Here is a 144179-nt window from a genome sequence, read left to right as displayed (position 1 = left end):
GACAAACACACGTCGAGCTGTGATTTGAACCAGCAACCTCAAATTACTAGACGACTGACTCTTCCAGTCAACCTTAGTTTAGAGTGTACACCATGTTTAGTTAAAGTGTTGTGTTAGGTGATTATGGTGTAGTATGTTTCTCATGACAGCCACAAGCACCTGAAGCCTTTCTTTTGGAGGAGGAATATTTTTTTTTTTATGTCAGTGGCAAACACATGCATAGTGATGATATATCTGATGTAAATGAATGTCTGGAGACGCGGGGCAATATTTTAAATTTTCTGTTGTTTTTTTTTTAAACTTTTTTTTTCCATAGACATGTTTTGAACTATTCTTAAGTTTATGTCGGTCTGCACTGAGCTCAACTGCACGACTTCAACTCCATGTCCCAGTGTCAGAACACAACACAGTGTAGCTGGGATTTGCTGACCGGCCCGGCTACATATACACACATGTAAGTATATGTCTAATATACTTACACCTGTACTTTTGATACTTGAATACATTAATTGCAGTACAGTTAATGTCATGTACTTTAAGACTTTTACTCAAGGTGACTTTCAGTTTTACCAAAACAATACTTTATAACTTTATCTTTCATTTTACTCAAGTATGACTTTTTGGTACTTTTTGCCATACTGTGGATTCCTCTGTGTTTGAACACTGTTGGAAAAACTTCTCGCACATCTTTCCAATGAAATTCTTGGCCCTATTTTGTAGTTTCAGCCAAGTCAGAAGTGAAAAACAACAACACAACAATGATTTTCCTCGGAGTTTCCTCTGCAGTAGTTGGTGGCACCTCTGTGACGGCCGACATTCCTTCCCGCCATCATGCGTTACCGCTGTCTACACCCCCCGGTGATGTCAGACAGGTCACGCGGAGGTAAAGGTCTCCATTAGCCGTGAGCCTGGACAGTTGAGTCATCCGTGTGCTCACCACTGTAGTAACGCGGCGCTGGGCAGAGGCTGTGTTGTTGTTCTCCAGTCAGAGGACAGCGCTGTGAGGCTGATAACATTATTCCGAACGTGATGCAGTTATTGGACCGTCTGACCAAAAGTGACCTTAACATCGTATTTGCTTCAGCTGAGCTGTTCGGGCCGACTGCGGCACGGCGCGGGCGGCCGTCTGCGCTTAGGTGTGTGACAGCTCCCAGGTGTGAGTGTATGGAAGTGTATGAATGTGCTCAGGGAAGGATACACACTCAGCAAAATCCTTCCCCGGATAAATAAAGATTGTTAAAGCGTGGTTTGTCTCACCGCTTACCTCAGATGCCGTTGCGGCACCGGTTGCGGCGACTGACGCCATCCAATTTGACATGTCTATTGCATTTGGGGCTTCGCTGGATTGCAGAGGGAGATAGGAGACAGATACCTTTCACACACATTTTCACTCGCAGTCTAAAAAGTGAAAACCAGCAGCTGGGGCTTGGATCTGATCAGAAAGCACCGTGACGACGTTACAACCATCCAGTGAGTGCAAATTCACAGCTTAACCGATTACTGACTTTTGAACTAATTAACTAATGTTCTTACTGTGTGTGTGTGTGTGTTTGTGTGTGTGTTTGTGTGCGTGCCTTATTTTTCTCAATTTTCAGGAACAATGAGCCGAGTTAGAGTCTTGCAAAAAAAAAATAAGACCCTGAAAATATTGCTAAGCCGCGAACTGAAGGCGCATCTATATTGTTGATAAATCCTTCATCTTGTGTTCCACATCAAGCGTCTGGGCTCTTGATACGTTGTTTGACGTCGCTGCGGGAGGCTGAGCAGGTCAGCTCGGTGGCTCCCTCCCTCCCTCCGGCCATATCCGTGCGAGGAGGACGGGACTGTTTGACAGAAGTGGCTGCACCTGAGCAGCAGCGAGGCCGAGGCACACTGTGGCATCCCAACGATGCTATTAATGGGAGTCATGTGTGCCAAGAAAGCACTGCACACACCATTACACTCTGTCGACCAGCCCGGACCTCTGACACGGAGCCACCAGCTTGCTGCAACACAAACTGAGATTTGATGAGCCAGGGAAAACATTTTCATTCCCCCAGTTTTCTTTTAATATACTTTTTTTTTTTTAAGTAGAGTAGTTTCACGGACTGTCAATGAGCAGCCATGCTTGTGAAACTAATACACCCCTCTCCCCTTGTTTTGTATGTTCATGACTAGGATAGCGTGTCCCGATTCTTGTTGGGGGTGGAGGGTTGTGATCAAGTGTTGGAGCTAGACGGGCCCCTTAAACCAAGGCACATGTGTAATGTTTCTTTATAACAAGCACGGAACAATAGCAACTCCATACTTGGCTGACGTCTCAGTAGCTAACAAGCTGGCTTGCATTACAGTGTTACTGCTGATTTGTGGACGACAGTCCCACATTTTGACGTATGTTGCATCCACTCTGAATGCATATGGTGACCAGAATTCCCCCAAAGTCCAGCTGCGCCCCTCCAGTATCAGTGCACGCTGACAAGGTAGGAGCAAGGGTTGCTGACGTTAGTGGCCAGTAATAAACCAGCCTTCCTGTGTCATTGATGGGTTGACTGATAGCGTGGAGTTGTGAATAAATTGCGAGCGTCAACGCTTTTGTATCTCCAGCAAATATTGCCATAATAAATGGCAAATAACATCATCATTGTAATACAATGTTGGGACAATGTGTGCCCATGTTTGACGTAACGTCATTAAAGTGCCATCTTGGATTCCCTAAGGGAAATGTAGAAACACACATGAAAATGCCCTTCCAGCGCTGGTGCCCTACCACTCACGGTTGGTGCCACTGGTCCTAAAAGGTCGCCCTGTTTCATAGGGGGAGATTTCCAACCGCTGCCCCCTGTAACTCCGTACTGATTAGCGAAGGGGCATCCGAAAAAAACGGGTTGGGGTGAACATTTCAAATGGGGATTGAGCCTTTTTTTAAAACTAACAAGCAATATTCACTGAAAACCAAAATACTTTCTTCAGCTACTACCTCTTGTTCTCATGGTCAGCCTGTATGAGCCACCCACAGGTAAGTGCACGCTGCAGATCAGACTGCACACAGCTGCCAACAGAGAGCCCAAAATAAAACCCTGTTTTTGGCTTTGAAGATGAAAACGAAACAGTCATCCTCTTTTTATTTATCCTACAGCAACAAAAAAGGGATTGTTGACCCGCTGCACCTCTCTCCACACTGAATGAAACCGCTGAATGAAAGGCTCCGTCTTCAGCAGCGTCATGAGTCACAAACATGAAGACGTCTCTGCCTCTGGAAACAGTTCCTGTTGTCGCCCGCAGCCACTTGCTGTGCGTCTGTGCTGTCTCTCCACGCTCGACTCGTGGTGTCAAGTTGACATTGTTTTCCAAATTGACTCGTGTTATTTTGGGTGTTTTTGTTCTTGTTTCTACAGTTTCACTCTTTAGAATGATGTATTTAACACTTAACAAATAAAATAATAATCATAGTACAGTGTTTCCCCTAGACTGTTTTGTAGCTGTGGCGCTCTGAGGCGGTAACCTAGCAACACTAGGGGGGTCCGGGGGCATGCCCACCCAGAGGAGAATTTTGAAAAATAAGCCTTTAAATGGTGACTACTGGTGAGAGTTTTGAAGAAAGTATCGACAGATTGAGACTTACAAAATCACTCTTATTCTTACAAATGACAGACTGTACAAATGTGCCATGAACTGGGCAGAAACAAAGTTCATAATTTGTGTTAATTTTTGTGTTAATTTTCTTTGATATTTACCATCAGCCCTAGAAAAACAAACAAACAAAAAAATGAAGTGGCACAATGTGGAAACGTATCTGTTGACTCTAATTTCTTTTAAATACCGCTGCTCATATACTGCTGGTGTTGAGTCACTTGGTCACATGACATTGTAGATATCGGAAAAACTGCAATTATTTTGTATTTATATATTTATGCTAAGTAATTTAATGACGTCCCTAAATCAGTTTCCGGTGATTCAGCGCGAGGCTCTGGGAGGTGAGCTAGCTAACCGTCCTCCTGCTGCTCACACTGGGTGAACCTCAGTAAAGTCACAGCTGGACCCGAGTGAATATCCACCCAAAATCCAACCTAAAACTAACTTCACCCTGGTGGTTTATGTAGAGTAGCGTTTTGCCTGGGAGTGTGGGCAGCAGGTCTGAGGGGGCTTCAGACGGCGCCATCAAGTTTACTTAGCTAACTGATAGCAGCTTTTAATGCAAGCCAGCAACTGGGGTCTAATGAATGTAATCCAACAAGTGCAGGAATTCGCTCACAACATGGTGTAAACAGTAAAATCAGAGACGGTTAAAAAAAGGATTTAATGGATATTTATTTGGTACTTGTTTTTATTATTTCCTAAATTAGGCTGCCTAACTACACACGTGTCTGCATCACGTCTGGCTTCAATGAGTCGCCTGTTGCAGCCTTTGGATCGGATGACGAGGATTTCAGTCACTCGACTTACATGGTGACTTATGGAAATTATACATATAGCCGTAATGATACAACAATAATTGATTTTAAGATCATTTGCGTCGCCACCGCAGAATGCATGTAGGGGAAACACTGTAGTATGTTAGTTTTATAGACGGCCAGAGTCAGAAAAGAGGGATTTTTGGCCACATGGCAGAGCAGGATGGAGTGATGGAGGGTGGACGGTGTTAGCTGAGGGTGTAGGCCTTGGTGAACAGGTGGTGGGTGCTTCGGGAGTTTTTTTTTGGAGGTGTCCAGAGATGGGGCATTGCGGATTTGAGAGAGGGTGGGCGAGCGTCGCGACACTGGAGGCTCTTCCTCCTAAAGTCTGCAGCCGGTTGTTTGGCGGTCGGAAAGCGAGCCAGAGTCTGAAGGCCGCAGCTCCGGGGATGGAGTGGAGGACTGGAGGAGGTCCATCAGGTACAGGAGGGCAAGGTCTGATTTTCAAAGCGGGCCTACAGCATGATTCACAAGTAGTTTGGAGGCCAATCCTGCTCTAATATTCAGCATATTCGGCAAGTGTGATGAGGAGACGTAAAGCCTCCAGTGAACAAACACTGAGAGTGGACTTGAATGAACGGGGATGTAGGGGAGCTCTTGTGTCCGGCATTTGTATTTGCGATGTGAAAAATATTTGTCTGTTCTTATATTCTGGAATTTTTAACAAGGGAGAGGGAGAAGATGCCAGTTTAAGAATGCGAATGTGTTAATTGTGCTGAAAAACACCATGTCAGACACACATTAGAGAGGGTTTATGTGCGCCTTGATACATGTGTCGAGGGGAGCTTTAAAGTCGCAGTTGTTAACAATCCCAAGCCTTCAGATTAGCACCCTGCTCATCACGAAGCCTCGTCTTCTTCTTCTGCTCCCTTTTAAGCTGCTGCTGCTTTAAGATATGTGTGAAGGATTTGTCTGAGCCAACACGGCCGTCCCGTTGTCCCGTCTCTGGTCACCGGCTGACCTCTTTCACACATGAGCTGTTTTGTCCTGTCTTTGTTCACACCATTTTTCCGAGGGATGTGTGAAAATAACAGGAGGGCGAATTGTCTTGTGATGAGCGTCCCCGACAGGACGCACGCGCTTGGACCACGTGTCCGCGAGCAGTCGACGAGCAGCTGCACGCCCCCGCGTATGTATCTTCAGTTAGAGGCGTGCTGATTGGCTGAGCGGAGGCTGCTGGGCTCTATAAAGTGGAGCCTGAGAGTAGATTGGTCGCCCGGGCCACTCTTCCGTATTAAAGCGGTGGCGCGTTGCTGTCGGTGATCTCAGAAAACAGCCTTCACATCTGATTGTTGAATTGCCCCCCGAGCCCTTCACAGCCGTGTACCCAATCATTCAGCCAGAGTAACTTGTTGACATGGGACTGTCCTCCAGCTGTCTGGGCGGGCCATCCTCTTGTCTCCCCTGCTCAGATTTACTCACCACGGGGAATAGCTATTACATCTCCTGTTATTATTTGCCATAAAAATGCACTGAATGGCGACCAACTCGGAGGTGCTATAAAAAGCAGCGGGGTGTGAGATGGCGTCTGCACGTCATCAATCAGACACGGTGGTGAAACATTGGGCCTCTCCGCTGGGTAGTGGAAATTGATTTTTCTGTAAGTCTCAACGATTAGGGTGTGAAGAAAGGGGGGGTGGGAGGAGAGGGGAGGAGAGGAGAGGGGCTGGGAGGAAAAGGGGTGAGATGGGAGAGAATGTGTGAGAAAATAGAGGTGAAGCTAATGTTTCCAAGCGGGCTGAGCGGCCCCCTTCGCCTGCCCTTCTTAAAGCCTGAATCACATCAGGCTCCCCTGCAGGGGTCTTCAGCAGCCTGTCCCAATCATCGTCTCCTGAGAGCAGGACTTTCAGCTCAGCTTGAAATGTGAACTGAAACATTCAATACCCGAGATCGAAGGCGAAGAATGGGCCTTTGTCACGGCAGACGTTTTTACATCCCAGCAGGGAGGGCACAGGTGTGATTAATAGCCTTAATAAAGGCTGCACTCCACTCAGGTGTTCCATTTTCAGGGCCCCGCCGTTGTGCATGCTGGATGACTTACTGGAACACCCAGTTACACCTGGGCTTTTACGGCAGCGACAAGTCAGAGTGAACGCTGCAACAAAAGTTTATTCTCGTGGCCTCCACAGCAGCGGCCCAGGACCAACATTTATTTAGTGCTTGTTGAAAGACAGACAATTAAAGTCGAAACAGACAACTCGTCCCCCCCTCCGTCTAGCATTTCCAAGCGGCATCACTGTCGTCAGAAAGACGACTCGATATCGCTTTCCATTTTCCTCCGAGTAGCGACTACCAACAATGCAAGAGTAAACGTAAGTTGATTCATTCATTAAGTCTATAATGGAGGCATAAAAGCAGATAGAAACGGTGCCATGCTGCCAGCCAGACTCAGCCTTTTCATTTTCTCCTGAGATTTTGTGCCTGCTGGCAGACAGAATGACATGGTGAAAGCAAAGTTTAATCCAAGTGCAGATGGTGTCGTTATTCTAAAGCCATTACATTCTGCGGGAAAACATTCGCCTCATAATAAAGCGAGAAACTTGTCTCATGTCAGTTTAAGTGGAACAACTTAAAGGAGTGCTTTGGCGGAAATGGACAGAATTCGAGGGCAGCTCCTAAACCGCAGAGGGCAGCGCCACAGCGTACAGCTGACAGCACAGCAGCTGCTCACCATACCGGACCGGCTGCTCTTTGCAGTAGCAACAAGCTGACGTTAGCGGTTAGCCGTGGAGCACATGGAACTTTTGCATTTTGCAGTTCTCAGGATAATTAGTGTACAATATCTCCTTTCCTGACATTTTGCGAGTTTATTTTCTTTACGTATCAGACTAAGTATCTAACTACCTCCCAGATGAAACCACAGGGACTATGAGACTGTCGCCTCTTGCGGGACAAAGTGGTTTCATGAGACAGGACCGACGACTGGGGCTAAGTGGTTAGCATGCTAACTTCAGTCGGCATCTCTGCGATGAAATATTTTGACGTCTTTGACGTAACGACAACGCTGTTGTTTCTTCAAGCGCTGCAGCTTTCCACAAAAAAAATCTGGCCATGTCTTACAAATTGCTTTAAAAACAGATCAATGGGCCATTGTCTCGATTTAAACAACAAGCACACCAAATGTGTGTTAACCCACAGCTAAAAATAGTCCCCAACAAAAGCATTATTGGCCTCTGTTTGAGTAGCTGTTTAATTTTGTAGAACAACTGGTGCCGCAAGCAGAAAGTGTGACTTTATATATGTCTGTCCTCTGAGGTCTGAGGAACCCGGCACTTCCACTGAGACGTAAGGAAGTTATTTTGTACTTTTGGCTGTGTCCATATTCACTCCAAAATGTACTCTCATCCAGACTGAGCAGTAGGAGATTTCATACATTTTGTGTCATCGCCACACTACTAGAATTTCCACATCTACCAAATGATTGAAATGCCACTGAGGGCTGGTTTGAAAACGGTACTTTTTCGGTGCATGAGGGAAATTGTGAAAGCACTATATAATTTCAGAGGTTGGAAGGCTTTAAAGAAAAAAAAACAGCAGGAAGTTAACACAGTGGGCTCTATATCTGGCGAACAGTGGGTGATTTTGGACCCAGGACTTATCCTGTAAAATCACAGAGGAGCCACATTTGCTGTTTTAAGCTTCTTACATGTGAGGATCTGCTACTTTTCTCTGTTTTACTTCATTCAAATGTTAAAGGAGACACATCCTACTCTATACTCAAAGTCCACAACAACTGAAGCTCATCTCTCCCACAGAAGTCACTGCTCCTGAAACGCCTCGTCAGTTCCGTGGTTTTGTGACATGGCGCCGCGTCAGTGAGTCACACATGGCTAGCAGCTAGACAGGTGAGTACTGATTGAGCACAGCCCCTATGAAGTTGTTAGCGGTGCCAGCTCAGGCGTGTGTGAGCTGACCAATCAGAGGAGACTGGGTATTCAGGAGGAGGGGCCTTAAAAAGACAGGAGCTGAAACGGAGCGTTTCAGACAGAGGGGAGATACAGAGCTGCAGAACTGGACAGTATGAGAAAACTGGTGTTTTTTGAGCATTAAAGCATGTAAACGTATTCTAGGAGTAACCCAATATAAAATAAAATGATGAACCTGAAAATGAGCATAACATGTCCGTGTTAATATGTTTGGATTTAAGACTCTTAGTTATGACAAAAAAAGAAGCTATTTTTAGATGTCAACATGGCATCTCGAAGTGTTTTCTTTTTTTGATTTATTGTCAGCCAGACAATGCATTTAGTTGTTGCAGCAGCATGTTGCATGAGCTTTGAGGACATTTCTGATTGTACACCATGTTTTTCTAGAGCACATAAACACTTGAGCAGGAGAAATGAGGAGCGGGAAGTGTAATTCAGCCTTTCGAGGATCCTTGAGCCTTGAAAATGATGGTCCGCAAGCCGAGTGGATCTGCGAAAATACACATTAACATGACCCCACCCCCACATGTGTCAAACGCTGCTGTGTAGCCGTGTCCAGCGCATCCACATCCCAGGCCTTATCTTCAATTCATTCACCATGCATCATCCATACACATAACTGCACTGTAAGCTATGATTCAGTGCACTATTCTTATCGTGGCCCAGGCGCGGTGATGTTCTGAGGCATGCTGGTGCAGTGACCCCCCTCGCCTGTGTCTCCAATAAGCATAACCATATCTGACAAGGCCAGAGCTATTGAAGGAGGGGAGATTCTCGCCTCCTCTAGATAGCTTTCCACCCTTCTGTTCTCCTGGCATATTTCCAACGGCGCTCTGTGGCCTAAACCTCCTCCTCTTTCTTCTCCTCTTTCATGAAATGTAGCTAATTTCTTTTAACATATCGTCCACTCAACCGATTTGTCTTTAACCGCCCCCCCCCAACCTCACATTTAGCATCAACAGGCAGATGAGTAAACAATAACTCCTCCAGCAATATTTCCAACAAGGAGGGATCAGATCCAGCAGAGATGAGTCGAGACACGGGAGTCCTACTGCGAAGCAATTGGATGCATGTTACAGGATATAAGCCCACCAATCATTCTCTGCCGTCCTGTGAGAATACTTAGGAATGCTTGGAGGGTTGGATACTGAAGCCACACACACACACACACACACACACACACACACACACACACACACACACACACACACACTTGAGTGAATTTCATTTACCACCCTCACACACACACACACACACACACACTGCTTTCCCCCTTTTTTTTTTTTTCAGTCGATCTTGTGTCTACAGAAATAATGTGCATGCGCCCATTATCTCAAGAAGGGGCCGCCAGAGCGTGAGGGGCATCTTTCGCCTGACTGACTTTCATTTACAAAGTGGCGATGTTACTTTTGTGTGGGGAAATGAGATAGCACTGCAGCAGACAGTGGGCTACATTATCCCGGGCCGGGCGCACATCCTGCTCTCTTTTCTTTTCCCCCCTTTATCAGCGGCTTTTTTCTCACATTGTTCGTCAGCCCCCGAGACACACACACACACACACACACACACACACACACACACACACACACACACACACACACACACACCGTACAAAAAAAAAAAAAAAAGCCCCGTCTCCCAGGATCAATTAGTCACTTCCAGGGAGTTGTGGAGCGGAGAGGGAGCTGAGGAGACAAAAGCCACGGCCGTGTTGGCGTTGCGGCGAGGTGATAAAGTGACATGGTCTTCCTTCCAGGTCATTAACGTGACAAGCACTCCTTGTCCGGGGAAGGTGGACCTGACAGCAGAGTGGTGCCCCGCCAGGACGTGAAGAGAGCTCTCAAAAGAGCATTCGCTTTCTTTGACACACTTTCTCTCCCTCTGCAACTCTCTCTCTCCAGCTGTTTTCATTCAGTCGGCCCGCTGTCTCTCGCTCCCTCTCTCTTCCTGTCTTTTTTTAAAACTCCATCTCTGTCCTCTCCCCGGAGCTTTTTTTCCCCTCTCAATCTCTTCCCTCCATCCCCCTCACTTTCTTAAAAGCCGTCTCCCTCTAAAGCTCCGTAGTCCTCCTCTCACCCCGCCAAATTTCTCTCCTTTCATCTCCGACTCTGCTGCAGCCTCGTCTACCTCCCTGTAGTCTGTCTCTTTTTCACTCCCCCCCCCCCTCTCTTTCCATCCATCTTTGAATATCACCCATCTCATTGCTTTGTTTTGTGTCCACCCTCTCCCTCTCTCCAGCAAACAGCTCATCTGCTCACTCTCCTCTTAGGGAAATCGAAGGTGACACTGGCAATGCAAAAAAAAAAACACAGTGAGCTGGCGCAGAGAGTCGCAGCAGGACACGGGCCCAACAAAACACAGGAGAGTAAACAGGAACTATTTTTAGGACGCTGTCGCCTGTCTTTAAGAAGCCAAAAGCAGTGTGGTATTTTTCCCCCTGCGCGCGGCGGTGGAGGAAACCATGTTATCACAGGACCTGGCTCATTACGCCGGGGTGGTTAATGAGACACGCGATGGATTGGATGCGATCGCGTGCTGCTGGGAGCCAATTTCCATGAATGGATGTGACGATGACGGGATGGGAAAGGACATTAAGCGAATGTATCCTCGTAGCTGTCCCATTTTCAGAACAGTTATTACGTATGTGTGTGTTTGTCTGGATGTTCACAGGAAAAAAACAAAACAAAAAAAGCATTAGTCCTCACAATGCTTTGCTGAGGCTTGGGAGGTGTCTGTGACCTATGGTTACCCATAATGCCTTTCTCTGCGTATATGTATGTGTGATAATTCCAGCTTGGTTTGAATGAAGGACCGTACCAGCCTTATATTTTACACTTGGTGTTCGGCATGTTACTTTAAAAATGTTGAATGCCAATCAGTCATCGAAAATGTAATCACATATTTATTTATTTATTTATTTTACATGACTCTGCTATACTCAGCCCCGCTGTGTCAGAGAAGCCTTCTGACTCCACGGGCTCAACATTCACTGTCACATCTTCATGATTTAACACATATAGAAGGAGACAGTGAGATTACCTGACCATTAAAGCAGAATAATGGAAGTGGTCACTGCAGACGCTTCGCACATGCCCACTGTAAATATTGTTGGCTGGTCTATACGCTCCATTATGACATGTATTTCTATACTTACTGCTGCTTTTGTGATTTGATTTGATGCTGCTGTTGTCTTGTCAGGTTCACTGACCCTCCGACTCCAGAACGGCACCGGGAGAAGCATGACTGTAGAATTGACGGTTGCTAACGAGCCAGCTAACAAAACATAGCATGTACATAAGACAGCCTTGGAGTAGCCTGAAGGCAGACTCTCCACCCTCCTGCCCTGCGTGTCAAACATGTTGATCAGTAGACAGACTACTGTTGAATAAAGAGTATAAGGAAAACCGGCACTCAACCATCGAGTCCTGTTTACGTTTGCCGCTGTGGAGCCCAGAGAATTCTAAGTCCAGTTTAAGATCGGTGCCCAACAGCTCAGTTGGTGGAGGCGGCGTCCCCGCGTACAGAGGCTTCGTCCTCGCTGCAGCGGCCCGGGCTCGAGTCCCGTTAGCTGTGTGTCACCACAACACTCTCACATCCTGTTTCCTGTCATCCCTGAAGCTGTCCTATCAATAAAGCCATACAGAGGCCCACATTGATAATAATAATGTAAAAAACAATCCATTTTAGACTAAAGCCCTACAAGGTGTATTCCTTTGGTATTGTATGTTTTTCACGTGTTTGCTGTTGTCAGACAGCTGAAAACTGAAAAATTCTCAAACGTTTCATTGCAGCTCTCAATAACTTTAACAGCAGTCAACAGCTGTGCTGTGAGATCGGCTACATTGACATGTTAAAGTGATGACAGAGAAGGTTGGGGCCAGCAAATGTTGTCGCGCTCAAGTTCAGCCACAAAGCATCTGTTGCTTGATTGCCTGTAAATGTGTATTTATGCTTTGAGTAGATGCGCAAAGTACTCCGCGCTGCTGTAAGCGTGTTAGCAGTCTCCTCCCTCCTCTGTGTCACCACACCTGCAGGACTCTTTTTCAGCATCTCAGCGCTCTTTGCCTCTTTCTGAGCGTTTTCCTCCACTTGGCCTGTTTGGCAGTCCGAGACGTCACCAGGAGCGCTGGAATTGGTTGCTTTCCCCTGTTTGGCCACCATCGGTGTCGGTATAAGAACAGGAGGATCCTGCGCTTTGCTTGTTCCCCGACCAGCAAACAGGACCGCCTCTTCATGGAGTTCTCTGTCCTGATTAGATAATGTGGGCAGGGATACCAGAAAATGTGTTTTGTCTTTTACTGCATTAGCCAGGAGAGGCGAGGGATGGATTACTGACCACACATCGTTTAACAGCGATTACCGTCGGGATGTAGAGCTCTTTAACACTCTTTTTAATACAAATATATCACTTATATATCACAGCAGCTTTAACTTGGGACTTAAAAAAGTGGTAATTGCAATAAATAAACATTATGTTACCATCCAACACTGTTTACAACACAAATAGCCATTTAAACCATGCCATGTGTTCCAGATATTATTATGTATTCCATCTGCTGTTTCAGGAATAATATTTCCATTCATTTCCATACATAAAAATCTACGAGGGCTCATTTAATCCATCACAGTAAATAGTCTGCCTGCGTTTTCGCCACCTCATTTTGTTGTGAAGTAATGTAGTGAAGACGTTTACCATCCATCTATGCCTAAACAGCAGCACCAGACACTCTGAATTAACACCAACGCAAAACAAAAGCCCGATGTGCGCTCTGATCGACTTCATATCTCAGGCGAGTTTCAAGCAACATATCATCTGTAAGTGTACAGCGTTCGATCATGTTAATCGTTCGGCTGATCCACTCTCTCCAAGAGTCTTAAAATACGTGCAAGAGCTAGATGTCATCAACATGAGGACGCGTTTCGAACAGCGAGTATTTAAACTACACCAGCCCTTTTCCTTAAGCATTCCTAAATAAATGGATTAAATAAACTGGGTGTGAGTGTTTTAACATCGCCGTTACACTGAAATCACTCCAAACGGTGTCTCTTAGAGCCCTGAGAGTTTTGCCCACTGAAGTGTGTTGAGTTTGAGCTGTTGTAACTGTTTGGATACAAGGCTGTTTATCCATCACTCACTGTGAGTTTTGACCACTGAGTCGGTTTTTTTTTTCTTTCGTATCTTTTCTGCTCTGCTGTCACTTGCTCCACAGAGTTGAAGGAAAAGAAAAGGGGCCATCCGCCCTCTTAAATGTGCTTTATGTGTGTTGCATCAATCAGTGGGGAACGTCCATGGATGTGAAGTATGCGTGTATGCATGGACAGGCTTTATTTGGAATGGCCCATCACAAACTTATTCTCAATTGGGGAAATTGGTTGAACAGGGAACAAATCTCGCGACTAGTTTATTCTGCCTGGCGCGCTCAGCTCGGTGAATAAAAACTCTCTCTTTCTGCATTTATGTGATTTATTCGGCGCGTAACTATTCCACGCCCGGGGCATTGGTCTTCACAATGTGTGAAGTGAAGGGATGGAAGAAGGAGTGACACACAAACACTGCGCCCACCCTCTCCGTCGCCTCCTATCAGCCTCATTTTGTGGATGAGTCCACTGCAGAGTATGACCCTGCTGCACTGCCTCCACCACAGAGGCCTGTGGCTGGACCTGCTAAAGGTACAGTACATCACAATCACTGTGACCTCTTTCTCAGAATATGGGGGCTTTGTTTCATTTTCTTGGGTTTGTTTCGTCATCAAATGTGCTGTGTGTCGAAAGCCTTGGGTCTGAAAACTGACTCACTTTAGGAAAACCTCGACAAAACTATTCACAAACCCAAACTAAGGCCACTGAGGAAAAGGTTTGTTTTCCTGGTCAGTTTTGAAAATGTAGTAGGTCAACCTGAGGTTAGAAAATATATGTGAAGAGTGTAAAGTTAAAAAATATATGTGAAGAGTGTAAAGTTAAAAAATATATGTGAAGAGTGTAAAGTTAAAAAATATATGTGAAGTGTGTGGATCGAGGACGATTTACTGAGCAGCTTCAGATGTCACCAATAATGATGTATCTGAAAGCACTGTGATAGATTTTTTCATAGAACATCATAATAAATGTTGTTCCAGGATTGGTAATTTAACTTGGTATTTTCAATTTGAATTTGAATTTAAAAAATGATACCAATACCACATCTGGATCAGGATATCACGGCTAAATGACTCTCTCTCAGGAGACTGAGAAAAAACAACAACTAAAAGACTTGTCATGGTTAAGCTTTAAGGATATTTGGTTATCATTTGGCAACACAAATCATTGGTTGGGTTTGAAAACAAAGATATTTTGTCAGGTTTAGGCGTTCAAATATTTCGTGAGGATTAGACATCAAAAATATTTGGTTAGGTTTAGGCATCAAAAAGGATCATTTGCATATGTGCATATTTTTGCTGTCTCTCGTGACCCTCATTTCCCAAGGTTAGGAAAGGAAATAACCTTAACCATGACCATGACATTTAGGAAATGTGTAAGTCTTAATGATTGGAGTCATATTGATTATTATGTTCCAGGATCAACACCAACGAGACAATATAAGAGGTGGTCGTATGGCACAGATGCCTCTTGGTGACACGATCTGACAGAAAATGTGCTTTTTGAACAAAGGCATTCATTCAAAGAATGCCCTTGTTCAAAAAGCACATTTTCTTTCTCCCTAAATGCATTTGGATGAAGACAGGAATTCCATAAATGTCTCAGCGCCTGGTTCATCTGCATGTCCACATTCAGATCATTTCGGAGGGGGTTTCACGAGAAAATATGTTCTCTTTCTTTTCCGCCATTTGGATGAACTGACCCTTTTAATGAGCAATTCAGCGCAGCCAAATAAAGCTCCGAGTCTTGAGGCGGTGATGTCAAGCTGTTCAGCTGCAGCGGAGATGAACACATACTGTAGATGCCGACACTTTCTGACACTTCTCCAAACTACTCCACGGGGCAGCCCGAGCCTGTGTAAGCTGCTTACATGTGTAGCTGTTCATTGGCTGCTGTGAAGGAATCCTTTCATTGTCCGTATTATGAAACTCGTGACAACTTCACGCTTTTTTTGCAGACGGCGAAATCCGCAGCTGAAGGTGGTCGCCGCACCGCCACGACGCCGTGTACCAGAGCGCCGCTGGCTGGCAAATTCCTCTGCTAACTTATTTTCACCATTACCCAGTACAGTACATACACACACACTCATACACTCTGTCTCCTCCGCCCCCTTTACGCTGGCGTGACAGCTTTGTCACAAAGATGAATTCATCGTCAGCACTGCAGCCAAAACAAGTAATTTGATTGCCCCGACCACAAATTAAGTTAGTGTGATTCAATTTTCGATTTGGGCTTCTCCTGCAGCCATACATCAAGGGAGACATATTTCATTACACAGCGAAACCACAGGCGAGCAGCCGGCGGTGGCCCACTCCCTCCATAGGAAGACATCATGGGAGCATTATGGCATTTACTCGATACTGCTGCAGGTCCAGTAAGGCTGGTGGTGGCGTTGGTGCCATCGGTTGGCTTGTTATCCACGGGGCAGCGCGGCCGCGCACTGCACAGCCAACATGTTTAGCTTGGTTAGATCGCCGCAAGCCAAGCTGTGACAAGGTGCTGGCAGGCCCGGCTGCATGAGAAATGACATGAGAAGATGCCAACTGGTGGCTCCTCCTCCTCCCCCTGTGGAATCACCTGGTCGGACTGAAAAGGCCCGCACGCTCATGCTTCACAGGAAGTGATCTCATCGTCTCCCTCGTTAGGATTCTGATACAATCACACCATCTCCCACTTCCTCACCCTAACCCTGCTCTGCCTTTCCACCTCCTCCTCCTCCTCCTCCACCTCGTCCTCCTCCGCCTCCTTAAGGTTTCTTCCTGTGTTCTTGTCGGCTAAATGGGTTTGAAGACAGAGTGCTCAATCAGTGACTGCTTCCACCTCCTCCTCCTCCTCCTCCTCCTCCTCCTCCTCCTCCCCTTTCCCTCACCCCCTCACAATGGAGCCAAGAGCTTTCTAATTAAACTGCAGGCTGTTCTTGTGGGTAACCAGAGTCTGAAAGCTGTGAAGTGAATATGCACCGCTTGGCCGTTAATTCAAATGAATCTCACTGAGTGGTGCTGAAACGTGCCCCTGGTTTAGCTTCGTTTTTTTTTTTTTTTTTAACTGTTATCGACAGTGGACTTTGTCCTGCTGCAGACTGCTGTTGTACTTTACAAATTACCTTGCTGTTATATTCATGAAGTACAAGAGAAAAATCTCTTTGAAGTAATGGGCCGTGATCAAACGCTCCGCCAGATTAGAACTGAAAGCATTTGATGATCCTGGGATTGTCCGATACAGAAATTTGCTCAGTGAGGAACGGCATTGTTGTAAGATGCAAGAGAGACTTTTCTTGGCACGCAGCTTTGCCTTGTGTAGCTGAGCCTCTTTTAATTTCATTTGTGACTTGCAGCGTGAAAAAAAAACAAAAAAACGATGCGTGATTGATTTTTGTTCTTTCTGTAATGTTCGTGCGGCAAGTCGCCCTGACCTGAGAGGGTCCGCGTACCCTCCACCCAGAGCTGTGTTCAACGTGTTCGATAACGGGATAAAGAAATACACAGCGCATTATTCATTTCTACTTTTTTGTCGGGTTGTTTTTCCTGTTTTTATTTCTGAAATCAATAACCGGAATATGAATGTAACCAAAACCAGAAAACTACTTGGGTCCACGTATCATTCAGTTGTTATTCAACTGAAAATCCCAAAATCAGAAAATCAGAAAAAAAGATTTGTTATTTCATTATGTGTTTGTGAATAAGACAAAATAAACAATTTCAGAAAATGGAAAATGGAAAATGGAAAACGCTCACGTCCTGTTGCTCACATCATTCCAACTGATTCTAATGTTATCGGACACTTTTGTCATTTTGTGCTCTGTCTTATCTCATCGCTACACTGGCGGGCGGTTATTTCTGTTCACAGATCGACCATGAAGTCTGACGTGAAATCAGCTTCATGTCAGTTTGCTGCTGTTTACAAACCGTCTGAGCGGACCTCCTAGACCACGTTCGTAAATGGAACCCGTTAACAGTCAAACACAAAGGAGTGAAATACTGAACAAACTCTCCACGGTGGACCAGTTCACCCTAGAGGAAGCCGCCATCGTTGGTAAGCGGAGAAACATATGTCACCCCTCATTTACAGCAAGATGACGAGCATGCCTAGAAAGAAAATAAAATCAGGTTATTGTCCTGGTTTTGGTTCTTGGTTAGTTATTTCCTGTGGTATTCTGTAGTTATATCCTCTTGTGTCACCTGTGTTCCTGTGCACCCTGTCAGCCCGACCCTCCCGTACACACACACACACACACACACACACACATCTGTCCCGGCTTGTCCTCAATTTTTGTCTGTCTTTTTACCTCGGACTTTCCTTTGCCTGAAGTTCTAAGCCAATCCTCTGCAACTGATTGAAATTTGGCTCGGTTTGGGCCTGTTTATTGTGAGTGAGGTGTTTACATGGAGGCTCCGTGTAAATGCAGCTATTGGCTATGCTTTGGATGGATAGGCAGGCAGACTTCTATTGCCTTTTTGCTGATATCTGGCCAGCAACGCAAACTTTGCCACCGTTGTTCCTTGTCTTAAAAATAGCGCTCGCCACCCTCAAGATTTTGCGCAAATTATCGCCTCAGGTGAAGAATCGTAAGTTTATCATGGTCTTTCTTTCTTGCAGGGGGGCAACATAAGAATTGAACTGCAGTCGCGACTATTTTTCTGGATTACCGAGGTGAAGAGGGAGCTGCCCCTCAATATTTACTTGTTAATCGATATCCCAAACGTCTCCAACATTGCGTTCATTAGTTTCTGGCAGTCACCAAAAGTTTTAAACCATAGTTAGACACCTAGACAAAGTGTCCCTTGCAGGGTGAGAGCAACCCGAGGTCTGTTTTCACACCAAAAATGTGAAAAGTTCTTTCTTTACCTCAGGCGTTTCATTCTGACATAGGCATGTAACTACAATTATTGTGCATTGGGCTCTGAGTGCTGCCAAAAGGTGGCAGATCGCAGAGTAAAAGAAAAACATGGCTGAACACATCCAGCAGACACTTACAGAGGAATGAAGCTGCTGCTTGCTCCCAGTGTTAGCAGGCATTCAAATGGAAAACAGCCTGGCTTTAAAACAAGGGGGCTTATGTTTGTGGGGGTGATGTTCCACCAGCTACCTAGAGACATGAAATATGAGCCAGGAAGTTCACTTTCAACAACAGATCCACGAGTTTGATGGTTTACCAGATGTCAAAACACAGCTCATTGTTGCTCTGGGAGTTAATGTAGCAGCAATTATTAACATTTTTTTTTGTGACAGTTCAGGGGCAGCCACTAGAAATACAGCATTCATGGTACACTACCTGGTGTGTGCACTCGCTAGTATTTGATTGCCACCATAGCGAGGTGCCATCACGTTGCAGTCTGGCTTAAGTGCTACCAAGTTTTGCCAAACGATCCTTTGTGGGGTTTTTTTTTTTTTCTGAATCTTCCCTGCTGTATTTCGAGACTGGCCTCTTTCAAATGAGCAGGGAGGTTAAAGTTTGTCTGAGCGAGGCCTCAGGGACACGGTGTTTGGAGACGAGCTGAGCAGCTCAGATAGAAAATAGAATCTCAGAGCAGAAGTGGTTCTTTCTTCACTCTCCTCTGTGTTGAAAGGAGCAAAGCCGAGGCGGTCTAGGCATCTGAAGGTTGTTCCGCGGGACACCTCAGCTTGTAGGTATTCCGGGAACGTCCACCTGGGAGGAGAGCCCAGGTGGACGCAGAGCTTGCTGGAGGAATCCATCGGTACGTCCTGTCTGACCTGGAAACCCTTTCAGGTCGTCTCAGGAGGAACCACTCACACAAAAGCGGGTGATTTTGATGGAGTGCAGGTAAATGTCGCCGGCTCAGAGAGTTCATTAGCCAATTAAATTTGTAAATACACGTACAATAGATGGACTTTATCTCTTTTGGTACCTGCTGTGCCCTTGTGGGAAATTAACTAGGACAATAAATTACTGCTGTGCTCTCTGTCTTCCTCGGCCTCGAGGTCTGTCCCTACAGGGACGCTGCTGGTAATGCTGGGCCCCAAGGAAACTGCTCTCCTGGGGGCCTGAAATACTGCAGATCTATAATCCCTGGCATCCACGTGTACGAGGGAAATGAGCTAACATATTCCCCGGAGCACATTTGCATGTTTGGAGGGAAATAACATTGCAACAAATTGTACTTTGATAAAATCCGAAATGGGACAGCAGTTCAGATGGGGCTTAACAGAAAAAGCAAGGGAGACGTCCTTCTCTTTGTCTGCCGGGTCTATCAATTCACATTTTCCCTTTTTGCCCTCCACAATTGAAATGATCCCTCACGCCGATGTGTCTTCAAGGCTGGCTGCTCAGGTATAGAGGAGATATGCTGCCTGTCTCGTGACGCAAGTTTCATTTGCGCACCGTGCAGGATAGAGGGAAGAGGAGGAGGAGGAGGAGGGGGAAAAGGAAGCAGTGACAGAAACGCCCACCGAGCACGGACGGTTTCTGGCAAATGAGAATCTGTTGTGCCTCTCTCTTCATCCAGATGCCAGGTCTGTGGGATTCCAAATTACGGCCGTAAATTTTGCACAACTGCCTCACGCTTGATTATCCCCGATCTGAGTTTTCGCTCTCCCTCTTTCATCGCCGCTCTTCGTGCCTCCTTTCATTTTCGTCTGTTTCACTTTCTCCCTCTCCTTTTTTCTCCTCTGGCTGCTCGAGCTCATTTTTCCTCCCCTGCGTATCTGTGTCATTGTTTTCAGCCTCCCTCATTCTCTATCCACTTTTATTTGCCTGGTCTTCACACTTAAAATTACATTGGAATTTGGAATTACATCGGTCACTCTAACTCCAGATGCAGTTGTCCCTGAAATGCATGCACACCCTCAGTTTTTTTCATTATTTCTTTTGCACAGTCACCCCTGCCTACATTGCTGCGGGAGCATATTGCTCCTGTAAGAAGGATTGTCCACTTTCTAGAGTTAATTCGTTGCCCTGATGGAGGAGAGAAAAAGCCAGATATTTTTCACATTGTCACCAACTTGAAATTCCCATCCTCTCATCTGTGTCTAGACACTGTGGCTTACTTCCTCATGTGGTCTTAATGCTTTAATATTTCATGCAGTTCAAGGCCTTCTTTGTAATCTGCAGACACAGCAGTTTTCTGGGCAGTATTTGAATTATGTGCCTGCTGGCCATTCTCTGATTCAAGCAGGAAGCGGTCGTTTCCATGGAAAGAAATAGGGGTCACTTGTCATAATGGTGGAACACTTCTTTGCTAAATGGATGCTAAGATTAGCTCGCCTGTAAGAGGATGAGTCATTTTAATCACTATGCAAAGTAAAAGAAGGCGACATTTAAGCGGACAGTGCTGTGGCTCCGGCAACAATTCGGCATGGGCTCCTGAAGGACGTGAAATGCACTTGAATGGTCGATGTCAGGACGGCAAAAATTTCCCTCTGCAAATTCCAAATTACTTTTTTATCTTTTTTTTATTTATTTTTTTTTTAGGTCGATGCATTGACTGCTTCTCCATAAAATGTTAATGCACGCTGCGGAGAGAAGGACAACATGAGGGGAAGCTGCAGAGACAAGACTGCTGTTCCAGGACCATGGAGTCACTTTGCCTCCGACTGCCTGACAAGCAAACACAAACTTCCTGCTGTGGCTGTGTGCCTGGCTGGCTGCCACGCTGGAGGAGCAGCACTGCTGAGGATAAACAAAATAATTACAGTGGGGGCAGACGTACCCTTCTATTTAAAGATGTTTTTTATATATATATATATTCTTGTGTAGTAGGGTATTCTCACCCACATTTAAAAAAAAAAATATATATACATGCTATACTACATACATGTATATGTGTGTATGTGTATGGAGTTTCATAATACCGTAACAGCAGACAAGTTGTCAGACTCCCCTCCCGTCTTTCCCTGCAGTGTTACTGTTGGCACAGCTGTTGAAAAGACATCCTAACAACACGGCTAATGCTAACAGCTTGGCTACTCTCCAAAGCAAAAAAACAGATGTAAGAATTCTGATTCTTCAGGAAATCCTGATTTCAGAGCCATAAAAAGGCAGCGTAAAAGACCTGGTTGTATTTAGACGTAGGCAGGTTTTGTTACTTACTGATCTTCTAGAAAGAATGTTGGTTTTTAAATATTTTAAGCTCAAGTTGTTGCACTCTTCCTCCTTCATGTCACTCCCTGACTTGGTTACTGGGTTATGCTTGTGTTTTTATTGTGATTGCTGACGCAGTGTGCTGCCATCGTTTCCCCGGTGAACACACAACCATAGCTGGATGTCACAGTTGCAGTGTCTCTGGGCCTGCTCGGTATACCAGACTGGCCGGGTGGCGGGGCAGTGGCAAGGCAGCCTGGTGGAAGCCTGTTTGTACACGCTACCAAATGAACCCAGACGCTGACAGTGAAGAGCGGCGCTGGAGAATGAATAGTTCAGACAGGAGCAGCAGAAATACGGGAGAGATGTTATGTTCTTGCAAGAACATAATTGGGATCCATAATGACACTTACATGAGGGTAGCAGCTGAGTTTGTTCTACTGATGGCAAACTAATTTGTTAGTTTTCCCACTAGCATGTTAACTGTCAAACATTACTTCAATCACACATTCAATTTTAATTTTAGGAATTGTTGCAATGGATACCTTTCAGTAGGAACTGATAACTGAAAACAATGTCTTGTAATGTTCTACCGATTTCGTTTGTCCTCCCACTACAGTGGCTCTCAGCTGGGCCCCCTTCATTAGATATTTTACATCCCAATCACCAAAATAAATGTTGGCACATGTACATTTCAGCAAACCACAGATATGCTGAAACTTCATATTTCTTTATGTTGCAACTTCCCATTTCTTCAGGTCCAGTTTTCAATTTGATGTTACGTTAATTCTGTGTTTATGGTCTGGTTAGGTTTAGGCACAAAAATAGACTTGGTTTGGCTTAGAATAAAGACATCCATTGGTAGCAACGAACATGGCTGGAGACGTACTGGGGTCTTGTTAAAAACACCCAGTTTTGTCACCGCAAAAACAGCATGAAATCATACTGAAATCTCCTCACAATATCAAGATGTGTCCCACTTACAAGGATTGAAACACATTGGCAGCCTTGTCACCCAACTCTGCAGCCACTTCCTTCACTTCACAATGTTAGAGTCATAGACATGTAAAGTGAAATGCGAAGTGCTGTAGAGATTTCAATGTGTTATGCAGTCCATGACACGTACAAATACAAACCTGTCAGTGGTTTACGAAACGTTTACCAACATTTTATTCTGCCAACTTGGCTAATTTCACTCGTCTGACACTTCCTGATGGAAATCCCTGAGACGGATATTTCAACACCCGGAAGACTCAAACCACAATTATCTGCGTGGCTAGGTACCACTGTAGATAAGGGAGTAATTAAGATTTTTATAATCTGGGTTAATCCGTCCTCTAAGGTTACGATACGCTCAACTGAAAGTGAACTTTGACTTTTTTCTCTCTCCACAGTGTGGAGCACAAGGTGATCAGAGAGGGTGAGTGTGGTTCCCCTCTACTTCCTCATTTTATAGTATTAACAGTATTTGACTACAGCAAACTAGAGCAGTGGGCTCGGCTGCTTTTGATTCAACGCGTGTGGACCCCATAAAGTTGACCCATGAGAAGTTTCGCTCCGTACTTCTCCCTCTCTGTCTCTCTCAGCGGTGCCGTTTCGGGAGCAGAGATTAAATTACTGCCTCTCGTCTCAACGGCTCTTACATAGATAGATAGCTTTTAAATTGCTGTAGAAAATCAGAAAGATCATCAAAAGTGTTCGTTGTAACTCACACTTACTGGAGAAATGATTCAGTGTGGCCAATAAATTTGACTTGTTACAAGAAGTCTGAAGGAGTGCGAGCTTACCTGCTGGCTACTCCCGCTGTGCAAGAAATATGGGCTTGTCTTTGGCTGAGGGATATTAAAATTGAATTTCTGTGTGACAGAGGCATCTTTAGCATACTGAGTGATTCATGAAACAGCGATGACGCAAGCATTGTGACAGCGGCATTTTATCTCAGTACGGCCATCTCAGGGGATAATTCTGGTTTATTACACCTCGGCTCCTGAGCGTGAAACTTCATTCTTGACCTTGGAAGGACAAAAAAAAAAAAAAATCTTAAATTCAGGTCCGTCTACTGGCTTTTTCTGAGCTCACCAGCACAACCTTTCATCCGAGCCATCTTCATTACAACAAAGCACACTCATACAGTCTTCGAAAGTTTTAAAGACTAACCACACAGTGAGGCTTCGTGTCTTTGTGCGATTGTGCGTGTGTAAATATCAGAAGCGGCTCCAGCACCAGTTACCTCAGGTGACCGGCTGGGCATTTCCATTTTCATTCCCGTTCCATCATGGCAGAGGGTTTTGTTTTCTATATACACATCTCATCTGGACCCAGTGGTCTCATAGCAACGGGGGGTGGGCACTTCCAATAATAAACAAAAAAAAAGATTCAACAACACAGCAAAGGCAGTTCCAGGTAATGTTTTGGACACACCTGATGCAACTCATCATTGTTGGATGAAGGCTTGAGCATCGGCTGGTTCAGAGGTGCGAGGGCAGAGAGAACTGGACGGTGGGCAGGTCGATGTGTCTGGAGTTCTCGAGTTGGGTACACAGGGTCTAGGTGTGTGTGTGCGCGTGTGTGTGTGTTTTTGCGTGTCATCTAGGGTTGGGCAAGTTACTCAGAGAGTGTACAAAGTTACTCTTATAACTCGGCTAAAAGGTGATCTTACTTTACTTTTTACTTAGTATCAAAAGTAATGAGGTATGTTACTTGTTATATTACCATATTACTTTGACATAGGTACCATCTCCTCCCTGATGTATCTTACCCAGCAATGAGTTTGGATCTTGTACACCTAACGTCTCTCGACAACAGTGTCCCGCTCTGAAATCCAGATCCTGTTGTTTGGCCGGAGTGCACGCCGCTTCGCCGACAGAAATCAACTTGTCTACCCGCTTGTAAACAAAGTGGCCAGGATGCGTCCCCCCTCGCTTACCTGCCATCACTTTCCATCCCCCAGAGATCGCTAATATGCCGGCCGCCTTCTGGGTCAGGACCCAGTCCTATAACTGATGAATTATTGAGATATATTACATTTTGACAGAGCGATTCTATTTTAACCTTGGCAGCTTTTCCAGCCAGTACAGCACTAGCGGCCCAGGAAACTCACAGCCTATTGCATGTGTTGCAAATCCCTGGTGTGTTAAGCTTTGTGATTTGAGTCAGACGGATACACAGATACCCCCTGTTAAAAAACAACAAACCTACTGATTATTTTGTCATTATTATTAGTAAGTGTTGTAGTAGTACAAGTAGTACAAGTAGCACTAGTAGCGGTGGTAGTAAGCTGCTTGGTCTAATTCTATAGGGTCTTTAAGCCAGTATCCATGACAACATTTACATCACTTTATGTGTAGTGTGTTATGTGTCGGGTATCTGCCTACGTCCTCACACTGATGCAGCTACAGCCTTGTATTAGGAGCTAAAAGACACTGTCGGCTGGCTCTGAACAGTTATATTGGGCCAGTATTTGAACTATTTTTGAACTGAAAAATATTTGACTACTACGCTTCTAACTATTACAAATAATAATGAATTAACGCACCAATGTATATAAGTATATTATTTTTGGCAGCTACTAGAGGGGAGGGGACAGGCTGCAACAGAGGAGGTGGGCATGCCTGGCCACAGCACCTGGTCTGAGGGCTGCACAAACAAATGCTAAGTTGCTTTTGTTTTATTTTCTCATGAAGAAAACAAGTCTGGGAAATTGCAGAAATGTGTCTGATGGTTTGATGATATGGTGCACAGAGAGAAAGAGAAAGAGTAGCAGCCAGACTTGTCCTACAGGACTGTGGAGAGCTTGGCCTGCTGCTGGTAGCTGGCCTGGAGTCAGTCTTCTTCACTTGTTACCCTGCTGCCCCACAGCCGCGTGTTCCTGTAGACAACCGGCCATGCCGTGAAAATGATTGTGCGCGTTCTTGCCTACGACCTTTGCATGTTACTGAAGGATTCCACTAAAGGGCACGCTGGAGAACGTGAGAGGTTTGCTTGTTGTAACCTGTAAACACGGTGACGCTCGAAGATGTCACTATTTAGTTAATTCTGAGATCACGACAGGAACAGAAACAGAAACAGAAACAGAAACAGAAACAGCAACAGTAGATGCTATCAAAGGTCTAAACTAAGCATGACATGACTATGATGAGTATGTTTCTCTTGTTCAGAAAAAGCTGCTTTCTACCAACAGGCACCTGCTCCAAACCCTCTACTGCCCGACCTTTCATTTGTATACACCTAACTTCCCGTTTTAAGCGTCCATCACAGTTTGTAGACCGAGTGTGTGTCACCCTAATTACCGTCCAAATCCCTCATTTCATAGTTTTGGCTAGTGAGATCTGGTTACACTCACTTTCAGTTTCACCTGATCATTTAGATAATCCGCTTGTTGACAACCTGTGTGCTGGTCTGACAGCTGCTGTTTCATGCCCAATCGAACTCTGTTGAATGTCACTATATAACCCAGATCTCTGCAATGACTTTAATCAGTACGATGTGTGCACAATAACCACAGGAGTGATGGCCAAAGCTGCAAAAATAAGACCCCAAGTTGTAATAAACCAGATTTATCCTTTATCAGCCTGACACTAACAATAAGTTCACAGTCATGCAAATCCCCCCCCCATTAAAGACGTCACAGCTTCTAAATCCTCGGCAGGGAAAGTTCGTTGATAGCCTCTGCAGCCGCAACTTAACCACGCAAGCCTCTTTTCTCTCCTGCCCTACATTCTGCAGCCACATTGTTTGCATTCAAAGGCAGTGCCCACACAGCTGGAGGATAAGCCAAGTCTCTCGGCAGATAAAGTATGGCGCCATTGGCTGCTGCACCCTCTTTTCATTTCCCTCTGTCTACAGGGGTGTCAGAGGCTCCTGGCCACAGCTGGAAGATGAATAGTGCTGCACCACTCCACTTTGTCATGGTGTCCAAGAAGGCTCTAAATGGCATTGAGAGACTCTCAGCCCTGCACAAATGGGATCTCTGCGGCCCTCTGTAACCTTGTATGCGCGGAACAGGCTGAATCTTAAAAGTTGTCTGATGCAAACATTCCCAGGAGACTTCAAATCTCTCGTGGGCTGCTGTTGCTTTTCTTCGAATGCGGGGATTTTTCAAGCCACATTTGCAAGTTGGATATGATTATCGAGGGCAAATCTACATCATTACTGTCTGTAAGCCGGCTTTGATATGCATTATCATGTTTCTCGGAGAGTGTAAGTGCGTGACGGCATAGGTGGCGCGTGCCTTCAGTTATCTGTCTGTACATGTGCGAGGCCACATGTGTTCACAGATAAAGCCCTGCCTTGAATTGGCTTGCAGTGCTTAGGCTGGAGAGACACAGATAACAAAAAAAAATAAATAAAAATCTTCCAGCACTGCTTCCTCTCTGTTCGGTTTGGTTGTTCCTACACCAGGGGCAACAACACCTACCTGCTCTGTCTCGCTGTTCTCATGGAAACGCATCAAAGCGGCTGAAAGACAGACAGAAATCGAGAGAGAGAGAGAGAGAGAGAGGGAGAGAGGGAGAGCGGGGGGAAAACAAGGCGAGGAGATACTTTGTTACTATACTGTTGCACTCTTGATTGTCCCTGTTGCTGTTCTTGGCGGTGACAGTAAGCCCTGTCACACATCTCTTTCCCCTTCTGTTGGAGGTGAAGACCAAAGAGGAACACACGCGAGTGTGTGCTGTCGCGCTGTGGTGAAATTCAAGGCACCCAAGTCACCCGCTCAACCAGCACAAACTGCACACTTTTGTCGGTTTCGGGGTGTGCCCATACATATTTCAGCGGTTTTGAAGGTATTCTTCCATGTTGAGTTTTTCCCCCTGTGACGAAACCGGGCCTGACACATGAGAGAGCCCGGGGCCTCGGGAGTTTGGAACCAAGATTAAACCAGAGATGCCTGAAGGTCTACAAGCCGTGATTACAACAGCTCCCGTTAAAAGCAGCCTTGATGGAAATGCAAAGGGGCACGTTTCTACGGGGAGGAGACGGGCAGAGGATGCATTCACGGCCGCCTTGTAGACATAAGGCGGTAAATGTTCTCGGGTTAAGCGTCAGTGATAGTGGGACATATGCAGAAGCAGCTACTGCTGACTGTCATGTCCGCTCCCTCCGAAGCAGATAAGGCACGACTACAGCTGGGTGGAGCGTTAAAGTGTATAAATTATGGTTGATTTTGCGGCTGAGGTTGTTAAGTGCATGGTAATTCCAAAGCTTAAAAGCAACCTGCTGCTTCCAACCGCTTGCAAGAAAGAGCGAATGTTGATGTTTGGGTATTTTGCCTCCAGTGATAAGATGCCGAACCAATGGGGCTGTTCCATACACATGTGCTGGCTCGGCTTGACTCGGCACATCGGCCCAGTGCAGCAGGGATTCTCATTTCCATTGCAACAGGACTCCCGCAGTTCTATCAAAGCACAGCCACCAACAAGGCACTGCTAATTCGCTTCTAAACATGCTTCATTTCCTTTACATTTTTCACAATAAAGGTTGCCAGTTATTGACTCATATAAAAGCTTCACTTTAAAGCATCCAAGAATCAGGAAATGTTGAGTTTTCACCGACCGAAGCTGAACACAAACAGGTGAACACGATCAAACAGTGAAATACAACAGACGTCCTCAGAGAAACTAAATTATAAACCACAAAGATTCAGTTAGTAGAGGCTACAAGAGTACTGTGAGCCCGGAGACTTCAGAAATGCCTTTCTCTCAAGTATCCAACACAGACATGAGCTGAGTAGCACAACACAGGCTTGTTTGAAGGAGAGGCGAGGCGCCTTCAGAGGGAGGCCGAGGTCGCGGGACGTCACCGCAGACTTCCTGGAGGCGGGGCGGCCAGATCGTCTGGAGGAATAAACACCCGATTCAGGGACGTTTACTGATGCCAGGAGAGCTCTGCGCTTACTTTTACTGAACTTTTGGGATTAAAAAGTGGATTCATCTTCACTCCCCTTAATCAACCTTCAAGTTTTGTTCACATGAAGGCCTGCCTTATTTGCTGACTTGTCCGTCCCCAAAGTAGTGGCAGGCGCCCAAATGAAACGTTTTTTTTGTTTGTTTGTTTGTTTGTTTTTAAACTCTGTCTCTGGGTTGGAACATTGTTTGGAACATTTTGGATAATGTAAGCGCACCACTCAACATTGGAAACATCTGGTTGTTTTAAGACATTAAACTGTAGAATTGTTACATATAACAATCAGTCACATTAATCTGACTCATTTCAGTATCATTTTTACCTTTTACTCTGATTACTGTCATTTTACCCTTTTGTGATGATTGATTCCACACAATGTGAATAGAAAGATGAAGGAGCTCCACACCCTTGACTACAAAGGTAAGAGGCAGAAAAATATTTTCCGGTTATTATAACTCTGTTATATATATTATAATGCTGTTTTCAACAAAAAAGAAACACAAGCAGACAAAAAAGTTTTGACAAGACATCAGTATATCCTTCAGATAGTGTTCTGCTCTTTTCCTTCACAAGGCTAGAATTTGAGCCATCTTACTTAAGTTTTGCACACCAGCCACAACATTAAACCCACTGACAGTTGAAGTCAGTAACATTGATCATGGCGTGCGCTCATGTTCTTCTGGGAAACCTCGGGTTCATGTTGATGTCACTTGGACACGGACCACCCACCCAAACACGGCTGCTGATCAAGTACACTCTCTCATGTCAACTGCACTCAGTGTACCCTGCCCCTACGCAAAAACTGCACAGGCCTGAGGAATGTGACAAAGTGTCCAAGGTATAGACCTTGCCTCCACATTTCCTAGACCCCAATCTGATGGAGCATCTGTGGAAATTGCCGGAACAAATCGGATCCCTAGAGGCCCAGATGTGGATCAGATTTGGCTCTGACAGGTCAGAGCATGGACCTCTGGTGGTGTTCTTTGGTGTCTGGCACCAGGGGCTTGGTGGCAGATCCTCAGAGTTCTCTTTGGGACTCGCCCCCCATGAACATGTCAATTATCGTGTTAATGGCGATATTGGGATGGTGGTGGAAAGCCTATTCTCACACCTAAATCAGACCTTTTTCAGGGAAAGTTGAACCATCTCCATCTGTGATGGTGGCCATTAAACAGGTATTTTAAGCCAAACCATAATTTCTTTCCTAACCCTAACCAAGTCATTAGTGGGTGTCCTTGGTCTGCAGCCTCCACATGAATGATTCCAAGAGGAACTCTGCATTGTAATGAGATGATCAATGTTATTCATCTATTAGTTCTTTATAAAAAAAATCTAGTCTATCCAGGGGAGATTAAATGTGTTCAAATGAACGATGACAAAAATCCAACAACTTAATGTTTTATATTATTGATATTTTCAATTCAATCATCAGCAGCTGCACAAAGTATTTTTTGGACCGCGAGGCTACAGAGAAATCCACAAGCATGTTGATCCATGATCAGGGTTAATTTTAGGCACACTATCGCTGTAAGTGGTACTTAGTAAAATGCTTGCAAAGTTTCTAGTGGGATTGAAAGTCCCACCTAGGAGGATTTAATTAGCGCTTTGAATGAATAACATTTCATCCATTTCTCTCGCTGTCCTAGGTAATCAGTTCTGGGCCATTAATGTGAGGATGACTATCGACTGGCGGAGCAGCCTGCTGATAATTGAACGTGTAGAGGCCATTAAACATTCCTAATCAAAAACAAACACTCCAAAGCCACAGTTCCTGCAGAACAATAAGATGCAACAACATGGAAGCGTGTTTGTTGAGGGAAAACAAAACAAAACAAAACAAAAGGCTCTGCATCCGTCCTCGTCTATGGGGTTGGCGTTTGTTTGTTTTTTTATTGGGCTATCAGTGCCAACAGTTCAGAGTTTGACAGGGCAGAAAATAGGCTGAATTTCTCAGGGCATGGCACCATATTGAATTTCCCAAGTTAGTGTTTTGATCCAAACAGCTGAGAGGGGACAGACAAGAAAAAACACTTTGTAATTGAAACGTTCTCAGAGGCTCCATTCCACATGCAAACAGGTCAGTAAATCACTAGTAGTGGCTATGGTGCGGTTATTGGAAATCACTGCCCTCCTATTGACTTGGCGCTATCGATCTGACTCCAGCATTACGACGACCCATATGAAGTTGGTGGGTCAGGCCCTGTTTGGCCCCTGCTTGAGCCTTGTAGACTGTTTATGTGGAGCTGAAAATGGAATCAGGCGGATTAATTGCGCGTGATGAAGGCCTAATTCTTGTGACTTCAGTATCTTCGAGCGTTCTTTACTGTTGCCGCGTTTCTGGTAAAACGCTTTGTAATGCTAACGCTGGTTTTGACAGGCGCTGTATAAATAAATCCTATTATTCAGTAATTATCAGACCGCCCCCCCCCACAGATCAGCCCTCAGTCAACTCATCTGGGTGCTGTGACATTGTTTTGTTGATGAGGACTGTTGCATTAATTTATGTTGTTTGCAATCATCATATCTGACTGATTCATCACATGTATAATGAATGACTCACTGTGCATTATTTGTATTCCCACATTAACTGCAATAAATGTTTTAATGCATGTTGTCATATGCAAATCCATGGAGCCCAGCTAGGCTTTTGTGGTGTGCTGAAAAGATTATTGGCCCTGGGTGCTCGCGACGGGAAACGTAAACGCCCTCACAAACTGGCTGAGCGCTGAAGTCTTTTGTACTATCGTCGCATGAGATGAGCAGAACAGACATCTTTTATGTGAGAATGCCATTATTAATAAAGCCCGTGATTTTCTCGTTGGGTATGTACGGATGCAGGAACGCCGCAAGCAGATTGGTGTTTCCCTTGAAGCCCACCGACGATGAGCCTTAGGAGGAAGTTGAGAGGGAAATGTCTCCGGTCCGAATCGTCATGACGAGCACGTTGCATCTTCAGTAATTACGTGAGGGACCTCGCCGTTGCACTCGAATTTGTTTGTGCTGTTCTTTCAAGGTCCGCTGCGCCTCAAAAGGACAGACGCTGCTTTGCCTTTCTGCAGCAGCTTGTCAACACGACTCTCTGTCCAGCCGAGCAGAAAAAGGGGTCCAGTCCATGTCCCGTCTGACTGGCATGTCGCTCACATTGTCCGCGTGGAGGGAGCTGTGCTTGTAAAAAAAAAAAAAAAGAAAAGAAAAGAAAAAAAAAAACAAGCAGAAAATCTGTGTGGAACATGGAGAGTTATTTCAGGAGGCAGAGCTGGTGGCTGCTGTGACCATCCACAGGTCAAGTCTGTATAATACTGCCGACACCCTGAGGGCTCACCTGCTTTGCATTTTGATCATGCTGGGATATGGATACCACAGCTAGAGGCTAGTCATGGAGGTGTATGCTCATCATTAAAGGATAAATTCATCTAAAAAAGAAGTTTCAGCCACTATCTCCTAATGTAAATAAAAAGCTGAGCTGAGATGGAGAGAGCTCGCTATGCTTTCAGCTCAGCAGCTGGCTTCCTGGCTTAAAAAGGGTGAAAAATGTCTTGTCAAAATAATTTGGCATCTCTGGGCTTCTTGGATTACACCGGATGAGCTGTACAGTATGAAGCCATTTAATCTTTATTTCCCAGCTTTATTTTTTTATTTTAACATTTTAAAACAAGTCCCCATCGACGTCAGTTGTTTAGAAGAATGCTGCCATGCTAATCAGCTGGGACGCTCCAGAAATGTTTTGCAGACTACTAACTTCACCTGACTTTTAATTTTCGGGAAAAATCCTTCAGAGCAAGAGTCAGGAATGGATGTCAATTAAAAATGTTTAAGGAAAACATTTTAAAGGACAGAAAGATCGGTTGAACTCCTCAAAACACAGTTGGTAGGCTACAACCATGGCTTAAATGCCTTGCTATATGGTCGCTATGTTAGCTGGAGTGACTCAACACAGATTGTATAAACTGTGAGCTGTGATGTTTCAGTGAATGATGTGAGATGAAAATTCTCTTTAATTATTTACTTTACACACATTCAGATAATCTGCTGCCGAGGTTGTTTTCCTTTGTTTCCTGTCATCTTTTGATTAACTCATCTTCCTTTTTTCCAGTAACTTCAGTACCTGAGTTTGTGTTTAGTCTACCACTGACAGTCCTCTCTCTCATGTATTTAGTGTATTTATGTGTTCTCATGCTTTGCCAGTTCGTATTGTACCTCGTTGTGCCAAGCGTCTGGCCTTTTCTCTCTCGGGCTGAGATCTCTCTGTTGTTTCTGGGTCTTCGCCTTGTTTCACCTGAACCTCGCCTGTTTTTGGGATTTTGATTCTCAACCCGCTCCTTGTTGGATTTGTATGCTCGTTTGGACTTCTTTATCTGGTTTTGATCTCACTTGCCTCACCGTCCATTATGTCTTTGTACATTTTTGTGTTAATAAATCATCAAACCGCACCAGCTCGGAAACAGTTCTCGGTGAAAGAAGCGAGCAGTCGTGTCAAGAAAGTCGTTGTTGTGTTGGCTGCAGCGAGGGATCGCTTTCAGCCATATAAAAGAGTAGATAGAGAAACATTTTAGCCAATAATTGCAAACTGACTCTAGGGACGTCATAAGGGCCTATTTGAAGTAAAATGAAATGAGCAAAGGGACGAGGATCAAAAGATCTATTTGAATATTTAGCATATAAGATCAAACCAAGCTTTTTACATATTTCCAAGCTATAGAACACCCCGATTCGGATATCCAGAGAGAAAGAGCGAGAGGAACGCTTGAAACAATGTGCTCCACCACAGAGCAAGTGTCAGAGCGAGAGAGTCACATAACCATAGAAACTCACCACAGCCGCACTCCCACTCCTGCAGCAAGCCAGAGCCTGCACAAGGGGCAGGAGAGGAAAAAGAGACCTCAGCTCCTTCTGCTGACTCTGAGCAGCATGCATGGGAATACATTACAATGTAGTTTTTTTAATATATAAAGACGTTTTTATTGAAGCAAGAAAGCAATTTTCCTATAAACAAATACACACGAGAAAGACAAACACAGAGGAACACACAGAAGTGCCTTCAGCCACAGTCCTGGTTCGCCTCAAATTTCTACCTTGTTCGCGGCTGAAAAATGAAAATACAATACAATCAAGCAGGCTTCGAGGTCTTAATGTGTATTAATAGAGTATACATTACAACAGTTAGTGGACAATGAGAGCACAGGGGACAGGTCTCATTAGTCAGTGGGGTGTAACGATAGTAGTAAGACGAGGAAATAACCCCATATGTTCTCATACACTGCTGTTCTCCTCACACTAAACAATATCTTTGTCAGGTACTACAGGCCGTTCATGAATTCAACCATTGCCTCTATTAAAGAGGAAGTTCTGGTTTCCAGTTTTGGAGGATACTCCTCTTCCCAGCTGTGCCTAAAAGTAATACGCTCTATTTTTTATGAAGCTCATGTATATGTCTCCCAAAATCCAGATCCGAGGGCCAGATGAGATTTTTAAAGTAGCAGAAATGATTTTACTGATGTACTTTTATAAATCTTTCAGATAAGAGCAACAGTCGTATGAAGATGAACCTCCGTCACAGGTTCTACATCAGCAGCAGCTCAGTGAGGCGCAGGCCACAGTCACGTTCAGGAGGATGGGAGGCTCAAATGTTGTGTTTCACATTCAAAGTACAGGGAATCTATCAAGGGCTAGAGTGTAATAAGTTATACTAAAGATATCAGACTGTATTTTGTCTGTGTTTGGTTTGGGTTTGGACCATCTGAGACATTTCGAGGACCCGTCGTCATCATCATTCAAGTTCTTACTCACTAAGTGATGTTTGTCAGTTTACATTTTTCAGCAAGTTGTCAAAAATTTGAGAAGTTATCTTCAATATAATATATTTTAGCATCAGGAAACAGTCCCATAAGCCATTCAGACTTCAGTATATTGGAAATACATTTGCAATTTTGTAATTTGCAGAGTAATACAGCAAAGTAATGATGAAGTATATTGATAATTAACTGTAAAGTGTCCTTTTAAGTGATTGTAATAAAACAGAAGTATATATAACAAAGTATACTATTACTAAAATAAAAATATACTAATGGTATATTGCTTGTATATTTGCAAGACACTCACAACACATTTTAATGTACTTGTACCACAAACAGGTTAGAACTTATTGCGTAATATAAGGTACATTAGTTCATACACAGCAATATACTTCAAGTGTACTAAGTATACCTGAAGTTGTTCCACTTAAGCACATAAAAGTACACTAAGTACACCTCAACAACATAGTCATTTAAAAATAGCAAACTCTCAGTTAACTAATTAACATACTTGAAATGTACTGATGATTATTCTGTATGCTAAGATTTAATGTACTTAGAAAAGTCTTCATAAGGGTATATTTCAGACTTTTCCCTGATTGTCAGAATAAATTGCAGAAATTTTGCCAGTTGCTTTTCAGAAATGAAGTCGGGTTGGCAGCAACCCCTCCTCCCCATGTATGAATTTTGGTTCACCAGGTTTTGGTTTGTACTTTTCAATTTGTTGAGAGTTGAATATTGGAGACTATAGTGAGCATACAGAGGCACAGAAGAGAAGAGTGGGTTAAGATGTTTCTCCTGACGTCCTCTATGCCGTCTGACGATGAACACTTGGTACGAGGCAGATTTCCCTCTATGTAGATGGGTAAGTTCCTGGTGTAAAAACATATTACTACGTCTAATCAAAGTATTTTGAAGAGTGTTCCAGTGTTTTGCAAAGGAAAGGGCCATTTGAACAGATGCTTTGAGGCACCATATGGTGTTCTCCGGCATGTAAGCAGGGCCTGTGAACAGCCGGTGGCTGGAAAACAAGGATGTGTGTGGCTATGGCCTGTCTTGGTTTGATATAAGCAAACAAATTCCATTCCTCAGATGCCTGCGTATCCCAACGTGCTCATAAATTTGGAGTTTTGTAATTTGCTTTGTTCCCCCCCAATGATTTGACAAATGTTGCAAATTAACTGAAACAAATGTTCCACCTGCGCCAATTAAACAAAGTTTATGTGAAAACTTGAATAATTAACAAAACACTAAATGTGCCACAGTATGCAAAGGCAGCTTGTGGCAAATTATATCAGCAAGATTTGTTGGTGAAGGTTCTCAGTCATCCAGGTCATGAATCATAGGTGATCAAGTTTCTTGAAGACATTTTACCTCTCATCCAAGAGGCTTCTTCACTTCTGACTGACTGGAGGGGAGCTGCAGGCTTTTAAACTCTGTGTGGGAGTGTCCTTACAGAGTCGTTAGGGCCACTTGTGGGTTGTCGATCCGATCAGCCTTCATGTGGGTTGCTAGGGCTAGCTGAGCCCAGGTGTGAATGGTTGTTAAGATGTCTGTGGAGGGAACTCAGAGCTGCATTGTAGGTGTGTGATAAGTAATGTCCAAGCCCACCTCCTCTGTTCAAAGACGGCCGTTCCAGTTTGATACAGATGGATTCTTTCATTCCTCTTTCAAACCATCAGTCTTCTCTGGCCAAGATGTTCACATTGTTCTCCTCAAAGGAATGATTTCTCTCCGTCAGTAGAGTCTCGACCTGACCCATGGCCACCTGTGTTGAGCCATTTGTTTATGGAGACATTTTAACATTTAGGGCATTTAGCAGACGCTTTTGTCCAAAGCGACTTACAATAAGTACATTTGTCACAAGAAGGAAACCACAACGTATCACCGTTCATAAAGTAAAAAAGAAAAGAAAGAAAGGAAAAAAGAAAGAAAGAAAACATTGTTCTGTTTCCCCTGTGTACAAATCTGTGCAGTCCCGTGTGCAGTGGACAGCATACACTCCAATACTCATTACGCTCTCCATATAGAGGCTGGCCATTATTACTGCTGGGGACACCGGTGAGCCCATGAGACATCTGTGCTTCTGTCTGTAGAAACCTTGACTGTGCTGGAAGTAGGTGGTCATCAGACAAAGGTCACTTAAGGCACAAATGTGGTCTGGGGTGCAGTTGGTTCTGCTGGACAGATGTGCTGTCCTGTAGCACCTGTTTCTTCAGTATTTACTGCTTCTCCAGTGGGAATGCATGTAAAAATTGAGGTGACCATCATAAGAAACCATTGTTTTATCTTGGTCCAGTGTAGTTTCTCTCACTTTGTTGGTGAAATCCTGTGAGTTTTTGATGTGGTGTTGAGTGTTACCAACCAAAGGAGCTAGGATACTGGTTAAATTCTTGGATATGTTATAGGTAACTAAGTTAATGCTGCTGATGATGAGTCTGAGTGGTGATCCTTCCTTGTGTATCCTGGGGAGTCCATAGATACAGGGGATGGCTTCCCCAGGGTGCAGTCTGTATTACTGTATTGTCCTGTCAGTGGCTTTGTCCCGTTCCAATGTTTGCAGATATTCTATAACCTTGTTTTTGTAGCTACTACTAGGCTCTCATCTCAGTTTCTCATAGGTGTAAGCAGATTAGTGGCTTTGGTGTGGAATAAACTGAAACGCCGCCAGTTGCCTACGATACGGCACTTAGAATCAACGAGACTTGTACTTTGAGTGTCATTTCTAAGTTTCAGTCTTCAGTTCAAACCCTTATGTCCCTGCTGAAGAGTCCTTGAGGGAGACGTTCAATAACACAGGAAATGGCTGCTGTTTCGTAGCTGACCCGTGCCTTCAACCTCTCTCGCTAAAACCTCCATATACACTCGAGCTACAGACACACAGGGACAAATCTGCCTATAACAGCAAGGGCTGCTGCACAGCTCGCACTGCAGAAACACAACAGGTGTGTAGTGTTCTGTGTTTTGTGTGGTTGAGAAGCGCCACATAAAAAAAATGGAACGGCGAACATCATCATCTCCCCCTCCGTCTCTCTCTCTCTCTCTCTCTCTCTCTCTCTCTCTCTGTCTCTCTCTCAATCTCTTTAAAAGCATGTCATTGACGATGTTATTTTATGCACCTGCAACCTTGCTGTACTTCCGTCAGGTTGAACAGTGTCACAGCGCTTGTTTTCAGGGCCGTTCCTTGATCCACTGCGACTTATATTGTACCTCAAATAATACACTGAAATGTAATCAAGTGACAGAAACACCTTGCTACTCTGCTGTTCCTGCCTTCGATTCATATAAATCTGCCTTGGCCTCAACAAGTTGTTGTAAGATCTCTATTATTATTATTATTATTATTATTATTATTATTATTATTATTATTATTATTATTATTATCTGCACACACAGTGTACTGTGCACATCCTCTCGGCTGAGATATACAACTTTGACATCCAAAATGCAGAAAGCACTGACGGATAATTGCAAATTCCATTCCTAATTATGACAGATCTCGAAATTGCTGGCCCAGCAGGATCGCACAAGGACACTCGATGGAGTTCACTCAGTTTTGATCTCATTAATTGCGCCTGCATGTGTCCTACTGTGATGCGTCAGATAGTCTTACAGTGAGTGGGACAACAAGTTGCATCATAGCCAAAACTCTTCCTACAAACAAGCAGACTGAGAAACCTAACATGACGTGAGCTAATGAGCAGCCTCACAGCTACTGAGCCAAACAAGCAAGTCGGTATGTGTTTGTGTTATTTAGTCTTTCTTGACTGGTGGAACTAAACAACCGTGCAGGCAGCCGGTCACACGAGTGACAAGCATAGACCACAGAGCTGCAATAGAGGAGCGGACCGATATTTTACAGGGGTAGTTCTGTATTTTTTAACCTAGGATATATGTTAAACATGTTTTAGTTGTATGAATGATTCACACTCAAAGATTTGGAATCGGTCCAGTAGATGGCCTCAGCCGGAAGCTGCGACACACTGAAATGGCTGTAACATAATCCTTTGGGGCAACCGCGACCGCCAATGTGTTGACCACTGGAAGTGCTTGTTTTGACCACTGACAGGCTGAGATTGTTATTCTTAGTGTTTGACACAACTACAGAAATGTTTCCTTAAGAGATACACTGTTTTCTTTAAATGAAAAGAGCTTTTTTTTTTTTTTTAAAACCAGAAACACAAGTCCGGCACAAGGAGAAGTCTTGCTCTTAAATCTTGCGAGATAAGAGGAAGGAGTTTGAAGTTTACATATAGAGGAACTGCCAGCAAGAATTTATTTCCAACCTCATGTCTGACTATTTAACTGATTTTTTGCAATCCAGACGATCTAACTCACCTTGCGAGATTTTCTCCTTGAATGAGACTTGTGTTTCTGGATTACAAAAAGGATCTCATTATGTAACAAAAAGGTGTAAATCTATGGAATCATTTCCGTCATGTAGTCAGACGTAACTTCAACGGTCGCAGTTCTCGCCACTGCAGCTGTGCTGTGGCTGCCAGCTGAGGCGATCGGCCGGACTGATTTCAAAACTTGTGGTGTGTTTGAATCATTTAAACACCAAAACATGTAAATACGGCGCAGGTTTAAAAAAAAATACTACCATTCCCCTTGAAGTGCTGTAATTCCGCCTTCAGTTTTTAGGGGAAAAACAAATGGGAGACTGAAAAGCACAGTGAAAGCGAGGTTAGCAAACAACCAATTTACACACGGATGGTGTCATGTTTCTACAGTCATTGTACTGTGCAAATCAGTATTTACTTCAGAAATAAAGCAGTTATAAAATTTGGTTTGGGGTAATATAAAATGCAGGTGTATAACATGTTTTTGCATGTAAAAATTTGATATCATAGTAACTAAAACTGTCAGATATATGTAGTACAGTATAAGTATGTGGTATTATATAATGGAAATACTCAAGTTAAATACCTCAAAACTCTAAAAACCTACAGACCTCGAGCAAATGAACAAAAAATAAAAAAAATACACACAAACATCTTTGACACCTTTGTTCCCACTGAAGATGGCAGCCTATTAACCCACTGACACTAATGACCGTCTTTAGTGCAACGTGATCATCACATGTGGTGGAAAGTTATAAAGCATATGCACAAGCAGCCGGCGTGAACAAACCACCATCTTCAGTCCTTTTTTTATTAAGCACAGTGCTGTGTCAGTGACCGCACCTGCCCTCAGAGGTACTTAAACATTAGGCTGTATTTTATCTGTAAACATGAACATAAATATGATGGGTGAAAATAAACCGGCAGATTTTTTTTTATTTTTTTTTTTTCCCCCACAAGGATGTCAGTTCCAGTGATTTATTATGATTAATTACACTGCAACCCCTGCTGGGGCGTCACCGTGACAGGCTGAAACGTGGTTTTTAACTCTGAAGTGGCTGATCAGAGCTGCAGACGGGGGAGGAAAACAAACTCTCCCTGTGTGTAACGCTGCTGGTTACGGCGACGCGGGGAGGAAATTTAAAAAAAAAAAAATCTGCAGGTTTAGAGACGCGACCCCCTGATGTGGCGGTTAGCTTGGAAATCGGGCAAAGTATCCCTTTAATGCTCGACAGACGCGGAGTCTTCGCAGTGTGAGTCCCAGTCATCTTTCATATATTACAGTGATGATGTGACAGGCCTTGGCCCGGACCGATATGTCATCATAAAAGCCATTCAGTGAAAGGCTGATAGCACAGCAGCACACAGGGGGGACTTCTCCATCTGCTAATAAAGTGCACATTCACTGGTCATGGAAAAATGGTGGATGTGTGTGTGTGTGTGTGTGTGTGTGTGTGTGTGTGTGTGTGTGTGTGTGTGTGTGTGTGAGGGGTGGTGAGTTATTGTAATGGTCCTCGAGTGGCGAGGGAGTCTTAAATGGTGCTCTCTCAGAAGATAGACTGGCATCTGCAGGGCTTTAGCTCACACACACACACACACACACACACACACCCTTGGGGAAGCAGGAGCCCACATGTGTGCACACTTGAGACATGATGTGATATTAGGCAATACATAATAACTTCTGCTGTAAAGAGCTGCGAGCTGCTCCACATGCTACGCCGGCAGTCCTGTGAAGGAGCAGACCTCTCACATTCTCCCAGAATGCCAGTGTGCTAAATGTTAACTGTAGTCCTCAGAGCGTGCAGGCCTCAGGGGTGTTTTCCACCTAAGAAAGAGGGCAAAAAGACATGGAGAAGAGTAACATGCCAGGATGTGGAGGAGGAGGAGGAGGAGGAGGAGGAGGAGGAGGAGGGCTGGTGCTGCTTCAGTGTTCCTCCCTGTGGGGTCAGATGGGACATTGCACTGTGTATAAATAAGCATCATCATCTACAGTTTGGGATTTATAGCCTGGGAGAGCAAAGTTTTTTCTCACTTTGCGGAAGGAATTAGGCCACTGAGTGTGTGTGTGTGTGTGTGTGTGTGTGTGTGTGTGTGTGTGTGTGGGAGAGAGAGGGGGGTAGAGAGAGAGAGAGAGAGAGAGAGAGAGAGAGAGGGAGACAGAGCAGATGGAAACATTGTAACTCAAGGCAACTCAGGGTGCAGCAGCAGCAGCGTTTCCTCCCCTGGTCTGGAGAAGAGAAGAGAGGAGAACTCCTCTTCTTCGGCGTCGCCTGCGTGCAGATGGAGCCGAGCGGGACACGCTGAAGGCTGACTTAACACTCTCTCTCTCTCTCTCTCTCTCTCTCACACACACACACACACAAAACCGAGCGGGAGCTGTTCGTCAGAGCACCATCACTGACAGTTGTCCACACGGGGCTCGCACAGGTCGACAAGTGCGCCCAACTTCACCGCAACGCGCCCGGAGTGCGTCCAGACCAGCGGCCGTGTCACCCGCCTCTGTCTTGTTTGGACGCGACACTTCGCCCTCCGCCGCCGCTGTGTGCATATGTGGCCACAATGTGACGCATTTGCGCCTTTAGCTGTTTTCCGAACACCGGTGCTTTTTTCTTTCTTTTTTTTCTGGGCGTGTGACGCGTTTTCGGACAAGTTCGCCCCCCTCAACACACACACACACACACACACACACACACACACACACACACACACACACACCAACCCTCCCGCCGCTGATTGGTATGTTCGTCATGTCCGCCCGGGTGAACTTGCGCCTCTCTCTGTAGAAGTCGCGCACAGAGCGGAGGGAGGACCGGCGCTGAAGTTGCCTGGGAATAATAACCACAATAAGAATACGAGTGACAAGCCCAGAGGAGTGCGGAGCGCAGAGGAGGGGAGGAGGAAGAGGGAGAAGGTGACGGCTTCGTTCAAGGGGGGAATTTTGAGCGGCTTGAATTTACAGCCAGCATCATCAGCATCCGAGGACCCAACAACAACAACAACAAACCAAACTGCGGGGGACTGCCGCTGCTCTCCCTCCACACACTTCCAGAAGCCCGGCCAGTGGATCCCAGCTCCTGAAGCCACAGCTGCGTAAACTTGGCCAGATCTGGTGACATTGTACCTCCTCTCTCCCCCCTCTGTGTGTGTGTGCGCGCGTGTGAGTGTGTGTGTGTGTGTGTGTGTGTGTGTGTCTAGCAGCCTGGATGGATATGCGGCTCACCGAGGGAATTTGAAAAGCAAGGAGGGGGGGGGATTACTATCAGTCTCTCTCCTATTATAACCTCAAAATGGATGCCGACGACAGGCTGTGGAGACGCCGCTGGATTAGCCACCCTTCCGCCGGTCTGCTTGGCATCTGAGCGGCGACGAGCGTTCAAAGTTTTGGGGGATAATCTAACAAGGCTGAAGGTGTAGGATGCAGTCTGGAGTGAAGACGCTCTCCGCAGGTGGAGGTGCGTCACTCTGCTGCCTGCTGCTCCTCTGGCTCATCTACTCCCATCTGCTCAGAGAGGGTAAGGACACTTAAAGCTGTTTATTACTTTGTCAGCAGCACCCTTGTCTCTGAGGGCTGCTGCTGCTGCTGCTGCCTCCTCACTGGGATGCAGATGCACATGGTGCCTTGGTCACATCCTGGGCTCCATCCCATAATGTCCAGTGAAACATCCCCTGCAGGGAGCTGTAATGTGTCTTGTGTTCATCAGCAGTCAATTTGCGATGACCTTGTTGTAGTTTAGGGTGTTTTTACAATCTGACTCGGTGCCTCTGTGGTAAAAACTGGCGACAATCTCGTGCCATCGCCGGACACAGCACCGTTTGTTTTTTTAATTTGTGTGGCAGCATTTAAGGATCTGTAGGAGCCCTTGGTTACCCCCCCCCCCCCCCCCCCCCACACACACACACACACACCAATAACCCTTAAAGGACTGTTTCAAAGTTGAAACTGAACGGTGTTTTGGAATAGATGCACCCTTGCTGCCCACACTGCACTACATACATTTCCTGATTCTGATGCAGCCTCTCATCCCTCGCTCCTTCAGGTGAAAAAGGCAACACAGTTTGCTTGTTTTAGTTCCTGGTGCAGGCAGGGAGGGGGGGGGGGAGAAAAGAAAAAAAAAGGCTGTGCTGCCTTCAGAGCTTGACAGTCTCACTCAGGTTATGTCTGTACCCATCCAGGCCATGCTTTCCTCTTGAATAATACATCCGCCGGCACAATTACGCCGTCACACTGACATATGAATGGAAAGCAAAAGGATGTTTCCCCCCCCCCGCCTCCTTGCACTTCATCGGCTCACCGTCGCTGACAAAACACTTCTGATCCCAGCTCCGTCAAAGGCACGGAGAGGAGGCTTAAAGCATTGGAACTTGTTGGGAGATGTTGAACACTAAGTTTTACAGATTAGATCTTTTAATCAAGCAGTGGCCAGCAGCATAATTACCGCTGTGGAGGAGGGATAGAGCCTACATCAATGTCTCTGGCTGCTCGCCAGGAACAAAAGGAGACACTGATGTGAAAAATGAACTGCCGGTGGACTGAAACGTGCTCCCTTTGCCTCTCATTTGCGGCGCCCTTTCTCCCAAAATGTTGCCGTCACCAGCCTCCCGTTGCCGCGCCGGAGCCGCCTCTCCAGCCTCTGCGTGTTATCTGAGGAGCCACAGCAGCCCTCCCCTTCCCCTCAGCCATTTATTATTGACTCATTTTCGTCTGAAAATGATCTCATTAGCGCGTTATTGTACAAAATCGTTCAATCAATCTCTTGTGAACTTTCCCGCCGCTGATATTTCTCGGGTAAATAGATTCTCCTGGGTTCGCTCCGGTGGTTCAGACCTGTGGATGTGAGTCGAGGTTTTGACATTCTCTGCGTGTCACTCACTCAGTTCCGAGCTGAATTTTAAGAATCAAACACAAGTTTTTTTTTTTTAATCCCGTCTTGTAATCTTCAAATCCTGCTAAAGCCCTCCTTTGAAAACTGGCTGCCTCCACCAGTCCTGACCACCACTGCTTTTGTGGCATTTCACCAGCGTGAGTTTACTGAATATTTTCTCCTTTTTGAAGACTGCCCACCGCTGATGGAGTCAAAACACTTTCTGCGACCGCCTCAGCACCGCCCACGCCTCCGCGGCCTCGAGGGCTTTGGAAACAGCGACCGGCGTGGTTGAACTGGTGGGCAGAGAGGCGCGAGCCTCGTGGCGTTGAGAGGCTGCGTCGCCTCCACCCTCTCTGTAACTCATCTGTCATGGCGGCCGGGACAGGAAATCAAAGCGCAGCAGCCCTGTCCACGCATGCCATTGGGCCAGCGCCCACCATGATGAATGGCCTGTCAGCCGCTTTCAACGCTGCCAGTTTATTCAACGATAAATTTGGAAATGTCTGGATTTCCTCGCCGGACCACATTCCGGTTCAGTGGTGCAGTTGGAGGGCCGTGGCAGCTCCTCCCTGCTTTGCAAACCACCAACCTTTGGGTCGATGGCGCGCGTGTTCGCGGAGAGGAGGAGGGGGCGGAGCGTTCTTATTCACATTTGTAAGTTGGAGGTGGACGGACGGTTGGCCTTTGCTCCGACTCGGCTCTGTGAATTCAAAAGGCAAGAATACATTTCAGCTTAAAGCGGGAACATGAAAAGACCTTCCTTCCGAAGTGTAATCAAATGAGCGCATTGTGCATTTCAAAAGAGGAATCCTCAAGATCTTTGAGTGTCTTTGATGCCAGAGCAGGCACTCCTCGCTGCGCTTCTTCAAGGCACTTCCACCTGTCAATCAAACCATTTGCATAGTAGTTTAACATCTTTTTTTTTCCCCCCTAATTGCCTGTTGAAGATGTTGAAAGCTTCACAAACAAGTATTTTTACAACAAGACTGGATCGGATTATTCTCTGAAAGGATTGTAGAGACGAACTCACACAGAATCATCACCTCTCTCCGAAGTTCCCCTCAGTTCAGAGCTTTTTAAATACTCGTCTCTCGTTGGTTTCAGACACATTCACCTTCCTATAACCGCAGTCATTTCAAGCAGCAGTAGGTGACCACTGTGCTGCCTGTCCAACACCACATAGCAGACAGTTCAGAGAAGTTCAGATGGCTCTGGATGTGACGAGTTGGACTCTGGATATGATAAACGGGTTGGAGGAGGGCTGCGACGATTTTGCACTAAAACCACAGCAGAGAAGGGAACAGATTTGAAGTTTGGCGCCGACGGTCTGATTTATCGGTGGATTTAATTGTGGCAAAATTCGGTTGGTTTGATTGAGAGAGTGATCACACAGTCAGCTGATTGATAAGAGTTGTGAGTTAATCAGCATCTAACGCTGAGCTTCATTAAGCAACTAGCTGAGCAATGTTCAACAGACCAAAACACAGAGAAGAGGGGAAATTGGACTTGGTGCAAATGGACGTTAATATTGCTTCATGCCTGCTGAATGTGTAAAGAGACAATTATTTTGCACACCGGTGTTGTGTTTTTAGTGTGATCTGCTGCCTCCAAGTGGCCAATAATTCTTAAACGCGGCTTTAAAGCATAAACGAAAAAAATAAAATAAAATCATGATTTAAATTCAGTCATTATCTGCTCACCCTCATGCAAATGGAAAGTTGGGTGGAGTTTTGTAGTCCACAAAACATTTCTGGAGCTTGACAGCAGAACAGCGCTCCAGCAGTCTCCCGAACAGCTGCAGGAGATGGGGACTTATCATGGGGACCAGGCTTGGATCCTCCAAGTAATCCAAGTCTGTGGAAGCCTCGAGATCCTAAAAACGATTCGAGAAGGTTTTATTTAAACCCCTTTTTAAAGCTCAAATCTTCACCCTAGATGCAAAGCTAAAGGTGTTATCGTGCACCACGTCTGAAGTGGGTGCACAAGAGCAATGATGTCTTAAGGGTGTAAATAACGTATTTTCGAATCAATTTTGGCATCTTGAGGCTTCCAGAGACTTGGATAACAGACAAGACATTTTTATTATTTACATATTTATATATATTTATATAAGACCATGTCTGCTTCTGTTGCTCAGAGGAATTCAGCGGCGCTGTTTTTGCCATACTTCTCCAGAAATGTTTTACTGACTGTGAAACTTCACCTGACATTTTATTGGCACGGCAGCGAGTAGATAATGACTGAATTTTCCTCCTTTAAGATTCTGTTGGTTGTCGTTTTGTTTGTATGCTCAGCCATCTGTTCTGAAGCCTTCTACCTGCCCTTTCTCAGATTTTTGCAGACATCGCTCCACATTCAGCAAATCAGACATTAATTTGCAAAGTGGGAAACCGCAAATATCATGAATATAAAATAGAAACGATGGACGGACCCATGAGAGATGTATCCTATAGGTGGTGACATTGCAACAGACGGTAATGCTTTTTTTTTTTTTTTTTTTGCGCAGCACATGTCACGTGTCACGACCGAAGTGTCACTTTGATTTGTTCGAATAATTCAATCAGTGCTTCTCAACACAAATTACAGTCTCCTGCAGCCGGGGAGCAGAAACAACAATCCATCCTGTCATCCCGCTCCGTAGCACGAGCTGTCGATGGGGATGACAGCGCACAGTTTACGAGATAACGTCTACAGGCCGGGTCACTAAATTTCCAAGCGACTCGCTGTGGCTTCACAATCAGCACAGAGCTCCATTGATGATGGACTCGCACGGTCAGTCCACTCTTTGTGCTGTGGACTCCGCAATGTGTCCAAATGTCATTCAGGAACCAGGCTGATTTTATCCTAAATTTATTCCTGATGCTATCATGCTTATTTTTTTCCTTCTTTTCAAAAAAAAAAAAAGAAAATCAGCTCCTGCGTGGGGAGACATCAAGTGTTCACGGTTCACTGGAATGATGAATTTAAAAAAAAAAAAAAATCTTTGGCTCATATTCTCTTTAAACTCAGGGTTCAGGGCCTACCCATCCAAGCATTAAACTCATCAGGGTAGCAGAGAATTACTGACTTTATTTAGAGTGAAAAGGATGATTTCCATTCCGGTCTTCTTCAAGGCGGCATTAGGCATGCAAAGGGGGACCCCGCTTTGATTATGACCTTGGTTGTAAATTCTAAGCAAATCATCGAGGCCCGCTTCTATAGGCGGCGGAGCTGTAAAAAGTGTGGGCATCTTTACGGAGCAAAATGAAAAGAATTTTTTTACAGCTAAATCAATTTGGCAGCACACAAAGCTCATATTTCATTGCCGCCTGAATATGAATTCTTCCTTGCCGTCAGCTTTGACCTCCCTTGTGGTTGAGTGTGGTGCGCCGCTCACTGTACTCCTGCATTGTTATTTTCTCTGCGGAAAGCTCTGGGCTTGAAACTGCTCAATCATTGGCAGAGCGGTGCAAATGATTTGAGTTATGTTCCTTCAGTCTTGTGTCCTGTTCTATTTTCTGCCTGATGCCATGATCATGATTTCTCTGAGAGGGGGGCTGAATAAGGCTTCGAATATTGAAGCCGCGTTTTGTGCAATCAGGCAGCGCGGTTAGGCACTTGTGAGGTCAAAATAGCCCTGTGATGCTCACCGCTCTCCCTGTGTTTGCGTTACAGAAGGATCCTAGAGGGCTATCTGAGCGAAATTTGAAGTGAGTCACCGTGTCTTTACAGTCCTCTCCGCATTACATTCAGCGGAGTTACTGTTTGCTTTTGCGAGGGGCATATTGCACATTCACTCCTTACGCCCCGAGCCTGTATTCATCCACAACCAATTGTCTGAGTGCACTCCACATTGTTATATCTCCGCAGCCCAGACGGTGCTGCATCACTGCAACACAAATCTATCATAAGCCTCCGTCATCATGTGTACCGTGCGAGACATGTCGCAGTCCAGACCTAAATTACAGTGTCAGTCCTAGCAGGGGGGATGCATGGAAGGGGAATATTTTTCTATTTTAAAGCAGCCCCTTGGCAATGTCACACAATGGCGGCGCTGAATGTTAGAGAGCGGTAAAAGAAAAAAAAAAAAAAGAAAGAAACACAAAATTAACTGCAAGGACCTCGAAGTCTTGTAAAGTGAAAAGTCCTCTCCTGCTTTCCAGTGAGAAAAGGAAACAATCTAACACCGCTAAGCCCGGCTCTCTCCCGAGGGAGCGCCATCCCACCGCTGCTCCGGAAAACTTTCAATTTGTCATCCTCCGTGGGTGGAGCAGTGCACACACCTGACACGAGAATTAAATATGGGCAAATACAGCACATCTCCGGAGTCTCGGGCGGCAGGGGTGCGGTGCTTTCCTCTCTCGTTCCCCGCGGCCCCACTGGGTGCTCGTGATTGCACAAAAGAAATCCCCACTCGGTTCGGCTTTAAACATCCCCGCGTTCGAAAGGTGACGCAGGTACACATTCATGGATACGAAGAGCTTTTGAGAGCAGAAACTCCAACCTGTGCTGTCATCAGGATATAAGAGCTGAAACAATAAAAGGTGGACCGACTGTGGGCCAACGCTGTGCCTATTTTACTGCTCGCAGGAAAATGAGCCTCATCCCGTAATAGCGTGAGGAACCCCTTATCTCCGGAAGTCGCCATGGCCGCTTCCCTCCACCGGCGTCCCTGATTCATTTCTGTCAGCTTCAGATTAAATTGCATACTTAGGAACCATTACAGGTCCTCCGACTTGAGCAGAGAGTTGTTCGCTTGCATAAATATTGATCGGGCCACTGTAGAGTATTCAAATAGCAGGTGAAATCAAGCTGGTATTCCTTTTAAAGCGAGCGCATTAATATAAAGCGCATGTTTCCGCTCCACTGCCTCGCTGCCCTACTTGTTTAGCAGCAGAGGATCATGGCGGTGTCAGGAAGCGTGTAGCACGGGGTCAGTCAAACATCTGCCTCGCTCACCTGCCGTCCCATCACACGCCACCTACTGCGCCGCGCGCGTCAAACGGTGTTAAGATAATGAGATGCACTTGGCTGCGGCCGCCATGACTAGCATATGCTCAGCTGAATAGGATTTCTGTTTGATGTCGTCCTGAGCTGTTAATAACATCAGGACGGGCTCGACGGCGGAGATTAAACCTGAGCGCTGCAATCAGAATGAGAGCGGCGGTGGCGGGAAAAATGGACATTCGGATAATCAGTTAATTGATTGTTGGTATTCTTATCAGGGCTGAAACAAGTGGTCCATAAGTCCATCGGAACCTTTTTGATGAATCATATCTGAAGCAGAAATATACCATACTTACTGGTCGTAGTTCTTAAACCATCAAGATTTGCTGTTTTGTTTGTCAGATCTGCTTGTGAACTAGGCATTCTGGGGGTTTGGAGTGTTGGTGGGACAAAACAAGCAGTTTAATATTGTCGCCTTTGGCTTTAGGACACTTTAAAGACGAAGAGATTCATCACTGAATTGAGGAAATAATAAGGAGATCATGTTATTAAGTAATAATCTGAGGCCTAAGGCTGTAACAGTCAAACATATTAAATTCCAGTGATGATGAATTAAATGTTACTTGTTCTCTCCAGATCATGAGTTATGTCATTATCACGGATTAACAAATGCTGTTTTTCTGAGATAACGAGATAAATGACTCTGTTATCATAAGAACACAGAAGTCATTCAATTTCATCACCAATAGCTGTAAATGTATTAGATGTTGAATTAGATAATGAGTAAAATGTAACTCGTTATCAAGGGAAAACATTCACTCCACGTAGTCTCTCAGTCACAGATTTGCTGCTTTTTATTTGTCAAATCTGCGCATGAGCAACAATTTTATGGGTTTTGAGTGTTTGCGAGACAAAACAGGCAATTTAGTTGACATTTTAAAGACAAGGGTGATGATTTATTGAACTGACAAAAATAAAGCCAGATTGATTATAATTATCTAATATATGGAAGCCCTAATTGGTCAGATGTAGTATTTCCTTATTTTTCCTGTCATCATCATGGAACACAAAATGTTGTTTTCCTGAACTAACGGGACCATTTTCTCCAGATCTCGAGGAAATGTTATGTGTTAGAAGTTTTCAACACACAACATTGTTATGGTGTAATGAGTTTTGTCTGTAGTCAGCAGCCACGTTACGTCCCAATCACAAATTGTTACAGAGCTCAGAAACTGTTGGGGGCACAAAACGGCAAAAAAAAAAAAAAGCCAATTTCTGCATAATGCTGCTTTAACCTGTTATCAGAAAACAAAAGGTCAGTCCCTCTCATTACTAATAGCTTAATGTTCATAAGATGGTTTTGTTATTCTGTCATAATGACATTTATAACTTGCGATCTCAAGGAGACAGAGGAAATAATATGTTTGACCGTTTAGGGCTTATGTAATAATCTAATTTTAAACCTCTCTTCTTTTTCTGTGAGCCTTGCTCATAAGAGTGTTCCAGTCAGATCCAGCAAACCCTTTTAACTGCACAAATCTGTCTTAAATTGTTGGTTTTAACTTGATCGGCTGCACATTTGTACCATTAACTCATATGACACATCAGAATAGCTTTATTAGGCCCCTTCTGCTCTTGTTTGTGGGTGTCATTCAGACGAAAAAAAGTCATCCAAGTTCAAATAAGAATTTCAGCTCTCAGATCTTGAAGTCCTGCTGTTGGACATCGGCAGATGAAAACATAAGTGTAGGAGTGTCAGCGGCTGTATTACTGTCAACATGGTGTCCTTGCAGAGCCCTATTGTGCCCGAAAATGAAGAGGGAACGGTCTGTCAGAAAAGTCAGATGCAAAAAACATATCTGATGTCGGCTAAAGCAAAGACGTCCGCGACAGAAACAGAAGGCAGAGTTGGAGATGTGACAAGAATACATTTCATTACAGACATATTCAAACTGAGAGTTCATTCAGATGAAGGCATTACAATTAGGGATTTTTGTTAGAAGATATATTGTTTGAGAATCAATTTTGATAAACGCCGTAACTACACTCTTTTCAGAGACGTGACAGTTAATTCTTCAGAATAGTCAGACACTGTAATTAGGATGTGAAAGAAGTGTTAAAATGTCACAACTAAATCAAATAAATCAAATGAAACCCTCACCCAGAGCAGTGAATGCAATGCACTCCCAGGCTCTGTCACCGACAAGATGCCTGTAAACCCATCAGGCCGTGCCGAGGTCGTCAAAAATGATCGAGGTCGTGCACATGTATCGTCCTTAAGACAAGAGAAGCACAGGGTGCCGTTTACCTCAGTTGGTAACGTGGGCGTCCCATGTACAGAGGCTTTGTCCTCCCTGCAGCGGCCCCGGGTTGGAGTGCCAGCCTGGGGCCCTTTTGCTGCATGTCACTCCCCTTTCTCTCTCTCTCTCACCCTGTTTCTTGTCGTCTCTTGAGCTGTTCCGCGAATAAAGCTTAAAAGGCCAAAAAAGAGAGATGCACGATAAGGCGATGATGTAATTATAACGACAGGCTTACAATTTAACATAACAGTTTTTCAAAGTCAATCACAGCTAACCTCCTGTGCAGGAAAAAAAAAAAAAGCCTGTCTGTACGTGACTCATTCCACACTAATGGAAATTTTGTGAATGTAACAAGTCGTGTTAAATTAAAGGCGGGACGGGCGACAAGGAGCGGTGCTCTCTGCGGGAGAGAGGAGCTTCTGCTAGTGTCGACTTTGACCTTCTTAGCTTTCAAGATCTTTTACATGCACAAGCAGATATATAAAGCAGCGAAGGACAGGAAGGAATAAATGGAACAGCATAATAGGTCTCTTTTAAATCACTCAGGCCTGTGTTTGTACAAGTGGCTCCTTACATGAGGCTCATTCTTCGGTTCATTCTCTGAGGCTGTGAGGATTTGCTGCCACGTATTGGACATTTCTGTGTTTTGGTCTGTTGGTCGGACTGAAGAAATAATTTTTCGCTGTTTGTCATTTGATATTTGGTTCAGGTGGGAGGTCATCGATCGAGTTGTAGCCCCGAAACACAAGGCTGTCTGAGAGAAAAGCGTAAATCTAAGCGGCGCACGCTCACTTGCATGACACGAGGTTTGAGGAGATACGACCGTGAGAGCTCGTTGCACGTTAAAATGTGAGAACAGCAGCCACTACAAATCAATTTTGACTGATTACCTGCGACATTAATATTTATAACACCTCACACAATGTTTTAAGTCTTCTGTAAAAGATCCGTTGAATTCGTATCTTAACTGATGCATGTTAATATGATTGTCATGCTCTCTAAACTGGCTCTGTGCTGGCAGCCCCAGTTTTCAGCCTTGAGAGCGGCACTTCTGTGGAGACAGGAACATACAATGGAACGACGGTAATCACTCAGACTTATTATTGTGTGCCAGTGTAGTGATTAGAGTCTGATTGGCTCTCTCAGGGAAAACAGGTTAGATTCAATGCCAGGAAGTTAATGCCAAGCCAGCACCGGGTGGCTCTGTGCTATAGCTGCGTCTTTATGGGAAATAATACCAAATACAATACATATTGTCATGAATAATTAACTGCACTAGCTTTACAAGAAGTGGAATTTTTAATAAATATGGTTGAGTTTGCTGAGCCGCTCTCTTGCAATAAAACACTGTAAGACCTCACTTCCATCCTTAGCAGCCCCGCAAGTAATTACAATCTATAAAGGGGAGATTGTTTTAATATGGAAATGGAATCCTTGTCATAGTTCATTCAGTGCAGCCTGTCATATAATTTTATGGCAAATTCCCCCGAGGAGAAGCGTAGCAGCTCCCGGTCTGGTGTCACTCGTGCGGCAGCGGTGCAGAGAGTGTGCGCCTGTTGTGTTTGTCTCTCAGATCTGATAAAGGTGTTTTTATCGGTTTGGACTAACTACTGACGTGTGCGCGCAGCCTTAATTAAAAGGCACAAACAAGGAGGCAGACAAGCCAGAACGAAGTGAGATGATAAGTGCAAGCGTCTAAATGAGGAACAATAAGCGGCTGGAAGAGATGGCGAGATGTTAACGGCAGAGATGATAACTGTGGCCTTTCTTTATTCGCGGTGTGTTGCCGAGGTCTGCCAGTGTAATGTACCCAGGGTTGAATAAGCTCATTATGCCCACCGGTGCTCAATCCTGCAGTGACGCACGCTGAATCAGGGGAACATTGTGAGAGCGAGTGTGGACTCCTGGCAGCCCATTGCAGGCGGAGATATTAAGATATTTGTGCTCCTGTACTTTGCTGATCTGCGCTGTGTCTGATCAAAGCGCTGATATGTAGAGCTCAGACTCACATCTTTGCTTTAAGCTGTGTGTGTTTGAACCCCTGTGTGTGTGTCTGTGTGTGTGTGTGTGCTGCCACTCTCTCACTTGTACTGTATAATGTTATGATTCAGTGATAAGGTCATCAGGCTGCCAGTCAGTGCTGAGAGCCGGTCTCTGTGCACCGCGTCGGCTTCCCGTGGCCCTGTAGACGTCGTTCCTGACAGGATGCGGAGCTCGAACGGCGACGTTGCGCCATCCTTCACTCGGCACGCTCCACGCCGCCGCGGTGTATGCGCATTCCATCATGTGAAATGGAGACGAGGCCGAGCGTCTCCGTGCTGCTGAGTGACAGGAGCCCCCTGTCATATGAATTAACTCCTGTATGTGTGATGGAGCTCTGGCTGCGGAGCTCAGGGCACTTTACAAAGTACCCCCACCCACACACCCACACACCCACACACCCACACACAACTCTCCACTTCAACTGCTCCCTCCGCCGCGCTATCCTTCAGGCTTATTGCATGAAGCCCATTCATCTGTTCAGTGTTGAAACATGGCAGAGAGCACTGATATGTGATGGCACCTCTGTCCTCCGAGCGACCACCAAGTATACAGGGAGACGCCTCAGCAAAAAGAGAGCGGAGGGTGGGCGTAGTGGTGGGTGGTGGGTGGGGAGCGAGGGCGGAATGTGCATAGCAGCTCTTTGTAGAGACGATTTTATGACTCCCAAGACTGGCCCAGGTAATAATTTGATGAACAAAATACACCAATCTTTTCAGGCTAAATCACAAAGTGTGGCTGCCAAGGTTTGGTGTTGAGGGAAAAATACTTCAATTAAAGTCTTAAACCTGGCCAGCAGAGACCTTAAATGCTGCGGTTTTTGAGGCGAAGGAGCTGGAGGAAAACTCACAGAGCTGTGACAATGAAAAAGGGCTCATCTTGTGCAGAAAAGGTTGGATTATGAGGGGAAAGAGGGAAAATAGGGCTACCTGACTCAAGATAATTGTATTTATTGATTTGTAGGTTGAGGATCCTCAACAAAAGTTAGTTGGTTTCATTTTTTATCCTTTTGGAAACACTTTTTAATGTCTGAGGCAGTTGTAATACACAAAATATTACAACATCTACAATCAAAAACAGATTTAACAACCAAGTGCTTTACAACACCTCACAGCAAGGATGTGTTTGATAAAGCTATACAGGAAGGTATAAAGGACCCACAGAGGTGGTACCCTGAACCTCATACTCACCAAAGACAGGTTGTGATACATCACTGAGGATTGTCCGGCCTTTAAATGCCACTCTGGTTTTACAAAACCATTACATACCATGACCGTTGCTAGACATATTAACAATTTTAATGAGTTTGTTTCTTATTAACTGTATCAATATGAGCTGAAGTGTTTTTGGATGAACAATAATTTGATTCTAGTTAGATGAAAAAAATTATGCCAAATGATTCCAACAAATACACTGACGCACAACCTGCCCTTAAGCTGATGGACACTTATATTGCATTATCAGTGCACTGTGGGATTCACATTTAAATGCTTCTCGGTATCTGCACTGGTACCTGGAATGCAGTACCGCTGCCAATGACAGCATTTTAGTGTAATATCTTGGCGGAAGCTGTTCAAAGACCCGGAATCAGCAGCAGCAACTCATTTTTACCCTGTGCCCTTTACTCAACCCGGATAACTGGACTAAAATAAAGGAACTGATGAAATACCAGCACAGTATTGGACTGTATGAACATAAAAACAACTGTCAAAAGGAAAGTTGATAACAAACAAAGTTGTATTCACCACAGCGGTTCTTGCATGCTTGCATGAAATCATGTACTTTTGGTTTCACACAAAAGGTTCAGGCACTAGTTACGATAGCAAAAATGCTAAGTTAGCATCAGACTAGATAGTGAAAGAAGTTATTACCAACAAAATCCTCTCCAGCTAGCTCAGTAATTGTGTAGAGATATTGATGAAAATATTTACACCTTGTCAGTCATGTAGGAGGGTTCAACTCAAAGAGTACTAGCTAGTTTTACAGGTCAGCTTTTCTGTCTGTAACTATTGTCCTTACTCACTGCGATGCTCTTTCTCTTCCTCTAAACTGTATTCTGAAGATGTGCTCTCAAGTTCTGAAAATGGGCACCATTTATTTAATGTATTCAGTAGCACCAATCTAATTTGGTCAATACCCTTGAAAGTACCAATCTCAGTATCCAACTGTAGTGCACAGAGACTTGGAATCATTGGCTGGGGGGGCGGCACTGGGACCCAAAGTTAATTTTTGCCCCAGGACCAACAATTTGGTTGATCCATCCTTGGCCAGGAGACATTTTGTGTCTAAAAGGAAGGAAGGTCACAAGGTCAGCACGATGAGAAGAAATCTGGAATATTTCCAAGATGTCTTGCTCTGAAAGTTCGTCACTTCAGGAACTTGGAAGTCTCAGCACCTGCTGAGGTAATTTTATGAGTCATTTGTGTTGATCAACAACCCTTTCAACCTTTGCCATTATTACAGCCATTTCATGCTATCGAGCAGTTAGCGTCTCACTTAATGAACCTTTGAGGGTGTTAGGAAGAACAGGAAACAGCAGTATAAAGGAGTGATGGTTGGTGAATGCCAGGGATTGACCTCACAGGAACTGCAGCACAGACTCTTCTCTAATCTACCTCTGCTGAGCTGATTTTATTTCAGTGTCTGCCTGAATGGCTTCCACTGGCAGCCTTCCATTCAATAAAGAAAAGAAGAAAGGAACAGTGTTACTTTCCCCACATGATTGTAGAGGTGAAGTGAGTTTCCCCAACTTTTCTGAGCCTTACCCTTCGACCGAGAGTAGATAAGTTGCGATACAATTATTTAACTTCACATTTATATTGCGCTTATTAAGAAATGTGCTGAGCTCACGCAGAGTCAGATTTGATGTACTCACACATTAGTATTGTTCAAGTGCGATTCAGCAGGTTATTGATTTGTTTTTTAGTTCTTATCTGAAGCTGCAACAAAGCTGCCTTTGAGTTTAAGTGACAAAGGTGATTTGGAGAACATGTCTTTTAAAATGTGTTCTTCCAAACAAGTTTTTGAAAGCAGCAGATGCCCTGAAGCAATTTACTGTGATTAAAGTTTGTTTATCCATCAAACACAAGACTATTAACAGTTAATAATTTCCCTCAAACACACCAGGAAGGCCTAAATAAAAGACAATTAAATACGTTCCCTCAGGTTTCGGAACAATTTACCCAAACAAAGCTGCTGTCTCGACAGTAAGTGTTCAAGCAAACTGTCAGCAACAAAAGGCCACGCAGAGGGTTCATTTAATAAATCTTAACATCGCAAACATCATTGTTACAGCTCGTCTTTTGTTTGCCCTGCTTTCAGCTCGACTCATTATAAATAATTATCATGCACCAATCTCATCTCTTCACCTGGATAATAGTTTAAACTGGTGTCCTGCATGTTTAAATGCTGTTAGAAATTCATCTCTTGTTGTCAGAAAGTCTTGAATAGATTCATCCAAACCTGTTCAATAAAAGATAAGATTCAGATTGGAGTAATTTCATCAGGCAACTTGCCAAGTAAAAGTTTTAAAAGTATTCTATCAACTCTTTTAACTCCCCTGACATGGAAAAAGTCAAGATGATGAAAAACATTTATTTAAGTTATATTTTCCTCTCTCCCAAGAAGTCCATTTGCAGCTGAAACAGCCTCGTGGATCACAGGTTTCTCGGGTTTGTGTAATTAATTTGGAAATCACATTCTGACTAACTTGATTCTAAAAAAAAAAGGCTAAACCACAGAGCCCTGGCCTGGGAGCCATCCATCAATTTGTAATGCCTGGAGAACTCTGAAGTAATTCTCTGTGCTTGGATAGAGGTTTAAGAATAGCACTCCCACACGACAGAGATTTCTGAGCAAGGTAATCATCACCTTAAGACTTTCTGTCCATTTGCCATCTCAGTAGAGCTTAACTTTGCTTGAAAATGGGTCTGTTGTAGTAGCCCAGTGACCAGCGGCCAATACCAGCTGATCTGAGTCACATACAATATCAGCCAGCGCTCCACGTTTCATTTAATAGTTGAGTAGTCGGATTTAGAATACAGACTCTGAACCTTAAATATTTAAAAAATACAATTCTGTTGCTCCAAGGACGAATGTAAAAATGAGATTAAGAACTTAGGATATAGTGGGCTTAAACACTATTTAAGGGTATTAATTGTAAGATCTAAGTCCTAATATTGTTTTACTGAACATAAATAAAATACAGTAAATTAAAATTATGACATTACAATACACTAAGATTATAATTATAGTATAACATTTTCCAGATATCAGCATTTAATGATGCCAAATGCTAACATGAGAATGCTGAAGTGCTCATAATAACAATGCAAATACATTAATTCTAAGCAAGTATATTAGGAATGTTCACCATTTCAGTTTAGCGTGTTAACGTGCTAATGTGTGCTAATTAGTACTCAACACACATAAAGATGACTGAACAGGTGAATGGCCAGTACCTAGCAAAACAACATATATCACTGTTCCCAAAACAACATTACTGTTGCAGCGTACTAGTAACAGGATGACTAGACCTTCATCGTTTGGTCAGGTCTAGGTAACAGGATCGGTTGGTTAGGGTTAGGGAAACATTGTAGTTTGGGTTAAACTCTCACTTCAGTTACAAACGTACTGACATTGCTTACATTAGATTATGTATGTGACGCCACCTCACTGATGCTAGCAAGTCAGAAGAATTCACTGGCGGGTTCTGGTTTCACAGTGGACACAGCAGTCTCTTGAATGGAAGTCCTGTGCTTGTTTGACCCAATTGTCCATCCCCAACTTCCCCCCTATACAGAGTTCATTCTCTTTATTCTACTTCTCCTCACTTCCTTCTTTCTAGATGTAATATTTACTACAGGTGCTAGAGGTTGCTGCCCGAGAAGAAATATGAACATGGGTCATAATGAGCTCCTTTCATAGTCGATGTATATGATATATATTGTCTATCTTTTAAGCACTGTACCGATTGATCTTTAGACCAGATAATGCTGTTAAATGAAAGGTCAGGGGCTCACCAGTTGTTGAAATATTTCCGTCTGTAACGAAGCGACGACCTGTCAGACTGATAAGCCATTCCAGAACCTCGCTGCTGGCACTGCTAGTATTCAGAGGATGATGTCCAACATTTTGGACTCTTCTGACCTTCCTGCTTGCACCACCATCACGAAAACATGAAAATCTATTGAACAGATTGCCATGCACATCGATGCGTTCCAGAGGATATTTTCCCCCATGAGCTTTTCTCTCACACCACACTCAGCTCTAATTATCCCCTGTGCGCACATAATATCCTTAATGAGTCCTCCAAACTGCGCACTGAAGTATGTGGTTTATCTTTGCATCACCAAACTACCAATATCTGAATCGATGCCCCTATTGCTTGGATGGCATTATTTGTCAGTGCCTTCCAAATTGATATAAGATTACAAAATAATTCATAGGACGTCTTCCAGCTTGCCAAGATTATGGTAAGGATTTGATTAGATCAAGGGTAAGAATAGGACCTGGTCATCCACATGGTTTCTTCCCATGAAACAAAAAGCTGGTTTCTTTGTCAAAGTCTCACTTTATGTCGACCTGACCATCTACCACAATCTGTCAGACAGTGCCACCTTTGTATCTGACAAACAAAAGTCTTGGTCGGCTCTTACAATGACCTTGTCAGGTCAATCAGAAAAACACTTTTGATTTCAGGCTACTTCTAACAGTCTGATTAAAGCAAACCAGTCAATGTAAAAAATGACACACTGACTGCCTTTGCCTTTTAGCACTTTGATATCTTCGCGCTTTCAACTTCCAGGCTTTTTTTGCTGTTATGACTGGCCACACAGAAAAATGTCCTTTTAACAGATTATTTTTACATGAACACTATAAGTTATTTAAGCAGCCTTACTGTCTTACAGCTGAAGAAGCTTCAACCAGTTTCTCATTTTTCTATTTAAGGCTTTATATGAGAGAATTAAACTGCGCCACACAGACCAGATAAGGAGCCCTGTGTCCAGGCTGCTTGTTGTTTGTACCTTCAAACACCAGTTGCTCCTCTGTAATATGTTCATTATAGTCTCATTATGCTAATGTGATGTACTTTTCTCGCTGCTGTTTGGCAGGCCAGTTGGCGGTGGGAACCTGTGAGATCGTGATGCTCAACAGAGACAGCAGCGTTCCCAGACGGACCATCGCTAGGCAGACGGCCCGCTGCGCCTGCCGGAGAGGCCAGATCGCCGGGACCACCAGGGCGAGGCCAGCATGTGTAGACGGTGAGTTGAATGACCCTCGTAGCCTGACGGAGGGCGGATTTTAGTCAGAGTGAGTCAAAACAACAGGCTGAATGGTGAGGGAAGCTGGTGCTGACCCAGCAAGCCTGAATGTGAATCATTGTGGTGGCTGGGAAGCAGCAACAATCTGTGGATAAATAAATGTTGAATTAATGAAAAAATGTTCCCCAGATGGTCCTTAGCAGCATGAGGAACAGATTAATTTTTACTTTAATTTAATTCAATAGAAGTTATCCCATTTATTTAGTGTACAGCCATTATTATTCCCATCGTAGGCACCTTTGTTTAAACTGTAGTAACCATATGATTTATTACTAAATGAGCAACATGGCAGTGGGACAGAACCTTCTAATAATTGCCTATATGGGGTCCATTGCACCAATCGCTACCTTGGACCACTTAATTACTTGCACAGTGGTGTTGTGTTTGAACTAAAATTACTCTTGGAGCATTTATTGATTAAATCAAGATATTGGCCTTTATGTGCACCAATTATTAACTGGATGTATGTTTGATTCATGGCTTTAATATATGATTTTTGACGATTAAGAACTTCATAATACAGTAATGTAAAATTATGTTCTTAATATTTATGTTAATTAAAGGAATAGTTGGACACACAAGGACTGGGGAACAGACACAGGAATACAGGGCGATAACAGACAAACCAACAGGGAGTGAAGGGAAAACAAAGGCTTGAATACACAGGGAGTGATTATGAGACACACGGAAAAAGGGCAGGAAAACAAACAAAGGCAGGAAGTGGGAAGTAAAACATGACAGGATAGTAGGATCTTCTTCAAATCAGGACAATCTTAGCTTAGCATTTAAACTGGAAACTGGCCTCAGAGACTCCAGGAAGCCACTTGTCCAAGCAATGGCAAAGTTGGACACATGACCCATGAAAAAAAGATAAATTGTCATTTATACACTTGGTTGTCGGCAAAAATGAAACAAATTAGATATGAAATGTAAATAAGTGAGCTTTAGAGGTGCTTGTAGGCAGATTGTGTTACTAGTGGACAGAGCCCAGGCTAACTGTTTCCCCCTGTTTACTGCTTTTATGCTCAGCTTGGCTAACCAGCTGCTTGCACTAGCTCCTCATTTAACTGACAGATATGAGAGTGGTATCAGTCTTCTCACCTAATTCTCGGCAAGAAAGCGAATACGGGTATTTCTCAAAATGTCAAGCCAGTCTTTTGAAGTTGCTAAACTTGAAAAATCCAAAAAGCAAGTAACAAAAGACAGGCAGAGGAAAGTCAAAGGAAAAACTAAAGAGAAATATGAAACTGAGGACAAACCAGAAAACCACGTGGAACAAGGCAAGAACAGAGGGAACACACGAGGACTGACCGGGGAACAGGCACAGGAAACAAGACAAGCTTAAATACAATCTGAACCAACAAGGGGATGAGGTGCAGGTGGAGCGACACTGGGAGCAGGGCAGTGTTAACGGGGCTGATGTAAGACAGGTGTGGGGAAGAGCACAAGAACACAGAAGGGAAGCAGAGCACCGGGAACACAGGTGAGCAGGAAGTAGGAAGTGACACCATGACACAAATGGATATAACTACAAAATAAAACAGAAACTAACTAACCAAAACCCCAAACCACAACTTCTTTGTCAATGTTTCACAGTGTGTGACAGGTTTCCTTCAGCTGGCTTTGTAATAATGAGCTCCAAGGACTAGAAAAAATCAGTGAAGCTACACGAGTCATGAACGCAAACAAGCTAGTAAACTGATCAATACTGTGGTGTGCTTCACAAAAGCACCCCCAATGTATTCACATTTGCAGTTCATGATTGGAAGCTCTTTCTAACATATGTAAAATACATTTTTACCCACTCAAACAAAATCACTGAGGGAATGCATCAGATCTTATTATAGATCAGACGCCACGGGGAGAGGATACAGCAGACTGGTAATGATCTTGTTGGGTGCACAACTCAAATCTGCAAGGGCGTCACGGAAGGTGCTTATACAACGCACAAATGAGATTTTAAAAAATCAAATAGTAAACAACTTTACAGTGAAAATATTCAGCAGTGACTAAAAATACGTTAAACAAACAGCAATAATGTCAGGTAATGGCATGTGGAATCATTAACTCTGCTGCAGCAGCGTCCATAGACCTTTTTCACTGCGGACGTTTTGACATAACAGGAACATCATGAAAAATCGTAACAGGAAAAACACAGGTGTAACTATTAACAATAATGATAGGTCCCGTCCATTATGTGTCCCAATCCAGTGAATCAGCATGCACAATATGCCAGGCCCCTGCATCTGGCACACCTTAGCACAATGTGGTCATTATTAATGTTATTTCAGTCGGAGACATTTATGTCAAGGAGTACATCATTTACAGTCCCTGCGTCCCTCTCAATCAACTGGTACATGAGCACAAAGTTTTAGTTAAGTCACACACATAAGGAGCAGGTTGGGTTGGTGCAGGGAGCTGCGGCAGTGAGGAGCGTCACCTGCATCAATATGATTGGATGTTACTAGGTGTACAGCTGTGAAAGAGCCAATCGTTGTAAGCATAGTGCAAACTGGTGCCAGTCAGCCTACATAAGTGTGACTTCAGTGCTCTGCCTGAACCAACGCTGTGCTTAATTAAATAAACCTGTGCTTTCAAATTAAAATGTCACATGCCGCAATACTGTGAGAAAGGCCTGTTGTAACAGGACCACGCTTCTCATCCCTCTATTGTAACAGCAGGGCATGAACCCTGGTGTGGAGATTGAAAATGTATTATAATTATTAATAATTTTGAACTGAATCAGTATTGGGTGAAAATACTGCACAGTACAGGTGTCCAATATTGTCATCAACAATCCACGTACTGATTCAGAGTCTGGTTGATTCACTGTCAATTTCACATTGCGCTTTTTAAAATTACCTTGTTGCTTTTGAACTCAGGTATTAAAATCTACTCACCACTAGTTGATAATGCATTGCCGAGAACTTGATATATCCACGTTTTTAACAACATTAGAAGAGTTGCTATAGCAATTTGCACTTCTACACCTGTGTGCATGTGAAGTCAGCTTAGCCTACAGTTCCCCTAACAGCTTTGGAATACATTTGAATTTAATCAGCGTCAGTGTATCTTTTCCTCTATTAAAAAAGAGTGCTGCTTGGTGTACTACAACGACCTGGTGTAACCTTACACACCCACACAGTGGCAACAAACATGGCTGAAAGTGGAATTAACATTGCTAAACGCTCCACTGCGAGGGAGAAAGTTTCAAAGAAGGGAGTCAGTAGCTCATCAAAGGACCTACGAAAGGTGGCAACACAACTTATTTCACCGCTGGCACAGAAGCTTCCGGTGGACTTTAAAGAGAGGCAGAAATCATGTGATGTGATTGCTAGCCAAATCATCAGTAAGTTGCTTTGATGATTTAGTAAATTAGAATGGCACTCTGTAGAGTGCATACCTTCTGCCAAGGCCCAACAATTCCCTGTAATTCAAGAGTAATCCAAATATTAAATTAATTAATTTTGCCGTGTTGAAGGTGCTGTACTATAAGAATTGGCCACCTTGAATTTATATTCCCACCAAATAAGGGCAGTGTATCACCCGAGTAGCTTCATACTGCTGCAAACTGTGTTCTGTTTATAGAGCCATGGCCATAGCTACCATTAGCTTGTTAGCTCAGTTAGCCGTGCAGCTCGCGGGGCTACCTCTGGTGTGTTCTCCTTGCTAGTACATAAGTTTTTCGACTGCTGTGAGAAAGAGGTGCTCCAGCCCCATGCTACCTGGTTAGCATACTAACGTCAGTAGATGTCTCTTCATCGCAATACATAGTCTTTGATCTAACGTCAACACTGTTACTTCTTCACATTTTGTTGATGATTTTGGTACATTTTTTGAATGTCTTGGACCAAAAATTGGTACATATCACACCTTTAAAGCAAGAGAGAGGAATTGTCTGTATCTCTCGTTTTTTCCGGATCTGCACCAAAGAGCTGGGACCCATCTTCCATCCGAGTTTCGAGACTATGCGCTCAACCTGTAGTTCTTGTGAAAACTTGCTGACAAACCAACAAACCAAAGAAAAACAGCCAAACCGTCATGGGTGAAAACATAACCTCCTTGGCAGAAGTAACAAATAATAAAAATCGTATGAAGCTATGAATTTATCAGTATTCCATATTGTCAGGAAACTGTGATGAAATGAATCCCCTGTGTAGGCCGTAACACTCTTCCTCATGGTAGACAGAAGTCAGCAACCACAGAAAATGCTCCAATAGGACAAAATGTCTGGGCTTCCTTCTTTCTCCATTAAAAGCAACTGCCGATGTAATTTGGTTGTTTAACCAGCTAATCGATAATCACTTCACTTGTCTCCTTTTTTGATGCCTCTTAGACTGCTTGACTCCTAACTACGTGATTGGCTGTCTGCATCAGGCCTCCTCCGGTGAGCCGGCGTGACATCAGCGAATTAGTAATCACTTTGGTCGTCCTCAGTCTGGATTATGCCGAATTTTCCTCCCCCTCCGGTGTTTTTAATATGCTCCCGCTGAATAAAGATCTCTTGTAATTGAGAATGTGTGGTGTTCATCCACTTTGCAGATAAGATTTTTATACTTCAGAGCCCTCGCTGCGTTATTGGGCAATATCTAGAGGAGCGTGATAAGACAGATGAGAGGACAGGGTCAGAGGAGGGAGGGATGCCGATTGGATCTCACAATATCACAATCACGTGGATCTGATGCACCATTAATTCTATCACGCCACGACTCATGTTAGCCTTAATCTAATGGCCGTGACACTAGACTGCCGTCCCACAGCCCGTGTCATGCTCCCCGCAAGGATTTCAACCACCTCCTCCCCTGCAGACGCCTCTCCGTACCACCCAACAGATGCTAATTAACTTACAGAGAACTATGATTACAGCAGCAGGAAATTGATTATTACTGGCTTCCCGCTGCACCACACCCTACACTCCATTAATAGCCAGTGCATTAAAGGTGGAACCTGTTGCTCGCAGGCTCATTTAAAGGCTTTCTGCTGTCAGCGGAAATGGCGTCCGTCATCAAGTGGAATTTCTGCATATTGCATGAGAGTGCGACGCGTCTAATGCTGCGACTGTTCAGATATCCTCTCTGACCTTTAACTCAGAGCTTACTCAGTTACACTGGCTTTTGATGTGAATTCCCATAAATGCCCCCTTTGCCCTTCTAAGCGCATAAACCAATTTACAGACTTATAAACATGTTTATTCATTTGTATCTCTCACTGAGGCTCGGCCATGCTTTTTCACTGAGCTGTTATTAACGCAGCAAGGGCTCACTGTCCTCTGGGTCAATTTAATATAGGACTCTTTCAGCGAAGCAGCAGGGGTGGATCAGTGCTTTAAAGAAATGTGTGGTGAGGAAATAGTTACCATGTCAGGAAGTGGAGCCACTGACTGACTGACTCCGAGCAAACCAAGGCCAGGAACTCTGTCCTGATATCGTGTGCTTACATGAACTTTGTAATCTGGTTAGTCCCTCGCGACACGTCCGATCAATCATGCCAAAATTTCCGTAATGTGTGATAAATTGACCACTTAACGACGCTGCTATTATTAACTGTTTTTATCTGCACTGTCACCTTTCAATTCTTCTCCTGACATGATCAGCACGAGACCGAGGACCCTTCATCTCACTTGACCTCTTTCCAGCCAGTCACGCTTGGTGTAAGCTCTGGGGAAGACAGTGATTTGCATGCAGGGCTCAGCACTCATTGGACGCGACTTGCAGGTGGAGCTTTCTCAGTATCCTACGTACGAGTTGAGTTACATTTCCCAACAGACAACTCTTAAGTCTATCTTGCTCTCTTTGCAGCGACAATGCTTCTCCCTTCTCCAGAGAAATGTATATCTGACCTTTCTGTCCTCAAGATAAAAATAAATTGTAAAAAAAAAAAAAAGGTGATGTGCACTCCACACCCCAAAAGTACAAAATGATGAACTGCCGCTCTGATGTTTGGGGCCCCACTATCGATACACACATATAAAAAAGAAATCATCAGACATCATAGGATTCCTGTTACATACGTAACTCTTGTTGCCACGTTTTCAAAAGGCGTAGAAAGATCATGCATGCAAACAACGCTACCCTAATTCTCAGTTATTTGCCTTTTGTTTAGCTTAACGATTAAACGCAGTGTCCCTGGTTTAATTCTGGCAGGGGATCTTTTTTGTGCATGCTGGCCCTCTCTCGCTCCCCACGCTTCCTGGCTGTGTCTTCACTCTGGCAATCTAATAAACAAACGCTCTAAAAAAGCGTTCAGTATCGGTGCTTGCCTGATTGCCTGATTTTATTTATTTTTTTAAAGTTTTAAATGAGTCTGCATTTAAATGAAAAGAACCTAGAGACAACAAAGACTGATCTTGCAAATTTATGTTGTCTTCTTAGGAATAATCAGCCATATTTTTAAAGTTGTGATTCACAGGTGAAACGATGCCAGAGACAATAAAACATTTCACAATCTGTTCTGCGCGGTCTTATCTTTGCGATGGTGTGATGAGGCTGCTAATGACGCGCGATGTTGTTGGTGGATGGGAAATCTGTTGGCTATACAATAACTGTAACATTGCTAAATAGGAGCTAAGTGTAGAAAAGTCAAAGCAAACACAGACGTGGGGCTTGTGTTGGAGTGGGCGTGAAGAAATAACTGAACTTGCTGCAAATATAAAGCAACCAAGCATCTACTAACAAACTAATATTTCTTGATGCAAAAAGACTTACTCCCTGAGACTCGGGAGCCGTGAGCTGAGTCAATACGATACAGCATGGCAGGCTTAACAGGTGAGGCAATAAGATGATAGTGAGCAGTCAAGGCAACCAATTGGCCGTCACTCCCCAGCAGTGGGATTGTCGCCTGCCAGCACGAATGCTCCGCGCTCCAGAATCAGCACCATGGACAGCGGTCAAAAACAGATTTATTCATTTTCTTGGAAAGACTTGAGATGTGTCCTAGTTTCTCACGACATACAGTACATACATACTGCATTATTCTGACTGGATTTATGAATGTGGTTAGCTCACACCGGAATAGCGACCCAGTTAGGTACAACTAAAAGTGTCCACATGCATACTAACATCGGTTGAATGTTTGTACGAAGGAGAAAAACAACAACTAACCGCGGATGATGTCTAGACAGCCTTAGGAACATCTCGTAAAAAAGGAAAAGATAAAGCGTAAAGCACTCTCAGTAGGTGATTTGAGTGAGGACGAGTGAAATTACCAAAATGCATCTCCCTTTACAACTTGCTCTGTCTCTCCATCCTCCCCGAGATCTCTTATAGGTGGAATGCTGTCGGGGTCCAGACCCAGACACCATCCTGTTCAGACCCGAACCTGTAACTGATCAGTTAGTAAAACATATTACATTAATAGCTTTTCCAGCCTTTACAGCACTAACAGACAAGGAAACTCACAGACCAGTTACAGACCAAATCACTAATCCACCAATCAAATCTGTGTATTGTGTCACAAAGACAAGAGACAACCGTCAGAGGAAAAGACAGTCCTAATCAAGAATCCTACATGTTCGACCTACCCAGTTTAAACTCAGTACGTCCCATATCGGAGACTGCAAAGGAAACCTGTTATGCTTTTTCATTTCGTTCCTTTCCTTCAGTGTGTCATATACGTTCACGTGCACGTAAAGGATTTTGAGGTCAAAAAGATGAAAGGCCGCAGCAAAGGAATCTCCTACGGAAAACACTGCTCCTAAAATGCCTCGTCTTCAATTCTGTGACTTTGTGACATCACACTACGTCACCACGTCAAACAGTTGTGTGATTTATGCATAGTGTCTAGTTTGGCATGTAAGAATTGATGTAATACACCTGCTCTGCTGTTGACAGCAGTGCTGGGTCAGGCGTGCATGAGCTGACCAATCAGAGTATCCAAGTGGGGGGCTCCTTAAAGTCAAAAGTCAAGTCAGTTACAGTCAATCAGTGAAATCTTTCATGTTGGTTTAGCTCGCACAGTAACTAACATAGCCAGCATAAGCTGCTGGTCATATCAGTCCAAGTAAGGCTGTAGCAGAAATGTATTGGGCCAAGAAGCTCAAGACTTCAGCTTTTAATCTGTGAGGGATTTAATGTTCTGCTGTATGTCTTCCCTCAAAAGTGACTCACTTTAAATGGTTGCGTTTTTACTTTGTCTTTGTCAGGTTTCCAAATCCTATTTTGGCAATGGTGTTGCACTGACATCATTTTTGCACATGTCTCATATCTTTTCCTGTTGGTACATTCATGTCCTCTATACTCACTGCAGAAACAGTGGACTGTGAAGGTTGGTATGTGGTGTATCCTTAGTAACGTGATTTCGAACACACCATTTTTATTTTGCCCTCGGCTGCTGCCCTCAGCTGACCTCCCTGAATTCTAAATGAAAGCAGTGGGCAGTAATGGATCAGCCTGCTCCTGCATGTGTTTGTTCACCCCTTCACGCGCGATGTCTCAGGTGCGGCTGCATGGATTTTTAATGAAACTCTCAGAATATGACACATCTTAACACGGTGTTCAAGCATTTCCACTGCCAGTTATGGTGATTGGCATGTTGGTGGTGGTGGTGGGGGGGGTTACAAGACAGAGCTGAAACTTTAATAAACATCCTGTCGTACCCAGCAGGTTTGACTGATGCTGAATTTAGTGCACGCCGCCCTTCTTGCATCTCAAACTTAGCTCAAACACCATCGGTTTATGTCAGCTCGGATTTCCTGCCATTTTGAATACTGCCCCAGCAGCAAGGGAACAGAAGCTAGTGCGTCAGCTTTGTTTGTCGTTGAACAGAACAATGCTAATGCTGCTTTTAACACTGATCACAGTTTGATATTTGACCACTTCTGCAGTTGAGTGTATCCAGGCAACCTTGCAGTGAGTTAACACTGGAGAAACTCATCTGTGCTGTTATAATCATCAGCAAAAGCTCCATGGATTTGTGTTGTCTTCGCTGTTTTCTGGAAATAAAATTTAAAAAACCCTCAAATCCACAGCTTACGTATGATGTCGCCTTTGGGACGTTTTCACATTTCCAACAGTCTGCAGCTGGTAGCTTAGAGGAGACGATTGGACAAATATTTTTATCTCCCTCACCATCCTGCTCTTCTGTAATGACATACCAACAAGCTTACCTAAGCTCCGCAGTGAATAAAGTTTATTATATGGGAGCTACCCAAGAATTTATCAGCTGAATAGCCCAGATGGCGGCTGCCTCGTTCGCACAGTGTGACATGTTTACTCCGTTGTTCCATATTTGTTTTAATTCACTGAACAGTTCCTCACTATGCGACAAGTGCAGAGTGGTTCTCCTGCAATATAACTTCTTTTGTTAGTCTTTTTCGGGACACGTTTCAAGCTTTTTTGCCCTCTTTTTGTGCTGCTGTGTGTCACTGTTGTGAAGGTTTAGTCTGCACACTGTACACAGGAGGATTATGTGCTTTTCCTTGCTTGTCTCGCTGCTCTCGCTCTAATCTGCTACCCGGCTCCCTCCCGCTGCCTCTCCCTTTCTCTGCTTGGCCCGTTGTTGCCATGCCACCACATCACACTGTAATCGTATGAAGCTTGATGGCCACCATGATAAGAGTGTGCAGGCTGCAGGGAGACTGTTTATTCGCTGGCTGCAAGCTGCTGCTGCCTTCACACTCTTGGAAATGATTATTGACACTAAACGAGCGAAAAAGTGATGTTGAAAGGAGATGAGGCAAACAGAAAGCTTTTTCTCTTCAGATTTATAATGCAGACCCACAATTTGTGCACTGTTTATTTACGTCAGCTGCAGCGATAACCAGGCCTTTATTTGAAACAAGCTTATATTAAAGACCTGTAAAAAAGAAGAGAATCCGAGTATATTTGATCATATTTCCTGTTTTTCTGACCTGCTCCAGTTTTGCTTACAATATGCTGTGTGATAAACATCTCACAGCACTAATTATTTATGAGTCATTCTCACTCACAACGTCTGGCTTTTAATTTGTACAGTATTTAGAGTAGAATTTCAGTGACAGTAGCTTAAATTCACAGTATGGAATTCCTGCCACTAGGGGTCTCTTAATCAAATCAAAAGCCTTAAATGTGTTGATAACATTCACTCTGGGGTCCAGGGTATAATTGGCTGTTTTTGACTATTTTTGATTTTGCTATTACATTTCACCTTAAAAACTATTTACCTTGCCTTCTTTGGTGTCATTATTTTCACCACAACCTCACATGTGTGACTGTACAGTTATTGTTTCATTTTGACATACTGTATTAACACAATGGACCTAAAATCACAAAAAAAAAAAAAATCTGAGTAGGAAGAAGTTAGTTTTTTAACTGCGAAAACCACAAATATATTTAACGAACCATTTTTATTACTTATAATGCAAATGTAAATCGTTGTTTGCTAAGTTTTTGCACACATTTCTGAAATATACAGTTATATGTAACTATTTACATTTAAATGCCTCAGGCTCAGGCCTCCCTCTGCTCTCCTGCCTGCTCAACATTCAGCAGTCTCCTCATTGTTTTGACTCATTAAACAAAAAATGACTCAACTACACACTAAACACACTGCACCCAACACTACATAACACACTAACTATACAATTCAAACCGGCTAAATGTCACAACTTTCTCAACTCTCAAAACTCTCTATCTTTATTGCTCTCTGTCACCATCACTGTCGCTGTCACTCTTTTGCCGCCGTCCCTCCCACAACTTCCCCCTGTTCCTCAGCAACCAAATCACGTGGTTTGCCATATAATTTTGTGATTGGTTGGTGTGGTGCTTTCTTCCACCAATAGAAAAGGGGGTGTCACAAGTTGTTTTTTTTGCTTGCTTGCAAACACTTCCTGCTTACAGACACTTTCGTGAGAGAAGCCCATTGTTATCGTTTCTTCTTACACCAAACGTGTAGCAAACGTGACGGCAATGTGCCTCACTGAGGCTCGATCTCCCTGTTACGTCATCTTAAATTGGTCACGTGACTTTGACGCGCCGGTGCGTCAGTTGACCTCATGGTGTCCGATCTCCCGCTTTTCCATTGCATTCACGTTACAACCCTGCTGTTGTTTGAATAACCCACCCTCTCAAGTGGCTAGTTTCTGCACCAGCTACCATTGCTAATATAACAGGTACTGAGCTGCAGCACCCATACACAGCTATATATGTCCTGAAAACAGAAGGGGGAAGGATGACAAAGGGAGACGCTGCTTGCTTTGTCTGAGTCTTCTGCAGTTATGAGTTAAGAGCGATACATTTGCTCCTGGCGACACTCCGCAGGGAAAACCACGGCCTCACACTGCCCCCTACTGTAACAACCTGCTATATCAGCTGAACTGTTTTGGTCCAGGAAACCACATTGCTCGTAGAATATCTATTTTCAAGTAAGAGACATCACAGGTATAATATCAAATTATGAAACACCATAAAACCAACTACATACATTCACAAATTAGTGGGCATCAAACTAACACACAAAATTTAGCAAATGCGGGCGAGCAAACCCCAATGTTGCTGATGCTAGCTCACGTGAGCGTTGCTAATGCTAAATAGCGAACATTAGAGCAGTAGTATACAGTAGAATTCAGCCATTTTTTAGTTTCAGAGTGCAGATAGCACGTGATACCAACAGAGTTATGCTATTGTCTCAAAAACCTTGGTAACAGACGGAACCAGACTTCAGAATTATGTCATGTCATGTCATGTCATGTCATGTCATGTCATGTCATTGTCCGAACCGCTTATCCTTTCCATGGGGTTGCGGGGTGTTGCTGCTGGAGCCAATCCCAGCCTTGTGTCAGGGCGAGGGCAGGGTACTCCCTGGATAAGTTGCCAGCTCATCGCAGGGCCCTCACTGATGAGCAATGTGGGGTTCAGTATCTCGCTCAAGGACACTTTGACATGCAGCTCAGCCCTGCCCGGAGCTGGGATTTGAACCAGTGACCTTCCGATCACTAGTCGACTTGCTCTACCCGCTGAGCTACAGCCGCCCCTTCAGAATTCTAAAATTATTAATTTACAGTCATAATAATGTTTTTAAGGAAACAAGGTTATTTTTACTTTTGCTTTTATTCTGCACCTTTCTACAAGCTCTGTAGATGTATTATTAGTTGTATTATTTTTAATAATTTGTCTAAACAAATATGTTAGCTATACAACCTCAGAGTTGACATGGGAATTGTTGTCAATAATTGTAAACAGCCACCATTACCTATTAAAATGTAATGTGACTCAGGCAGAAATGTAAAAAAAGAAAAAAAAAACTTACATTACATTTTAATGTAGAAATCCTTAACATTACATCTCTTAGTGGAAAAGTGAAAAGTAAACACCACTGGAAATAACTGAAGTCATATTTGACAATTTACAGTTTCCTCCTTGCACAATACCAAATAGATCCCCAGCTCAACATTACAAAATGGCCTCTCAGTTTTGTGAAGTCCATATTTTTCATCCCAGTTGACAACAGTGGAGATGTTTTCTAGTCCCCCCCCAAAAAAAATCAATATCTCTGGCTGTGAATGTGCTTGTGACAACGTTGTTTTCCCCAAAGCAGCATCTTTAAGTCAGGATGAAGACGGATATGAAATATCCGCGACATCAAGACGCTGCTACAGCGGGTCACTTCCTGGATTGATGCCACCTTGATTAGCTAAACCATCTACTTTGTGATCAAACTAAAACATAGACAAAAAAAACAAGACCCTAACAAATGTACCTCTAATTCTCAGCAACAGCCTGCAACAAACCACACAACTGAAGAGTCATTTGTAGCTTGGTTGCGTTTAAACTGTGTTGATTGTTCTGTTGACATAATTAGAAGTGAGAGACCATCGGGGCTCTGGTAGCAGGTTGCGCTGCTCAGAGGACAGAGGGCTGAAAATCTGGCCGCTACAAATTGATCCATGATTGAAGCTTAATTAACATCAGTCAAAAAGATTGTAAAAGCCTTTTACTAGTTAAGCTAGTTAGCTAATCTTTTTGTTAATTAAGTCGGCAGAAGAGGGACACAGTTTTATTGTTTCGGCGATTTGTGCTTCCCTTTATCTCGTCTTTTCAATGCAATGAGCACATGCTTGGTGGTTTTTCCTTTTAGCGTTTGAGAAACTGTCACTAAAACTGTGCCTTTTTTTTGTCTCTTGTACCTCATCTGAATACATTTTAAATGAGCTGCCTGTGGCTTTCGTAAAAATTTGATGTTATTTTTTACTTCTGCAGAGGCAGAATTTCATCAGAATAACAGTGGTTTTAAGGACTCACTGTTGTGCCTCCTGCCCCACTCTGAGCCTCGTCTGGCAGTGCTGTGTTGTGCTGGGCTGGGCAGGGCTTGGCACTGTGCACAGGGGGACAGATGGTCTTACATGTGATCTAGTTGGAGGTCCAGAGCAGTACCCCAGCAGGGACCCTGGCAGATGACAAGCCTGGCCCGACGTCCACGTTCCCCGGGTGGGACTCAGACGATGACGGCAACAGGACGGGCCACCCAGGTGTCAGCCAGACACACAGGCTCTCTCTCTTCCTCTCTCTCTCTCTCCCGCTCTCTTTCAACCACCACAGCCAGCTGTTTCAACTCTGCTGCTGCTGCTGCTGCTGCTGCTGCTGCTGCACACTGCCGCCATCACAAACAGAAAAACATGTTCAGACACAACCCAAAACAGATACCTGTCACGATGGAGCCGTCATGCCGGGGGTAGACACGATCATTCTAGACATTTGCACCAGTCGAGTGATCCAACGAGCCAGGGTTATTATAAGAGCAGCGTGTGAAAGATCCTTTAAAATGACATATAGCAGCAGACAGATATTTTTGCAGTCTGCTAAGGATACTGTTAATGTGTGCGTGTGTGTGTGGGTGGCTGTTCCATATAACCTTTCAAACACGTCTACAATTGCATTTGCCAGCATGTTGGACGGATAGTTTTGATGGATAAAGAAAAGCCGAGCCGAACCGCAGCCGTGCCTCTTTTGTCGCCGCCGATGTTATTCATGATGCTGATGAAGTTATCACAGTGACGCTCTAATCCCGACCGGCGCTGTGCGACCGCTCCACGGCTTGCAGCACCAGGAGATTCATCAAGTCATCATAGATCAAGTCACACTGTCACGGATGGCATTGAAAAAAGTAACAAGGGCGAGCTATCGAGTGCCTGGATACTGTGGCAGCAGCTGAAAAATGCATTTATTTTAGCCAACCTCCGCGACTCTGGGCTGGATTGGGCTGATGCACTCCACGGTTAGTCAGCACTCCCGCCGCTTTGCCAGCTCAGCTTTTATTCCGTGCCCTGGAAATTGAGTTTTGCTGGCCCTGTAATGTACTCAAAACTACATCTGCAACTGACTGATAAATCTACGCTTTGTTGCGCCTGACGGATGGCTGTGAAAATGAAAATTCACCACGGCATGTTGCTGTGTCAGGAGGAAGGTCACTTTAGATTCCCCCCCCCCGCTCCCTCCGCCCCGGCTGGCTGAGGATTCTCTGCTCGGGGTGAAGCCGAAATGACCGCTCAGTCTCAGATTGGAGATGCTTAGCTTTAATATTTTCTTAAGCTTGTTCAGTTCAATGAGATGACAGGTTGGTGGATTGTTTTGTTCCACCACTGTGTCTCCTGTGAGGGCAGCCTGGAAAAAAAAAAAAGAAAAAAAAAAAAAAAGAACAGCCCCTCTTCTGATGTGTCAACAATATCTATTATTTGCTGAGGGAGAATGGCTTTGTATCTACAGAGCAGTAATTTTCCGTGTGTGTGTGCTTACATGCATAAGGGTGCTGTTCAGCTGGCTTGATAAACACAGCGAGATGACAGATCTTTATTGCAGAGCAGCAGCCGGGGTCTGACACTCCAAAGACCAATTTCAGACCGTTAACAAGGCCTGGACCAGGAATACCTCACAGCAAAATGTCACCAGGCCTCCCTCTCCACACCTCCTTACTCTCCCCCCTCTCTGTTCAGCCCTCAGCTCTCCTGTGGACATTCAACGAATTGTAGTTCCTCTCTTTCAATTTGCAGACCATGTTACCTCGTTCCACAATATGCTGCCCCGAGGGGATTGTGGGTAGGCAGGAGCAGCGGCCCCGGCCAGGTCCGCAGAGAGCCGATAACCTTTCAGTGTGGCTTTAGCGCGCTGTGTAAAGAACAATCAGTGCTTATCAGCGTCGACTACAGGCGAATGCTAATTCAATGTCATGCAGACAGACTGCAGAGGGAGAATGAGAGCATCACTGGCTTTCACTCTGACAGCCTGATGTCTCCGGCAGACAATTAACTTCAAGAAGACTTTTCATTGCCTTTCTATCTGTAATCCACTCCCTCTAATATATGTGTTAAAGTATTAGTAGTTCCTGCTATTGTTGTCATGATTTATGCAGATGCATTCACAGGATATACGCTTAAAAGAAATATTAACATTTTGTTGTTGTTGTTGTTACCAGGATATCATGTCTTTCCACCGACTATAACTCCATCCAAAGTCAAAAGAAAAAAAACTGAAATAATTCTCATTCCTGAAAATTTTCTTTCCTGACGACAGTTTAACGTCCAATGTAGCAGGCAACTGTATGAAATAAGGAATCCATCCATGCATCCACTCACTATACCTGCTCCTCTTCGAAGGTTTGCAGAAGGCTGGGGCAAATCCCAGCTGACATGTCGCACACCAAACAGGTTCAGCTGAAGTAGAAATTAAATTCATTTTTTAAAAAAAACTGGAATGGCACTCAGTAGAGCGCATACCACTGCAAAGGCCTTAAATTCAATTAAGGCTAATCCAATATCCTATTTGTTACCATATAGTGGCTGAAAAGAACATCCCTCTATGAAAACATATGCCAGAAGTCAGTCATATATATATATGCATCAGAATTCATGGAACAAAAAATGGTAAGGAAAGTGAGAAAAATATTTTGGAAACCAACCTCTTTTGACCTTGGTGGATATGGTAGCTAGGGCTTTCTCAGCCGTTGTGGTGAACCAACAATGAACCTGAGCTACTGCTATTCCTGCAATTCACTGTAACTCTTTTACTCCTGGTGCCCAATTGATGTCCAAGATTCTTCGGATATACAACATTTCTGGCCTTGATTGTGAAAAGAAAGGCAGAATGAAAACCACTCTGGGAAATTACATAGATTATTGTTCGGTGAGTGCAAATTTGAAAGAAAAAAAAAAGATTTATTTATTTTAAAAGCCCAGTTTATCTTCAACAAAAGAAACCTTGTCAATTGGTGCAAATGACTTTTTACCTCACCGGAATTATCTAAAATCCTTTTGAGGAGGAAGCTTAACAAAATGTCAGTTAAAACAAGCAATCTTTCTATGCAGCTGCGGTGAAAGTTAGCACTAGCGGGAGAGTAATTTATGGACCGCCAGCTGGTCTGTAAAGGTTACTACCACAGGCAATTCAGACATGGCGGTTCAACAAGAACCTCATTAAAATACTACAGGCTTGTAGACACATCCACATATGAAGATGCTTTCCTGTCTGGTGAGCATAAAAAGCACGTTTTAATTGTCTGTTCCAGAGGAAAAGTTGACATTCTGAAGTGTCTCTCTCAATCTGTCTGTTTAATTTGCCTCTCTGCCCTCTTGTCTTTGGTCCTCCCAGCGCGGATCGTGCGGAGCCGTCAGTGGTGTGAGATGGCTCCCTGCCTGGAGGGGGAGGTCTGCAGCCTCCTGTTCAACCGATCCGGCTGGACCTGCACCAGGGGCAGCGGTCGCATCAAGACCGTCACGGTAATTTACAAGACATGACATTAATATACGCCATATGCACTTAACAGCATCGCGCCCGCTCTCTCAGCGTGGATAACCCCCCGGCAGCTGATGGTGTGTGAAGTCACAGCCCAGGGCAAGAGGCAGCTCACCTCAGTCACACAGCATGCAGCTCCAAGGATTTCACAGGGTACAAAGGGTTGAAAGCTGATGCTGAACTGCTCTCTGTGGGCTGAAACTTTCAAACCCTCTGTTTCTGCCAGACCCTGTACACAGCAGCTGTCCAGTGGTTTGATGACATTCTACAGTTTAACCTGCCATTGAGCTACGTCCTGTTAAAATAAATCAAAGGATCCAAACTTCTCTGTTCTTTCTACAAGTACAACTGTCTTGTGAGTGAAACGCCTCAATATTCTCACCTGTGATGAAGAAAAGAATATCTTTATTGGGTAACTGGGTTGCAAGAAGGGCTGCGCAATATATCATTTCAGCATCGATATCGCAATGTATCCATGAGCAATAGTCGGGATGTGCAATGTCGCCCGAGGCAAATTAACTCACTCAGCACATCCTGCTACAACGTTTGTGCTGCTTCATACAAATGGGAAACTTGCACAGATTTAATTTGCTATGACTAATTAAGAGACGTCTGTCTAACATACATGATTAAGTCAGATTTAAGCTACACATCTTTATACCTAAACAACTGAACAGGTCGCTTGTTATCCGAAGCTACATAAAGTATATCACAGTTCTCATGACCATGAACGTGGCCATAACAGCAACACACGCGATTTACCTTACGTTGTGGATGTGACGTTACCTCACTAAGGGCTCTTGAGTGAGACTCTTGGTGGGGACAGTGAGACTCCAATCACAACATGTCTTGATTGATTTTTTTTTTTTAAATGAAGCACGGCCTACTTCGGTTGTTTGATAAAACAAACTCCCGTACAATGTATTTACAATCATTTTTGAATAGTACAATTCAAGTTATCTGGTTAAAATTCCTGTCTTTTCTCATATTACAATGTATATCACAGCAAACCAAAATATGGAGTGGCAACGATATAAGATTTTTTTTCATCTTTACTATCCAGTGAAAAATACTTTACAATAATTGTCATTTATAACAGTCCATAAGAGATTAATTCTAATTTATGTAGCTGCAACCTCCCTACAGCTGATTAGAACTGAAGAAGCCTCTTGAGGTGAAACGTCCTCAAGGAGCTGAAACCAGCTGAAAGTCCAGTTGCCTATGATTTCATACTTATAATTACCGATCTCAACATATAGGATGAACAAACATTTTATTAAAATTCAATGCCATATATAAGCAACTGTATCTATTTGATCAAAAACATTGTTCTGACACTCAATTCTGAGGCTGCTTTGTAAATGTTTTTTCTAATAATTAATAAAAATAGCAGTTTCTACCAAATTCTTATTGATTTCTGGCTGGGTAACCCCACCTACTTCCTGTTTAATTCCCACCCCCATCCGATCTGATTATGGATATATCATATCATCATTGGATTTTACCCCGCTCTAATGTTGCGCTCTTGCTTTCAGCTGCCCAGAAGGATATGTTACAGCTTCTAAATGCATACTATTCTGCTCAAGAAAAATATTTCTGAATTCTTCTCAGACCAGCCCAATTACAGGAGCGAGAATCACCAGCATTTTACTAGGAATACTAAGTAGGCTCAAATACAGTACCTCCTCCAAAGCCTAAAAAATATTTCTGTACAGACAGTTTCAGATGTGAGCCTGTAACCAACTAATGCTTTCAACTAAAAGCTTGAAATTAACAGATATGTTGAGATTGCTTTGAAAGAGTTTGTGTTATGTATCGGTCTTCAGTCTTAGTTTGTGTTCATGTAATTCTTCTTTGTTTTTTTTGTTGTATTTTATATTCCACATGTGCGTGTATGGACTGCGGGGACACTAGTGACTGATGCAAATGGGTATCAGACAAACAGAAAATAGAAAACAACAATTAATGTCAGAAAAAAAAAATCATCACTAATTGGGGTGCAGCTACAAACGCAACATGCCTGAATATTTTTAATCAGTAGCAGTTCAGCAACAATTTTCCGTTTCATTTGACTCCATGTTGATTCACCTAACGATCAAACAAACCTGTGATGGCAGTTAGCAGAGTAGTTTTACCCCTAACATCTATTGTAGAACTTCTGACTCATGCAGACAAAAAGTGGATCCAAATGTGAATACGAGCAGCTAATTACATAACTAATGAATAAGTAATGCTCAAACAAGAGATCAGACATTTCACATGTGAGCGTCGCGCCGAGGAGAATAGTGTTCACAACAGTCTGTGACCTCCCTTTGACTTTGTGAGGGATGTAAATGAACAGAAAACATGTTAAATTATTAAAAGCTTCAATATGGTGTCATCTGGTCCTCTGTAGGCTCCGCTCTCAGTGCAGTATGCATCCAATGCCTCAGAGCTGCCAGTGCTGCAGTGCTGACTGAGGCTTGGCCGTGTGATCAACGCTCATTTGATTCAGCAGTGAAACAATACACGGGGAGCGCAAAGACACGATACCCTCTCAGTCAAAGAGGGGGGTTTACTTGATCTTTCAGTTTTTATTCTGATAGTCATTATAAAGGAAGCCTCATCATGATTGTGTTTGAACAATGTGACGCTTGCCTGGTCAGCAGCAGAGTCGCCATGGATACAGGCCTCACTGGCTCACCGTGGTTCACATTATATGCCTCTTTGTAATCTCACACTATGCAACTTTAAGCTCAATGTAAACGGAGGAGTATAGTGTTCTTTTTATGATGTTTGGGTTCGTTTTTCCCTCTGGGTAATGTCTTCCACCAGTTGTCTTCAGTGATGTGGGATTCAGAGCAAATCAATGTTATAAAACATCCAATAGGGACAATTACATTTCCGTCCAAGTTCAACCCACTTTTCTTTTAACCCTGGCTCTACTACTGTACCTATGTATATGACTGTTCAATATTCAGCACTGCACAAGTTCATTTTTTATTTTTTAGTAATGCTTCTTTCTGAAACCACTTGTAGCTTTGAGCTCTTGAAACAGTTACTAACTGCTTATGTCACAGTCTGATTTCAGATTACATCACGTTACCTCACCAGTATCCAGCCATGCAGATGGAGAGGTTTTGAGGAGTTTACATTGTGAACGCTGTAAAATGGTGGATACAATTTTTTGAGTGTCACAACCCCCCATACTGACTCATTTCACTATCATATTTAAATCCATGCGTTCCAATAGAATTTGCGAAAGTCTAGATGAGCCACAAGATGAAATCATTTAACCTCTATTAAAGTTAGCTTGGCGCTAAATATGGGAGATACTGGTAAGGGTATTTTCATACCCAACAAGTCAAGCGTTTTTGGCCGAACAGGGAATGAACAGGGCTCCCCTTCCATCGCTGTCTGCAGGTCTCATTATGCATCCATGATCAGGCTACAAGATCCAGTTATCTGTTTAACAAGTTATCCCTCTGACTTAACAGTAAAAACTTAAATGAGCCACTATAGGTTTTGGCCATTTTATGTGCATCAGAAACAAGCTGTAAACACAACGACAGATTATAATTTCTTAAACTGATATGGCAGTATTAGTAAAGATACATCCAGCAGATACATAACACAACGTTAATATTTGTTTTTTGTTGTTGTTAAGTTGTGTTTCTGGGCACCAGGTGAATGTCAGTCCAATATTCACCCTCCTTTTGTTTTTGTCTCTGCCAACTCCCGAGGGAAATATCTCTTCTCAAGCTGCTAAATGATCCACTATGTTCACCAGCTAGCTGCTAATTTGCCCGTCTGCTGTTTGGTGCCGAGGAGGTAGCATACAGTAGTTTCTTTATTAGAGCTTTGTTGCAGGAAACCGTCGCCTGGCCGGAAAATGAAACCACTGAGCTGACACACACTTGAAAAGCTGAGAGATTCAGGTGGTACCAAGAAGGAGCAGCTCGTTTCACATTCCATTACAGATAGCAGCTCTCAACAAAAAGAAGGTTCTGTAATGAACAGTACAAACACATTTACTATAGTCAGGAGCTGATAGAGTAGACTTTGGGTTGATATCGCCTGTGGCTGTCTCAGAAGTAGAATCAGAATTAGAAATGCTCCATGGTTCATTTTAAAGGAGACATATCATGCTCATTTAAGGGTTCATTATTTAATTGTGGATGAGTACCAGAATAGGGTTACATGCTTTAATGCTGAAATAACACATCAGTTTTCTAATACTGTCCAGTGCTGTATTTGCGGTCTTTCTGAAATGCTGCGTTTTAGCTCGTGTCTCTTTAAGCTCCCCGTCTTGAATATCCAGTCTCCTCTGATTGGTCAGCTCACGCAAACCTGAACCAGCACCACTAACAACAACTGAGCAGCAGCTGTGTTAGATCAATTCTTATGAGGCAAACTAGCCACTAGGCATAAATTATGTAAACGCTTCTGTGCAGACTTTGACCTTTTTAATTATCGAGATCTTTTACATGCACAGGGAGATATATAAACCACTGAGGGGACGGGAAAAAAAACAAGCATATATTGCCCTATTTTGTCTGGTAACTCATTCTTGCTAATGTTAGCTAATGCTTGCAACTTAAACATTCAGCTTTATGACTTCTAAGCTTATGCTAATGCTACAGCATGTCATTTCAATGATCACAATTACCATTCACTTTCAGTAAAATGTACATAAGCTTGCTTTACTGTATAACCCACACAATCTAGATTTTAAGAACAACACAAAGCGTTTTCAAAAGTGTAATAAAAAAAACAGTAATAATATTTTATCCAATATTGACTTTTATTTACTACATTGTATGCTCAAATTGGTTAAAATGTAAACATTTATACAACATTATACACATGTGGCATCTTTGGCAGCCACTAAGCTAAGCTATAATAAATCTTTAGCTGAGGGTACTAAACAATAATAAATCGTAAGCTGAGGGAGCTAAACAACACTAAATCATTATCTGAGGGAGCTAAGCAATATCAGTAGTGTTAGTCGTATTCATACAGTAAAGTCATCTTTGTGAATGAAAGATCGCCATTTTCTACCTTAGTGTCAATAAGGAGCAAAAATCTGTTCAAACAGCAGCAAATACACAAATATGTGCCTCAGGTGTGAAGATGTCGAAGTAGAGAGAGACGGACCTAAAGAAGAAGCAGAGGGATGTAACTCAGACAGACAGAGCCAGCGAAACAGCACAATACAGCATGTTGATGTCAGCAAGAGATGACAGGACGGACTGAACAGGAGAGACTGCTGATCGTCGCCAGGTACACAGGGCCAGAGGTCGGCCTGTGACTGGCTCTGTTGATTTTCACTCTCTCTTTCTCTTATCCCTCTCTCTCTCACTTGCTTCCTCTACACCCCCCCACTGCTCCTCCTCCGCCTCCTCCTCCTCCCGTCCAGCAGCCCTGGGCAGCTGCGTCAGATTTCACGCACGCATTCCCATCGTGCTGTAACCTACCCTGACAGCACACTTAGGTTAGTGTTTTGCTTTCAGTACATACGTTTACAAAAATGCAGATTGCGTGTTCCACTGCAAATTCCCAATTAGCCGCTGCCGAGGAGAGTTTCATCGCAGAAGTTAATCGCAAGTGATGCCGGTGTGTTTTGTTTGAGGGGGCGGGGATGGGGAGGATTTGGCAGCAGAAGAGAGAAGTTATCCAGAGGTATTTGTTGTAAGACTTGGGAAAGGGGGGAGGGAGCACCTTCTGGAAGATAAATGAAAATGAGAAATCTATAAAGAGGATTGATCAGGCTGGAGTGTGGAGGGATAACGGGATACAGGGCCGCTCACTCGGCCACCGGCCAAGCTCTGTCCGTCCACATCTGTGTGCAAGTATCTGTGAGAAAGTGTGGAGTGCGCAGAGGGAGTCTGAACTGTGAGCGACTCTGTCTGCATGTGTACATAATCACATTACAGAGCAGCATTCAGTGTGACAATGTGGGTTTGTGAAAGGTGATAACGGCTGCACTCATTATTCATGTTTTGGTGTGTAGGCTTGTCGTGGGCGGAGTTAGCCACTAAATTAAGTGACAAACGCACCTGATGGTGGCGGATCATGCATCTGAACATGTAGTATACTGCTTATATTTAAGCAAACCGTTGGGGTTGGATAGCAATTTTTTTTTTTTTTTAAATCCTGTGTTGAATTTGCTTATTAAAGCCTTCAGAAAGTAACCAAAGCAAAAACATGCCTTAAAGATTCAAGTGAGATCGGTATTTTTTTTTTCCGCTGAGACAGCAGAAACACTTCAGGTTTGAGTAGCACCTTATTTGATGCTCACAACCTGAGCCTGAAAATGAGACGAGTAGAAGATATGAGATGCTGCTAAAATGAATCTGACACAGCAAGAAAAGGCTTTCAAATGTTCACAAGCAAATTCAGAGCTATGAAGTTCATGTTTCCCTCATTAAGATGACGTGCTGGAATCTTCACCTGGGAATATGATGGAGAAGACAGCAAGGTAACATCAGTCAACACTGGGATGGAATCTAAAAATATGGATTGAATTTTTGACTTTGTGTAACCAGTCATTTAGGAGGGGAGATTAAAAAACATTTGCTTATACATTTCAGAACAATGTTTCTTAATTGAGCAGCTGTGCTGTGTAATTAAAAACTCGTACACGTGCTATATGTATCTTTCTCTTGGGAACCATGAACCGTCTTCATGGCTTTCAGTCTGATGGCTTTCACAATGGAGGAGCCCTGAAATGACATACAGCAGCCGGCTTTTTCTTTATGACTTGTTGTTTGTGTGCTTGTTGTCCTGTCTGTTGTTTACAGAGCTGACTGGGTTTTAAAAGTTGGTAGTTGTTGACCAGTCAAAGCACACTAATGTCACCCAAAGTTCCTATGGTGCTGGGAGAGGGCCTAAGCTAAGAAAGTACCTCAAAATGCAGTTCTAAGAGCTAAATGTTAACAGTTCTTGTGGTGCAAGTACAATTAAAAAAAAAAAAAAAAGAGCAGCTCTTAGAACTAAGTTTTCAGAACTGGTCCAGTCTGAAAACACTAATTGTCAGCTTGCTGGACTGCCAAGGGGAGTGTAGGTGTTTACACCGCCAGCACAGGAGCTTTGGACCGCTGGGAGAAAAAGGTGTTTAGGCTAGTTAGAATGCTAACTTCAGTAGATATCTTTGCAACACAAAACATTGTCAAAACTGTCATTTCTTCACAGTCTGTTGATAATTTTAGTAATTTTATTTGCTTTTCAAACCAGTTGTATTAGATATTGCACTGTTAACTAATCAATGAATGGACGGACGGATTGAATGAATGGATGGATCGATTTGGACACTTGCTGCCCTCACTGGCTGACTCCTGATGTGATTCCCTGATTTTAGTGACCCACTAATCTCTCCTCTCACATACCAGAAAATGTACTCTCAAAGAGGCACATTTCAGTGACTAGTAAGAATGCACACTCTACTCAGAAAATAATTTGCCTCATTTAATGTCCTTTGTCTTAATTACATTTACACTTTCCATCGAGTTCGGTCACATAACTTCAAAGTTAAGTCTCGCATTTAACGCTGAGTGTCTCCATCATGTTGAGTCAATGTGTATAAATGAAATTACTGGGTGTGTGACATATTTGGAGACACAATAACCAGCTTGAATGCATTACTTTTATGTTTAAGACTTAAATAATAAACACTGAAGAAACACATTATATCTCTGTACTGCAGTAGTCCCCCTTATGTGTGATAACTGCATAAACGCATGAGATTAATGTATGAGTCTGCAATAATTTAATGTAGTCAGACCACGTCATTACATTTATACACATTGACTCAACATGATGGAAAGACTTTGCATCAAATATGACACTTTTTCTTTTAATTTGAATGTCATTTAAAACCTGAAGTCTGTGTTTAAAGGCCCCATATTATACTGTTTTTCATCAATTTCACACAGCTTGCTGGGTCCGGTATGGTTGGGACTGATCCTTTTACGAGGATCAGTGTCGAGGCAAAGCTTTGTACTGACCCTCGTTACTGAAGCAGTCCGACGTGAAGTGGTTAGCACACACATACAAACTAACCTTTAAGGTGAACTTGTGTGAGTTAGGGTGTCGCTGATTTTAACAACCCTCTTGGCCTTTTACTCAATTATAGACTTCCTTTATGAATAACATAATCATCTGTGTTCTTTCAGTTAGTCCAGCACTTGTTGCGAGAAGTGCTTTACACTTTTCTCTTGATTATTATTAGCAGCTGATTGCAGATGCATTGTGCCAAAATGTGTGATTTTTTTAATCGTGAGCCACCCACATCTCAGCCTGAATAACTTTCACAGACTGCTGGCACAATTCAAAGTTATATGAATATTAACAGAGAATGGAGTGTCAGTAGACTGGACTTTGATATTGCTGTCCTATCAGATAACCAGGGTGTACAAATTAAACCTCTAAAAAAACGGTGTCTCATTTACATTTTTAGCAGACACTTTTGGCCAAAGCGATTTACAGTAATTCATACATACATTCACACACTGATGGCGGTGGCTGCCACGCAGGTTTACTGACCAGCACATCAGGAGCAGTTACGGCTTCAGTGTCTCGCCCAAGGACACTTCTTTGAATCAAACTAGCAACTTTTCGATAACAAGACGCTGGCTCTACACCTGAGCCACAGCCGTCTCCCTACCTCCAAGCCACTCAGGCAGACAAACACAGAATCCTTCAACACTTCAAAACCCGTGAAAGGTTGTGATGATTTTTTTTTTTTTTTTAAAAAGTCCATTGTGTGTTAAATGAGTAATTAGATCATTTTTATGCAAATAACAATGACTCTTCTTGTTGTCCATTGGGAAAAAACATTGAATATCAAAGCCGCATATTGAACAAAAGGTGAAAGGCTTTGTGTTTGTGAGACGACCAATTCTGCAATATTATTACATCGACGACATCACCGTGGTACACCGATGAAGTGATACACCAGTCCAAGTACACAGTACACACACACACTTCATACTGAAGGAGCAATGCACCTGCAGCTCTTTCTAAACGCAGCTCACGGTGGCACTGCCAGGTCACACACTCCAGCCTAACCTGCTAATGGAGTTTGCATATGCGGGCCGCTCTCCACTGCCAGCTAGCCATTAATATGAATCACTCTCTGGAGGCCCCCCTCCCAAACAAGCGAGCAATTTGTCTTCACTAGCGCGCCGCTGAAAGGTCTACATATGATATTCTCCGAGGTGGAGAGCGCAATTCTGGAGGGGTGGGGCGGGGTGCTACGAGGTCGGTTTCATACACTTGACAGCGGGGTGGGGCTGGGTTACGCGGGAGCACGGTTGTGTGCGGAGTGTGTGCAAATGTACGCAGGGCTGGAAGTAGCTGTCAGGTGGAAAATTGACAAGAGGGACGGACTGAAATCAGGACGGCAAAATGATTTTTTCTCCTTTTTCAGGCGAGCAAGAGGGCTGTGAGATTGCATCACTTGCTCCCCGCTCGCTGAGAGCTCTGTTGAGAGCACTGCTGAGCTCTATTATCAGCCTTTCCTAATCAAGTGATCGGCTCAAATTGAAACTACGCTCGAAAATGCTTCTTCAGTGAGGGCTATTTTCCCAAATGTTACGTTTCCAGGCTGCGAGCGTTGCTTCGTAGGCTTGGGGGAGCTTGAATTATGAAATGCAAAGTGCTCGACATCCTGATTTGATCGAAGTCAGACTGCGGTTTCATGTGTACTCCCTCCCTCAGACAATACTCGACAGTAGCTGGGAGAAAGAAAAAAAAAAATGTAAAAATCTTCCTACACCCACACAACAAATGCCACTGCTCAGCTAGTGTGTGGCCTGGAGAGAAAACAGAACAGTTGCAGTCGGGCGGGTTTTTTTGCCAAACGAAGAGCAGCGTACACACACAGACACACACAGACACACACATACACACACGCGGAGCAACCCAGTAGGTCAGAGAGGCTTGCATCATGTTTTTTAGCATTTTCTTTTTTTTATCTGCTCTGGTGGCCCTCCTCCAGCTATGTGCTCTTTGTTCCAGCGTCAGCCGGGGCAAAAAGCTAGTGGAGTGTGTGTTTTCCTGCCAGTGCCGCTGCAAACATGAAGACATCATAACCACTTAGCTCTGCAGGCTCTTTGAGAGGATGCCATACAACACAAAATCTTGATTCGTGCCAGGTAGTGCAAGGTATACCTGCATGAGAAATAGAGGGAAAAGGGAAAACGGGTGTTTGATTCTAAAAATGTTACAACTCAAGAAATCACAAAAAAAAAAAAAAAAAATGGGTTTATTGCGAATGTTCCCGTTCGGCAAGGAAGGAGTTTTGAAATTCTCAGCTCTTACGAAAGAGGTGAGAAAATGACATGGACAGATCATTATTCCACAGTGTCGTTATGTAACACTCGCTAGCACCTCACTTATAAAGGCTTCAATGTCCACGACAAAAGACCAGGCAGCCAAGTCATGTGTCGCCATGGTCACTGCCGTGCTGGCAACCAATCTGACCAGAGACAGACTTCTAATGAGCTCGCTTCTCGGAGGCAGCGCTGCACACTCCCAGGCTCTGTCGGCAACGCAACTGTTGGTGTGCGGCTCCTCGAGATGCACTGTTGATTAGCTGGTGGGGTTAGAGATTCATGTTCATTCATGTAGGGGGGACAGATTCCTGGTTGGCACTGTATTTTTTTGTGTGAAGGAAGGATGGATGGTGTCCGAGTAATATTAAAGAGCAAGCGGTAAGATTCAGGGCTGACAAATTCATGGAAATGTTACCGAAATCAGAATATGGCCTGGTGCAGCATCCAAATCACAGGGGCTGCAATTTTTTGATAAAAGGTAAAAATGAGTCGCAGCATACAAATGAAGCAATGTGGTGCTATAGAGGTGCCCCAGATTAAAAATCATAATCTACAGACGCAAGGGGACATACCCAGGGATCCTACAAATTACAGCATTATCATTTCTGTCTTTTCCCATGAAAATAAGAAGCAAAAACGACGATTCACACTAAAATTGGGACTCATAACTCAACCGCAGTAGCCGTCTAAATAATTACTTGAATTAATGACATGTTTTAATGGGCCATTTGAAATGGTATGAGAAACAGGTGGAACCGTCTCAACGCCGCCAACGTAATCCTGCACAAATCTCATGATAAGACAACTGACAATGAATTCATCACACTAACAAGTTCTGCCCGGAGCTAGTTTTTGTTATTCTGACCACTGTTGTTTTCCTAAGACTGTTAAAAACATCACACTGTTGCACTTTTGCACGATCTTCCTTCATTAGTATGAAGGCGCGCGTACACACGCACACACACACACACACACACACACTTAGGCCATGTTCGTTTTAAGTGAGTCCTCCTTACACCGCCCCGAAGCCACAGCAAATGTGTATTAATCCACAGCTGAAAATAGTCCCCAACATATGGACTATTTAGTCATGTCTGAGTAATGTTCCTGCTGTTACAGGATTTTATTGACCTATTTGTGTGTGTGTGTATGTGTGTGTGTGTTTTTAATGATAGTTATTTGTGGTTTACACCATCAGTAGGATCCAGTGGGCTTGTGGCTGAGGCTAACAACGGGGTACGCCTGTGGTCACAGGTACGCTTCCTGTTCACTTCCATTCTATACACGTGAGGGGGTAAAAAAACCCCAAAAAAAACTCATTCACATCCTGTGGCAAGGTGAATCTGCATCCGGGCTTCAACTTTGATGAACTTAGACCGGGCAAAGTCACAGCCACAACCAACAGCAAAGACGTAGCGTAGGGATGTAACGGTATGAAAATTTCACACCGCGGTAATAGAGACCAAAATGATCATGGTTATCGGTATACCGCAGTATTTTAAAAATGTCTTCAAAATGTTGAAAAAACACTGATTTATATTCAAATATATTTATCATGTATTAAAGTAGTCCAGATCCAAAACACTGCAAAATCAACATTAAACAGGTATAAAAGAATGTATCAGAACTGTGCAAAATAGGTCACTGGCTTTTTGTGATGAGGCAGCTTGTTTTTGAAACGTGTCCTTTAATGTCTGTGTTACAGAGATAGAATGAGATGTAGTGGCAGCAGCACTCGATTGGCCAGCAGACCCTCTCTGTGAAAAAAATGAATGGAAAATGTCATTGTTAATTATTACTGTCATTGTTACTTAATACTTAGGGTGAAACCAACAGATCACACAACTCACAATTTAGATCATATCGCTTTTGCCAGAAACACGTTGGATCATTTTTTAGATTAAAACAAAAAGGATTATTGTTAAATGAATTATGAATTATTGTTATATTCACCATTTCATGTTATTCTTTATGTATAGTCTAGTCTAGAAGTATTATATAATTTCTGATATAACTTATTAGCGTCGGTAATTTTACCATGGTTTACCGTGACGCCAGTAACCGTTACATCCCTGCGTGTGCTTCATCCCTCAAGCTTGCATCCTGCACTGCCCACATTCAGCAGCAGGAGGCCATTTGCTTTCGCCTGATTTCACACGTGTGACCCTGGCCTACAGAAGTCAGAGAGTATTGAGAGACGGAGAAGGACATTTATGGTTTTAGTCTTTTCACGGAATTTGTTCCTTTGTACCTTAAGAAAAATTATCATTGAGTATATAATATACATTTAATTACATATATAGAAATAAGCCTTACATAAAGTAGGACATGCCACTTCAATTTCAACTTTCTCCATATGCTACTGAAATGGCACAGTTGCAAACACTTTGCTCATATTGTTCTTGACGTCAATGCACACAGCCAGCTTGGATCAAATACAGCATTAGTCAACCAGGAACACAGAGGTGCCTCTGAGATTTATTATTACACAAGGTGATTTAACTCTAAAAGAATACATGTGTGTTATATTTAAACCACTTGTCTGCATGCCGTGATTCATATCTGCTTCGTGTGTGCCACAGCACAAAGTGGGTGTATCACACAACAGCCTTAGAGGCAACCTGTGACCACTGTTTTGGCTCCACGCTCATGAGAAATGATAATCCTGCGGTCGATTGTGAAGACAATGTTTTCAAAAGAACTAATTCAGCTGAATGGCTGCTCTCTGCTGGTGGTGACAGGTCACTTTGGCTTCCAATCTCTCAGCTGTGAATGTGATTTCATTTGTACAGACACATTTTTCCTTGTGATGCTACAAAACAGCTCATCCCATTGAGAGTAAAATCTATTTTTCAGCACGTCCTTTAGAGCTCTCTGAGCTTCCAGCCTTATTTGCTGTTACAGTGTGTGACTTTGCACTTTATATGATTCGAGTGAGTTTATTTAAGGTTATGTAAATTCTTGCTTTTTGTTCTCTCAGGACTGTCGTGTTTGTCACAGAGCTGCCTTCTGAACCCAGCACATTTGTATTCTCAGCCTGAAAGCCTTCTTTAGATAAAGGTGGTCTGTGACGGCGAAAGCGCTTTGATTAGGTGCCGTGGCGCTGTGACCAGCAGCATTCACTTAGCCCAAATAAAAATGCATAATGAGAGGAGTAAAGTAGGTTGTTTCTTGAATAGTGACTCCTAATACACAAGGCTTCGAAGGACACATACATTAAAACTGGACCCCGAGTTTAATAATGGGCTGAAGGTGGTCTTACTTCTAATACAACGGGTGAATATTAGTGTGTAAATCAGGACTGGAGGTCATTAGAGGAATGTTTGCATCTTGAAAATGCATTGAAAAGCCAGGCCAGAGCATTTTCAAATGTTAGATATGCATGCTCTGCACCATGTCCTTCAATGCTCTGCTGACTTTCAGTCTCATTTGCAGCTGAAATTATTAAATTCCGTGCACCAGCAAGTAAAAATCCAACAATCGTACACGACTAATAGAATTTATTCCTGCATGGCTGAGTTAAGGAAACAGAGTTTTACAGCAGGCAAAAATCTGCAATTAACTGAGACTTTCTTTTTTTTTTTTTTTTTTAATCCATCGCTCGTGGAGGGACTTGAATGCACCGCCGTCCTCTCTTTGATACATGCATCAGACAAAAGAGCGCGTTGTGCTTCACTGGCTCACCTTCAACTTAAAGCACTCCCTGTCGTACTGTCTCTGACAGCCTCCCTGCGGATCCTCGCTGCTAACCTACTGTAGCAATGCCGCCTCGCCTACAGCGGAGCACACAGAGGTTACACTCGATAAGCAAATACACTCTTTATTTCGCTCTCATTGACAGATCTTCAATTCATCAAGCGTAGAAGAAAAATATACTCCTTTGGTTTCAACTCATCTGTTTGTCGGCTGGCGCGGCGTGATCATCCGTCTTGCGGAGATAGCGTGTGGACTGATGCAGGAAATATATTGAAATAGGTTAGATTGATAGAGATGTTCGGGAGGGAGAGGGAGCCCACTTCCCCGTCCCCTCTTTTCCATTTGCGTTATCATAGGTGTTGCATCGTGGAACATACTCAAGGAAGCTTCATGAATGCATTTACAGTGTCTAATGTTTCCATTATGGAGAGGCAACGCGTTGTTTCTTTGTTTTCGTTTCCTCTGGTGCTGCCATCATCCATTAACAGAGGTTTTTTTTTAGGGTTTTTTTTTTTTCAGCTTGCCTTCGCTGGGCGTACATTGCCCTCCTCTCCTCTCTGGCTGAGACCCAGAGTGAATGTGGTCCCTTCTGCTGTCACTTTCAGCGTGCTTTATCCCGCTCCCCTGTTTGAAGTTCTGTCATTGCCAGGCTTTGAACTGCCATTTGTGTTTTACCCTGCACAATGCTTGTCTCCAGAGCTCCGTCTGGTGTGAAATTGTCAGAGCCATAGGCCACATTTCAACACAGGTCGTTCTTTTTTCTTTTTTCTTTTTTCTTTTTTTTTTTTTTCCCTCTAAACAGTAATGCAGAAAGCCTGTCTATTGACTGGACACATTCAAGCATGCTCAACAACATCCTGTTTCAAAGCTCCGATGCCTGTCGTGCCCTTTGGATCTTTTGTTCGTGGGTTTTTTTTTTAAATAAATTATTTGGCGCTGCTGCAAATGAATCAGCCAGCCACAGTCTGTCGTTTGTGCTCATTAAGATGCCATCATGTTTTTGTCACCTCACTGCAAAAACTAAAAGGTGTGTGAAGCAAAGTATGATGTTGATATTCTGGCCCTTCTGTTGAATTCCCTCAGTTTTTTTTTTTTGCCAGTGTATTCTTAAACTACATCAAATTTTACTGGAGCAAGTTCTCTTCACGCCACAACAATTATTTGGCAGTTATAGTCACCTTTAACTTTCCAGGTTAAGACCTCATAATCAAACATATGATCCACCTGCATAATATGGTGCACTGTTTTACATCAAACGGCCCAGCAGCAGTGTTGACCTCACTTTGACAAGCTGCGATATTAAAATGTTCAATGTTTCAACACATCAGTGATACGAAATGTTTGAGCTTATTGCTGATAAAACTTAGAATTCAAGGGTAACACCACAACATTTTATACATTAATGTGTGTTTACAGGTCTGGAATGCAGGAAGCTGCATCATATCTGAAAATACTGCTCCCAACGGTGTCACTCAGTGGCTAAGTTGCATTATGGGTAATGTAGGCGGGTTTTGAAAAGGAAGTATGGGATGAAAAAAAGGGTGGTGGGGGGGGGTATCTCTGGTTCTGCAGTGTCGGTTTGGATCATGTGTTTTGAAACAGCCCATGGTGAGTCCAACAGTGTTATGGGATTATGCAAGACAAGCTTTTCAAAAAAAACCTGGCACCTACATTACCCACAATGCAATCCATCACTGGAGGCAGTTTGTGCTGCAGCTTCCACCAGAGCCACAAGAGGCTTCAGACTACTTTTTTAACGTGTGTCGAAGTTCTCGGCAGCACCTGTAAACACACTGAAAGGAATAGTTCTGTTTTTGTTTCTTCTCCTTTCCTCCAGTGCTGTATATTGGTTCTATAAGTTAAACAAGTTGAATACTGCACAAGCAGACTTTGACCTCTCCCACAGAAAACTCTGCTCATGGAAACGCTTCGTCAGTGGTCAGCTGCAGCACCGGACAGTGTGAGAAAACTGATGTGTTTCTTTGAGCATTAAAGAATATTAACATATTTTAGTAATAACCCAGACTAAAAAGTATGAACCAGAAAGTGAGCATAATGTCTCAAAACCACTTGTACTGAACAGAGGTTAAATGTGTAGTTTTGTATGTTTTGTCTGATTTACCACAAGTCACACACATTTACATCTCAGCAAATCATTCTGCACGCCGCGCTGCTCTGCTCCACAAAATGTGAAGGTGTTTTTCTTTCCATTCCAGTCATTCTTTGCTTTCCAATTATTACAGTCGGTATGAAAATCAATATGGAGGCTCTTGAAAACTTGCTTGATTTGTGTTATCCATCACAATGAGCGCCGGGTCCGCATTTGTTTTTGTCAAAGTTGTGTTATTATTTTGCACTGCTGACTTTGCAAATTAATCTGCACTGAAACTGCATTATTAAGCAGCGGTTATGTAACTCTTACAAAATGAATGCAGACTTGCTGTTCGATGTAATGATCACACACCTCGGGCCTGCTTATTGATTTCGGTGCCGTCCAGAAATTAAAGCAGTGTCAGTGTGGAACACAAACATCAGCAAAAGGCCAGCAAAACTTTTAAAGCAGACATGATCAACAGTTAGAGCTGCACTACATGAAACGCTTTCTACTTCCGCTGGATCGAATGGATGACTTGTAGGAATTTATCAGTGAACGCCCCAGCTATCAGCCTTTAGCCTCATTTTAAACTCCCTTGGCTCCCCGCTAAACTCGCTGTACGCCACACGCCCGGCAACAAACAGCAGACACGCAGAGTTCCCAGAATGCAGCATTTATCAGCTAGAGAGCCAGATACTTTGAATGCTAATGTAGTTCCTCGTCCGCTGGATGTGTTATAATATGATACGTTGTGTTTACAGCTTGTTGCGCTGCCCTCAAGTGTAAAAAAAACTCAAATTAATGGACGCAGATGCAAAGAGCTCAAACTTTCTGAAACACTGCGAGGTATGATTTTCCATGCAGGATTTTTATGTTACGGTGCTGCTACTTTGACCTCAGTAAAAGTGAGTTCTGGACACTAAATGGTTTTTTTTGTTTTTTTTCTGTGACTGTAAAGCAGCAAAAGCAATGAGACGCTTTGTCACCAATGCTGGTTTTGCAACTCTGAGACGAGTCCGGCTCTGCTGCTCTGATGCTTTTGTACACCAGGCTCATACTCTGTGCAAGAAGCATCCACTCAGGGTCTCCAGTGGGCTGTAGTTTGGTACTTGTTAGCCTAATAACACCAGCAGTTCTAGTGGCTGCCGCCGACTGGGACCTCCATGAGTCTCCAGTTGATGAAACCGGCTAAGTCCTGCAGCAGGAGTCCACTTGTTAGGAAGGACCCCAGGGAGAGATTTCGAGTTACTGCATTGATGGCACAGCGCCTGTCCCCGTGATGGCTGGGTGGGCTGCCGGTGAGATTTTTTGCGGCTTGAAGTGCCACCAAATATGCAGTCTCTGCTTTGTTCCCCCCCCGAGCGCCGAGCAAACAAGCTGTCTGACGTACCTGCAGAGGCTTCGGCTACAAAGATTTCTGGGAGTTGTAAATGCTACCTCGGCTGAGGATTTTATTTGTGTAATGTGAGGCGCACTCCATCTTAAAAAAAAAATAATAAAAAAAAATACTTTGATCCTAAAATATGTTGGGTTGATGATAAGGAAGGAAGTTAATTGAATCCCCTAATATTTTTTGCCAATCTCCACTGGCGCTCTCTCAAAGATTCCGGGCTGCGCACCTCATCTGAACTGTGAAACTTTATCATTTATGCACAGCGCTCGGTGTTTACAAGTGGCGATGAAGCGAGGGCACCCCGAGCTCAGAGACGAGGTCCAAATGTTTCAATTTCACCGCAACAAAAGTAATTAGCAGAGCGCTTAGTGGTGTGCTGCCCGTTTCTGTCTCTCTCTCTCTCCCCCAACTCCCTCCCTCACCACCACCCCTCCTTATCTGCGAATCTCCTTCATCCCTCGTGCCAGCGGGAGATGAATATGTGTTCGATGTCCTTGGATTGCTGTCTTGTAAACACCATAGGCGGTGAGCACTGTTTACCGATGTGCACGGCAGGCAAACAGCCGGCTCTGTCTCTTGCACCGCTCCGTCCCGTGGGGACAAACTCACCTTGTTACCCTTTTAATTAGTAAGAGCAGTTAATAGTGCTGCCCGCTTCTGCCGCCTCAGCACTCTGCTCCGACTTCAAGAATCCCACCGATCGATAGCAAAGAGTCGGACTGAGACGGGGGAGAGGAGGGAGAGGAGGGATTGGGGGGTGGGGGGGGGGATCCTATTGTGGGAGCAGCTTGTACATTCATGATGGTTTTTGGAGAGAAATCAAACAACATGCTATTTTCTTTGAAGGAACCTTTGGGGGCGGGTGTATCAATAACTATTCTTTCTCTTTTTTTTTCCCCCCTCGTACAGTTGAAGGGATAACAAGGTCTCTGGGTTCCTCGTGCACATTCCTCCTCTGCAGCATTTCCTCTCCCTCGAAAAATGAATGTAATCAAAAAGCTAAGGGTTTGCTCTGCGGATTCTATTGTGCCCTCATAAGCTTTTATCCCCTCCAGCCGCTCGCCCCTCGCGCTCATTTCTTTTCTTGTTTTGATTTAAAGATGCAGTGGAAGTACTTAGCATTTAGATGACATGCTGCTGGAGAGGTGTGATGGATCAGCGCCTCTTCAGAGGACTGAATTTCTTCGACGGCGCCGGGGCCAGTCGGCCGGCCGGTCGGACAGACAGAGAGCGACAGAGCGCGGGACGACAGGCCGGGCGGGCAGCGGAATACCAAGTCCGCCTCGCCACTGCAGATAGCCTGGCACAGCCGACGGGAGAGCAGAGGCTGCTGGGAATGCCAATGCGCTGCCCAGACAGCCGTCTCGCCTTGGCTCCTCTGATTGGCTAAACAGACCATTAGCTTCCTGATTATGATTAGCCGAGTCATTATCTACACAAAAGTGGCTCATTCACCAATATTAAGAAGGCGAGAGGAGCTGTTTTCCTCCTCTGGTCAAGGGGAAAACTGCATGTTTTCATGTGTTCCCCTAAAGATGAATGTGGGAGGCAGGAAGTTGTTGTTCACGGAGAAACAAAGTGGAACGCTGTTTATCGCCCTGCCCCACGGCTAATGCGATAAAATTTTCCTATCCGTGTGATGCCGTTGATGGAATAGAGGAAAGGTCCCTCACTCGTTAACGCGGATGATGAGGTGCCCATTACTCGCTCGTATTTTCTGGTCGAGGAGAGAAGTGGCGTCCTCAGAGGTCATAAAAACTGAGAGAGAACAAAATAACCTTCAGCTTCCGTCGTCTTGCCTTAGATATAATTGGAAGACGCGCCATCTGTGCTTTTAAACGGACATATGCTGCTCTGCGTCCGAGGCCTATGTGCAGAGGGGAAGTTGAATAAAACCTTAGTGAAGGCTGGCCCTCTGTTCGCCCGATGCTGACCTTCTGCTTTTTTTCTTTTTTTCAGCCTTTGCCCAAGGAGCCGTCGTAGGATGCAGAAGAAAACTCCAAGTAAGTGAGTTTTGTAGAATTGTTTTAATCTAATTTGCCCATGTAGACCTGCTTCAACACACAAGCAGCCAACAACATTTTAATTGCTGAATCTTGAAGGAAGAATAATGAATAATTTTACTTAAAAAAATATTTTTTTGGGGGGGGGGGGATCTGTGCATTTATTATGATATTATGACAGGAGAGAAGGGACTGTGGCATGAAGCAAAGGGACACAGCCTCTGTACATGGGGCACATGCCTGACCAACTGAGCTAGTAAGGCCTACCATTGCTATTGTTTGGCTTTTTTCATGGATTCACTGGTGAGGACAGCTCAGAGAGATGACAGGAAGAAGGTTAAGAGTGTGTGTGTGTGGGGGGGGGTCCATGCAGCAAAGGGCCTGAACCTGGACAGCTGCAGCGAGGACGAGGCGTCTATATGTTGTTTTTTTTTCAATCATTTTTGTCCTTTTTATGGCTTAAAAAGTGAGGACAGCTCACCAGTTACGGTTGGCTCACTAAGAAGGATTGGATTCTGACCTGGCTTGCTGCAGCGAGGACACGGCCTCATGGGGCACGCATTTTACCAAGCCCAGAAATTATAACTTTCATGGGAATCTTGATGAACAACGGAGGCCAGGCCTCAATTTTAAGTTGCGGAAAGGTTCAGTGCACCACGGAACCTGGAATGAATCAGCCATTAGTTTCCATTCATCATGTATTTTCTCCAGCGCTGCTCTCACCACTGAGCTTAAATCAAGATCACCCAGGACCTGGAGAAGACACAATGGAATCCCCCATTTCTCTGGATGCAGCAGCTTTGATGTATCTATGCAAGAGAATAAGGTGAAATCAAAGGGGGTTATTGGAAGTTTTTGAAATGCATAAGGATGGAAACTAAAAAGCCCCAGTGTTGTTACATCAAAGGGAGAGGCTACTTCAAGTGCCCAGGCTTTTTTTTTTATAGGACAGAGGGAGAAGGAAACCAAGGATGTTCTTGAGAGAAGCAATAACTGGAGGAAAAAGCAACATTTTTTAAAAAATCACTAACAGATTCCTGGGATGCCCACCTTTCATTCAACCGAGTCGATATCCGCTTATTAAAAGTCAGCGGGCAAACTAGAGCCAGGAGCAGGTTAGCCCGACTCTGCTCGCAGGTTAACTTCACTTCCACAAACAATTTGCTTTTTCTCTGAAAAACAAGGAAATGTATGAAAGATTAAACTGAATTCCTCTCCCAAGAACACTGACTGAGTATCTCCGAAGCTTTTATATCCCGCGAAACCACGGGCATTCGGAATCTGCATGCCTTATGTCTCCTAGACAATATTCTAAGATTGATTTTCCCTCTTCCACCGAGAAAACAAAATGAATCACGCACAATTACCAAGGACGGGAAGAAAGGGGGAATTGGGGGCGTCATAAATATTTATTTGCCAGCCCTGGGAATTTGTGCAATTCTGTGTGGATTTGCCAACTCATATTTAAGTGTCTGAATGATTTATATGGGCAGCCCTGGGTGTCACATTTGTCCATTGTCACCCTGGATCATTTATGTATTACCATTTATGGATTTATCCATATAACATATTCATGGCAGAGTTGTATTATCATTGAAATGGATTTCTTGATCAAATGATTGGCCAAATTAAGTCATTAACTGCAGAATTTCACTGGCGCTGAAATCCATTCCACGTCGAAAGGAATGTGCAAGTGCAGACACGTATGAATCCTCCTCCTCACAGAATCCTTCTTCAAAATGTTTCGTACTTAAAGACATTGAAATTTTGCTGGAGCGACAGGATTAGCGTCAAAGCAAGCGGCCTTCAGATATGGAATATGTAAAATTGCAGGTTTTATACCTGTTTATGTAACTATGATATGTCAGTCAGGCATGAGTCTGTTATGTAAATGTTCTGCATTGTTCCAACAAAAAGGTGGCAGGTGCTAGCGCCATATTTGGCACCTCCCACACTAATAGGTAGCAACTGGCGCTCCTACAAACAGCGGTGAGATGAAAAATAGCATCACTTCTCATCACTGATGGATATACGAAACAATGTTGTTGCTCAAGCCTTAATTAATGACCATCCTGAGCATTAGGGACGCTCACCACCGCCTCACAGTTCAGGCTTATTATAATTCTCATCAATTCCATCATTTATTTGTTAAAGTTAAAATTACAAGGGGTGAAATGAGTATAGAGCCTTGTTGCCTGTTTTATGATGTCCTAAAGTGCACAAGGCTAGAATGACAAGACATTAAATTGGAGCTCTCATTTAAGTCTTAATTAGCTCACATGCTGTATGTAAAGTGTTTTGCTGGAGCTGGCACAGATGAAATTGAAAAAACAGTGAGGGGGTGCTGGTCTGATTATTATTGTGGGTTTTTTTTTTTCCTTTTCTTTCTCTGCACTGTGAGGGTAACAGAATAAAATCCTCAACAGATTAAAAATGGCTCGTTCGGTGATTTGCGGTTCATTAGACAGATATTATTTTTGATGTAGAAAACAAATGAGAAAGTGCTACAGCGATGTGACACAATGCAGGTGCTGCTGTGGAACAGGTGGGCAATCTGCGTCTAACAAAAAAAAGGATTAGCTCCCAAAAAAGGTAGAGCGGCTCTGAAAATCCTTGTGGCTAATGTATTTATTTATTTATTTATTTATTATATTTTTTGCATGCAAATGTCTTACATTCCTCTCAAGAAGGTGGAACATGTACATATAAACTATTCTCTATGCATTTTCAACTATAAGGCTTAAGCTGCTGAACAATTTTGATGAGTGTCAGTCGAGAGAAATGAAACATCAGCGGCTCATTTACAATTTATGCTTCTCCATAAGGTTTTAGTTGCCACCACGCTTCTCGAGTTTCACCCCAAAATATGTAATAAACCTGACGATCCACTAGAGGTCAGCTGTTGACGTGGTAGACACATGTATGAAGGTGCAGTACCAGCAGGGGGCAATAGTGACGGGAAGAACTGACGTACCCAACTCAAAGAATGAGACTTACAACTAGGGAAAAGGGGTTCAAGTTCACGTAGAAATCTTATGATGTAGTTATATTATGCAAATCCACAATCTTTCCCTACACCTAACCAAGTAGTTTTGGTGCCTTTATTTTGAAAATCTAACTGATGTAGCATGTTTGTTACTGTTAACTTGACCCCAGAAAGAGGGCCAGGATTTGAATCCGACTTCCGTGGTGGCCAAACATTGTAATTACAACGTCATGTGATGCGCTGGGCCCATCCATGGGTTTGGCCTGATACAGTGCTGCTCCATGGTAACCAGACGCTATCCACCGACCACTAAAGTAGCTTCCCATTCCCACTGTGCTATACTTCTTCAAAGAATATCATCCTTTCTGACAATGACACTCATCAAGTATGTTGAGTACCCAGCCATAATCCTCCCTAACGGTCCGATGGTATCGGATTTGTCTTGCTAACCTAGTGAGATCATGACTGTTACTTAAAAGTGCCTACTCAACACAACAACACATTCAGATAACAAAGTGCATGTCAGAAAGCGACTCATGAAACAATCTCTTCCTTGTCTTTTCTCTTCCGTTCCTCCGCAGGTTCATTGACATCCATGCTACGGAAGGAACAGAGGCTAATCACTACACCAGAATATTGTGTTCATTCACCACGAGGCTCCCAAACTTTACACCAGGCTTGACCTTCAGTTAAAAAAAAAAAAAAACTACAAAAAAAAAAAAACCAAGAACCCAGAGCTTCTCCAGTCACCACAGCAAGTGAAAGACTCTCGGCAGACACTTCTGAGAACTCTGAGAAGTCTCAGCCGAGCAGCATGGCACACCATCGGCATTAAAATCTTCACCGCAGCCAAATTCACGGACACATCATAGAACAAAATCCCTGTGGAGGAACTATTATCAACAGGGCAGTGGAATATTCATTGAACGACATTACCTTTTTTTCCCCCCATCTCTGTCATCAAACGCCAGGTCTGCAGGGGACGGCTCCTTGAAGAGTTTTCGGACCTTTGTGGCTTGATTTAGACTTATCAGAAGGTTTTTCAAAAGTCAGCCCCCTTCATCTTCTTTACTGTCCCCGCTATGAAGCCGGCCAGGGTTACACTCCAGCCAAGTTTCTTTAACGACAGCTCGCTGCTGAAGAGTCGTGACTTTACAGAGGTTGAGCCAGGCCATATTGTCCATTGGATTCTAGCCTTCAACACCTTTCTTTCATTTGGCTGGGTGGAACTTTACAAGGCTGCAGCCGACAAAATCTCTGCTAACATACACAGGAAGGACGATGTGGGGGGAAAAAAAAAAGTACTGACTGACCACCTTTCCTCTGTGAACGACGGTCGCGGTGGTGAGAACGTGGACATTTTTGACAACTTAGCTTATAACTTATGTTTTTGTTTTTTTTTATGTGGTGCCAACATAGACTAGAAGAGTAGTTTTTGTCAATGAACCTCACGCATCCTGTACACACCACCGGGAGCATTTAGCAGATGTGGACCCCTGGCTCATGTCTATACTGTGTGCGTGTGTGTGTGTGTGCGCGCATGTGCGAGTGTGCGTACACATCCAGAGATACACTGTGAAATAAGTCATATCCAATGCATTATTCATACTCTTGTATATTTTTGCGACACGCCCAGACCAGAGCTCACCATCTGGCGAAAAGAAGCATTTGTGATTTTACAGATGTTGGATCTCCTTTGAATCCTCACGGATGAATCCCGGAGTTGTCTTTTTCTTTCTTGTCTTTTCTTTAGTACATAGAGATATTTATATTGGGGGGTGATATATTATTGAAACTGGGGACAGATCTACGATATGTCACATAAGTTAAATTCTGTAATTAAAAATCGATTCATGTGTGATTAAATGTGTTCAGAATACTTGTCTAAATTGACTATATTTTGATATGAAATGTTTTGGCCAGCTGGAAGTGCTATTTGCTGATTTTAGACGCTTGATATATTTGAAATTATGTATGTATATATTCAATTAATGTCTTTTATGTTGTGTGGGTCTCATTCCAACAGAAGGTGAAGAACAGGAGGGAGCACAAGAGGCATTCCTCTGAGGGAAGAGTTGGACACAATAACACGAACACCAGTAAGATATTCGAAAACCACAGAATACAATAAAAAAGAAAAAAAAAAAACTAAATCCAAATACCACAGTACAACAAGCTGCTGCAAAATCATCTTCACTGAGGTCACGTTTGTTGCAGGGCGACTGCAATAGATTGTAATATATTGTACAGGTGTTCCTGTTAATGTGTCACGCTGTTTTTTCATTTCTTTGTACTAAAAAAAATCCTGTACATCTCCATCTTAATGTATGCATTTGAGGATATAAAGAGAGCGTCCGCTCCCGGGAGCTGTGGAGTGTGTATCTGGCGTGTGCGTGTGAGTGTTTTCCAGGTCAACAGCGGTCTGTCTAGTGAGAAAATACCAATTTCCACCTGATCCCATACCTTTGATTTCATGCTGCCTTTATTTATCGCTTCTTTGGTTTGCACTCACCGTAAACAAATTGTCCCTTTGATTTGAGTCGCTGTCGACGCCGGAACAGCTGCTGCAGTCGCACACAGCAGAACGGCGCCGGAGTGGATCTGGATTGGAGCAAAATCTCAATTGGATTAATAAAGAACAAAAATGACAAATATCTGGACCTCCTCTACTTGTAAACTGGTCGAAATATGTCTTTTTAAAAAAAAAAAAAAAAAAAGAATCTGACAGAAGGCAGACGTTTACAGCAGCGCACATCAAACTGCAGCGTCTACCGCTGAGCTCTGGTGCAATGTGGCGGAGGGACTATCTGGGGCCACGAGATGAGTGAGTGTCCTTAAATTGTCAGGCACAGAAATGCCTTTTGTGGATCCTCAAATATCTATTTATGAATATTTTATACATACATTCCACTTTGTCCTTGTTTTGAAAGAGGCTTTGGTTGAGAACTACAAAACTACATATTCCCCCAAACATGACAGAGGAACAGCAACTGAGACCAACTGGAAGAATAGAAAGAAAGAAAAGTTTCATTGTAAAGGCTAAAATAAAACTGGGTAACACTTACTAACACTATATGACGCCCTTGTACATCATGTATAATGATGAAGACTACTGCATAATGCATTGTAACATTACATTACACATGTACAATACGTAAATATATTGACTGATAGATACGTCTTTATTTTGAACATATAGGACAAAAAAAATAAAAGCTTGCAAAATAAAGTCAAGAACAACAAAATAAAAGGAACATACAACAGACCTATACCGCAACAACCTGCACAACATATTAAATAAAGAAAGTAGGAAAGTACACACGTGAGTAAAAATATATACAAAATATTCTATTGTGTATTCTGTAGGATATAATGTTCTTATACTGACAAAGTTGTATCGCCGCAATCTTGGTCAACCTTTACAAGTAGGAGAGGACAGTTTGTAGTAACCTCTCACACTCAAGTCAACAAATCATCAAATTTACCAGACTGTAATGTAATAAAATGTTTTAAAATGATTTAAATATTGGATGTAGCTGTATCTGCTTGTAATCCCTCAATCCTTCTTGTTAAAATGAAAGGTTGTCAAAATGATGTCACCTTCGGTAATGTCACAAGTCCTAATCCTTTCCTGGTATGTTTTGTGGAAGACAGCACTGGAAAAAAGGAAGACAGTTGAAACACTTTCAGTTAATTAATCCTAATCAGTTGAAGACAATTACTCAAAAATGTCTTATTTCTCTGCGAGCAAGGTCCATGGCCTTTTGCGATGCTTCCATACAGAGAAGACAGCTTCTGGAAATATGTCCTGATAACTTCCTGGTGTATATTGGGAAACATCACAGGAAAATAAAGACAATTGGAACATTTTTAGTAAATGAATCCAAAAATTTTAAAGTTATTATCCATCAAAATTCTCAGAATTCAAATGTACAGTGAAGAGATATGGAGTGTAAGGTTTCCAGTGACAAGGACGTGTCCACTAACAGTTACTTATAATTATATTATATGCACTTTAATAGTAATTATAATGCATTATGAAATGATTGTAACGTATTGCAAGAGAGATGATTTCAAATACACTATGATCCTTGCAATTATCACTATTGAGTATTGATACTTTTTTTACGCAGCAAATGGCCCCAAGCCGGGACTCGAACCCGGGGCCGCGGCAGCGAGGACAAACCTCTGTACATGGGACGCCCGCTGACCCATCAAGTACTGATACTTGACATTTGAATCATTATGGGACGTTTTATAATGTGTTGTGTTTATTGTTATTAAGCATTTTGAATATGTATGACTGCTTATCTGGGCAGCGGCATCATAATAAATTGGGATACTTTTTAGAAAGCATTATAAAAATGAATGCTACGTGCTCATGAATATTATAACGCTGCGTTATGGACCTGAGCTTCACAGAAATTCTACCCCCATTCTTCGTTGGCTTTAACATTATCAGTTCTTTCATAAAAGAAATCCCTCTCGAAACCAACAACTCCTGATAAAAATCAACTCTGACAAACTAGACTTTAACAACTTTCTCTCTTCTGTTTGTATTCAGTGCCAAGCTTCCTACAAATATCTTACAGAAACAACAGACCTGTGAAATGGAGCGGCGCCGGGCTCTCTGTAACCATTTTTGATGGCGTGTGTTTCATGGTCGTCACACTGTCTTTACCGCATAATAAAGGTACTGTAGGTATCGTCCACTGTAAGCAATGTGAAAATGTAATACCCCAACATCCAGTATCATCGAGAATACTATATGTTCCAGGTGCCTGTATAAAATGGGAGACGTGTGGCTTCTGTGTTTGCTGCCGAGCCAGTGTTCCCACTCAACTCCCACTCAGCTAGAGATGTTCTTTCAGCGAGGGCCTGCTGCTGCTTCCTTCCATTTTGAATGTCTGCCTTGCTGTCTCAGGGATTTTTTTAAGTGGGCTGCTGTCAGGAATCAACAAATGGTATGAAGGTGCCCCCTGCCATCCGTGGTACAGCACAGTATGTACACTGGATGTGAGAAAACCCCTTACTTTACCAGAAATCCGATAACGAGCTGCCATGTTGTAGTGTGTATGAGCACACTCTGTGATTGCAAGGTAGAGCTATAGTGTTCGTCAAACTCTATCATTTCTAGCGTGATGAAATGAACTCTCTATTCAGATCATGATCACAGGACTAGTGGAAAACTATGATACGATCACCAATTAGCACTTGAAATGTGTCCGGTAAGTCGTGCATTTTGGATGGACAGCAAACGGTGGTGTGGGAACAGGAGAGGGGCTATTGTTGCTTTATTTCTGAGCTTCACACCTTCTCGTCAAGTAGCTTCGGTTTGTGTCAGTGTCAGTCCCAGGTAGCGCCACCCATCACGCCACATAATAACACCCGACACTCAAACGCTGCCTGCTTTTTTTCCGAAAAAGTAATTGCGTCCGCACACTTGTGGGATATTCTTTCCGCACTTCGCCAAAGCCTCCAGGTGCTGGGCGGACAAGTGTACAGTGTTTCATCACCGTGGGCCTTCGTCGTTTATTTCTGTTTCGCCGCTGAGTCCTCCACATCCACAATAGATCCCCGGCCGAGCCTAATGAGACACAAACACACCCCCGAGGCTCGGGCTGACTTGCTAAACACAGCGTTGTTGAACAGCGCCGCAGTGTAGCGAATTAGCATTTATGCCCACATAAAAATCCATTTACTGATCCATTAGCTTAGCATAGTGCTAATGAGCTGCCGGTGATGACTCGCAAGGGACTTTGGTTAGCAGGCGAATCGTCATTAAAGGTAGACAGTCACGGGGCAACAGCTCCAAACATGTAAAGAGTGCATGGCCTGCAGAATACTAGAACCTTTTCATGAGTATTGATCCTTTTTTTTAATGGTTTTATCATTTTGGCCAGTTCTATATCTTTTCTTTCTTTCTCTCAGACGCCGCCCTGACACCTGCATGCATGCCGGGCTTATGGGAAATGAAAGTGCGGCTGTCACATGAAATCTGTTGCACCATCCCTCAAACGAACGATGAGGAGGTGGCTGCACGCAACAATTACAACCTGTCCCAGATAAGCAGAGCAGCACTGGCTGCAGAGACACTTAAAACACGGTCGGTGAGAAGTAGAACGTAATCAAAGGTACCAATGGGCCGAGCGCAAGGCGGTTAATACTGACAAAGAGATTTTTTCAGACGTCGCTGACTTTTATTTTCTTGGCCTTGCTCTCTATCATTACAACAGACACTTCAATGTCAAACGCAGGTCTGCTCGGGTGAAGGTATGTGCAGCGCGGCGCCGCATCACATCCACTCGACGCCAGTGAATGTGAAAGGCAGACAAGCAGCTGAATTAAATGTCATTCACACCATAGAGTGATTTCCTATGAGGCGGGGAGAGCAGGCAGAATGATATCAGCGGTATCTGAAAATGTTTCCTCGCTGCCAGAGCCGCTCAGGTCGGGGCTCTCTGCGGCGCTTCCACACTGAAGGCGGAGTCGGCTCCAGGGGGGGAAGATGAAGGTATAAAATGGTCGTTTTGCTAGAGCAACACAAGCTAATTTATCATTCTCCAGGGGTCAGGCGACGCTCCCTTGGTTGTGAATTTTAATGTTGTTTTTTATGGGTCTTAATAAACTCTATTTTGCCAGGAGCGTTTATGCAGAAGAGCACAACATCCTTCACTCGGCTCATTTAGTGAGTCAAGGAGAGAAGGGCCGGAGCCAAATTTAACCAATAGAGTCATCATTTTCTTACACTAATAGGACACAGTAAGGTGAGATACTGAAGGTATTGGAAAATTAATGGGTGTCATTCACATGTTTTATGAAGATCCATGCTGCAGAGTCAGATTGGGCATGCTAGATAATAGTGCTCATGACTCAGACATAGGCAGGCATTTAATCATTTAGTGATATATATACCATATCAGAATCGGGCAAATTCTGTTGCATCGTCATAACTTTAGTCTAATTGCATAAATTCTCCTTGATTTCAAATTCTTTCTGGTTGTTTTTAGCATGAATCTATAGTCGGTCAGCTGACCGCTTCACTACTTTCGTACGGAACGGAATAATCGCCACGAAATTTAGAAAAGGATGAAACTCAGTGACTTAGCAGATCTTCTGACTTTTCCTTGAGCGCCACCAACACGTCACTGCTGTCAGTTATACAACAACATATCTCAGTATCTGCTAAATGACCTGCCAAGAGATTTTTACAGCAGTGGTGACTTTCAAATCCTACTGGGGTGGAGCCTTTCTGTTCTCAGCTGCATGTTCTCCCCATGCTTGTGTGGGTTACCTTTGGGTACTACAGTTTCCTCCACCATCAAAACAGGTTGATTCTCCAGTCAATGGCCTTGACCAAGGCACTGACTGGAGTTGGGGTTGAGTATATTGGTCACTCGAGGTTGGGTGAAATGTAACGTACCAATTTCACTATGTTGACGATTGTACGATATGGGATCAAATAAAGATTCCTCTTCTTCTTACAAAGATGATGATTTGATACATGTGTAGCCTTTTTTAATGTTACTGATCTTCTTTTTTTTCTCTATTGGGGCCCTCTTCTGGCAAGGAGGCCTTAGGATCCTGCCCAGGACGATAATGATAATGTAAGTAATCAAGGGTAAGTATCACAAATATTGGAAGCCATATATACAGTATATTTGCAGTGAAAATAGAAATGTTGAATAACCAGTGATGGAATGTCAAGTATAGTTAATGCAAGTAAAGCATCTCACTACCTTCTTCAACTATTTATTATTTCCATTTTTGTCTACTCTATTCTTTCACTCCACTACATCTGTTTGATAACTTTAGTTCAAATGACTCTGCAGATTCAGATTATTCAGTGTTAATAGGCTTGTGACACGTAACCAAACAGATATTGTCGAGATCAGGACAGTGTGAGACAGCAGAGCAGTGACTACAGATACAGGATGTGTCAGAGCCAAAGTAGCCCTGCTGAATGCTGAATTTCAACCCTGATAATTGGTCATGATTGTTCTTTCCCCATCGAATGAAAAGATCACAAAGCTGCTAGCATGGCTTCATTTACAGTGGTCGTACAACAGTCTCTGAACCAGGTGACAAGCAGACAAAATGTTAGCTTTAAAATTAAAACAGTTAGAAAGCCATAGTATATCATCAGTTAGCCCCAGAGGGTATAGATGAGGCATTCAGGGAATATTATTCCATATATATATATATATATATATATATATATATATATATATATATATATATATATATATATATATATATATATATATATACTCCTTAGAATGTGGGTTGAATATTGTAGAAACTGAAATATTTTTCACTGACGTAAGCCCTCCTCTCTTAAAGAGTATGAAACACCAGCTGTAGAAGCCAATATTTCAGAAAGTGAGATACATCAAGCCTTAAAAGACTTCAGTCCTCAGGAAATTCCCCTGGTAGAGATGGTCTCTGTATAAATGTTCTCAAAGTGAACTGTCTCCTCTTCTTTGTATACCATGACATTGTCAAAAAAAAACAAAAAAACAGGAAATGCCTGTATCCATGCACATTACCAATATTTCTCTTCTGCCATAACCTGAAAAGAATCGTTTGAAATAAGTGTTTGGTGTCCTATTATTCTCAGTAATGATAATTCATGATTAAATTATAAACTTTATGATGAAAAGACCAGAATACATTTTAACTGGAAACTCACCGTTTTAATCTAATTTAATTTAATCTGAACTAACATAAACATTAGCAAACACATTACGATTAGGTTTAATTATTATTTTTTTAAGATTTACTAATTTAGTCATTTTTACTACAGAAAGTACTGGTATGACTGCAGCTGCTGGAAGATAATGGTGAATTATCCATTATCTGGGACAGTCCTGACAAAGCAGAGTCAGGGGTCACATTTTGCCATTGACCCATTTATACAGCAGGAAATTCACTGTGATGAGGGTATGGATCTCCACGCAGGCCTACTGACTTGTTTATCGAATTTTAAAAGGTTGAGTGGCACCATTTAACACCGGGGTCGATTCATCACATGATCGCTTCCTGCCACATCTGTCTCACTGATCCCCAGCCCTGCATGCAGACAATTAACAGGCCTACTGCAGAGGACCGAGTTTTTCATTTGAACGCTTATTGCCTTTGGAGTCGACAGAAGCTTCTCATCTGAGGCACCCACTCAAAGAGCACCACCTGATGTCACAGAGGAAGCTGGGTACTCATGTAAGGGAAAAGGCCAGAGGCCCTTAAAGCAATATCATCGAACTGCGGCGCCGGAGAGTCCCGGCAGTTTTAGACGTACGCATGCGCGAGAGCCACCGTTTTAGACATACGTATGTGCAAGTTGAACCTTTGAGACTGTGTACTCTGTTGCCCAGATACAAGAGAGCAACGCGGCGCACATGCCATGGACGGATGCCTATTTTTATATTTTTGTTCACGTATGATAAAATAGTAGCCGTACAACCGGGCATAGTAAGTTAATGTTTATGTTAGTAATGAATGTGAACCATTGTGGAAACCCCAGCACAAGTGTGATGGTACAGACCACCTCAACCAAGAAACATGGACCCAAACTGTTACACACTGCCTTGCTGGAGTTCAGCAGTATGTCCTATGGCTAGCTGGTGGTTGAGTGTTGTGGGGGTTTCCACGCATGCGTACGTCTAAAACGGCTGCGTCTAGAACTGCGGGGGCGGGGCCTTCGGGGCGCTCCAGTACCTGGCGGCGTCGGATGCACCGATGCATAACGTCCCATAGGTGCTCAATTGGATTTTAGGTCAGGGGAACAAGAGGGCCACTCAATAGCATTAGAGCCTTCGTCATCCAGGAACTGCCCACACAGTCCTGGTATCTCCTCATGGCTTATGAGACTGTGCTCAGACACAGCAAATTTCTGGTGATGGCACGTATGGATGTGGCCACCACATGCAAAACCATTCCCTTTTTGGGGCTGGTCTTGCCTCTCCATTGCACCTGATGTAACTCTCATTTGCCCCAAAGCAGGTGAAATTGATTCACAATCCCTTGTGCTTTCTAAATGGACAGATTAATATCCCTGAAGTTTATGTTATACTGTAACGATTAAGTGTTCCCTTTCTTTCTCTGTCCCATAGACAGTCTGTTGTTGTCTAAAAAATATCAATATCAAAAATCACACAAGCGAGCCACACTGCACTTGAACACTAGATGAGTGTTAATATGCAACGGAAAATAGTCCTCAACAACTGAACCATTTACTCCTGTTTAAGTAACGTTACACTACCAAGCTGTTTGAGGAAACTGCTTAGAAAACATAATTGTTTATCTAGGTTATGTTTTGAAATATAACCCTTCAGCCCTTTAAATAACAGACTAAATGAATTAATGATTTTCTGAATACACTCTGATTGGCCTCAATTCTTCTGTTCTTCAGCCTTGTGATTATCAGAGATGAAATAATTATTCATCATATTTCCTTACCATTAAATTAACAACTTATCGCCCGCAGTGTGACAGTCAAACCGGCACGAATGCAGTTATTCATAAAGATCTCGACTGTTCATGCAGCTATTCTCAGCAAGTATGGCTGAATAACCTCAAGCTGTCTATCCATTCAGTGTCCCATGACGGGTGATTAAACACGATCCATATTTGACCAACAGGACAAACTCCCTTTTTCATGCCTCCAACCAAAGAAACGAGATACCGTCAACTGTGAAATATGTAAAAGGGGGGAAAAAAATGTCTGTCATCGCAGGCAGTCTGTCATTGCCAGTCTTGATTAGCTCAAACTCTGCTGAGCTCAGTGTACTGTCCCGGCCCTCCTGACTCGAAGACGAGGTCCTCTGGGTTTTAGCTGTGACAGATTGAGGGTGTCAGGAGGAACTCCCAATGGTGTCTGAGTGCATGAGTGCGCGTGCATGCGTGTGTGTGTGTGTGTGTGTGTGTGTGTGTGTGTGTGTGTGTGTGTGTGTGTGTGTGTGTGTGTGTGATACACTGGTGTGACTCAGTCATTGGTCTGCATTGGTCTGCCTTCCCTGAATTAAAGTCATGTACTGTATGTATGTCATTAATTTATGTAATTACTTTTGGGGTAAAATAAACCATATTATACCTTAATGTCCCTGGATGCTGGGTTTTTTTGTTTGTTTGTTTGTTTGTTTTTTGATCATTTATTCAATGTATATTGTTAAATGTATTCCTGAAATTCCTTGTCTGAACTTTCTGTCCATGTATAAACGATGTATTATTTAAAAAGTGGCTGTTACTCCACATCTGAACCTCAGTGAAATGACAAAAGGCAGCTTTGCACACCAGAATTACTACTTCAACTGTAATTAGGCTAATGGGTCTTTAGGCTGCAGCAAGCAACACAGACAGCAGTCCACACTATGTCAGACTCCTGAGTTTTTGGGGCAACTTTGGGGCACTTCCTGTGGTCAGAGATGGACAGCGGACCACCAGCTTCAAGGGAAATCTATCACTACTGGACAGTTACTGGACTTGGCTGAATGCGAGATTTGTCCTGTGTGGAGAATCACTTCAGGAATGACACTAAGAAGATGTAATATGCCATACTTTTGTAACATGAGAGTTCGGTGTGTGGTGGTTTGTGCAGTCTTAATGATAGAAAGAGCAGGATGGAGACGGATCATTTACATAAGCAGTTTGACCGCACTTCAGCTTAACAACGACAACTTCACTTCCTGATTAAAAAAAAAAAAAAAAAAAACCTCTCTTCCTGATTCTGACTCACATGTGACTTGACTAACCACTCAGAAGCTAGAAGGACTGAGGTAAATGTACGGCAACCCAAAAGGTACATTCAACACGTCTATGCTAACTGAAAAGATTTCAGCGTGAAAATATGTAAATACCCATAACTGTAATCATAAAAAAGTTATGTTAACTGTGTAAACATTAACATGTTTTTAATGAATTAACTCAAGAATGAATTAAATATGAATTAAATTAACTTCTAAACTTTACACTTTTCTAACTACAAATAATGTGGTCTTTATTACACAATATACATACACAGTCATCACTATAGTTATTAAATAAAGATGTAATAATGTAATATCCATGATTTGAATCATATTATGCAAGATACCTACCGTTGTAAAAGGTTTGACAACAGAAATGATATCTAGGACCTAGGATCTTGCCGAGCATCAGTGGCTTTTATAAACTTTTGTTTTGTTATTGGAGTAATAAAATGTAGGTATTTAACTAAGCATCCATGACATATGATGCACTTTGTGTAGTCAATGCTTTTATCCTGCTACAGGAAGGAACATACAAAAAAATAAACAATATTGGTCAATATCATTGTATTTATGAAGTAGTGGATGCAATTGTGAATAATTGCATATATTGTTCTTTAAAAAAAAGTAATATTTTTAACATAGCACATGTAGTGCAGCCTCCATCTCAAAATACTCACTCTATTCTTTACTTGTGCCGAATTCACACAAAAGTGTAGGTGTGGCATAGGTGTACATGTGACCCCACACAGCACTGCACAAACAACAAATGGTTGGTATGTCACATGAAATACTCCCTTTTATCAATGATAAAAAATATAGTGATAAAATGAAAAATATAGTACAAGTTACAATTCTTTCAATTGCTGAAACGCCAGAACAACTAAAATTAGCATAGGTGGCAAACAAATATTGCCCTTCTGTAAATTATATTAATAAATACATTCTCAATATTGTATAAAGAAATAATATTTAAAGTATATTTATCTCTTTTGAACAGCAAGCAATTGAAAAAAAAAACCCAAGTGCACTGCTTATTCACTTTGGGGAGACAAGAAATAGAATGTTGTCAGTTAACAGTTATGTCAGTTAGTCATGCCAGTTTGCATTGTTTGGAGCCAGCCTGTAGCTTTCCAGTAGCTAGTAGAAAGGTTATCTTGGACTCAAATGGAAGCTTATGAATTAAGGAAGATTTCTATATACATTATTAAGCATATATATTCTCCATAAAATGCTGAAAAATAATAATTTTCATGAGAATTTGTCAGGGGAACAGTACTTTTTGTTGTCTTTTTTTGGGATGTTGAGGGTGATATCTTAGTTATCTTAGAGTTGCAACAAGCCCCAGAATCTTTTTTCATGCCTCCCCCTAATTTTATAGTTGTATGACTATTTATTCCATTGTAGTACCTAAATATTTGCATTTACATAATTTCGCCAGGAAAATTACCCCAGAAGAGGGGTTTTGGCCCCCGGTAGCTTTCCAGGTTGTGATCCTTGAATCCTAGATATCATTTCTAGTGTCAAACCTTTTACAGCGCTCCGTGTCTGTTTTCCAAAATTCCTGGATTTTGCCCCCTGGGTAAGAAGTAGAAAAAATGATGCCTAAAAATGTGTTTACATTCCAACTGGTGTTGCTAGGAGAATGGTTTCCTCCTGATCTGAACTTTATGGAACACTTTTGACTTTGATCCAAAGCTGTTCTAGAACTGACCTCACTTTGAGAGGATGTATTAAGCTTAGTTTCAGTCGGGTTTACAGACACATCTTTGGGTTGATTCGAAGAGGAGCGATGTATTCAAACACTGTAAGACAGGTAAGTCACCCTCAAACCTTTCTACTTGGGAATCTGTATGTTCAGTTAATGTGAACCAAAGTACATGCAAGATTTTAACAACTCATTACTGAACATTAACTCCCAGAGGAAATGCACTTAATTTTAATAAGACCTCAGACAATCAGTTGATCATAGCAATGTGGAATATGAAAATAATACATGACTGTCAATGTAAAAGACCTAAAGCATATGTTTAACATGTTTTGTGTAATCTTATTGTGGACAGAAACCAGTGGATGGTAGCAATTGTTATGTTTCTTCAAAAGGACAGAAAGTAACTCTTTTTTCTTGTTTTTATCCATTTTGTTCCAGCATTCTGAGAGAAAAATGTCATCTGATGAATCCTATTCATGTGATGAATTCTATTCATCGGATCAATCCCGTTCATCTTACTCGCCATTCAAGCTCCTGGTTAAGCCTGCATCAGCCGAAAACACACTGGTGCCTGAATATTGGGAGAGTACCATTGGGTAAGATATCTTCCTCTGGTCATTACTCATTCCTCAGATTAGAAGATTGTTCAGTTCGCCAGAAATTATAGCAAATATGAGAGGAAGTTTATATTATTACTTGAGATGTCATGAGATAACAAATTAATTGTGGGTGTGTGTGTGTGTGCGCACGTCTAGTTTCTGGAATAATGGGGTCAGGGTATCAGGAAGGTCCAGGTGCACATCTTCAAATGACACATTTGAATGTGAGCCTCCTGCCACGCCTCTGAAGGATGATGCCAGCAAGAACGTCCTGGTTAAGCCTGCGTCCGTTGAAAACACACTGGTGCCTGAATATTGGGAGAGTACCATTAGGTAAGATATCTTCCTCTGGTCATTACTCATTCCTCAGATTAGAAGATTGTTCAGTTCGCCAGAAATTATAGCAAATATGAGAGGAAGTTTATATTATTACTTGAGATGTCATGAGATAACAAATTAATTGTGTGTGTGTGTGTGTGTGTGTGTGTGTGTGTGTGTGTGTGTGTGTGTGTGTGTGTGTGTGTGTGTGTGTGCGCACGTCTAGTTTCTGGAATAATGGGGTCAGGGTATCAGGAAGGTCCAGGTGCACATCTTCAAATGACACATTTGAATGTGAGCCTCCTGCCACGCCTCTGAAGGATGATGCCAGCATTAACTTCCAATCAGACGACAGCACTCCAGTTCTCCATATTTTCCCATCAGACATTATCCTGGTTAGTCCTGCATCAGCCGAAAACACACTGGTGCTTGAAGACTGGGACTGTGCGGATAGGTGAGATATCTTCCTCTGGTCATTACTCATTTCTCAAATGAAAAAAATGTTCAGTTCACCAGAAATTATATCAAATATGAGAGGAAGTGTATATAATTACATAAGATGTCATGACAATAACAAAATAATTGTGTGTGTGTGTGTGTGTGTGTGTGTGTGTGTGTGTGTGTGTGTGTGTGTGTGTGTGTGTGTGAATGTTTAGTCTCTGGAATGATGGGGTCAAGGTATCAGGAAGATCCAGCTTCACATCTTCAAATGACACATTTGAATGTGAGCCTCCTGTCACGCCTCTGAAGGATGATGCCAGCATTGACTTCCAATCAGACGACAGCGCTCCAGTTCTCCATATTTTCCCATCAGATTTTGATTCTGTGTCAATTGAAAGTACACTGGTGCTTGAGGATTGGGAGATCATTAGGTGAGAAATCTTCCTCTGGTCATTACTCATTTCTCAGATCAAAAAATTGTTCAGTTCGCCAGGAATTATAGCAAATATGAGAGGAAGTTTATATAATTACTTAAGATGTCATGGCAATAACAAAATAATAATCTGTTTCCTTTTCCCCTTCACTCACTTCCAAATCAAATCTACACACATAACAAGCTGGAGCTAGTTTTCAGCTGTTGAGATGTGATGATTACAAGAGAAATAACCATCTAACTTTTTGTGTGTCTTTAGTTTACAGTCTGAGCAGGACAACGTGTCCTTGACATCTGAGGAGTCACTCACACATGGTAAGTAACAGTCGCCTCCACCTGTGTCTCACTTGTGCATTTTGGAGTTTGGCTGAAGTGTATTTACTGTCCTTTCATTTTCAGAAGACCCTGGGAAGAAGAAGAAGAAGAAGAAGAAGAAGAAGAATTGCATGCGACACTTCTTCTCTTGGATGAGGAAGACCTTCTGCTGCTGTGTTGCCTGCGTTGATGATGATTAGGGAAGTGTGAATCTTCTTAGTCTTCATCAGGTTTTCTCCGGGTTGCTCCGGTTCCCCTGTCATTACGTTTGTAATATGAAAAAAAAAGTTCAACAGGCAACTCAAAGAAGCAGGAATGTCTAAATGACCATCTCCTTTCTTTTCCCCTCCCCTTACTTCTTTTTCTGTCTTTTCACTCACGGCTCATTCTCAGGCGACATCGGGACGCTTCTTCCCTTGGATGAGGAGGACCTTCTGCAGAACAGAATTTCTGTTGTGTTTTCTTCTGTCCTCTCTAGGCTGGAACAGGTTTTCTCCGGGTTGCTCCGGTTCCCCTGATGTTACATTTGTAACATGAAAAACAGCTAACCAGTCCACTGAAGGGAGCAGCGCGAACTAAATCTCCATCTCCTTGCTGTTCACCTCTCCTCGGACAAAGGAGAAGAAGAAGATACATAATAATATGTATCTGTTCTGTACATGCGACATCTATTGCACGTCTGTCCGTCCTGGAAGAGGGATCCCTCCTCTGTGGCTCTTCCTGAGGTTTCTTCCATTGTTTTTTCTCCCCTGCTGAAAGGGGTTTTTTTTCTCAACATGGCAAGTTTTTCCTCACTCGGATCGAGGGTCTAAGGACAGAGGGTGTTGTTCACTGTTCAGACTGAAAAGCCCACGAGGCAATGTGATTTTGATTTTTTTGGCTCTATAAATAAAAATTCCTTTGAAGAAGAAGAACTGTGCCATTTTTAAGCCTTTGTTTCTTAAAGCACACTATATTGCTCTCTCTCGCTGTTGGTTTAGTGCCCTGTGTAATCAGTCGCTACACATTCCTGTTTGGTTATGAGGACATTAGATTTTCCTCCTAAGGCCCTGTGTCCACAGAACATCTTTTCTTTCTGAGCGCCAGTGTCTTCGATCAATTGTTCCAAATGAGAACAGAGTGTAGACACCAAGCGCCTTTTTTCAGGGCGCTCCACCTATTTTCTCTCCACCTCAGTTCTCTGAAATTATCAGAGAGGCGCTGGTGTGGTGGTAGGTAGGGTAAGGTGGGGTGGGACTTGTCATTATTCAAATATTTTTATTGGGTTTTGAATTGTAAACACTTCACAAGTCCCCAAACAGCAACCCCAACATATACAATAATAAAATGACAATAATAACCCAAAAAATTTATATTAAGGAGAAAAAAAAACTGTCATGTTACAGAGTTACAGTGCCTGTCAGTCAATTATGTCCTAGTGTTTCCAGCAGGGAATTGTAAGTTAAAATAATTCAGAAATGGCTGCCAGACCTTATAAAATCACTGGGTTGAACCCCTGATTGTGTGTTTCAACTTCTCAAGTTTCAAGTGTGCCATTACGTCCTCAACCCAGCGCCTGTGTGTGGGAGGCATATCTGACTTCCAATTACACAAAATAAGACGTCTGATCAATAGAGATGAAAACACAATGGTGTCTGATTGTGCACCAGATATCGCCAACTCAGCAGGGGTCACACCAAATATTGCGATTTCAGGAGCAGGGCTTATCTCTCTGTCACAGATGTAAGAAAAAGTATCAAAAATGAAAGACCAAATTAAAGACCAAAACTATGTATCGCTGTATGCATAACAGACTCCAGTCTACTACCTTGGTCAAGATTCTGTGGTCGCAGCAGAGTAGACTCACAGGCCAAAATGACTCACATTTCAGAGTCCTTTCCTTTCTGAAGGACTGAGATGGTGGCCATGGTCACTGTAGGAGGGAGAGTCTCGCGCTCCAATGCCTCGGTAGATACGTTTTGTAAAAGACGGCTTAGTTTGAATGAGAATTTTTTTGAAGAATTCAATAGGGAGGCCGACCATGTCCACGTTGAATTTGAATTTGAGAGAGAGAGAATGAGAGTGATTAAGAGAGAGAGACCTAGTGAGATACTTCAAGGGACAGAAAGAGAGCGAGAGAGAGGAATGTTCCCATCTCTTTCTGTCTCTGCTGTGTTTTATTGGCCACATCTGGTAGGTGTCAGATCAGTCGCCACAGCCACACACTGACTCCCTAACATCCGTGTTTGTGATTGCTCATTGTGATGTGAGACGACAGTTAGTTTACACTGTAAATGTGTTTGTTTGTGAATTTGTGCAACCTGCTACTTCTGTGTATAAATACAATACATACATACATACATACAGCACTAAACTGTTCCTGGATAAAGGTTTGTGTGTGAGTGTGTGCGTGTGTGTGTGTGTGTGTGTGTGTGTGGTTTAATTGTGTGCACATGCATTTTTGCCTGTGTACGTGTGTGTCAGTGTGTGTACGTACGCCCTGCGTGTTGGTTTGTGTGTGGTTGGAGGGCTGAGTGCACGAGGGCCAGGATCTCGTCTGTGAATCACACGTCTCCCATCAGTCTGACAGCATTAAGCCGAGCACGATCAATATCCCGAGGGCCTCCAATCCTGCAACTGAACGACACAGAGGGAGACAGACACACCAGAGGGTGACCGAGAAAGGGTGAAAGGGGGAGACAAAAGAGAGTGTGATGGAGAAGTGGCTTGTAAAATGATGGATAAAAGCGGCGAGTCCGACGCTGCGTTCGCATTGCAGCTGAAGCGTCTCTGGTCTCATTTCTGTCCTCACACTGAACTCACACAGTCAGATGGTGTCTGAGTCCTAATTGGCAGATCAAAACTTTTACACACCTGCAGTCGCATAGGAGATCAATAGTTGACAAAATCAGGACGATTAAAACTTCTCCACACTGCTCTCCTAACATGCAATCAGGAGAATCTAAAAATGTTCCATTTCAGACCTTCATCGGTTTATTTTAAAAAGCAAGCGGGGAAATCATTTCGAGTAGGTTGTCTCACCCATGTGGACTAATCATGTTACATTACAGGCTGACATCACTCACGATCAAACAATATAAATACACATTAACTGTATACAGTCACTTCATGGCACCATAGGCCTACAAAAAAAATTCTCAAATGCAGAAACAACATTCAATATGTTGGTCAAAATGTACACAGTTAAAATAAGGCTACAATAACAAGATAAATATGGTGATACAAATTTGTCTGGAGCTTAACAAGATGTCCTCTAGAGCCTGTCCCTAAACATGGAACCTTGGAAAAAGACGCAGGGATCATTACGTCGCTGAATCTGGCTTTGGTGCCGGTGACTGTGGTGTCGGCTGTACTGAAGTCAATGGGAGAAACGCACCAAAACCCAACATATCTACGTCGCATGACTTCTGAAGAAAATGCCTCCAGAAAATGAAAGAACAGACTTCAGAGAGGAGGTTAAAGTCAATTTTTTTTTTAATCGGCACGTTATTCATCCCTCACTATGTTTGGAAAAAAAAGCATCTGTTCACAATTGGATTGCAGTCTCTTCTGTGACATTTGGTCGGCCTGCCCAGTTAAGTCAAAATATTATTAGCCACGTCAGTCATTTGGAAAGAAATCAGTGGTTAACCAACTCTCTGAAGTGTGTCACTTCATTTTCAGGAGGCATCTTGCACAATGAAAAAAAGATCTGAAAGTTAACCTTGAAAGACTGCCTCTGTAAGAAACTCACCGCTTCATGCTTGGAGAAGAAGGGGAAACAAACGGATTGTTAGAGGCTTACACATTCAAAAAGTTCCAACTCATGGTCAGTCAGACGAGAACACTGATAAACGATAAAATGTTATGAATGAATAAATGTTCCTGGACCTCATCGAGGTCTTGCAGCCGACTTCGGCCATTGATCAGGACTCTGTAAACAAATGTCAACACAAGCTACAAACCAAGCTGAAGAAAATACAAATGCAATACAGGAAATGATCATAGAAATAAGATATATATGACTCGGAAAACAAAGGACCCAGCGGACCATCTCGACTTGCAAGAGAGTCCAATCAGCAGAAGCCTCATACCGCTATGATTCAAGTGGTCTCTTTCACACTGCTCCTCTTTTAGACTTGTGCAGAAAGAACAAGGGAGGCCGAGCGGTCATCCCAGAACAAGCCAACCTTGGACACACACCCTCACAAAGACACATTAATTAATGTTTCCTCTGTGGAATAATCATATGACCAGATGTCCCTCTTCTGCAAGGTTCATTTGTTCCCGCCAGTGGTATAAATGCCTCTGGTTTGAGAGTGGGTTTGTTTTAAACAGATACAGGAAGACATTTCTTCTCTTAAACTACAGACAGTGCTGACAGAGCTGCCCTCAGCATTCTCAGACCTCAGACTTTTGGGAAAACTCTGACATAAAAATGATACAGGCAGAATATCAGAGAGGCGATACAGCTCACATCTCAACAAACAAAAAACACACAAGGGTTTAACAGAAAATGCCTCCCCAGGAGCGAACAGTGGTCTCGGGATTGAGAAGCACCCGAGCGACTGTGGCATGTCCTGGTCTTCCCTTGCCGCTCTGATGTAAGTCTCACTCTTGACGCCTGAACGCACCTTTTCATCGTCACTAGCTTCTGGCTCCTCGTGAAAATGAAACAGTGCATTTCGGAGTGCCGGAGTTCTTCAGATTCTTCTTCATGCAGGTGGGTGTGAACAGGGTGCATATCAGTCACAGACTGGAGTGAACACGCTCCTGCTCAGGTCGGAAAATGTTTCACCTTAAAACAGTTGATCTCAAGTAGAAATATTTTTCAATTTGATTGAAAACTGATGCTTTCCTGAGACTTTGTGACTCCAGTTCCTGAACATATACAGACAACAAGAAGAAAGGCGAGAGGAAAATAACTTAACTTGAGCCGTAACACAGACATACACTTTGTAAATATTTGAAATGCTAGCAAGCTACAGCTGATATCTGTACACTCTGCTTTTTGTTTGTTTGACTGCAAAAGCATTCCAGCATTTCCACTAATAAAGAGAGGTGACTCAGCAGGCGGCTTTATTTTTCAGCCCATAAGCTCTAAAAGAAAAATCACTGTGTGTGTTACAGCACCAGACGGCAGACAGACACAGTCAGCGACGAGCTGGTACAGAATGGATAATTCACTTACTACAAACACATGTATTTCCCTCAGGAGTTGGTGGAGACCAAAACCCGAGCTAAAAGAGATTAAATATTGGACTGGTGCTACTCAGAATGAATGCTAAAGTTGCTCCGCATTTGTGAAATGTGCAAATAGGCATCTGTTAAAATAGCAGTTTGAAAGAATTTAAGTTTAAAACATCACACACAACATTTTCAACAGAATGTGAAGACACAGACGAAGAGCTAAGACCAGCTTAACTGCCATTTTAACTCATTGTGAAACACACTTCGTTCAAACTCCACTCTCGGTTTGTCGTTCCACAATTACCTCCGGTTTGATCATAATACAGTTTTTTCTCAGTCACTTTGGTGCTTTTCTCACATCACTATTAACATTTGCACAGCAGTTAGTGCGTTTCTCAAAGCAATTAGTGCAAACCGCAAAACCAAGTGGATAACCTGCAAAAGCACGTCACTTGCTCAAAAATAGTCCATTCCTCAAAAGCAAGTATTCATGTCAATGAAACTGCCAGTGTCATCAAAATGAGAAGTCTTGACACCATCGTTTAGGAACAAGATAGTCAAATGGCTTTGTCATGTTTTCATTATGACAGTTTATTCTCTCAGTGTTTTCCAGGGCAAAAAAAAAAGGTCAGAACTCGGACGCACTTCTTTCAACCTTATTGCATTGTTTGCAATCTGCACAGAACAAATGGCTTCCTCTTGCCATGGGGTAAAAAAGGGCCCTCTTCCACCTCTGCGAGGTTGTCTTTCAATTCTATGTGGTGCAGAGTAAAATTACAGTAATGTGCAGTGAACATGATATATTATTATTATTATTATGCTGGATTACTGTCTAATACTATACATATCTGTTCACCCTACCAAATGTTTCAATGATTGAATTCACGGTGGTTCCTCCAACATTTGGTTGCACCCTCCGACCAGCCTCAGCCATTGTGAGGCCGTGACCGACAACATGGTGCACAACTGTAGCCCTAATTTCATTAGGAATCTGCCTATGTATTTGGCCTCTTCTCCCTCTTCCCCTGTTTTGTCCCCTTCCCCTTCCTCCCCACATCCTCACCCCCTCTTCCACGATGCTGACCTTCTATTTCTGTGTCACAGAATTGAGTGACTGTGAGCAAGTGGCTTGTCACTGGTTACAACTAATACTTCACACACCTCCTCGTGAGAGAAAGCTGAAGTTCACCTGAGAGCAAGTGTTCAATTTAGGAGACATTTCCAGGAAAAAATGATAAAGAAAGGTTTAAAATTAGTTTGACGGAATTTGATAACTAGTTCAACAATTTTGTATGTAATGAAGAATATTAGTTTTATTGCGAACGACTATTCAGCATCCATAAGTACAGTTCATTTCGACTGACATGACATAAGCAAATCATAATGTCATAAAACAGCAGAGAATTGTATGAAAGCAACTGATAAATGTCCAAAAGCATTTGCAATTTGTTCAGAGGAAGGAGAAAGTGCTACTATGATATGCACAAATGACCAAATGTTGTGGAGGTTGAACTAATAGTTATGAGAATTTTCATTCTGATCTGAGAATGAGCACCAAAGCAACTGAGAAAAACTGTAAATCCTCAATTCACCGAGTAAGATGTGATAATATTCCAGCTCTACTCGCGTTTTTAACCTGCGACTGATGACACTGACAGTCACTGACTCGGTTACTCAGGTGATATGCTGCCCCTGATGTTCTTTCAATTTCGGCCATGTTTTACAGATGCCACCTTTATAATGTGCTCACTTTCAGTAAACCTGGTCTGCGAAAAACAAACAATTTGGGGAGAAACAAAAAGCCAGCTTGGATGGTATATGGGGATTTTCCTTCCAGAAAATTAGTTAGTTCCTCACATAACTAGATAGATAGATAGATAGATAGATAGATAGATAGATAGATAGATAGATAGATAGATAGATAGATAGATAGATAGATAGATAGATAGATAGATAGATAGATAGATAGATAGATAGATAGATAAGAGAGGGAAAGAGGCAGACAGCTCCAGCATGTTTTGCTCTTTGTCCCCTGGGGGCCCATGTCCAGATGGCTCATTGGAAAGTGTCCTCCCCCCTTCACCCACAAGAGTCCTGTCTCTCATGCAACACAGAGCGCTTGTTATTCCTTCCTCGGTGTTCCTCAGCACTACGGTCTGTGGTCTTTAATCGACAGAACCCGTCATGTCTTTGATGCACTTTGCACTGAACTCGATCCCAACCAGGAAAGCAGCTAAGGATCTCTGGTACATTGATATTTTGAAATGATATTTTTGAGCACAAATGTCAGCACGAATAACAACCTACTGAAACATATCACTCTTTGCTTGGGTTTGCAGGTCTCTGCAAATGATAAGGGGGAATATTCATTGTGTGGTTCACAAATGGATGAATAATTTTCTCCATTTACATTATCAAGGCAGTGCAAGCTTGGGATGAAAATTTCGATTCTCTTCGTTCTTTGATTATCTAAAAAAAAAAAAAAAAAAAGTCAGCTGCGCTGCTTTCCACCGGGGTCTTAATGTGTTCTTCTTTGGCATGCAAATCAATGAGTTAGCAAAGCGGGGATTGGAATTCCACACATGTGCATTTGATCAGAATTTGCACCAAGATCCAATGGGCAAGTCGATCAAGGGTAATTCACTATGAAATATCCAGAGTTATGCTTCAGTGGGCGCATCTGGCCCCCGCCATTCATTTTGTTTAGCCATTCCAATGTGGCAATCAAAATGAATTAGCATGACAATTTTATTTCTGAAAAGGCTTAGGGCGGCCCATTTTTATTGATGAATTTCAATAAGGACTTGACAAAAGGTCCTTTGAAATTGACTGCCCCCCCCTCCCTCCACTTGACCTTCAGGTATCTGTGTCTCTTCTGTGTATGAATGTGGGCACCATAAATGTCCATATCAGCCGTAATCATTTTATATCACCTTCCAGGGCTGTATTAGTCGGACTTGAGAAGGTAAGCACCTGAGGTGATGAAAAGGTCTGAATAGATGAGGATAATAGTCATAAATCTCTCAATGTGTTGTGTGAGAAAGCCGGACTGCTCCTTCTAATCTTTTCCTCAATTTGTCAGGAGGGTTAATACATTGTAATTTAGGTGATTAATGGTTAGTTTCCAGCAGTAATACAGGTGATATAGGAATATAAAATATCACTTCTAGTTCTGGTATGGATAAGGTGCAGTGTGTAGCAGGAAGAGCTAGAGGAGCTTAGACAACCTGTTAACTCTCATTCTTTTGTCCAGAGGTTCAGAAAGGCTTTCACACACTGGATCCTCAAATACATCCTTTGGATCCTTTGATCCTTTTCTTAAAGCCAAAAAAAATAAAACATAAAAACATCCACTTCTGAATGCCATATATTACTTTTTTTGTTGTTGTGTTTGCCCTAAGCCCATTGAAACTCGACACCTTGGAATTTAAAGCACTTTATAATGAGATTCCCAAACAACTAAGGCAAGAAAAATGTAACCTCATCCACTGTATATGGTGAACAGATAAGCCAATGACTGAGCTGTTTTTGAGTTATTCGTTCTTTTTTTTTCTGCTGAATCAATTACTAGATCAACAGAATATCAACAATTTTAATAGCTGATTAAATGTTTCATTTGTCGAGCGAACATGCTGAACATTTGCAGATTCCAGTTGTGGTGTGAGGATCAGCTGGTTCTCTGTTCAGGTCAATTTAGAAAAAGGCTATACAGCCGTGGCTTTAGCTCTGTGAGGCTGTACTTATGGTGTTTAGCCAGTATAGTGTTCAATATCTTGATTTAGCACGTTGGGACTGAACAATATACGTACATCTGAGTACTGTGGTCACTATATTTTTGATACGGTACCTTAAAAAATATTGATATTCAATAACATGTTCAATAAAAACAGGGAAAACATTTTGGATCACAATCAAAAGATAAATATAACTAGGCTTTGGTACTGTGTGTTCACACCACCTAAGTTATCTTACTACAGGAGGAGGAGGAGCTGTGAGGACAGTGTGTATTAACTCACAAAAAAAAAAAAAATGAAGCCAGCTCTGGTGACGGTTTCAAATACTGTGAATCAATAAGCATCAATGTTTTAACATTTTTGAGAACATTTGAGGCTGATGGGAATCATTAGGTTGGCAAGATGTGCATATTTTGTAGATCAATGTGTTGAACAAATCAAAATTCTGCCCTGATGATGTGCCCGGGATAAAATTATTAAAATGTATCCTGACTGGAGCATGAATATCTGTACAAGAATACATGGTAATCCTTCCAACAGTTGTTGAGACATTTCGCCAAGACATCTTATTGTATCCCAACCCACTGGCAGTACTGAGGAAATGTCAGGGGGCCACTAAGTCAGGGTGGCATCTGGAATCATGAATGTCTACCATCTAGTACAGGTTGAGATATTGCACCTATATTATTGGGCATATTAAATATCAGGTGATCACCAAAGAGTCACGCTGATTCATCATTCATCATCATCAGAGGGATTACGCGTACAAGATTACATGGTAGTCCGTCCAAAAGTTGAGGACTGGCCAACTGATCAACATTGCTGTTCATAAACTCAGTTGTGTTAGTCGTTGCATTTTAATTTGAAGGGATAGTTCAGTTCTTCTGTTATGCGATTGTATGAGGTACTTATCCCTAGTCAGTGTATTACCTGCAGCAGGTGATGGTCAGCTCCCCCCTGTGTGGAGAAGCAGTGCGTAGCCCCGGACAGAGGCTGAGCATCGCACTGCTGTAAAACTCTACCAGCAGCAACACGTATTTTACCTGAGAAACATATATCCATTTAGGTGAAGATTTTTGGTGCTTTATGTTGTCGTCAAGCAGCCGCTTAACGCCACACACACACACACACACACAGCTGCGTTTGTGTATAGGATTATCAACATCGTATTTGTTGCTGCTGGTTCAGTTTACACAGTACAATGTTCAGCTTCCTGCCGGCGCAACCTGCGGCTTCTCCACACAGGGGGAGAGCTAATGATCATCTATAGTGGGTATTACACCAACTAGGGATACGTACCTCATACAACCCCACATCAGAAGACCCCTTCTATCCCCTTTAAAATCACCTCATGGTGGTGTGAAAGGAAAAAGGCCTGGGTCGGTAGAATTCATTCAGTGAGTTGAGGAACATTTCAGGTCAATGCATCCAGCCGTTTTTCAGTTATTTCTGTCCAGGCCGAAGCCCTAGGCTGGCCGACCAACCAACTGAAAGATACTGACATCCATATAAGAATGCCACTAATTTGGCTAAAAAGAGGAATGCATGAATTAAAAATGACAATCACCGTTAGTCGCAGCTATACTCGTCATGATATCAGGCTGGTTCATGCGTGCAGGAGTCACTGTTACCTCTAAGGACAGACAGGACTATTCAGACCTGCTGCTTTAGCCAGAACTTTTACTCTGAGAGCCTCCGTGGGTTCGGCCCAAACCTTGGGCACTCATCAGAAAATCATAAACGGCATGGCTCCACCGCCAACAAAACAGCAGAGCCCAGCAGAGCAACTCCTCAAACATGCCTGGAAGTGTAACGGCAAGCGAAATGTACATTCCCATCTTGCATCAACACAGCTAGACAGGCATTATTTATGGTGCCTCCCACCAGGACCTGTCAACAGCATAACTGCAGGCCTGCTGCTACAGGTTGTTAGGGTTTTCCAGTGATAAACCAAGGGGGAGCCGATGCCCCAGGATCCTTAGCACTACCACCATCTCCGCTATCATCAAAGAGCAGCTGGCGTTTGATCTGGCCTGGATCAAAAGGTGAAGGACAGAACTGTCCTGCGGTGCTACAAGGGAGCACCGCAGTGTCATGCAGGGAAAGATAGAGACTGTGGAGGGGGAACCAAGCGGAGGCTGGTATAATTGAGACCAAGGGGAGTCCATCTTGGGTCCTTGGGGGATTTCCCAAAAGGCCTCATCTGTGTTCCTTCAAAGGCAAAAGCTACATGTCACTCTTCCCACAGATCTTTATCCTCCACAACCCCTTGAATCCAAGCAGAATCACATCGTTATCACAAGGAAGTAAAGAGGACTAGAGGGGTGGACACTCTAACAAGTAGGCGACTGCCCCTCATTGGTTTTCCACAAGAGGGTTCTTAACCGACATCTGAGTGTAACATTTTTTTTTTTTCCTCCTTTTTTCAATCCCAACGCTGTTTGGGTCCGACTGGCTTTGTTCTATTGATGTTCGATGGATAAGGAAGTAGCTTTTGGCCCTAATCATTTGAAAGCACATCGTCTTCGTCCCATAGGCGTGTTCTCATTAGCTTCAAAAGCGCATCAAAGAAAACAAAGTCAAGACCATGTGAAAAGAAAGGGAGGAAAGAGAGAAAGTATAAGACAGAGGGGGAGAGCTCTGGTTCGCCTCACCATTCATCATCATCCATCTGTCTTTAAGGCTTGGCTCAGATCCCTCATAGTGGAATATGTTGATGAGGAGGAAAGAAAGGACGGCAGCGAGGGAGACGGAGGGAAGGAGTGATTAGCAGAGTGAAAGGAGGAAGAGAGGAGGGGCGCTGCATGAAAGAGAAAGGAGGGGGAACCGAGAGGAATGAAGAACAGATGGATGAAGAAAGAGGGTACGTAAGAGACAGACAATGTTCTCCATCAGATCAATGCTGCGTGTTGGAGGCCGCAGCAGCAGCAGCAGCCCTGAATGCAGAGACGCTGTCTATAGTCAATTAGAGGAGCTGCTTCACCTCCTCCTGTCAGACGCTGATTAAAGCCCCCAGCAGTCATGGCAGGTCTTCCTCCAGACTCAGACAAGCTTCCTGTTGCTCTGTGTTTGTGTCTACATGAGGTTACGTGGTGCGTGTGTGTGCGTGTGTGTGCGAGCGAGAGAGATTCAAGATGCCTCTTCGTCTGTCAGAGTTGAGAAAGTTACTTGAAAAAAAAACCGTCATCACTTTATAGTCAATACTATACCGTAATGCAATCACATTTCGAAAGCAATTACTTAACAGAATAACTTAAATCATTAGTCTCCTGCTTGTCTTGTCCTTACTGAGGCGGGCCGAACCAGAATCGTGTCATTACAGTTATCTGAAGCTTGAGGACAGAAAACACTCGCTGGCTCGTGGCGGTCGGAGAGAACCACAGCGGAAGTGGCTGTTTTTCTCTTTCATAAGCAAGACGACTTCATGCACGAGGATTAATTGTTTGATTTTGCAAATGCACTCTCCTAACTTCCCACATGATGTGAGGCAATATTAATATACCACAACAAAGTGTAGTAATGTAGTTACTCAATTTCAAACTGTAATCCCATAGACTTTACTATCTTGCAACCAGAATGGTGAGATCCACTTTTTTTCCGGCGCCTAAATTTGAATATCTGCTGATCCTGATACTGAAGCCACAGCTGTTTTTCTGCATTATTACCATTATTATTATTATGTGTGGGGTTACAAGAGGTTGTAGTAAACCGCAACTTTTTATTAAAAGATTTTAAAAAGTTTTTGCTATGGCGACATCTTCAGTGCATTGCTTTAACAAATTAAGTGCACAAGTGAAGCATTTTCAACTACTAGTGGGTACAATTATTATATGAGTTAAAAAGGGACGGTATGTCAATCAGTTTCCCTTTTCATTCAGTCAGTCCAACTATAGAATCTACATTCCCATATGAGACTGGATCAGTGCCAAATCTGACTGCTGTCTTTGGATGAATAAAACAAATCCATCTTGCATTAATGTCTTTTTTTTTCCAGTACTACAATTACATTCTGATTTATCGTGATTGCTTTCAAGACAAACACTGAACACAATTTTGGTGTGTTTCACTTCACTTTCACTTGTCCAAAATGCATGAGTGTATCAAAATGAGTGCGTCTTTGCGGTGTGTGGCTTGTAAACACAGCTTGCAAAGTGACCCATCCCTCTCCAGCTCAACAAGACGCGAAGGTCGCGACCCTGTGAACACAGCTGCCAGAATTCGGCGGAAACTGTGCCTCAGAGACCTCAGGGAACTGCAGGGGGAAGGACGTACCTGAGCGAGCCTGAGCGATGAGGTGACTATGGTGGTGCCTCGTACTAACAGTGGATCACACAGCCGCTGCCAAAGGGTTTACGGACATATTTCGAAAGCTGTTTCAAAATCAGGGAAAAGGTAGGTCCAGTCAGTATGGACATTCTCCAGTAATTCAAAGCAGCTGGAAGTTTGCACAGGTCTCTGGAATGTGAATGTGTTGGATTTATTATATACATATATATATATATATAGAAAGAGAGAGAGAGAGAGAGAGAGAGAGATAGTGAACCTGAGGGTTTGCACAGGCCATGATTAACATAGACATGATGTCGAGGCTGTTATATTTATCAACCACACTCACACTCGAGTGATCTGTAGACACTTGTATTATGAAGGTCATCTTGCGTATTGGCATTTGAAGAAAATGCAAATGTACGTTTAAATACGAGACTCAATGGCATATTAAGACGATCATTTCCGCAGAGCATTTTCACTCCAGTGTGCACGTGTGACTGTGTGACTGTGTGTGCACACGGTCCCTTTTTCAGCACAAGTGGTCACAGGGCGAGCTGAGCTGGGTGCGCGTGATTGATTGAGAGAATGAGTGAGTCCGACTGAGTTTGAAGGAGTGCGTGCGCACCAGTAGCCTCTAATAAAGTATTAGCAGGACAAGCAATTTGCTTTCTTTGCCAGGCTCCTTGGCATGAAAAGAAGGACTTTTACAATAATGAGGGAAGCAGAAGAGGCAGTGGAAATGAACTCTTATCTCAACTAAAAGAGGAAAAGAGGGAGACTTAAATAGCATAATATATCAGCATAGCACAGAGGGGGGGAGAGAGATAAATAGAGACAGAGAGAGAGGAAAAGCTGATAATTCACACGTTAGCCCTTTTTAACCTCTGGATAGAACGAACCAATTACACTGCAGGAGCACCTTTGCTAACACGGCCCTGCAAAAAACACGGTCTATTATTACACTGACAATTCAAAGGTGTAAGTTGAAGAAGTCAAATGCACTGTTTCACACATTTTAATCATAATGTGAGAGACGAACTCCACAAGTCACAGAACCTGGGGATCAATGTGGAAAGTCATCACAATTAAAAATCAAGAGATGCTCCACTGATGATAATGAGGACGGTTTTGTTCAAGACACAGAGTACCTTAAAAGCCACCTACTGCTGAATCAAAAAAATGTACTGGTCTACCTGGAGTACACCCTTGGGTGCTGTCACCTTTCCTAATGAATTATTAATGCTTCCAATTTAATGATTCAGTCTGAACCACATAGAAAGAACCACTTTCCTTGGAGGTAGAAGTGAAACTAAAAGTCCAGAGTGTTGCCCACAGCTATGGACAAAGTTGATGCAACAAGTTGGTCTGTAAACTGTGTCGTTTGGAACAGTTTTAGTAATAATTTCACCGTTCACTTTACCTTCTATGATTGCCTGACAGTTCATGTACCTCTTCTAGTCTGACTAATTTTTAGCGATGTTGCATTATTAGCATATCTCAGCAATGAACCTGGGTAGTGTGACGGTGAGATTTACAGATAGGATTGATGGCAAAAGCTACAACAAGGCCGTAAGTCCACAGCCACGACTCTGTGCACTGCGCCTAAGCTTGGCCAGTCAGCATTAAAGCATTTGCACTAAATACAAAGTACAGCTGAGGCTGATTGGAATTACTTTGAGATCATGTGGTAGCCTATTGAACAAATTAAAGAGGACCAATAAAGTTTATTACTATTCATGCTGTGTGGACATGAAGGGGTGGGCCAAACTGCATGGCAATCCATACAATAGTTGTTGTGACAATAAACTTCAAACCAGATCACGATCACCAAAGTCGGCAGGCTCCATCCTCTGGGGGCCAAGACTGTCCGTGTGAAATTTCATCGCAATCCACCCCATGGTTGTTCAGATATCTCAGTCTGGATCACTGACCAGCAGACCAACGTGGCCATCCCCTAGAGCTATGCCGTTAGCGAGGCTGAGAACAAGTGCTGAGGGTAGTTGAATTTTCATGGGTTGGACTGCCTCTGACCATATAAGCAGAGGAGGGGCGTTCAGAAATGAACAGCACGGATTTAATATTTTGGTGATGTTCCCTCTAACTCATCATTAGATGACTACGCGGCATTAAGACACATAGATCATAGAAATACACCCATGTGTTTTTGAGAGCAAAGTTCTGAGCTGCTGTTAGCTGACACCAAAGAGAGGCTCAGCTCTCTGAGGCGAAGCCCTGTATTTCCTTTAACCACATTTTATCAGTCTTTCTTGTGCTTTAAAATTTGATGCATTGAGGGTCTGTGGTGGGCGGGTTGGGCCAGAACAAACACTGGATGTGACTCAGACGAGCTGGATGCCAGCCTGCATTCAGTAACAGAGGACCACAGGCCTCCTCCAACACCCATCACACCAGGTACTGAAAGACTCACGCTGCAGGGAGCCAAGGAGGAGGGATGAGAGCAGGAAGTTTTGTCCTGGGTGTGAAGCCAAAAATAACTAAACGTACTGCTGCAGCATTCTGCTGCTCGCATCGCTTGGAAAACTGTGAAGTTGCCGCCGATGGAGGGTGTGGGGATCTGTGTTTATTGAAAAATCTGGGGTGGTATTAATAATTAGAATCTTTTTGTACACCCACTGGTACAGCAGAGGGTCACCATATGCTGTTTTCTCATCAGTAAATATAATTGGATTTTACAAAACAATATTTTGCAAAAGCACATTAATGTCTCGCTTGAACTCAGCTCGCTCAGCCCACAGTATAATTAATGCGGATTCTGTCTCGTAGGCTGTCACCAATGTTTCGGGATTTGGCTCGGAAAATGATGTGTCATAAACCCTCATACAAAACCCAAAAGTTTTCGGCAACGTCTCTGCAGAATGTGTAAAAGCTTCCCACGGGCAACAAGTGCTGCGTTGATTAATCCCACGATGAATATGTAGTCAAACAAACCTTACCGCGTCAGGTGCGGACTGCAGTGACGGCTCGATATCTGATGCTTCAATTCTAAAGTTCATCTGGGAGCCTTTTCAGCTTTCAGCTCCACTCCAATACTGCACGTCCCTTTGGAACTTTTTTTTTTTTTTGCATCAAATACATATTTCCTTTGTCATTAGATGAAAAGAAATCTTTGAAAGTCACAATAAAAAGAAAGGGTCGAGCGGCCTGTGAGACTGTGTACACATGCAATATCTCATCGAATCTAACTTTATTGTTCATTGCCGTGGCAAGGATAAATGAGAATAGAGAGAGAGGTCATTTTTCATGTCACTCTTTATCCTTCCACCCTCTTTTCCTTCCTGCTCTCTCTCTCTCTCTCTCTCTCTCTCTCTCTCTCTCTCTCTCTCTCTCTCTCTCTCTCACTTTTCCCGTCTTTCGCTTTTCCCAACATTTCTTAAATGCAGTGCTTCACCAACTCCCCATCTCCCTCCATCGTTCCTCCTCTCCTCCCCTCCCGCCTCCTCTCCTTGTCCTCCTCCACTCATCTCTCTATCTCTGTCATCATCTTGCCCCTCCTGCTCCATCCCTCCTCCCTCTCCCCGCCCTCCCCTCCCTCTCGTCTTTCCTTTTCTTTCACGCCGTGAAATGTGTAGCTCATTAGTTTGCTCACCACACCGTCTCACGTCAGTCTGTCCTTCACATCTCGCTGCACTGCTAAGAAGTCATTTACGCTGCCGTGTAGCTCCCCCGCCTGTTCCTCCCCCACCCCACCCCATCTCCCTATTTCCCTCCCTGCAAACCCCCGCAACCACCAGCCTCCATATGGTTTCATCATCATTTTGCGGTGGCACGAGAAAAAGACATCCCGACCCACCCCCTCTGCCCTCCTGCCACCTCCACCCCACTCTGAACACCCTGCAAAACAGAAGAATCTGAAGGGTGAGGCTCAAGACTCAAAGAGGGAGGGAGTGGCGAGGGGATGGGGATTATCCCAGGCGCGCGTAATGATACAGCACTTCGACAGAGAAGAAGGGAGGAAAAGGAAGGGAGGAGAGCAAGGAGGCAGAGGAGAGGGAAGGCTGGAGGAATAAAGCTTAAGCTGCTCCTGAAAATCATGTAAATGCAGAGATAATAAAGGAACTGTTTGGCATTCATGGGAGTGGGTGGTGCATCAGTAGGGAGAAATCTCAGTGAGAATGTTGACTAATGCCAGCTCCCTCTCTCTCCCTCTCTCTCCCTCTCTCTCCTGCTTCAGAGCCAGCAGGGTGTCTGGGTATTTTCTAAGGAGGCAGTGGGCAGAGAGGGCTGCAGGAGCGAGGCCTCGAAGACACTTTATGTCTTATGACATGAAAGTCGAATCTGCTCTCTGATGAGTTGCAGCTGCGTGTGTGTAACTTGTAACTATAAGAAAAAGGAAAGTTTACAGCATTTGCTAACTTACTGTGTTTGAGTACAATTTTGATGCCTTTAGAGGCAAATATTGCATGTTTTCCTGCACTGCATTTACACGACAATCATAGTTACTTTGCAGATTAAAACTTCATCCCTGCCTGGCGAGCGTCCGACGTGCCCTCACTGGATAAACCCGGGGTCTCCGTCTCTGTACCACATGTCTGTAACTAAGCTGTGCTCAGCCTCAAAAGCTTGAAACTCAACTCAAAGTTAGCCAGCCTGCTCCACGGAGGAAGCTAAGCCAAGAAAACACAACAGAACACAGCATAGCACACAGCGGCTTGCAGAAAAGGAACACCGCCGCCAAACGATGTTACCAAGTGTCTCGGGTTTCGCCAAACTGGGTGGATTTCATAAACGGTCACAAACAGGACATGAAGATGTAGCATGTGTGCAGTGAGCAACGACAAACTTCTTTACATTTTCATCTCCCACATGTGGCAAATATCAACAACTTCTAGCACATCGGTTACATCCCCTTTCATTCAGTTTCATTTGATCAATTTCTAATATTAAAAAACATTGATAAGTGTGTCTTTAACAGGAAACTTCACCTATTTTACACAGTGAAGTGTGTTAGCACTTGGGTACTGCTACTGCATGAGTGAAACAAGTAGTAGTTGTAGGTTCCCTAAACATAACATAATTTCCGGACTCTATTTAGTGCTCCCTCAAAAATCCAAGAAAGCTTTTTTTTTTTTTTTGCCAAATCCAGCAGTATTATCATTTTCTTTGTATGGTGAATTCCTTGACTTCAGTGTCCCTGACCGAATACAGAGCACTTGAGGACATGCAGGTAATTACTTTCTGCCTCTGTGTGTCCTACTTGCTTCAGGAGCATGGTGAAAAAGCATGGAACACAAACAGCACTAAAAGAAAACCAGAGTACTTCTGAAAGAAGAAGATCAATAAAACTGAATGAATGACTGGTGGATGACACAATCAGACTCAATGAAGAGCGATTAAACCAGTGTTGACCAGTGCACTCATTCTGTTGCCTGTGGTAGACTGGGCCAGAAGCGCCTAATTAAAGGATACAGACGACCTAATGTAACGATACATTAAAAGTTCTCAACTCCGCCTGCGTGCCTCAAACGTATGCTTTATTCATATGTGACTCACCGTCCGGAGAGGGGCATTACACTAAATGATGATGTGCGCCCAATAAAGGGATACTCAGCGTATCGCAAAATGTCAAGGGCAAGTTTGCCTTTATGTGCACACATGGGGAAGCTGACATTTCAGTGGCACAAGGCGATCAGTCAACCCCAAAAAGAACACGTTCACTCCCTTAGCAGAACCAGGGTCCATTCAAATGCGTCCATATTTTTCTCTCTCACTCTTCTTTTAATATTTTCCCACGTCCGTGTACATTTTTCAGTTTTTATTGCTTTCATCCACTAACCAGGAAATATTCAGTGGATACAAAACAATATACGGCACATAAGACACGCATCCTCCCTGCAGAACCTTGGATTCTCCAGAAAATGAACCTCTGAATTGCTCAATCCATCGCTGCCTCTCACCGGAGCGCTTTCCTCTCCGGCTTTTGACGACAACAAGTTAATGGCAGCAGGTTCTGCACAATAAAGCGTCGAGGTACATACGTACACTGTATGCGGTGCTGTGTAGGACAGCGTGTACGAGAGCCGCGTTACCCCCGCTGTGACAGATGACCGTTATTCTCCTGTCGACCCGCTCAACAAAGAGGAATGTTTATGACTATTTGTGTGTGTGTGTGTGTGTGTGTGTGTGTGTGCGCACTCACTCACGCGTGCAGTCTTGCCTCTGTGTGCGAGTCAATCAGAGCGGCGGTCTGCATTAGAAATAATAGAGGTGGAGAGCGCGAAGAGGAGAGAATGCAAGAAGCGAGAGAGAGAGAGAGAAAAAAAAAACAATAATGGGAAATCCGTCTCATGTGGAGTGTGTGTAAGCAGATAGCTATATTTCATGTAAATTTTAACCTTTCTGCCAGTGCTGGCTATCAGGCTTGTTGACAGCACGGCGCGTATCTGTCCTGTTGACAAGACGAACAGGGAGACAGAGAGGGAGAAAAGAGAGGGAGAAAAGACCTGTCACCGCTGACTAATTACACTGCAAGCAAACAGTTGAGTCCTCTGTTTACATTTGGACAGCCAGGGGAGGCTGAGATGAGCATCATTAATCAGATTTTTCTATTGCATACGACCAACACACACGCGCCCGCGCGCGCACACACACACACACGTGCGCTCATAAGATTATAAATAGCCATCAGTCATGTTTTTTGATTTGACATGAAGGACGGTCTTCCTAATTACCAAAGAGTTTGCAGTGATGAATCCCAATAAAGAGCGGGACCAGATGTGGTTAATCAAAACTCTCTGGGGTTTCTGGAAGGCAACACTGGCCCGCAAACGCTGCAGTCAAAGTCAATGGGGACACGGGCCATTTCCCCCCGAAATCATTTGCAAACTGTTCCAATAGATTGCATAAGATAACCGCGGATTTGATTCGGAGACAAAATAAATAGATCTCCCATTGATTTCGCATGGGTATTACTGGGGAAATACCAATCTGTGAACGTCTCTCCAGAGCTAGATCAGATGGGGAGAGTCTTTTTTTTTTTTTTTTGCTGTGTTCAAAAGAATTAACATTTTCAGATCAGTCAAAAAGGCTTGAAGAAATCTGTACAGAAGACTGGGAGGGTCTGTATGTGAACAAACAGGCCAGTTTCAGTGATATTTATCCTGTTAATGTGATGCTTAATAATGCAATACAACCCTGCGAAAAGGAAAGAAACCTTCCTTATTTTACTCACTGCTTGGCTAAATAACTCTCAAGTATGTGAAGCTGCAAATGATAATGACACATCCCTCTAATTAAGTAAGTCTCTGTAAAGTAAATCATGTTTATTATTTATTCATTAGCTTAGGTTTTCTCTTCGTTTGTTCTTAGACCCAGGAACCCTAGTAAACCCACTGTGGGTCATGAAAGGCTGTTTTGAAACACCCAATAGACATAAGCAAGAAGAGGAGAGAAAAAAAAAAAATCAAAGGTGATGAGAGGAGAATAAAAGAGGTACGGCAAGAAGAGGAGTCCCCTGCCTTATCGCTTTAGCCGTGGACCACTGGTCATGGGTGGCTCCAGGTCATCTGGCACTAACACACTGGGCCTCAGAGAGAGACACAACTACACACTTAGACAAGGGCCACTGGACAGGAGAGGGAGAGGGTGGAAGTGGAGGAGGAGGAAGAGGGAGCCTTTTAGAGGGAAGGAGTGAGTGTAGCTGGGCTGATGTGCTGCAGGGTGCCAGGCAGAGGTTTGGAGCGGGGCCATCGGGAGGACGGGGGAGAGGAGGGCTCGGATGGAGGAGGAAGGGGCGTGACAAGATCAGATGAAACCTCAGTGATGTCGGAAAAAGATGAGATGTGGCCTCGGTGTGGGCACGAGGTTTTGTTACAGGTAGCTGGATATCGTGAGGCTACCAAAGCATTAAAATAACGAGAGGGATAAATAGGGGATGTAAACATAAAGCAACTCACAATTTACACCGTAAAGGAGCACAGGCAAGCAATAAAAGCAAGTTTAATGGGAGACTGGTTTACTGGTGAACATTATCAAAACACGTATAGTGGACGCAGGGAGCTTGCATTGCATGCTGGTATGTATTATGTGCTTTATCCTATGAAATGCACACACTACTACTACTACTAACACTACATGTGTGTATCATACATAATAAGGTAGCTGACTTGACTGGCCACTTGTGCCAGTGCCGGTAAAAACAGTTCTCGTCTACACATGTAGCAGACGCAAAAGCCACATTAGCATTCATTTGGAACCGTTTTGCTTTTATCCATCTGACCAATGCAAATTTGGTATTCACTTTCCAATCAGCACTGAGGGAACTCCTGAGGGAAATATCTGGTTCTTTACAGGCTAATTGCTCCACTTTGGTCTGACTTTTTCTTTTTGCCATGTGGTGCTGGCGCATTCCAAAACAGTGATCAAAAATGGACCACTGAGCTGAGGGGCAGGAAAGACCAGTTGGCATCGATTCTGCAGTATGAATGGTCGTTTCATCTCCTATCGATGAAAAAATGTGTATAAATTGTTTGGTGCAGCTTTAAACTTGGGGTTTGGATCAGATTATTTCATTAAAGCTAGGGTTGGTAACTTAATTTTGGCACTAAGTACACAGTTCCTGTGCCAAGCTAACCCAGGTAGCACAAAGCACACACCTATAATTGTAAGGAGTCCTTTACGGACTGAGGAACGTTTGTGGTGGCTTTTTCGTTTGTGTTTATATGATTGTCGCATTCAATAGACTTGTACGTTTATGCATCTACTGTACTAGACTAAAAAGCTTTGAAAGCATGTTGAACCTAGCGAACTAGCTGCAAACACACCTGCCTCCTGGCCAGCGACAGCTACAGGACAGCAGGTAGCGTCTGTATTGTCTTAGGATTGGCTTTGGAGAAGATTGTGTACTCTTGCTGCTTTCTACGCTCATGCTTTTGTCATGGGCTCTGCCTATTTTCAAGAAAATTAAAAAACCTGGGCTGCAATTTTTCGTCCATGTCAGATAGAGGACATCCCTGTTATGTCAGACCTAACCATTAGCTTTTGACTGGTCATTTTATAAGCAGGACATTGTTTTACATCCGCTGTCATGCTATGAATTTTTGTAACAAGTGCAGCCGGAGGGAGGCAGCGGGCAAAACCAAAATAGAGCAGGTCACTCAAAAAGCTGAAACACAGTTGAGCTTCATTTACATTATAACACTGGAACATACATGTTGTCAGGTGACAGGAGGCCCCATGCTAACTCCTGAGAATTTTATTGTGTTGCGATTGTGTGTCCTGCTGTATTTGTCAGGGGAGGAAAAGGGTGTGTGTGTGTGTGCGTGCGTGCGGTCCGTGCGCGTGCATGTGTGCTGACAGGTGACAGGTCTTCCGGGCCAGTGAACTAGACAGACAAGACGCATCACTGTCACCTCACGGCTGGTCTGACAGGCAGCCAGGGCCGCCATGACAGGCGTAAGTAACACGTTTTAGTCTGGACGCTAACGCACTGTGACATATGCTCCCAAACACACAGGCTGCCCACTCACCACTTACAGTTTCTGCACTAATTATAGGCACAGCGCGGCGTTTGTTGTGGTGGAATGTCAGTGATTTGGACGGAATTCGCGGTGAATGATGCCTCCGTTGTATGCGTGTTCCAGTCATGTGGAGCCAGTGTTGTGCTGAAAAATGCTTTTCGTCTGTCCGATAAGACACCTCTAATTTATTTGCAATGCGTCTTACTGAGACGGCAAATTAAGTATTTGGCGCAGAGTGACTTTACAAGTCATTGGTTTCTCTTAATCAAGTCTCAATTTGGGAAAGAAAAAAAACCCTACATGCTTTATTGTCAGTAAACTCAATCAACATGTATAATGAGAGCTAATGGGCTGTATCGTCATGCAACTGCAGGCTAAGGGGGTGGAAAATGCAACAGTTACTATACTGCCATGTGTATCATCCATCTACGGTGTTTAAAACGTGCTGGGAGTCATTTTATTGTCTCATTGTGGTCGTTCTCCTGGTTTCATATATGCTCACCTCCGCCTGCCTCCCTCAACTTCTCCCACATCTCCCAGAGTAACAGTTAATAAACTGAATTAACTTTTAACAAGGACTGTAGATCACATATGGGCTTTACACAACTATCTAAATTATACATCCATAATAATGAATCTAACAATCATTGAATAACCAGAGGAATAATTTAAAAAAAACACCAATAATAGGATGCAGCAAGAAATGGATTGCATGGATTGCTAGTACCAACCACCATATTTTCCCTACAAAATAAACAATAGAGGCATTATAACTATTTTTAAAAAGTCAAAATTCCCTTTATGATTAAAAGGTTGTATTACAGTGTCATCATGTTGCAAACATCTTGTCGAGTATTCATCGGATTAATAATACAGGCAAGCTGTGCATATCTGTCATATCTAAGATGGCTGTGACTGACCCGCTGATACCTGGATTTCAATAAAGACTAATATAAGTTAAGTTTGAGATTCATGTTTTGTCCATAAAATCCTGCAGTGACTTGCAAAATTGGTGTGGGAGAGGATTTGGAGAGCTCCCCCTATTCATGTTTTCGCCTTCCAAGATAGAATTTGGTCGACACTGCATCTTTCTCTATTTTTGGAATATTCATGACGTCCGTGAATGCTGTAAAACACGTGTAATGTGCAGTAACTGCTGTCAAAATCTGTGAAAACACTGACTCACGCACGCACAAGGGAAATCCACTTGGGTGCAATTTTTGTCACAAATGGCAACGTTGCGAGAGCGCATGGGAAATGATGCAAAGTTTGGCCACATACATGCAGATTGAACGCACACAGATTTTGTTGCTGTGCTTCCCAGCTGCTCGTCGAAAGTATCTACACTGATGTTGAACGCAGAATCTTCAGCATAATGAGACTTTTGTTTCTGAGGACACAAAATTACTTTACAGCTGTAGCAGTCTACACTCTAGTTGTGGTGTTCACTTGTTTAATTAGATTGTACATTTGCACAGTCTCTTATGTGGCAGGACAAGGCCTGTGAAACACAATGGTCAAACCCTGTAGACTATTTGTACTGCTATAAATGAATAGAGAACAGTTCTTCTGCTTCATTGTATAAAATCTGGTGTGTCTTTTATATATATATATATATATATATATATATATATATATATATATATATATATATATATATATATATATATATATATATATATATATATATATATATATATATATATATATATATATATATATATAAACCCAGGAAACACAGATGTTGCAATTAGTCAACAGACCTTTTTTATGTAAAGTGTGTTTTATAGATGACAGTGGATGAATGTGAAGGTGTGGTTGTTGCCCTGTGCTGCTCCAGTACTGCTGTCTGGTATTCTCTGACTGTCAGCCATTGTAGAAAAACAAGAGCATAGTATAACAAGGACAAGACTGTTGACAGCAGCAACACACAACATGGCAGATACTGTCCTGTTCTGTCACTGATGGTGTCTCTTGTGATAAATGTAACGTGACTAGGAAATGCCATCGCAAAAAACAAGCACCAGGGAATCCAGCTTGTTACCAGTGCAGCGCATGTTGGAGAGGACCGGCAACCTCCATCTATGGGTGTGAGTGGGGGGGTTTGCTGAATTGGTGACAGCAAGATTGTATAAACTCAAGCTAATTTCCGAGAGTTGGGAGCACAGCAGATGTTTGTTAATGAGCCCTGAAGTTAGCAAACATATATGGAACTGTTATATTATTGTACAGACTATCTCAGTTGTGGATGAACACACACAGTTTCATGTACAAAGAGGGATTGTTACACAAGTTTTTGAGGCTTTCACGTTCAGCTTTACCTCCATATAAAGTTTTCTCATTTTTAAAAAAAGCACATTAAGACCATTTTCTAGTTGTGTTTTTTTTTGTTGTTTTTTTTTTTTACTTTTCAACACTAGAGATTTTCTGTCTTTGACTCACTGTTAAAACTGCAACCCTTGCTTATCCTTCATTACGCCGCCCTGGAAAGCTGTTGAACGCAGCAGATTAAGTCCAGATTACAGTTTGTCCAGAATTCTGCTGCTGCCTTCCTGATGGGAGCTAAGTGGAGAAGACAATCTAATACACCATTTTAACTCCACTTCATTGGCTACCAGGGCAGTTTAGGGTTGATTGTAAAATTTTATCGATCAGTACCAGCTGCACTTTTCTCCTTAGAGTAGTTTAATAACACCACATTGTTGCACTGTTGCTGCAATAAAATTGCCATTGAGCCCGCGCTGAGCATATAGACTGAGACACATTTTGTAGACATGAACAACTGTCTGCTTATATCCCCTCACACTTGTAACCTCTGACACTATTTTGGGTCATCATCCTCACAAATGAATATACAGCCTGGTGAATGCTCGTTATTGTCTGCTTATTTTTTTCTCTGTCTCACACTCACGAATGAAAAGTCAATGTCCTGAATACTTTATGAGGAACGAGTGGGTCATTATGCCGAGGGGTCACCCCAGTAACAGCCTCCTATAGCCCATTATTGCCCGCCGCTCCAGAAGTGCAGCAATTACATGCCATGTATACTATCAGCATTGGCTGCTCCTGCTGCAGAGACAGCCAGCAGACAAACAGTGGGAAAGCTGAGGTCTGTCATGTGCTGGCCAGCGAGCATCATTAATGAGTGGGTGAGATGAAACATGGCACAGTGACATGCGTGCCTCTGAGGCTCGGGAAAGTGGCATCGCAGGGACTTCCTGTACTGTACGAGGAGCTGTCATCGTCTGGGCAGCGCACCAGCCTCGTACGAGATGGTAATCACTGTTTAGATGAGCGCTAGTGTGTTTGCTGTTGCTGGCATTGTTCGCGAGCGTGTGCGCGTGTTACCCATCTGTTACCAAATGTTAATCCGTGACAAAAACAAATGCAACATCTGCAAGGCTCTGAGAGTTATTTTAACTAATGTGTTTTCCTCCTCGTCCTCATTAGGAGATGGTCCAATGCTGGGTCAGGCGGAAGGAGAGCCAGGTGGCCATCTGAATCAAACGGATGCATTTGGGATTGCTAAATGCATCTGAAGAATGTGATGGCCCCCTGGCTGGGCCCTGGGCTGCTGCTTGTGTTTTGTGTCTCTCTTCAGGTCCTGAGAGTTTCATATTAATGCAGCTGGGTGCACCTGGACAGTCCAGCCAGACTGCATTCTTCCTCGCTCCCATCAGTCCCTGGCCCTCCTCCTTTGTTTGGTTTACTTGAACTTATTTTACTCACTAGCACTGACAGTCCATTTCATTATTTGGCCAATGTATTCAGTTTAAAGTTTCTGTTAATAAATAGTTGCTACCCTCGATACAGTTGGGCAATCAGCTCCTTTTGTCATGGCCTAAGACCTGGTTTGTGACAAGTGGAAAAACCGAAACCGAAAACCAAATTATCTAATCACCTCCCTGACTGTGGAAAGTCAGGTGAAGTTTCGAACTAAAACAATAAACAAAATGGCTCCATTCATCTCATCCGGCGTGATTTAAGTCTCATAACACAGGTCAGCACTGACCCGGCAGCATCAGGCAACATGTTTATGATGCGTGTACACAGACAGAGCCTCCAATGACACACGTGGTCAACAGCATCGCGCCATACTTAATGCCACCAATTCTTTAAAGGCAGAAAGTTAAGCACCGCACCGGAAAGTCACCGAAGATATTGCACACATCGGAACGGATTAAGACACAATCATCAGTGACACGGAGCTTGCAACGACACAGCTCGCCTCCGAGGCAACTGAATTGGAAAGTAAAGTGAAATTGCTCACAGAGAAGAATAAGACCTGGAGTATCGCTCACGTTGCTCCCACCTACGCCTCATCAGCCTCCCAAAAAAACTCAGAGAGGAGGGATTCTGAAGCTTTCCTGGAGAAATGGCTCCCAGATTAGGGCAGCCATGCGGTGGTTCTCACTACAATTCTACAATACGTGGGCCACAATAGAAAATGCCACTACATCTCCATTACCCCTGAAGCCCTGTCTTTACTACGCAGCAGTGAAAAGCCAGCTAAAAGATACCCAAAACCCATTTGTCAGGACTATTACGGAGTCTGATCCAAAGTATAAGCACACATCAACACAGTGTCAGGTTTTACACAAATATGGGGAAACTGTAGATGTTCTCCAGGTACAGGTGATCCTGCCTTTAGACTTTGGGCAGAGGGAGATGTTGGACCAGTTACAAACACTGTTCAGTCTAAAGCAGCTGAAACTGAAGGCCAAACCAGCGATAAAACATCAGACATCCACTCATCGGATGCTCAGATACACAAAATGAATGCTAATGTTGCGATGTGTGCTTTGGACTTGAAATAAGCGATTGCTATTTGAGACGTTGTGTCTAAACCTGTTTTAATTGCCTCCAAACAGCCCAAAGGAAATTCTAAAAGTTTCCAAATATCTCCAAACTTTCACTGTATAACTGAATTTGGGGGCTTTTCGCACATACGCAGTTTAAAACGTTGTGTTGTAGCTGTAAAACTATGCTAGGTTTGTTTCTGAGCTGACTCTGTTGCTCTGTATCCAAGTGGCCGAGCAGGCCGTGTGACAGTGAGCCGGCGTGAACAATACCAGGACCCTGAAACTGAAGCAAATAGAATTCATCCATCATTCATTGTGTTATTTACCACTGTGCGTTTCCTGCTGTGACATGTCTGAGTGTCTTGGCGAGAAAGTAAGACAATGAAATAGCCAAACAATGTGCCTCGTGAACGAGAGGAGGGGTCCACTTTGTTCAGCCGACGAACACGCAGCCCGCTTACAGACACTGTTTTTATCTTTCCCCGTGCTGTGGCCGCATCAGCTCTACACAGCTGCTCAGCCTGTCTATTTGCATGTCAGGTTCTCTTAAAACTATCATCTTTGTATCTTTGTACAGCTCAAAAGGGATAAAATAGTATATAAGAAAAAGCACAAAACAACCAGAAATGATCTCCTAAGTAGCTCCTGCAGGATAATCGAAGGCTCTTGCAGCCAAGAAAAAAGAAAAAAAAATGCAGTGTGGCAGCATAAACCTCATTGTCTCCTGTAGTTCTCTGCCAGAACGCAACAAAAGTATTTCATAACATTTACAGTACATAAATAATAAGACACATCCTGTCAAAATGCATCAATATAGACAGAGATTAAGATTAAACAGTTCATTCTGGTCCGTAATTTAATAATACAGTCAAAGCATCCAATATGTACTTATTCACAGGGTATGTGTCTGTAAGTAGCAACTATACTCTTTTGACTGTTGTTTTTCTTTTTCTTTTACAAATGTAATGCCTGCTTTGTGAACCTTTCCATGTGGAAAACCCAGTTGTTCCTCCCTGTTCTCCAGCGTGAAGAATGAATATAGCCTACATGCTTGGCTTGTCCTGTTCTAGTGGGAATGGTACCAATATAAAAATGTTAATGCCACGCTCTACCAGCTGAGGCCCATGGGACAAAATATGGAAATTTCTTAGGAGAAGTCTTTGGGCACCCATTAATATCATTATCATCACCACTACTGCCACCATCACATTTGCATGCCAGCGGATGGTGTGCGAAGGCTTTGAGCAGTAGTATCAGTTCACTAAACTTAGCAGCAACAAGGACATTGTTTCAGTCGTGTGTCACAACCAGCTGGAAACGAGAGCAGCTGACTGCAGCGTCATTAGCGGACATCCATTTCGGAGAAGGGTTTTGCATCTGCGCCGCTGCCCGGTCCCTTATGGTGAAGGTCGCGTGTGGGTGCATGTGTGTGTTTTGTTGCATTTGGATGCCGGGTGTATGGGTGTTCCAACCAGCCGTCACCCCCGGAGGTCACTTTGAAATGGAATAGATTTTTCTAGATCTCAGCCAAGGCTGTAGGGAAGGTCACTTCATTAATCACGGCTAAATGCCACTGTCTGCCCGTCTCCCTTCTTAACCACGCAACAGCCACAGATAACATCATTGATTGATAATAATAATTAATTCTTCTTCGGCACAGAGCGACAGAGAGTATCATTCAGTGGGGAACCGTTAATTACTGTGTAAAGACTCATTAGGTTAATGCCGCCGTGTGCTCCGGTGGCACAGGGGGCAAATGGATGTCTTCCTCGACCCGTGGCCTTTTGTGAAACAAGCCGCTTTCCCCCTTTCTCCCCTTTCTTCCCCTGTCTCTCCAGCAGTATCCATCAATGTGCTAGCCTACTTTCTCTGCTGATTCAGTGTTGGAAAATGTCAAGTCAGATTTTGCTTGAGAGGATTTTGGCAGATGGGTTGAAGCACAAATGATGGGGGAAAGAACAGACACGCAGACTCAGAGCGTACATCTGCACAGCTGCATGACTGTTAGTATGTGTGCATTGAGGTTTAAGTGTGTGTGTGTGTGTGTGTGTGTGTATGTGCATGGGTCTGGCTTCATCTTGAGTCACATATACACCACCAGTCACGCCAGTATATCTGCATCACAAGCAAGAATAGAGGACATGCCATGTTATTTTATCATCTACCAATCCAAGCTGCGAGACGGAACCTGATGCAACGTGGCGCTCAGAGGCTCTTACTTTTCAAAAATAATACTCTGTGACATCTTCACATAAATAAATGTGTCACCCTCTACTATCTCATTCAGCCTCTTTGTTCCCATTGCCAATTATTAAAGAAGAGTAATGATTAAACTCATGAAAGCTTTTGCATCCGCTGCTCCTCATAGTCAGTGTCTGGATGCTCTTCCCTTGGCGATAGTCCCAGGTCTGCACACAGGAAGTGATGCGTTTTACATTTCAGATTCATCACGTTCGAACACAAACACTTGGTATTTAGCAGGGAGCGCCAGAGTTGCTGAAAGAAAAGAGCACCCCCTCCAGAAACTTCCAAATAAAAATCGAGGGGAAAAAAATGGATCACCGCTGTAAGACTCAGACGTTGCAAAGTTAAAAGCTCAAACGTGAAGTTTATTCTGTTTTCCGAGCAGTAGCAGCATGAGCAGATTTAAACAGTACATACAGCCATGCCTAAATAAAGCCGCACTGGCCACTGATCTGCTGAAATGGCCTGAGTGCACCAATTCAGCTGCACCACCCGGCTCATCCTGTGGCCCTCTGCTAGGCGTTAGCTCCATCTTGTGGGCTGCATTTAGAACGTTTCCAAGGAAATACTGAGCTGCAACCACGAGGCTGCAACCTGGGTGTGACGCCTTCTCGCATTTCCACATTCATGGCTTTTAGTTGCACAGCCAAACGGAGCTTGAATCAGACTGAGAGATGTGTGTAGTAGGATCAAGAAGCAGCTGATACTATCAA

The 144179-nt window shown here is 43.3% G+C and overlaps 2 protein-coding genes and 1 long non-coding RNA gene across 4 annotated transcripts; 2 read left to right on the top strand and 1 right to left on the bottom strand.

Moving 5' to 3' along the window:
- The first annotated feature begins 40750 nt into the window (after positions 1-40750).
- tafa5l (TAFA chemokine like family member 5, like) lies at positions 40751-98920 on the top strand. The gene is made up of 5 exons (XM_037105264.1): positions 40751-42083; positions 58816-58965; positions 75579-75706; positions 95182-95225; positions 98793-98920. Exons 1-4 carry the CDS (start codon positions 41987-41989, stop codon positions 95203-95205), a joined length of 399 nt encoding a protein of 132 aa, XP_036961159.1. The 5' UTR covers positions 40751-41986; the 3' UTR covers positions 95206-95225; positions 98793-98920.
- An 11587-nt stretch (positions 98921-110507) lies between these two features.
- LOC119023378 lies at positions 110508-112098 on the bottom strand. The gene is made up of 2 exons (XR_005076248.1): positions 111670-112098; positions 110508-111533 (listed from the first exon to the last, which is right to left on the bottom strand). It is a non-coding gene; the product is annotated as an uncharacterized LOC119023378 (long non-coding RNA).
- Positions 111665-114683, top strand: LOC119023376. Of its 2 annotated transcripts, none has more exons than XM_037105263.1 (7): positions 111665-111771; positions 112105-112262; positions 112422-112598; positions 112810-113037; positions 113240-113455; positions 113717-113772; positions 113860-114683. In XM_037105263.1, the coding sequence occupies exons 1-7, from the start codon at positions 111748-111750 to the stop codon at positions 113970-113972; spliced, it is 972 nt and encodes a 323-aa protein (XP_036961158.1). In that variant the 5' UTR covers positions 111665-111747; the 3' UTR covers positions 113973-114683. The 2 variants fall into 2 exon arrangements, with proteins under 2 accessions (XP_036961158.1, XP_036961157.1); XM_037105262.1 differs by having other exon boundaries at positions 113857-114683.
- Positions 114684-144179: the final 29496 nt, after the last annotated feature.

This window comes from Acanthopagrus latus, chromosome 7, assembly GCF_904848185.1.
Source record: "Acanthopagrus latus isolate v.2019 chromosome 7, fAcaLat1.1, whole genome shotgun sequence".
Taxonomy (NCBI): domain Eukaryota; kingdom Metazoa; phylum Chordata; class Actinopteri; order Spariformes; family Sparidae; genus Acanthopagrus; species Acanthopagrus latus.
This window is presented reverse-complemented; position numbering and strand designations above follow the sequence as displayed.

What these genes read in the sequence shown, in the direction of transcription:
- tafa5l (XM_037105264.1), top strand. Translation starts at nt 41,987, where the DNA reads ATGCAGTCTGGAGTGAAGACGCTCTCCGCAGGTGGAGGTGCGTCACTC. An exon ending in CTCCCATCTGCTCAGAGAGG is followed by an intron (nt 42,084 to 58,815) that starts GTAAGGACACTT and finishes GCTGTTTGGCAG; the next exon opens with GCCAGTTGGCGGTGGGAACC. An exon ending in GAGGCCAGCATGTGTAGACG is followed by an intron (nt 58,966 to 75,578) that starts GTGAGTTGAATG and finishes TGGTCCTCCCAG; the next exon opens with CGCGGATCGTGCGGAGCCGT.
- LOC119023376 (XM_037105262.1), top strand. Translation starts at nt 111,748, where the DNA reads ATGTATTCAAACACTGTAAGACAG. An exon ending in ATTCAAACACTGTAAGACAG is followed by an intron (nt 111,772 to 112,104) that starts GTAAGTCACCCT and finishes ATTTTGTTCCAG; the next exon opens with CATTCTGAGAGAAAAATGTC. An exon ending in GACTGGGACTGTGCGGATAG is followed by an intron (nt 113,038 to 113,239) that starts GTGAGATATCTT and finishes GTGAATGTTTAG; the next exon opens with TCTCTGGAATGATGGGGTCA.